This window comes from Capricornis sumatraensis, chromosome 1, assembly GCF_032405125.1.
Source record: "Capricornis sumatraensis isolate serow.1 chromosome 1, serow.2, whole genome shotgun sequence".
NCBI lineage: Eukaryota > Metazoa > Chordata > Mammalia > Artiodactyla > Bovidae > Capricornis > Capricornis sumatraensis.
This window is the reverse complement of record NC_091069.1, coordinates 250734707-250869935: the sequence shown is the minus strand read 5'-3', so window position 1 is coordinate 250869935 and position 135229 is coordinate 250734707. Positions and strand designations below refer to the sequence as shown.

Genomic DNA, 135229 nt, shown 5'->3' with positions numbered 1-135229 from the left:
GTCATTCTATGAGACTATGTTGAAACTCAGCATTCAAAAACCTAAGATCATGGCATCTGGTCCCGTTGCTTCATGGAAAATAGAAGGGGAGAAAGTGGAAGCAGTGACAGGTTTTCTTTTCTTGGGCGCCAAATTCACTTTAGAGGGTGACTGCAGCCGTGAAATTAAAAGCTGCTTGCTCCTTGGAAGAAAAGCTATGACAAATCTAGATGGCATATTAAAAAGCAGAGACATCACTGCTGATAAAGGCCATATAGTCAACACAGTGGTTTTTCCAGTAATCATGTTTGGATGTGAGAGTTGGACCACAAAGAAGGTTAAGTGCCAAAGGATTGATGCCTTCGATCTGTGGTGCTGGAGAAGACTCTTGAGAGTCCCTTGGATAGCAAGATCAAACCAGTCCATCCTAAAGGAAATCAACCCTGAATATTCATTGAAAGGACTGATGCTGAAGCTGAAGCTTCAATACTTCGGCCACCTGATGCAAAGAGCCAACTCATTGGAAAAGACCCTGATGCTGAGAAAGATTGAAGACAAAAGGAGAAGACGGTGGCAGAGGACATGATGCTTAGATGGCATCACTGACTCAGTGGACATGAATCTGAGCAAACTGGGGAAGACAGTGAAGAACAGGACAGCCTGGTGTGCTGCAGTCCATAGGGGTGCACAGGGTCAGACACGACTGAGCAACTGAACAACAGCTACAAATTCTGTGAGACCAGCATTATCCTGAAAGAAAAAAATCAGACAAGAAGTTACCAAGAAAAGATGCAGAAAGTATCCCTCATGAACATAGATGAAAAATCCCAAACAAGTTCACTCAATCAAATCCAACAATATACAACAAATGTAATACATCACAGTTTAGCCCAAGAATTCAGGGTTGACTTAGCATTCAAATTTAATCCGTGTAATTCAGCATACTAAAACTAAAAGAAAAATAATATGATTATCTCATAGACACAGAAAAAACACTCGACAAAGTTCAACATACATTCTGATAAAAACTCTCAGCAAGCTAGAAATAGCCGGGAACTTCCTCCATTGATAAAGAGTAGTTAGAAAAATCTACAGCTGACGTCATACTTACGGGTGAGCCTGCGTGCTTTGCCCCTCAGATCAGGACAGGAGAGGAGGTCTGCACTCACAGTCCGTCCCGCTGGGGCAGGAAAAAAAGGAACGGAAGGCTGAGGTCATGGCTGGAGAGGAAGAAATGAAGCTGTCTTTGTCTGCAGATGACTGGCTCATCTATGCAGAAAACCTAATGGAATCCACAAAAAAAGTGACTGGAGCAGAGGGGGTCTACCAGGTCATGAGAGCAAGGTCAGTGTGAGTTTCTACAGTGAGCAATGAGCAACCAGAAAGTGAAATGAAAAGGAAGACCCCATTTATAGCCACATGAGTTTAAAATATTCAAGGATAAAACTGACAGAATGCGTGTAAGAAGTGTACACAGAAAACAATAAGACGTCGCTGAGGAAAATCGCAGAGGACTTAGAGAAATGGGAGGTTACTCTGCATCATGGTTGGAAGCGGTGATATTCTTGCAATATCAACCAGCTGATCTATAAACACCCAACCAACGTCCCAGAAGGCCCTCTTTCTTCAGTAGAGTCTGACAGATGTCCCCTAAAATCCATAAGGAAATGCAAAGGATCTGTAGTGGCCAGAGTAATTTTGAAAGAGAAGAATGAAGTTTGAGGACTTATGCTGAACCTGATTTAAAACTTAATAAAGATAGTAGCCAAGATAGAGTATTTATATAAAATCCAGGTTAGATCCTCATGCAAATGATTTTTGACAAAAATTCCAAGGCAGTTCAGTCTAAAGGAATCTCTTTTTTAACAAAGAGTGTCTGGACAATTGACTAGCCATATGGGTGGAAAATGAACGTTTATCTATACCCTGCACCATATACAGATATTAACTGAGAATGGATCATAGGTCTAAATGTAAAACCTAAAACTATAAAACTTGTAGAAGAACACAAGAGAAAATTCTTGTGACTTTGGTTTAGGCAAAAATTTCTTAGGTTCAATACCAATAGGATGATCTATAAAAGAACAAATTGATAAACTAGATTTCATCAAAATTTTTAAATTTCTGGTCTACAAAAGACATTATTAAGAGAATAAAAAGATCAGCCATAAAATGAGACAAAATATTTGCAAACTATATTTCTAATTTAATCCTGAATATGTGAAGAACTCTCAACACTCAATAATAAGAAAACTAATAACCCTTTTTTAGATTTCAACAGACGATTCACCACAGAAGATACACAGTTTGCAAATTAACACTGATATAATTTGTAAAATTTCCCTGATTCTGGGGAAGATTGAAGGGAAAAAGAGAAGGGGCTGGCAGAGGATGAGAAGATTAGAAAACATCACCAACTGAATGGAGATGAATTTGAGCAAACTCTGGGAGACAGTGAAGGACAGAGAGCCTGGCATGCTGCAAAGAGTCAGACACATGTGGAAACTCAACAACACAACATATTAACACCAGAAATGCTCAATGTCATTAGCCATCAGGGAAAATAAAACGGCAACAGGATGCCGCTATCAATCTATTAGAATGGCTACAAATAAAAAGCTCGACCAAATCAAGCACAGATGAGGATGTGGGTCAATTCACACTCTGCTGGTGGGAATGTGAAATAGGACTGCTTTTGGAAAAAACTGAATAGTTTCTTAAAAAGTTAAACACATTCCTCGCATATGATCTAGCCATTTCACTCCCCAAGAGAAATGAAAACATGTCCACACAAGGACCTGTATGTAAATGTCCACAGCGGTTTTATTTGTAAGAGCCCAAAACAAGAAGCAACCCACACATGTCCATCAACAGGGGATGAGACATACAAACTATCGTTTCCAAACAATGGGGTTCTGTTCAGCTTTAAGGAGGAATGAAACTGGTTCACACAGCAACATGGATGAATCTCAAAATATTGATGCCGAGTGACAGAATGATTCCACTTACATAAGGCTGTAGAAAATGCAAACTAATCTACAGTGACAGAAAGCAGATCAGTGGTTTCCTGGAGACGAAGGGCAGTGCAGAGGGTAGGAAGGGGGGACCCCAGAGGCGCATGGGGAGTCTGGGAGGCTGGACGGTTCATCAGCTCCACTGTGGCGACGGCTTCACAGGCACGCATGTATGTTCAACACTCGTCAAATTGGGCTTTACGTCCGTATAGTTTAATATGTCAGCTTTACCTCAGTTAGGCTGTTTTTAACATTCTGAGTAATGACATCAGTAAAATGGCAGAATGGGGACATCCAAAAAGCCTCTTATCCATAAAAGCAACGAGAACTTTGGCAAAAATGATCGGAATCAACTGTTTCAGACCTCTGGAAATCAACCAAAGACTTGCAATGAGGAATGTTTATTCAAGAAAAACAGCTGAAGCTCAGTAAGAACAGTGAGCTCTGTGGCATTTTAACTTGCCCTCCTCCCATCTGCCTCCCCCACCTCCACAGTAGCCTTGAAAACCAATAGGCTGGCAGCTGGTGGAGGGGACAGAAAGGAGGTGCTGCCCCCAACCATCAATTCCCAGAAGATCATCACAGTCTGACCTGTCTGGTGGTCCCCAAAGACCACACTTGCAAGGCCGTCTTCATCTGACTTGAGCTGGAGTTCACCCAGTGGGAACAGCCATTTCCCCAAGGGCATTTGTTTCTTAATCAAAAGCAAGTGGTTAGGATTCTGGGCTTTTACTGCTATGACCTGGGTTCAATCCCTGGTTGGGGAATTGAGATCCCACAAGACGTGCAGCACTGCCAAAAAAGAAAAAAAGAAAAAGAAAACAAACCAGAGGCAGTCATTTAATGTGGTAGCTGCCTAAGGCAGCCCATAATAGCTGGGGCAAGAAAAAGACAAACAAACAAGCTTAATAGGAGACACTGGGGAGTCAGATGTCCACAGGGAGATTTGGAGAGCCCCCATGTGTTCCTGGGAGCCTGGAAGGCCACGAACATGCCCGGGGCTGTGCATTGCTTGGTGAGGAGCTGACGAAGCCCGGCATTCTCCCTTCTGGCCAACCTTCAGGCAGGAAGTGAAGGCTAAGGCAGAGTTGGCAACTGCTGGCTGAGTGTTGACAGTGCCCCGGCACACGCACACAGAGCCCCTCAGCAATGACTGAGACACATTGGTCAGCAGTTTGAGGAGCTCTCTGTCCAGCCATCAGCTGACCTCTAAGGTAGCTGAGGAGACATTTCAGTAGCTACACAGGACAAAGAACACAGACTTTACAGATTAACTCAGAAAATCAGAAACAACAAACACCAAACTACAAATCTGACAACTACAAACCTTGGGGAGGGAAGAGAAACTGACTTCCAGGGTTGCCCCACTGAATTATTTTAAACGTCCAGTTCAAAAAAAACAGAGACATGTAAAGAAACAAGAAAGCACGTCCTATACACAGGGAACAAAGTGACCAATGGACACTGTCCCTGGCGCTGTCCAGACACTAAACTTATCAAAGATTTCAAGTTAGCTGTTTTAAATACATTCAAAGAACTGAAGGCAGCCAAGTAAAAACACTAGAAGAGGGACTTCCCTGGTGGTCCAGTGGCTAAGACTCTGAGCTCCCAATGCAAGGGGAACTGGGTTCAACCCCTGCTCAGGGAACTGGATACCACACGCCACGGCTGAAGACCCCACACGCCAGAGCTGAAGACCCCACATGCTGCACTGAAGACTGAAGAGCCCAAGTGCCTCAACTAGGACCTGGTGCAGCCAAATAAACAAATAAACATCTGCGGGGGCTGGGGGGGAGCTATACGTACGAGGACAACGTATCATCAAATAAGGACTGTCAACAAAGAGACGTGAAAAGAGCCAGACGGGATTTCCAGAGTCGAAAAGTACAATGACTGAAATAGAAAATTCACCGGGGGTCTCACTGGCAGATTTGAGCAGCAGAAGAAAGAATCAGCCAACTTGAAGATAGGTGAGGAACAGAACAATAGGGGAAGGAAAGAAAGCAAAAGGAAGAGAGCCTCAGAGACCCATGGAACACCACTAGCACCCCAAATACACATCAAAGGGTCAAGAAAAAGAGAGAAGGAAGGACCAGAGAATATTTGAAAAACGAATGACCTACAGCTTCTCAGATTTGATGAAAAACATCAACTTACACACTGTAGAAGGTCAACAAACTCTAAGTAGGATAAACTCAAAGGGATCCCCATCTCTGGATACACCATACTTAACTGCAGAAACATTCAAGTCAGGGAACGATCTTAAAAGGAGCAGCAGAGAGGTAGGGAGCGTGAGAAAGGCTGAGAGTTAATTTCTCATCAGAAACCACGGAGACCACATTCACAGAGCTGAAAGACAGACTGTCAACCAAGAATTTTATGCACAGTAAAACCACCCTGCAAAGTGAAAGGGAAATTAAGACACACAAGTGGGGACGTCCCTGGTGGCCCAGTGCTGAGGACTCTTCACTCCCAATGCAGAAGGCACGAGTTCAATCCCTGATCAGCTGGCATGAAGCCTGGCACAGCCAAAAAGAAAGAAAAAAATTAAAGAACATTGGGAAAGGTAAAGATAAAAGATGGAACAAATGTATTTTGCCGTTTACAATCTTAAGTAGTTAGAAACACAGTTTCCATACAACCCAGAAATTCCACTTCTAGGTGGAGAAACACATAAAACCTTGTACAAGAATGTTCATTTCACTATCATTCATAATAGTTAGAAGGTGAAAACAACCCCAATGTCCATCAGCGATAAAGGGGTGAACACAGTGTGGTCCATCCGTGAAATATTACTTGGCCGTGAAAAGGAACGCCCCTGACGTGCTACAGTTTGCAGGAGCCTTCAAAGTCTATGTTTAGCAAAGGAAGTCAGACTCAGAAAATCCCATGCTGTCTGAGTCCATTCATAGGAAACATCCAAATAGGGAAACCCATAGGCGCAAATAGCAGAGCAGCGGTGGCGAGGCTGGGTGTGGGGGGAGAACGGATGGGCTGGCTGGTGAGCACAGTTTGTGTTTGCGTGCGTGCATGCTCAGTCATTTCCGTCATGTCTGACTCTTGGCAATCCCATGGACTGTAGCCCACCGGGCTCCTCTGTCCATGAGATTCTTCAGGCAAGAATGCTAGAGTGGGTTGCCATTACCTTCTCCAGGGAATCGTTCCTGACCCAGGGATCAAACCCAGGCCTCCTGTGGCTCCTGCGTTGCAGAAGAACCCTTTACTGCCGAGCTACCAGGGAAGCCCAGGGTTGTGTTTGTGGTCACGGAAAAGTTCTGGAACTAGAGACGGGACGGTGTCCTTCATACAACAGTGTGCACGTGCGAAATGATGCTGAACGACGCTTTTAAAGGATGAATTGCAAGGTATGTGAATTAAACCTCAGTTTTTTTTAAATTCTGAAAGAGAAGATTGCTTTAAAAGATGACAACTATGGCTAAAAGGAGGCCAATGCATGTCCGCTGTGCTCCAGAGCCCAGGGACAGGCCTGTGCCCACCTTTGGGGAGTATGCACCCAGGGCCGCCAGAACTAAGGAGCTGCTCTCCTCTGCAGCTCTCAAGGAGCAGTCTGGGCTGTCCGGACCCAGACGCCTTCATGCCATAGGTCCCCTGGCATCTTGCTGCAGCAGCTGCAGCTTCTTCTGGCCTTGGCTGGCCGCCAGCCCTCCCCCTTCCCTGTCCCTCAGAGGCCTAATCTGCTCACATCTGCCATTGATTTCTAACTTGAAGGATGTTGTGTTTACAGTGTGGTAAGCTGAGCAGACCGCAGGAGTCAACCTTGGGGTGGAGGAGGCGGTGTGCCGGGTGTGCCTGGCCTTCGGCTACTGTGCCTGTGTCTGCAGAGTCTGACCTGGGTCCCAGGGCCTGGTGTCAGGGTACGAGGAGGCATAGAGATGGGAGGAGGGAGCCTGGCAAGGCCACCGCCGGGCAGAGGCAGCCTTCAGTCTCCTTGAATCTCTCCAGCAGCTGCTTGCTATAGACTCCTACATTTAACGCATCCTCTGACTCTGAAATATTAGGGCCACCTGGCTCCCCTGTGCACCGATCACCACGCAGAAGGTATGCAGCTGGAGAGACCTAGAGGATTTTGGTTCTGTGATCCCTGCCCTCCTCTTCAAGGAGGTGCTAAGACAGGCAGGAGTCTGTGCGTCTGTCCACAGCCCTGCCTGGCACGCAGACATCAGGACAGATGGACATGATTCCTGCATTCATTCCTGTGGAGGTGGGAGGGTCATCTCCCACATACCCGAGCATGCCAGCTCCCCTGCTGGGCTCGCTGAGACCCCACTGGGACACGCCAGTCAGCCTGTCAGGCTGAGGGCCAGAGACTGAGGCCTGAGTGCAGAGCAGCGGACCAAGGTCCTAACCGCCCAGCTCAGCACCTGCCAGGATCACCTGCCCCTGCACGGGCCCGCTGCTGGTCTCTGAGATGCCTGCAGGAAGCCATCCCTGGACCTCCACCTTTAGGAGCCTCCCCTCATGCCCTCGGGTGGATCTGGGGCTCTTCCTTCTGCAGACACTGTGGGGCAAGGGGGGATCTCAGGAGCTGGGGTTTCTGGGCCTGGCTGAGCCATGAGCCACCTGCGTCCCCACAAGTCTTATCCCCTCCAGCCAGGCCACTTGGACAGGATGACCTTAGAGGCAGGTCTGGCTCCTGAGTGCCCCCCACCCCAACCCACTCTCTCTGGGCTTCCTGCCACCGTATCACCATGCCTGTGCCTGGCAGAGTCATTGGACCAGACGTCACAGGTTCCCCAAGCCCCAGAGCCAGTGCCAGCTTCCCCTCCTTAAGAGGCCAACTCAGAAACGTGGCCTCTTCTAGGAAGACAAGCCGGGAGCTGGGATGGCGACTCTAGACTTAGAACCCACGGAGATGGCTGCTTATGCACAAGCCAAGGAGAGTGGACGGCGTGCCCAGAGGTTGTGTCCCGGCTCCAAGCTATGGCCACTGGGCCTCTGGTCACATGAATGTCCACGGCTCCAGGTTCCGGCTCCCGGGGGTCAGACTGTCACAGTGCCAACCGGCAGAGGGGAGTCGCACCTGTTCTCCAAGGAGGCAGTCTTACCTTCCCCAGGATGTCACAGAAATGGGCTCCAACAGGAAGTGGGCTCTGGGCTCCAGCTTCTCTCACTTGGAGAAATGCACTGAAGGTTGGTCCATGTTTTGTGAAGGCCAGCGTGGTCCTTCCTGTCCTATGAATGACCCCACCATAGGGATATGGTGCCTGCTGAAGGCACCTGACTTCTTCCCGCGTTCTCATTCACCTGGGCAAGTGCATTAGCTTGACTGTGGACATGTACACCAGCAGGGACTAAGTATCATCTTAAATCTGGAGTGCAGCATCATCTTTCAGGATTTGAAACAGCTCAACTGGAATTCCATCACCTCCACTAGCTTTGTTCATAGTGATGCTTTCTAAGGCCCACTTGACTTCGCATTCCAGGATGTCTGGCTCTAGATGAGTGATCACACCATTGCGATTATCTGGGTCATGTAGATCTTTTCTGTACAGTTCTTCTGTGTATTCTTGCCACCTCTTCTTAATATCTTCTGCTTCTGTTAGGTCCATACCATTTCTGTACTTTTTCGAGCCCATCTTTGCATGAAATGTTCCCTTGGTATCTCTAATTTTCTTGACAAAATCTCTAGTTTTTCCCATTCTGTTCTTTTCCTCTATTTCTTTGCATTGATCACTGAAGAAAGCTTTCTTATCTCTTCTTGCAGTGGCCACAGGACTGGAAAAGGTCAGTTTTCATTCCAATCCCAAAGAAAGGCAATGTCAAAGAACGCTCAAACTACCGCACAACTGTACTCATCTCACATGCTAGTAAAGTAATGTTCAAAATTCTCCAAGCCAGGCTTCAGCAATATGTGAACCATGAACTTCCTGATGTTCAAGCTGGTTTTAGAAAAGGCAGAGGAACCAGAGATCAAATTGCCAACATCCTCTGGATCATCGAAAAAGGAAGAGAGTTCCAGAAAAGCATCTATTTCTGCTTTATTGACTATGCTAAAGCCTTTGACTGTGTGGATCACAATAAACTGTGGAGAATTCTGAAACAGATGGGAATGCCAGACCACCTGACCTGCCTCTTGAGAAATCTGTATGCAGGTCAGGAAGCAACAGTTAGAACTGGACATGGAACAACAGACTGGTTCCAAATAGGAAAAGGAGTAAATGAAGGCTGTATATTGTCACCCTGCTTATTTAACTTATATGCAGAGTACATCATGAGAAACGCTGGGCTGGAAGAAACACAAGCTGGAATCAAGATTGCCAGGAGAAATATCAATCACCTCAGATATGCAGATGACACCACCCTTATGGCAGAAAGTGAAGAGGAACTAAAAAGCCTCTTGATGAAAGTGAAAGAGGAGAGTGAAAAATTTGGCTTAAAGCTCAACATTCAGAAAACTAAGATCATGGCATCTGGTCCCATCACTTCATGGGAAATAGATGGGGAAACAGTGGAAACAGTGTCAGACTTTTTTTGGGGGGGGCTCCCAAATCCCTGCAGATGGTGACTGCAGCCATGAAATTAAAAGACGCTTACTCCTTGGAAGAAAAGTTATGACCAACCTAGAGAGCATATTCAAAAGCAGAGACATTACTTTGCCGACTAAGGTCCGTCTAGTCAAGGTTTTTCCAATGGTCATGTATGGATGTGAGAGTTGGACTGTGAAGAAGGCTGAGCGCCGAAGAATTGATGCTTCTGAACTGTGGTGTTGGAGAAGACTCTTGAGAGTCCCTTGGACTGCAAGGAGATCCAACCAGTCCATTGTGAAGGAGATCAACCCTGGGATTTCTTTGGAAGGAATGATGCTAAGGCTGAAACTCCAGTACTTTGGACACCTCATGCGAAGAGTTGACTCATTGGAAAAGACTCTGATGCTGGGAGGGATTGAGGGCAGGAGGAGAAGGGGACGACAGAGGATGAGATGGCTGGATGGCATCACTGACTCGATGGACGTGAGTCTGAGTGAACTCCGGGAGTTGGTGATGGACAGGGAGGCCTGGCGTGCTGCGATTCATGGGGTTGCAGATTCGGACACGACTGAGCGACTGGACTGAACTGAACTAAATCTGGAGAGCCAGTCATCTCAGGGGAGTGCCTGCTGAGGCAGATGGCAGGGGCTGGGGCGGGGGTCCTGGGGCAGTGGTGGGCTGGGTCCTGGGGCGGGGGCATCAGCCCAGAAGAGGAGCATGCACCACAGAGCCCACCTGGGGACACCTGGAGGGGACAGGTGGCCAGGACCAGGCCACAGGCCACCTTGGCCTGAGTGTACAGGTGGGCTGTGCTGAGGCTGTATCTGAGCTTTCGGCTCTGCCTTTCCACAAAGAACTCAGAGAAGGAATGCACAGGTTCCCAGACCAGGGCCTGAGACGCCTGCTGAGACCCTGCTCACACCACTGCCTGCAGGACTGGTGCCGAGTGAGCGGGCAGACGGCCCCGTTCTCTCTGCAACATTGGAGGAAGCAGTTAGGGCCACTTGGAGAGACTTTATTTCTTGGAAAACATCACAGCACAGATCTGCTTGCTCTTGCAGTGTTTGCAAATATCATAGAATAATTGGAAATTACCCTTGCCTGGAAAAAATTTCACACAATCAGCTCTCTCGCCAAGAACTTCTGGAGAAAGAAAGAAACAGGGAAAGTCCAGGCCATGCTCATCTGAAGATCCAGGCCCATGGCGGAGCTCCGGTTTCATTTTGGTGCAGTTTTAAAAACCCCGGTGCCTCTGGGCCATGGTCCCCTGAGATTGGAGCTGTGTCTTGCCACCTTCCTGATTTCCGTGTGTGTCCTGGGGGTCAGAGTAGGCTGGATCACCCTGCGTCCCCAGCAGGCCCCAGATCTCACGACAGCCCCCCACCCCACCACGCTCCCTGCCTGGGAGGGTCGCCCAGGGAGTTACTCTAGGGCCAGAGCAGGAGAGAGCGGGACCCTGCTGACCACACAAGGGCCCTGAACACCTCTGCTTGGAAGTGAGACACTCCCTTCTGGGCCAAAGCAGGCTGATATCCATGGCAGAGCAGACAAGAAATGCAGCCTGCAAGGAGGGGCTTGGGTACCTGTGACAGCCCTAATCGCTCTAAGCTGGGGCCTCTGGGACCCCCTGCTGCCCAAGAGAGGTCAGCACAGCTGGGGGTCTGGACTCTGCTCCCCAGGACCAGACAGAGAGAATGGCGGAGGTGGGGGTGGTGCAGTGCGGCGCGGGAGAGACAGGGTGGGTGGGGCATGGGTTCAGAGCAGCTCAACTTGAAAAGGCCAGATTGCCACCTGGAGAACAGTCCACAGGGTCAGTGAGCCACAGTGGACCCAGGAGAGAGGTGGGGTTTGAAGCTGATTGGTACCTGGAGGGCAGGGGTGGGGTCTCAGAGAGCCTGTGGTCACTCCCCAAAGCCTGTGGTCACTTCCCACGTGAAGGACGCTTCTGACCCTGAGCCTTAATGCAGCCGGGACATGGTTGACGCAGGAGGAGCCCACAGGGCCACAGCCAACCCCGACCTGGACCCAAGCCCCCAGGGTCACCCACAGCGCATCCTCGCTCCTTCAGGAAAGTCCTCTTACGATGACCTCGCTGGGTGTCACACGTGGCGAGGACACCCAGCCAGCATGCAGCTGTGCGTGCACCTGCCACTCAGGGGCCCACCACGAGCTGGGAAACGCAACCGTGATGAGAAAAAGAGAAAGTACTGCCAAAATTCTACCAAGTCGATGGGAAATTAACTTACCAAAACGCCATTTAGGCACAGCTTTGCAGAAACACAGCTCAGAACTTGCTAGATGGCTGCTTCCCCTTGGTTGCCTTTGTTCAAACTCCTTGTGGTCCTTCCCACTGGCACAGCGCCAAGCCCAGACCCACCACCCCAGGCCCCCGACGGGCGTGAAGGCTGCAGGCAGGAGGCAGGGTAGCACCATGCATCCGGGGGTCCACCGGCCACTGTCATGGGTCTCACCCCGCTGCCCACATTGTGGGGGCGTCTGGAAAGGGAGGTCAACGTGGAAGGGAGCGACAGGGCTGCTCTTTCTGCCTGTCCTTGACCTCTCACTGTCTCCAGCTTCAGTGCCAAAAGGAGACTGGCCCGGTGCCCTCCACCTCCCTGGTCAAGGACAGTGGTGCCTGTGGGAGGGCTTCTAATCAACTGTGTTGGCGAGGCCAAGCCCTGAAGCTGGCACTGGCCGGAGTCCCAGAGACCCTCCTGTTTCACCGGCCTGCCAGGCTCCCGTGGTGATTCCATCAGTCCTTAGGGGAAACCCCAGGATGCAAAGACGGGAATGAGAAAGCCGCACACAATTAGGGCTGGAGAGACAGAGTGGAGGGTGGCCTCTGCCGGGCAGCTGGGGGGCACAAGGTGGCAGGTTGTCTTTTTGGTGTTGTTCAGTTGCTAAGTCGTGTCCATCTCTTTGCAACCCTGTGGCAGGCCATCTATACCCACACAAACTCCCATCCCTGGCCGTGATCATGCTGGAGAAAGCGGCCAGATGCTGTGGCATCCTGACACCCATGTCCAGCACCTGTGGACACTGGTTCAAATCCAACAATCCTGTATTTGCGACGTTTTTAAAGAAAAGAGCATTTGGGGTCACTGAAGTCAAGGGAGCGTAGAGGGCATCCTCAGGACCTAAGAAACCGAACGAGAATCCAGTTAGAGAGAAGAGGTGCCAGAATGCCTGGCAGCTGGTCTCTTCCTGGTCAGGAGGGGACCTTGCCCAGTCCCACCCCCCCACCGCCACATCTGCAGGAGATGGGCAGGAGAGGCGGGAGGCTGGACTGAGAAGTCCCTTCTCAGATTTTAAACAATAAGAAAAAAGTAAGGAAGAGTTAAGGTGTAGTTTTTTAAAGATCTCTCTATATTTTCCGCTGTTGGCTATTCTAAAGCAGCATTATCAAAATATGTTCATAAGACACTGGCCTTGTGAAATTCTCCCCCAAAATTAAAACACCAGTTAGTTTGAGAATCCTGCTGCCACCCTCCTGAGGTTCAGAGTTCACATTAGCCCATTAAAGGCACTGCTAAGTCTGCTGCAGGGCCTGTTTTCAACCTTGCCTAACTCTGCATCCCCCAAACTAATTTGACCAAAGAATCCACTTTTCACCTAACAGCTGATACTGACCCAGAGCTCCTGACACTGACCTTGGAAGAAGTTGCATCAGAATAACAGCGCAGAGGGTGAGTCAGACAGGTCCTGGCCTCCTGATGGTGGCTTCCTTCAGAACAGGACTTTGAAACCTCCCTCATACGTGGGCCACATGATGGCCCTGTTTCTCCACTTCTCCCTGTTTCTCTAGGCTCTGGGCTGGATTGTGCCCCTTCTCCCAGCAGAGAAAAGTGAACACCAAGCCTGAAACACAGAAGAGAGACAGTCAGAGGAGGAAAGTGAAAGTGCTAATCGCTCAGTGGTGTCCAACTCCATGCAACCCCATGGACTGTAGCCCACCAGCCTCCTCTGTCCACGGAATTCTCCAGCAAGAATACTGGAGTGGGTAGCCATGCCCTTCTCCAGAGGATTTTCTCAATCCAGGAATCGAACCCTTGTCTCCTGCATTACAGGTGGATTCTTCACAACCTGAGTCATCAGATTGTAGCCCCCCAAACAGTGTGAAGGAAGGCAGGGCCAGCAGTGGGCAGACGGACCCAGGTGACAGGACACAGGGCCCTGCCCCATGCTGAGGGGGGCCTGTGATACCCGTTCGGTCCCCATCCTGAGTGGGTGGGCTCAGCCCTTGTGTGTGTGGTGGGCAGGGCTCGCAGAGCTGCTCAAGAGTGGATGTGGCTCTTCTTACAGATGGGAGGGCTGGGGGGACCAACAAGGGTGGGGGTGTGAATCCAGCTCAGGACAGGCCCACAGGCAACATGTCCCCCACCCGGCCCCTCTTCACATCAGAAACTCAGCCTCTGTGACCCTAAACATTCCTGCAGCCCAGACATGCCAGTGGCCAGATGGGTGGGTGGGCAGCCAGTATACCCCAAACCTGAGGTTGCTAATACCCCTATCATGGGCTGAGCTGTGCCCCCAAAACCTGATGGTGAACCCTTCAACCCTAGGGACTCAGAACAGTGCTATATTAGGAAATAGGGCCTTTAAAGGGTTAAAGGTTAAAATGATATCATATCACTAGGGGGGCACTCAGGCCAATAGGGATGGTGTCCTCATAAGAAGAGGTGAGGATACAGACACGCACAGAGGGGTGGCCTGAGTTGCTTGTCTTGCATCATTAAGCCATCTGGGGTTTCTGCAGGCAGGGGTGGGGCCCAGACCCTGGGCTGTGGTTATTTGGCCCCAGCTCTGGGCCGTGTGGCCCCCACACCCTCAGCTGCTCCTCCAGCCTCATTCTAGTTGCTCCCTCATTCTCCCTCAGGCAATAAAGCAAACGCCTTCTCTGAGATGCACCTGACTGGGTACAAAATAGCTCAAGAGTCACTCGCCTGGTTCCAGCGGCACCCCCCACTCCCAGCCCTGAAACCAGCAGGAAGAGAGGAGGCGGCTCTCACCTCGCTGAGGTCCTTGCTGTGGTGTCAGTGAATATGGAGACCACAGGTCCTCAGGAACGTGGCAGCCCATGGGCGGCGGGCACTGCGGAGGCTCCAAGGCCGTGTGATCCAGCCCCTTCAGATCAGGGAAACTGGGGCTGAGGGGGGACATCCCCAAATACTCTTTGGGGGTGAGATACCCACTCTGGAACCCTCATCTGCCCCGACAGCTTCCCCCAAAGAAGACAAGCAGCACTTGGTGGGGGGCCCCCTCCGGCCGGGACAGCTGGGGGCCTGCTGGCCCCCACATCCAGGACCCTCAGGAAGCAGGGCCAGGTCAGTGAGTCCCACGCCATCACCAGCCAGCTGGCCTGCACATGGCATCTCCATGGAGAGGGGGCAAGGGAAGTTAGGTGGGGGGAGGCCGACTCCCCACTGTTGCCACCACCACCCTCAGGGACACCACTCACGGCACTGGTCACACCCATGGGAGGCTGGGGCTAGGAGAGCCTGGTGCCGGCCCAGCCAGGTTTCTGGGGCTCATGGCCTTGGCATCGGATCACCTCTCCCGTCTGCAGGGGCTGCAGGGGAGCAGGGCCCGACCAGCACCCAGAGCTGGCAGCACCCAGAGCCCCTGGGTGCTAGGGCCTTTCTAGCAGCCAGGAGAGGCCAGGCCTGATGCCCACCTGGAGCCGGGGTGTCTGAGCCTTGGGCACCCCCAGCCCTCTGCAGCGGCCCCTCCCCTGCTGGCCTTGGGGTGGCCGTGGGTCCAGGGCACCAGGAGAGAGGCACCTGAGGCTGGCAGAGGCCAGCAGACTCAGGGCGGCAGTTCCCTGTGTCCCAGTCCCCAAGCCCCAGGCGGGGATTCGGGGCGCCTTCGAGTCCTGGGGAACCTCCCACCGCCTCCCACAGTTGCTGAGCCAGAGGCTGCAGCCTGCAGGGGCTTTGACTGTTTGCGGCCAAACTGCCCCCAGTGGCCGCTCACCCAGGGCTGGCTCCTGACCCCGCTGCCCTCTTCTTCCCCCACACCAGTGTGTCCTCGGGGACCGATGATTCTAGGCGGGAGGCAAGCGTGCAGGGCTGACACCCTAGCTCCTAGCTCAGAGGCGAGATCCAGGTTACAGCATCACCAAGTCCTCAGCTGCCTGCAAAGCTGAAAACCCAGACTAAAAATAAAAGGTGTTTCTCCCAGAGGCGCCCAGCGCCGGGCCTGTGATGATGCCCCCACCACAGAGAGATCCCGAGCTCCTCCAGGTCACACAGGGACGGCGAGGAGAACTCACCCCCAACCCATCCGAGTTAGAGGCTGGGAGGCTTGGCCTCCAGCCGCCCAGCGGCTCCTGGCCTCCCCGCAACCCTGGGGCTCACAGCCCGGCCTCCCCAGGAGCACCACCAGAGGGTGCTCTCCCTGGCTTGCATGCTGGCCAAGGGGTCCCGCACCCACCGCGCATGAGAACCACCCAGAAGAGGGCTCAGATCTGGATTTCTGTTTCCACCTAGCCCCAGGGAACCCATACCTCAGGCCCAAGGCGGCCTGCACACAGCTGGGAGCCACGGCCTTGGACAGACTCCAGGGCCCCAAATCTCCTCCTTCACCATGAGTATTGGCCACCAGGCACCACACCATAAGAAGGCCGCTGGACACGGCAGTCCCTGCCCCACCCTCCCCAACCAGGAGCCACTACCCACCCCCTGCCCCCCACTGAGCCACCTGGCCCTTGGAGCACAGTGTGTGCAGAGCACTTCACTGTTTGCAGACCCTTGCTCACCCCTCCCATTTCTGTCTGGTGGGCAGAGTGGACGGTGCCCCCTGAGCCCACCCATGGGAGTCCTCCACCCCCTGGCTGCTTCAACCTGCTGAAGGCTGTGGCCTCAGCAGATGGCTTGGAGCTGAGTGAGGTGGCTCGGGTGCACAATGGAACAGGTCAAATTCCAAGAAGCAGAGAGGGCTGCGTGGGCACAGCCTCCTCTTGACTCTCAGCAGGACTGAGATTTAGAAGGAAATCTGTGGCTTTCTAAAGAATGTTCTACATGAATCTTGCAGGACTTGGGTCAGGAGCCCCTGCTGCCTGAGGACATTGTCCTCCTCCCTGTGAGCGGGTCAGGGGTGGGGTGGGGAGAAGCCACAGACCTACCTCTGAGGGCAAGGTCCCCTCCCCCACACCATGGCTGGGCTTGGAGGGATGTTGGAAGCAAGGCACCTCCAAGGAGCTTGCCTGGGGAGCGGGTACCTGAAGCCAGCCCTGCAGGGGCAGCTCTGCCCCCGACCAGAGCCCGCAGAGCCCCCACGACGCACATGCGCCAGCCCCACCCAGAGGCCCCAGGTCACAGAAGCAGCACATGAAGTCTTGGGCCCCTGCTCTTCCTTCCTCCAGCCCAGGGCTGGCCCCAGCCGCACTCCACCCCACCCATTCACCCTGCCTGCTCTGGCTGGGGTTGGGCCCCCAGACTCAGGCTGCAGGCTGCTGTGCTCAGGGCCTTTGCACATGCAGAGGAGCCTCCCACAAGCCGGCTGGAGCTCAGGCCCCGGCGGCTCCAGCTGTCCCGGCTGTGGCCCCCAGCAGCTTCTTGTTTTCCTTCCTCTCCAGGGAGACAGGCTATTCCTGCTGCTTCCAGAAAGTGTGTTTGTTATTTGTTCCTGGAAACACCATCTGATTAAACAGGCTCTGTCTGGACCTGCCAGTCAAAGGCAGCGGCTCACGTGGGTCCCTCGAGGCAGATGGCGGGAGCGGCTCTAAACGGGGAAATGGCAGAGCCAGGGGGACCCTCCCTCAGAGCATGGCTCCCCAGGCATCAATTGGCTACAGAATCTCCCTCTACAGGACATCACCCTTCAAGCAAACAGACACCAGGACCCAGGAGTTCAAGAGCAAGCACACACAAACATGCGTAACCACACATGTGCAAGGGGCACATGTGTGAGCCCGCACGCACGTGAATGCACTGTGCACACATGTTTGGACACACACATACAAGTATACATACGCACTCGTGCACACGCTCAGAGGCCCCAGTCTCAGCAGCAGGGCGCAGTTGTAGGAATATCAACTTAACACCTAATAAACAATTGAGCAGAAATGTAAATCATTAATAAAGTCTCATAAACAAAAGTCAAGTGGGAATTCTGTTTATAGCATGCAGGAATGCAGAATCACTGACTAAACACCCAGCCTCTTATGCTTGACAGCCACCCCCCAGTCACCCCTCTTCCCCTCCCCAGATGTTCTGAGCCATCCCACCTATAGCCCACAGCCCTGGGGACACAGGCAGAGACCTGGTCCCTGTGCTTGAACAGATGGGGACCCTCAAGGAGGGCCCAGGTTTCCCCTGGGTCAGTCACTGGTGGCCAAGACTCCCTCCAGAGTCTTGGAATCTCCAGGACTCGTCTAAGGGTGGAAAAAACTCGTCCCAGCCCCAGGGTCCTCTGGAGGCATCACCATGGGCAGAGTCCAGTGCTCATGACCACATGGCACCTCACACCTCTTCACAGTACACGGCCAGCAGGGGCTGCCTGGTTCACTCCACTGCACCTGGGGTTCCGTCATCCCCACGGTGTCCCATGGTGCCTAACCTGAATGGTAGCTTGACATGCCCACTGGGGAGAGGACAGGTGTGGAGAGGGGGCAGGTGTGGGGAGGGGACAGGTGCAGGGATGGGGCATGGTATGGGGATGGGACAGGTGTGGGGAGGGGGAAAGTGTGGGGAGGGGACAGGCATGGGAAGGGGACAGGTGTGGGGAGGAGGCAGGTGTGGGGATGGAGCAGGTGTGGGGATGGGACAGGTGTGGGGAGGGGGCAAGTGTGGGGAGGGGACAGGTGTGGGGAGGGAGCAGGTGCAGGGGAGGGGGCAGGTGCTGGGGAGGCGGCAGGTGCAGGGCCAGGTCTGGGGAGGGGGCAGGTGGGGGGAGGAGATATGTGTAGGGAGTGGGCAGGTGCGGGGAGGGGGCAGGTACAGGGGCAGGTGTGGGGAGGGGGCAGCTGTGGATGCTAGGACAGGCGTGGGGCCTGGGCAGGTGTGGGAGTCAGGAGAGGAGGAGGGGAGGGATGCACAGAGCCTGCCTGGGTTCTGGTGCCTCTGAGCAGGGCTGGGATCCAGGGAAACCCCTTGGTCCCAGGAGAGGCACCGGGAAGGGCAGTTGGGGGTGGGGGAGGGTGACGAGTGAGGCCAGGATGAAGTCCCAGGAGACATTGGCAAGCAAGGGGCCTAGGGCCATGAGTGAGGACACCCTGAACGGCCAGGCCCTGGGGTGGGCTTGGGGAGAGGAAGGAGGAGACGGGGGTGGGGCTGGCCAGGGGTCGAGGGGCTTGTGCTGGACAAGAGCCAGGTCCTGCATGGACACACTGGCTGGGGCCTGGCCGGGCTGGGGAGCTCGGGGCTGCAGGGCAGCCAGCTCCAGGGAAGGTCAAGGTCGGCCTCCGCCTTGGGGGGCTGAGGGTTGGCTGTGGTGGGACAGGGCTGGGGCAGCCTGCTGGGCTCTGGCTGCCCAAGCCGCCCCTCACTCAGGTGTCCAGGACTCTGGGGTATGAGCTATCTGTCCCCTCCTCACAAATTGCCCCAAAAGCAGCAGCTTCACACGGCCGCTCGCCTGCTCTCCCTGGTTTCTGGCTACTCCGCCTGAGGGTTGGAGGCCCGAGGGTCCATTTCCAGGACATGAATTGGCCGAAGCCTCGCGGTGCCCCTGCCCACAGCTGCCTGTCTCCTCCCATTGTGCGGGAACTGCACAGCCTCCCAGAGCCCAAGTGTCGACAGGGCTGCGTGACTGTCTGCCCCGAGGCCGCAGCGCCGTGGGGGCCGTGCCAGCAGGCTCTCGTGAGCTGGGGACCCGGGACTCAGGCTCCCCTCGGTGGAAGAGGGGCCCGGCCTCCCTGAGCCTCGGCGTCCTCGTGTGTGACCCAGGACAACAGTGGCATTTACATCTTGGGTCCAGAAGGAATCCAGGAAGACGGCACATGACGACCCTTGGTCCAGAGCTGGGGACGGGGAACACCCTGATGCCACCTGTGTTAACTCCCATGGGCCGCGGTTCCAGAGGGGAGCCGTGGAGGATGCCTGGCCGTATTTCACCCCTTTGAGGCCACTATCCATGAGGGCCCTGTGGCGGCCCCTGGAACTGGGGGCCCCGGAGTCTTGACCGGCAGCAGAAGCACTCCAGGGCTCGGAGTGTGACCACCCCTGGGCTGAGGTCACACTCACATTTTTCAGGATGCGCATAGTGCAAATAAAACCAAAATATTATTACAAGGCTAAGTCCTGTTTTACAGCTGCCTTTAATATATGACAGTCTTGTTCAGCTTCGTACAAACAACTTTCCCTTTGCTCCAAGCAGCTGTGTGTCTCTGCTCGCGGCCCCGGAGCCAGGCCGACGCCAAGGGGCAGAGGGAGAGGAGCCACAGCAGGGACGAGGGTCCCTGGCCAAGGCCCCACCCCCGATGCTCCCCCCACGGGCTCCAGAGAGACCCCTGCTTCCTCCGGGGGGCTCAGCCAGCCGAGCTTGGTTCTGGGGCGCAGGTGGGAGGACAGTGCCTGGTTTCCTTCAGGGCGGGGGCCCTGTATTGAGGGCCTGCTATGTGGCCGTGGACTCCCAAGGTCCCTGGACACCTAATATCTGTAGACAGCTGTCCCGGCCAGGATGGGCAGGGCGGCCGGGACTCATCCTGGTGTGGAGCCTTTGGGCACTAGCCGTGGGCTCAGGCCCCCAGTTCGGCTGGCCCTGGACGAGGTGCCGTGGTTCTTCCCGGCCCCCGTGGCTCTTCCTGGCCCCTGTGGCTGCTCAGGCCTCCAGACGCCTGGCCATCGGAGCCCTGGCTCTCTTCCCAAACCACTGGGCTATCACTCGGCCATGGGAAACAACCAATCCCTGGGCGGCCAATGACCCCTGCTCCGTCCTGGGGGCCCAGCTCCCAGCGCCATGGGCCAATCTTTCTCCTTGGTGGAAACGGCAGGATGAGCCAAGAACCAAAGCCCCCACCAGCGCTTGGAGGGCACAGCATGGAGCTCCTGGCAGCGTGGAGGTCCCGGGGGAGCGAGCGGGGGGTGCCCCTCCCCTGACAGTCGCCCAGGGGAGACACCCGGCTCACCAGAGGCCTCCACAGCAGCTCCCCGGGGACGTTCAAGGTCTCAGGCATATCAATTCTATGGTTTTTCTCCTTGCCAAACCAGCCACTTTCCCCTTTTTTCACATATTTCTGCTGCTTCCTTGGGCTTCGGGCTGTCTTATTTTTCTTCCCTCCAGTCTGGAATTGAAAGCTTAGTTCATGTATTTTTTATTCTCTCTTGTGTATAATGAAAACACTTACAGTGATAAGTTCTCCTCTGAGTGCATTTCTGGCTGCCTTCTAGAAGCTTCCCTGGGGAGTGTCCTCTGCACTCGTCTTTTCCAGGCCTCCGTCATGCCCCATGGCTCTCCCTGGGGCTCAAGGCTCTCCGAACATCTGTTCTTTTTGCATGCTGTCTGAGTGTGGCTCTAGGGCTTCCCAGGTGTCTCAGCGGTAAAGAATCTGCCTGCAATGCAGGAGATACGTGTTCGATCTCTGGGTCCAGAAGAGCCCCTTGAGAAGGAAATGGTTACCCACTCTTTTCGCCTGGAGAATTCCATGGGCAGAGGAGCCTGGTAGGCTACAGTCCAGGGAGTCACAAAGAGTCGGACACGACTTAGCACACACACACGAACTGAGTGCGACTCAGGTTAATTTTGGTTCCACCGTGTGTGTCGGAGAACTCAGAGCTTACCGAGTCTCTTCTACTGGCCTGGTGTACGTTTCCCACGCCCCAGGTGCTGCCTCCAGCAGGGACAGACAGGAGCAGCCAGACCACGTCAGCATGAAAGCCCCCAAGGGAGCCTCTGTTTCCTGGAAGCACATCTGATCTGCTGTCTCTTTCTTGCAGAAAATTCTTATTTCCCAATATTCCTGGCCACCCTGCTGGTGGTGCCCTGCCCTGCCCTCAGCAATGACCTGTGTCTTCTCCTAGGTCTCCCCGGTGGGAACCAGGAGGAGGCGTATCTGTCACACAATGCTAGGTTCTGCTGCGGTGACAAACACTCCCAAGGTCAGCAGCCTCATAGTCAGGCTGGACCCTGGCTGGCACAGCAAGGCCACTGTGAGCCAGCCACCCTCACACAGGACTAGGCTAGGGGACAGGCCACCATCTGCAGCACTGGGGATGACCATACAGCTCAGCGCATGGCATGCAGGGTCACCCCAACTCTGGAAGCTGCCCCCACAGTGCTGTGTGTTACGTGCACTCACTGTCATGTCCAGATCAAGTCTGGGGCTGTCCCAACCCCAGGGAGCGGAGGACACAGGCCCACCTTGAGTCAGGGGAGGAGGGGGCTCAGTGCACAGCCTCGGGACGGAATACAGGGGGTCTCCACCACAGAGACAAGGACAAAGGGGTGGGCGCCCTACTTGCAGCCCAGTCACGCGGAGCTGCGTCTAGACCACCCACAGAGGCGAGTTTTGAGGTTCCATCGTGCTGGGAGTGTTGGTGATCGACTAGTCATGTCTGTCCTGATGTGGCCAGGGCACTGGTGCCCACTGTTAACTGGACTTGGAAATGTTCCTTGCGAAACAGGTTTTGTCACTGGAAATGTTCCTTGCGAAACAGGTTTTTGTCACTGGATGACAAGGGACACAAGCAGGCTCCAGAGGCCAAGCAGGAGGGAAGGGCCCTGGTTAGGGACCCTGTGGGACCCCAGAGCAGGTGGTGGTCCCAGCAAAGCCATCTGCTCCTTCTGAGATGATGGGACCAGGACATCAGCCAGACAGCAGGACATCCGAGGGGTGGGCCAAGGTGGCTGCGCAGGATCCCACCCCAGGGGGAATTCAGGGTGGGGGCCAGACCAGGACAAAGCCCCGCCTGGGACTCCAGGGGTGCCTGCAGCAGAAGGGGCTGAAGCCCAGCCCCTCCCTCTGTAGGGAGCAGGGTGTCAGCCTTGGGGTCAGGATGGGACAAGGACTAGAGGAAACACTCCCTCCCCAGTCCAGCAAGAGGAAGCTTGTGGACACTGTGGAAAGCTTCCTGAAAGTCTCTTGGTTCAAAAGCAGTGCCCCACCTCTTGGCTTCGGGAAGGAGCCAGGAAAGGGTGCAGGTCACATGTGAACAGAGTGAACACAAGCTGTGATCCCAGGAATGCAAAGCCGTGTGGCACGTGGAAAACTAATCGCACCATCCACCCCCCAGCAGGAAAAGTAATAACAAAAACACATGACTTTGAGCAGGAGCCAAGAAGGAATTCAATAAAACTCAGCATCTCCAGAAGCACTTGAGAGTTAGGAACAGGGGGCTTCCTTCCTGTTTGCGCGCAGCGAGGGCAAGAGCAAACACCTGCCTTGTGCCTATAGCGTCTGCTTCTAAACTCAAGCGTCAGCCGTAGTTACAACACAGGTGCGGCTTTTAAACACGTCCTCCACCAGAACAGGAGCAAGCCCACCCACCCTGACTGCAGTCCAGATCCTTACAATGTAACTGAATGTTAACATATCATTACATTAAATATTTAACAACATTAAATATTTAAGAAGCAACTCCTAAGCCTCGGTGGAGGCAGGGGAAGCTGGCTGTGTCCAGTCAACGCAGTCAGAGGGAGGAGGTGTCCTGGTGACTTCAGAACTCAGTGAAGTGACTCCAACAGGACACACACGAGACCCTGGGGTGGGACCCCAGGGATGCTTGATGACACTCAGACGTGTGGCCTCAGGCAAGAAGAGCTAAGGGTGGACAGGAATCCACTGGATCAAGTTTGTAAGCTTCTCCTGGAAGAGCCTGGGACCCAGGGCAGGGGGCCCCCAAAGAGGACAGTAGGTCAGCCTGACCTGACTCTGGGAAAGGAGCCCTGGGGTCCACCCAGGGGACAGGAAGAGGGCAGCTGTGGAGGGAAAGAGGATGGGTCCACCCAAGGGGCTACAGGCGGGCTCCACGAAGAAGGTGGCCTGGCAGGGGCTCAGGAGACCAGCCCAGCAGGCAGACTCTCCTGTGGCCAGGCAGGAAACCCAGGGGCACTGTTACAGTGACCAGGCCCCAGAGGGCCTGCGGGTGAGCAGAGCCCTGGGCCACAGGTCGAGGGTGGATGGGCCTTCGGGAAGACAGCTGGGCCACCTGAGTGGGGCCGGTGCAAGGACAGGGCCATGCCCAGCTCCTCCCCAGGATATGGCCCAGCCATAGCTGAGGTCTCTGCAGGCCCAGAGCAGAGTGTCCCAGACCTGCCTGGTGTCCAAATCTGAACTCACCTCCCCCACATAGCTGCAAGAGCCTTGCTCTACACAGCAGAGGCTGTCCCTGCCTGTCCAGCCCCCCTGGAGTCTGGGGGAGGGCACATAACCCAGTCCTGGCCAGCGAGCTGAGAGGGGACATCCCTGGTGGGCCTCTGAGGAGACCTTAAAATGGGAGTAGAGCAGGTTTCCCCATTCCTCTTGCTGTTTGCCCTCTGCCTCTCCCCCTTTCCCGCCTGGAGTGTGACGTGATGGCTGGGGCACTGGCAGCTTCATTAGCACCAGGGTGAGTAGAGGATGGTGTCACTTGGGCTGCTGATGACACCCTGAAGACTTGGACTGCCTGCTTCCAGACCCTCATCGTACGAGGGGCAACCCTTCCCATTTTAAACATCATCAGCCACAGTGACTTGTGTTCTCTGTTACTAGCAGCCTGTGGTAGGGACTAGAAGATGAGCAAAGCATCCCTCATCCTGGGCCTCAGCAGGACAGTGTCCCCAGCCTGCTCTGAGGTAATCCCAGGTCCAGGGCAAACCACCCTTGCATACCGCCACCCAGCCCAGTGCATCCAGAACCCCATCCGTGCAGACGCAGAGTCAGGAAGGCCCCATCCATGCAGACACACAGCCAGGATGGGCCTGCTCGGGGCCTCTGCCGCTGTCTGCTCTGGGGTGTGAGTTCCGCAAGCACAGAGCTGGTGCCCCCCTCGCTCACACTCGCTGCTGCCACTCTGCCTTCTCCTCCAGCCCCAGACTAGGCTGACAGGACAGCTGGGCCTGCCCCACCGGACAGAGGTCCCCGTGAGGAGGGGTCTCTTCACCTGGTGGGGTGGCTTGGGTGGCCACAGATTAGGCCTGCAAGGGTTGGCCAAATGAGATGGAGCTGGAGGTGGGCCCTGCTGATGATGCGAGGAGCATGAGGGCGCATCAGCTCTGGGAGGTGGGGGTACTGGGTCATCCAGGCCAGGTCCTCAGGCCCAGGCACCCGCAGGAGGCCGGCCCGCTCGTTCCCTGTAGGAGCCCTGCAGCCGGAGGGCTGACTTGGGCCTGGCACTCTAATTAAACATCATTATGTAATTACTCTGCTCCCAGCCCAGGAGACGCTGAGGTGGGAGTAATTACCGCTGAGCTAGAAACCAGACCCAAGGCAGAAGGGCACTGGGGGCAGGGGGGCTGCTCCCAAGGGGTACTCCAAGCCTTGTGTTGTGACACACCTAGTGTTGGCCTGAACTGAAGGCGAGGTCAAGGGCTAAGTTGGGTCATGGGGTGGGCAGCGCCAGCTGGAAGGAGGCCAACTCCAGGCTCAGTTTCCCTCTGGAGGGAAGGGCCCAGCTGGGCCCCAGGGACCAGGGGAACAGGAGGGATGAGGCTCAGGCCTGGCAGGAGGCCCACGGTCCGGAAGCCTCTGTGGCACCAGAAGGAACACTTGGATTCAGAGATAGAAATAATCAGACTTTCTCCCCAGAATCTAAAAATAAAGATTTCTTAACTTTAAGGAAGACTTAAGAAACATGATCCAACATCAGGAATATGCCTGTAACCGACCTTCTAACCTGTCACTTGAGCATCTTGAGAAGAGACATGACAGGACAGGGCAGCAGCCGCTGCTGTGAAAGCCCTTCAACCCCTCACCACCCGCCACCACCCCTGCCCCCAGAGCTCCAGACCCTGGGAACCCTGAAAGCCTCTCAACACCAGGACCTCAGCCAGGCTGCATCACCGGCGTTATCAGTGAGCAAGGAACGCTCAAGCAGCAGCACACCTGGAGTCGTGCACACCTGGCTGCAGGCGGCTTGTCTGTGCACCGTTCCCTCCCTGACAGGCCCCGCCTGGTGGATGTCCACCCAAGACCCCAAATCAGATACACCCAATGCCAGGCACAAACATGGCTGGCTTGCTGTAGGCTGGGTGACACCGGAACCGATGCGGGAGCATCTGGACAAAGCCAGAAGCTTCCCTGGTGGCTCAGCTGGTAAAGAATGCCTGCAATGTGGGAGACCTGGGCTCGATCCCTGGTTGGGGAAGATCCCCTAAAGGAGGGCATAGCTACCCACTCCATACTCTTGCCTGGAGAATCCCATGACAGAGGAGACTGGTGGTCTACAGTCCATGGGGTCACATCAGAGGGTGAGGCCCCAGCACGAGCCAGCCCTCCACCCCTCCGCCCCCCGTCCCCAGGCCAACTCCTCCCTCACCTGTCCTGAGCCCTGCCCCACACGGCAGCAGAGGCATTCACTGAGGGGCCCGGGCGACGCTGACCCAGGACACCAGCATCCCCCAGGGCTCTGCTGCCCCCACTCTCAAGTCCCCTCTCCTTGCTGCTCACATCCTGCCCTCTAAGCCTCAGGGAAGCAGCAGGCGCCCACGGCTTGTCATGTCGACCGAGGTCCGTCTTCCTTGGGGACCCACCACCCCACGGCCACGGACTCTGCCCTGGCGTCTCATCTGTCTTGCTCGGAGCCCTCGCTCCCTTGGCCTAGCAGCCACTGCTCCTTCCGCTGGGTGACACCACTGCCCAGGCCACTCTGCCACAACCCTCAGGGGGCTCCTCCACTGCGCCACTCTCCCCTCCCCCAGCCCCCACTCCCTCTCCGATGCCTAGGGGCTTGTGGGACTCTGCCCCTGCCTCCGCTCACTGCTGGGGGCTGCATAACGCCTGGCTGGAGAGCCCCATCCGTGACCAGAGCCCCTCAAAGGGCCCGTAGGGCGGACACCCCAGCTCAGGCCCACCAGCCCTTCAGAGCCCGAAAGCAAACTGAGTTTAAAATGCACATGAAAACCACCCAATTGTTTGTCACTTAACTTTATTACCAAATATTCCAAGTGCATTCTATGAAGATTTAAAAACACAGGTAAGCAGCAGGGAAGTCCCTCCAGGTCAGAGACGGCAGCCAGCAGGCTCCCAAGAAGTGGGAGGGAGAGGGGGTCTCTCCCACCTGCCCTCCTTCCCCGCCCCACCTCCAACCGTCTGGGTGGCAGGGCACTCTGCTTGGGGCGGGGGGCATCGCCAGACGGTTGCGGCTTCTCAGCCACATTGCCAGCGAGTCTGCCGCAGTGGAGGGCAGTGGGTGGCCACCACAGAGGACGGCAGTGTCGGGCTCGACCCGCACCTCCCCATCCTCCCCCCAGCCCCACAGGTGAGGTCAAGGAGAAGGTCCTGGCGTCGGGCAAAGGCCAGAGGCCCTGACAGAGGGCATCGTGAGAAGGTGGCCGAGCCGCATCCAGCCGCAGTCAGCCTGGAGCCCCTAGAGGACCAAGCCAGAGGGCTTGTCTCTTAATATGATACATGAGTGCAAGTCACTTCCCACAAACCCAGACGAAAGAGAAAGGCGAGGAGAAGGCTGGCTGCGTGGCTGCACCACCTCCTGTGGGGTGGGCACTGAGTTCCATGGACATCTGGGGTTTTCCAGCAGTGTTTTTATTGCAAAAATAAATGTGTCGTCACAATACTCCCGTGTCAACTGCCTGTCTCCCGCCTGTGCCAAGCACAGCAGCTGTGTCGTGGAGGAAGTGGCTGGCAGCCCAGGGGACAGTGGCCAAGCTGGCCCTGGGCGCCTCCTTGTGGGTGGCCTCAGCGCTCTCACACGCCCCGCTGGGTCAGGGCTGCCCACTGCCCTCCAGCTGCATCTGCTCGGCCAACTGCCGCCCGATGGCCAGCAGAGGGCTGGCTCTATAGGCCGGACTGGCCAGCAGCTCCTGGAACCGCGTCCGTTCCTCCTCGCTGCAAGAATGGAGAGCAGAGGTCAGTGGGGAGGGTGGGTGCGGAGCAGCCAGCAACCGCAGGGCCAGCCTCGGCACAGCTACCCTTCAGGGAGGGACACCAGCACAGGGCCAGCCTCGGCACAGCTACCCTTCAGGGAGGGACACCAGCACAGGGCCAGCCTCGGCACAGCTACCCTTCAGGGAGGGACACCAGCACAGGGCCAGCCTCGGCACAGCTACCCTTCAGGGAGGAACACCAGCACAGGGCCAGCCTCGGCACAGCTACCCTTCAGGGAGGGACACCAGCACAGGGCCAGCCTCGGCACAGCTACCCTTCAGGGAGGGACACCAGCACAGGGCCAGCCTCGGCACAGCTACCCTTCAGGGAGGGACACCAGCACAGGGCTGGACAGGGCTGGACAGGGTGGGGTGTGAGGCAGGCTGTGGGGCTATGAGATTCTGCCTGCTGGGTCTGGGTGTGGGGGCGGATGGGGGTCTGAGGCCCGCGGGAGGGGGCACTTCAGGTAGGAGGGGAGGGGCTGCCTTGGGGCCTGTTCGTGGGCGCACAGGCCCCTCATCCGCCACGACTGTGATAAGGAGCTGCTAAGCCGGGGAATGCGCACTGCATACACAAGACCTCACACGGCAGCTCCTCGCCAGCTTGGTCCCGCAGGAGCAGGGGCGCCGGGCCAGGTGGTAATGGGGGCCTGCAGTGGGCCCACCCTCCCCGCAGAAGGCCCTGGGCCCCGAGTCCACAGGGGGGCTGTCTCTCTGTGGCCATCCCTAAGCCCAGCCGGCCACGTCACCTCCCCAAGGCGCCAGGGCCAGCTCACACTTTGGCCCTGCAGCCCAGCACAGACAGGGGCGACCTGCTCAAGTGCCTCTGGGGACAACATCTCTGCCACTGAAACTGAGGTGACCTGGTCCGGACGCTCAGGGCAGCAGACCTGTCACAGCACTGTGGTGGGGGTGATCCTGGCCTTGGGATGGCGAGGCAGGGAGGAGAGCCCAGCCTGTACCCTCCACAGGTGCATGACCAAAGACAAGGTCAGACCACACCACACCCCAGCTTCCTGTGCTGCTGACGGGGAGACTGTAGACCCCAGTGGATGGCTGGCTGACTGGCCAGGTGTCCACACTCCCAAGACGCCTGGGACCCGGGTCCCAAGGGCAGCCCCCCCAAGACCCAGCAGCTGTCCTTAGCACTCCAGGGGAAGGGGCTTCCTGGTCCCTGGAGACAGTCATCCACGCCCCCCAGGCTGAGCCCCAGCACACCAAGGACTCGGGTTGGGGAAGCCCTGGATGGGCCATGTAGAGGCAGGCAGGACGCCGGGCGTCCTTTGCATGTGTGTGTGTGGCGGGGGCGCCGGGGGGTGGGGGGGCGGGGGTGGGGGTGGGGGCCAGTACTTACAGGAGCTGGAGCCTCTGCTGAGCGCTCATCCGCCTCAGCTCGGCGGGCCGGGGCCTGCTGGCTGCCCTGCTGGGGACACGAAGAAAGGGGTCAGCATGGCCCACATTCGAGTCTTGACCAGAGGCCACAGTCCACACAGGGCTCTCTGCTGGCCTGGAAGGCTACAGGTGCCACACGGCAGGAGGGACCTGGCAGAGCAGGGACTCAGAAAACCTGTGAGTCCTGAACCACCACCTAACTGACCTCCTGACCAGGAGCCCTCATTTCTTATTCACGTTCCCTCTTTTCCCTGGTCTCAGCTGCTCTGTGGCTACTTCATCCCGACTCCTTCCCGCTCCAGACCCCCAGGACAGCCCCCTTCTGGCCCAGTGTCAGCCCCCGGACACTGTAGCCCTGTTCCTTTCACCACTGACCCCTCTCTGTGTCCACCACCGAGCCCCCTGGAGGCCCCACCCTTGCCGATCCAGATGGCCTGGGTCTCCCTTCCCCCAGCCACAGCCCCCACCCAGGAGGTGGCACCTCTGTGCTGGGAAGTCAGGAGGCCTGGGGACCTCATGCCCTGAATCTTCATCCCTGTCCAGTTCAGGTAAGAAGGGCTCCCACAGCCTCTTCCTGCTCTGATAGTCAAGGGCCCCAAGGTACAAGCACACCCCTGGGAGACCCCTCAGGGTCCAGGGGCAGCCTAGCGTGACAGTGGGTGGCAAGGAGAGGCAGGACCCTCACCCGAGCCTTAAGACACATCCAGGGCCTGGCAGGCTGCTCACGGGAATGGCACACCCCTCCCTGCTGGGGTTTTCCACTGTGGACAAAGGTAGGCAGGGTGGATTCCCGGAGGCCGCGGGGGCACAGGGAACTGACCCCCCCTTGCTCACCCCAGCAGCCCAGGGCAGGGACATTCACACCAGACACCAGCCCAGGTCCTGCTCACCCACTCCAAAGGCCAGGGCCCCAGCTCACCCAGCACCCGGATCTAGCTCTGGCTGCAGGGCCGAGTGCACTGAGAAGGGACATTGAGTGGACAGAGACCTTCCTGCCAGAACTGAAGCAGCTGCCCATTCCCGGGACCCACGGAGCTGGAAGAGGACCCTGGCCCTGCAGCACTGGGGGCTGCGGCTCTGGGGGCTGAATGCCCTCGGGAAGTTGCTCCAGCAGAAGTCTGCTTCCCCGACGGCAAGACAGGCCAGCGCTGTCCTGACAGGCTCCCTTCAGCTGGCACTCAGTGCCTGGGGATGCGAGTGGGCCCAGGGGGCTCCCAGCTTCGGGGCTCTTGTGCTACCCCGTCCTTTCCCCTCTGATGTGAACAAGCCCTTGTGGCACCCACCCCAAGGGGACTGGGGCCCAAAACCAAATGGGACTCTCATCTCAATCCACAGCACCGGTGGGTGATCCCCTGAAGCCCCAGGGTCCAGGAAGCCCAGCTGGTGACAGGCGCCGGCTCCCAGGGTGAGGCCCCCCTGCGTCAGGCCCCCTGCTCTCATCCTCTACAACCTTTGGACCATGGGGAACCACTTTCTCCAGACGCAACCCTTTTCCCTGGTGAGCACAGCCTACTGGCAGAGCACCACCGGCTCTGGTCTTGGGCCCCTCAGGCTCTCCAGGGGCCTGGGGGCCAGGTCAGTGCTGGGCAGTGCCACCTGTCAGGGGGAACACCCAACAGCCCACTGGGCCCGCTCAGAGCCTCGGGCTCTCCCCACACCACTCAGATTTGGGATGAACCTGGGGCAGCCCAGGGCCTCTGCTGGGGTATCCCAGCAGGTGACTGGACCCAGGCAAGGCACTTGGGGTCTGGGTTCCCAGGCACAAAGCTGCCCCACAACACATCCTGCCCAACTCTGATGCCAGGGGGAGGGGGAAGGGGGGAAGGGGGCAGGGGGAGGGTGGGCATACCCAAAGGCACTGCCAGCTGCACCATTCCTGCACCAGGGCCTGGAAGCCCTGCCCTCGTGAAGCAGTAAGAGGCCAAACACCCGGCCCAGCAGACCTCCAGGGCTGACAACACCTCCACCCAACCCTGCCAATGGAAGGAGGGCACAGGATGGAGTGGCGGGGCCAAAGCCTGCCGCCTCGTGGCCCACCCCAGAGCCAAGTGTGGCAGGGACCCTGCTACCCTGAGCAAGAGTGCAGGACTGCCCCCCGGGGCCCATGGCAGCAACTCTCCTGGACCCTCCACACATCCCTCCTCCCTCGGCTCACTCTAATCTGTATCCTTCCGCCATAATGAACCGTGACTGTGACAGTCCCCTGTGGGAATCGCAAAGCCCAAGAGTGGTCTTGGGGACCCCAGCCTGCAGAGAGGGGCCAGGACTCCCCAGCTGTGGTCAGACATCGGCGCCCAGATCGTGGTGTCTTACTCCATTTCCAGCGGAAGGGACTGGACTCCCTGGAGGAACACTGACTCTCAGACAGGAGCAGGAAATGCCTACATGAGCCTGGAGCATCCTGTGCCTGAGGAAGGGAAGTACTCAGAAGCAAAACACAACAGCCCCCGCAGATGGGAGTGTCGGGGGGGACAGAGGAGCCAACCGAGGAACTCCTGAGGGCCAGCGCCAGAGCCGGTTCAGCAACAGAACAGTCGTACTGGATCACGACCCGAAGCATAAAATCAAAAAATACCCCCGGGGCCAGCCTGACATAAACAACTGACAGAGAAGGAAACCGGGAGGATCCACGTGGCTCTGCAGCTGCCCCGTCCTCAGGGGAGGGCAGCGCCCCTCCTCGGGTGGGGGGTGGGCACAGCGACCCGCTTCCAGAGGACGGTGGGAGGAGGTGGCAGCATAGTGGAGACACCCGGCAGACTCGCCTGAGCCGGGCGACCACGGTCAGCGTCCACCATGGAGGTCACGTGACGGCACACACCCTGGACGGCACGTGGTGAGAAGGGCCCCTCCCCTCTGTGGTCTTCACTGAGGGGCGTCCTGCAAAACGCCTGGCTCCTCCAAACCATCAAGGTCGTGAAAGACAGGAAGGTCTGAGAGACTGTCACAGCCCAGAGGAGCTCTGAGGGGACGCGATGGCTGCATGTCACGTGGGGGCCTGGCTGGAGCCCTGGGGCAGCAGAAGGTCAGTCGGGGAAAATGAGGAGTCTGAACAGACTGAGCTTTTAGCCGCCTATTATTTATGAATGAAGCTGGTTCCTGACTGTGACAAACACACAGACTGACATCAGACACGAGGAGAGCCACATGACTCTCTGCATCACCACCGTAACTTTTCCATCATCAAACTCTGCTCTAGAACAACACTTACCTCGGCAGACAGCTCCTGGTCCCAAGAGGCAGTTGGGGACGGGGGTGACAGTGGCCAGGAGAGCCCCCGCCCCCCCCGCCGCCACCGGCCTCCTCGCACGGTCCTCCTCCGGCTGCAGGCCGGTGTTTGCGCAGCTCTCTCCCCTCTGGGAGCACCAAGCACATTTTTTGGATGAGAAAACTGCAAGCAGGGTGAGGAAGCTTGACCGGGTCACATTTTTGTTCGAGAACCAGGAATGGAATGTGCATTTTGGGCTCCAGCTCCATCGCCAAACTTCGGCTCTGATGGCCACTCCTCGTCTGGACCCCACACTCTGGGTACTCCCATCCCGGACTGGCTAGAACTGACCACCTAACTCTGCAGCCAAGGGGCCCTGAGCCTCTCACCCGCCACCCCAATCCTTCCTCCTCAGAGGGGTATTTGGCAGGAAAAAGAATTATTTCAAAAAGACAAAATCAAAGACAAAGGAAGTGATGAAGGTCCAGGAAACACGACAGGACAGGAAGGACTCCAATTCCCCATTCATCCTGAGGCCGAGCCACCGTCACACCTGGCTGGCGCACAGCAGGACGCTCTTCCACAGCACGGGGTCCCAGGGAGCACAAGCCCCAGGAGGACGGCCCAGCCTGGGGCAGGGGGCCGGGGTGACAAGGGCAGTGGCTGGGCAACGGGTGGGAAAATGGAGCTGGAGGGACCCCCAGGCACAGCGCCCAGCTGAGTGGCTGTGAGAGGCCGTCCACGTGCCACCGGGCACCCACTCCTGAGAAGGCCCAGGGCCCCTGCCGCATGGCTGGGCCTGAGACAAGGGTGTCCCAAGTCAAGACGGGCCTCTGCAGCGTCAGTGCCCAGCCCGGCCACCCCACTGCTCAGCCTCTCCTGCGGACACGACACTCACCGTTGGGTGGGGGGCCGCCGGCCGCCGGCCTCCAGCTCCAGCAGCTCGGGTAGGGCGTCCCTCAGGGGCTGCAGGTCGCCCACCACCACCGTGGCCCTCCGCCTCCGCTCCGCCTTGCGCTTCTGCTCCGCCAGCCTTATGGCTTCAATCTCTGAGGAAGGGGGACACAGGGTCAGTGAGAGAGGACCCGGGAGGACAAGTGTTCGGCCATGGACTCCAGCAGCAGCGGGTCCCGGCTCCCAGCCTGCAGAGCCAGAGCTTGGCCGGGAACCCAGGGTGGGAGGGGGCAGAGGGGTGCAGCCCGAGCGACTTGCTCCCCTTAATCCTGGAGACGGCTGTGGAATCACAAGCCTGGGGAGATGGGCTGCAGGCAGAGGAGATGCCCTTGAGGAGGCCAGGGCCCTGAGGCCTGGAGGAGGGGGTGGGCGGAGGGGTGGGCAGACAGAGGGGCCTGCAGAGTCAGAGCAGAGTCAGAGTTGGCTTCCTGGGGATGCACCCAGAAAAGAGAAGTGGTCCCCATGGTGGCAGGGTGAAGGCTCCCCAACACTGGCCAGGTGCAAAGCAAGGGGAGGTCTCAAGGGTGCTCCTGCACAATGTGGGGGCTGTGGGGAAGGGCAGGGGCACTGGCCAGAGAGACAGCGTGACAGGGCCGAGGTCCGGGGTGCCAGGTGGAGGGCAGGGTGTGGGTGAGCTGCTGGGTGAGGCCGCTGTTGGCCGGCAGGGCTGTGGCCACCACACACAGAAGGGCCTTGAGAGCTGAATTCCATTTTATAAGTGGTGTGTATTCTGAAACTGTTAATAAAACACGCTCTCAAGCACATTGTCTCCACAGTGTGGTGTGTGGACCCGCCAGCTCACCAGTCTGTGTGCAGGCCTTGCTCCAGGAGACTGCCTGAATCTGTGATAAGCGATTTGTTAATTGTTCTGTATTAGATTCCTTTAAAAAAAAAAAGCTCTGCTTCTAAAAAGCTGGGAAATGAGGCTGTGATAGATCTGGGGCGGCTGGACCAGAACAGAGACACTCCCCGCCTCCCTACTGTGCGAGTTTTACTAGGCTATAAATAACCAGCTGCAGACTCTGAATCTCCTCTAAAAAGAGAACTGGAAGCACCTTCCTGACAAGCAGTTGGTGAACTCAGTGCGGCCGAGGGGCCAGGAGAAGGAAGAAGAGAGGCAACAGCCAGCAGCCCAGGCGGGCCTGACAAGGGACCTCTCCCTCCCAAGCGGATGTGGGTCTGTGGCTGCCCGGCTGCTCCTCAGGGCAGGTGTGAGAGGTGATGGAGGTGGGCATGGTGTCCAGGGGAGCGGTGATGACACCAGACACAGGGCAGGCCAGGAGAATGGGGGCTGAACAACTCAGGACAGCCCACCCCGAGTGCAAGAGGTGTGTGTGAAACGTGAGGGGTGCGTGCTGACCCCACAGGCATCTCCAAAAGAGACTAATTTCCAGAAACTGACTACTTGGGAAGCCTGGCGGGAGCAGCTCCTCCCAGCTCGCAGTTACCCCCAAAGGCCCAGAGAAGCCCAGCAAGGGCGAGCCAGACAACCCCAGCAGGACACACCTACCCCAGACGTAAGGAGGCTGCCGGAGTCCAGGGGCCTGCACCTCACTCCAGGGAGCTGGGCTCTGGAACAAAGACCACCCTCCTCCAGGTCCTTGAGCCCTGGCCCAGGCCAGTGTCGGGACACCAGGATTTAAAGGCAACGATCCAGGGCTCTCCATGCTGCCAGGGCAATTGACTCAGCTCATCAAGCTGGTGCCTCTTCCCTGGCAGGCCCAGCACCCAGGAGGAGTGGGGGGTCGGGGGTCAGGCAGGGGAAGGGACAGGTAGCTCCCTTCCTGGCTGGCAGGCCCAGCACCAAAGCTGCAGGGAACCAGAGAGAGCAGGGCAGGCCTGGCTCCTCACAGGACACAGGACACCTGTTTGCCTACAGAGGAGCCAGCAAATCAGCGTCTCAGGTCAGTAACAGGTGGGGTCCCCCCAGGACACATCTGAGGTGTGCAAGGACGGCACGACACGGGCACACGTGCTGGCAGGTCGCTGCAGCGGCTGATTCAAAGGGAAAGGCCACGGTCACCACAAGAAGTGCCCACAGAATCCGACAGAATTCACTGCCCACTCAGGATAAAGATCTAAAGGAAACCAAGGACAGGAAGAACTTCCCCAATCTGGGAGACTCTCTACCAGAAACCGCATCTCACACACGAGCCACTCTGGTGAAGCAGGCCACAGAGGGACGGTGCAGACCCACACTGACCCAGCCGAGCCCGGGTGAGGGCGACTCCAAGCCCGGGGAGGGCAACAGGAGCAAGCAGCTCCTCCCCCCACCTCAGGCCTGCGCAGTGCCAACCGGGCCTGTAGTCCACGTGGTGCCCAGAAGGTCTGGCACAGCTCCCCGGAGGGTCCGTCCACCCTGGTCACCCTCCCCTGCTTCCCTGCCCGCGTCTGCTCACCCATAACAGAGCTCGAGTGAGCACCACCGGCTTTATGCCCCAACGTGGCCTGAGGTTACTGACCCTGAGCAAAGCAGGCAGTGCCCGTGGGCCCTTGGCCCCCAGAGACTAGAAACAGTCCTCACCGCCTCCAGCCGCTGCAGTAGGAAGAGAAGACATAAAACAGAGACTGGAAAGAGAGGTAAAACTGTCTCTATCTTAAGTATTGAAGCATGATCGTTTATGCAAAACATTCTACCAAATCTACAGGATAATTACCAGAACACACAATTTTAGCAACATCAGAGGATACAGAGTTAATAATAATAAATGATAGTATAATAATACATAGTAAAAACTGGAAAATGAAACTTTTGTGAATTTCATTTATAATAGTTTCAAAAACTATTAGCAATAAACTAATCCAAACAAAAAAATCTAAGACCTCTACTCTGAAAATCACACAACAGGGATGACAGAAATTGAGAAAAATTTAAATGAAAGGAGATGTACAAACTAGGTTTCAAAGAGGCAGAGGAACCAGAGATCAAATTGCCAACATTCGTTGGATTATGGAGAAACCAAGGGAGCTTCAAAAAAATTCTGCTTCACTGACTAAGCTAAAGCCTTTGACTGTGTGAATCACAGCAAACTATGGAAAATTCTTAGAGACTGGAATATCAGACCACCTTACCTGTCTCCTGGGAAACCTGTATACAGCTCAAGAATCAACAGTAGAACCAGACATGGAACAACTGACCGGTTCAAAGGTGGGAAAGGAGTATGACAATGCTGTATATTGTCACCTTGCCTATTTAACTTATATGCAGGGTACGCCACACGAAATGCTGGAAGAATCATAAGCTGGAATCAAGATTTCCAGAAGAAATAGCAACAACCTCAGATATGCATATGATACTACCCTAAGGGCAAAAGTGAAGAGGAACTAAAAAGGCTCAAGAGGCCTTGATGAAGGTGAAAGAGGAGGGTGAAAAAGCTGGCTTAAAAGTCAACATTCAAAATACTAAGATCATCGCATCCAGTCCCATCACTTCATGACAAACAGATGGGGGAAAAAAAAGAAAACTGGCAGATTTTATTTTATTGGGCTCCAAAATCACTGCAGATTGTGACTGCAGCCATGAAATTAAAAGACATTTGCTCCCTGGAAAAAAAGCTATGACAAACCTAGACTGCGTATTAAAAACCAAAGGCATTACTTTGCCAGCAAAGGTCCATACAGTCAAAGCTATGGTTTTTCCAGTAGTCGTGTACGGATGCGAGAGTTGGTTGACAAAGAAAGCTAAATGTCAAAGAATTGATGCTTTTGAACTGTGGTGTTGGAGAAGACTCTTGAGAGTCCCTTGGACAGCAAGATCCAATCAGTCCATTCTAAAGGAAATCAGTCCTGAATATTCACTAGAAGGACTGATGCTGAAGCTGAAGCTCCAATACTTTGGAAACCTGATGCAAAGAGCTGACTCACTGAAAAAGACCCTGATGCTGGAAAAGACTGAAGGCAAGAGAAGAAGGGAATGACAAAGAGTGAGATGTTTGAATGTCATCACCAACTTAATGGACATGAGTCAGAGCAAACTTTGGGAGACAGTGAAGGGCAGTGCTTTATTGACTATGCCAAAGCCTGTGACTGTGTGGATCACAGTAACTATGGAAAATTCTGGAAGAGATGGGAATACCAGACCACCTGACCTACCTCTTGAGAAACCTGTATGCAGGTCAGGAAGCAACAGTTAGAACTGAACATGGAACAACAGACTGGTTCCACGTAGGAAAAGGAGTACGTCAAGGCTGTATATTGTCACCCTGCTTATTTAACTTATATGCAGAGTACATCATGAGAAACGATGGGCTAGAAGAAGCACAAGCTGTATTCAAGACTGCTGGGAGAAATATCAATAACCCCAGGTTTGCAAATGACAAGACCCTTATGGCAGAAAGTGAAGAAGAACTAAAGAGCCTCTTGATGAAAGTGAAAGAGGAGAGTGAAAAAGTTGGCTTAAAGCTCAACATTCAGAAAACAAAGATCATGGCACCTGGCCCCATCACTTCATGGGAAACAGATGGGGAAACAGTGGAAATAGTGGCTGACTTTATTTTTCTGCGCTCCAAAATCACTTCAGATGGTGATTGCAGCCATGAAATTAAAAGACACTTACTCCTTGGAAGAAAAGTTATGACCAACCTATAGCATATTAAAAAGCAGAGACATTACTTTGCCAACAAAGGTCTGTCTAGTCAAGGCTATGGTTTTTCCAGTAGTCATGTATGGATGTGAGAGTTGGACTATAAAGAAACTTGAGCGCCGAAAAACTGATGCTTTTGAACTGTGGTGTTGGAGAAGACTCTTGAGAGTCCCTTGGGGTGCAAGGAGATCCAACCAGTCCATTTTAAAGGAGATCAGTCCTGGGCATTCATTGGAAGGACTGATGTTGAAACTGAAACTCCAATACTTTGGCCACCTGATGTGAAGAGCTGACTCATTTGAGAAGACCCTGATGCTGGGAAAGACTGAGGGCAGGAGGAGAAGAGGACGACAGAGGATGAGATGGTTGGATCACATCACCGACTCAATGGACATGGGTTTGGGTGGACTCTGGGAGTTGGTGATGGACAGGGAGGCCTGGCGTGCTGCAGTTCATGGGGTCTCAGAGAGTCGGACACGACTGAGTGACTCAACTGAACTGAAGGGCAGAGGAGCCTCGTATGCTGCAGTCCATGGGGTCAAAAACAGTCGGACACAACTTAGTGACTGAACAACAGCAAAAGATTAAAGGAGAAATTACCACGTTTGTGGATGAAGACCCAGCATTGTTAAAGTGGCACTTCTGAACTGATGTACGGATTCAAAGCGATGATCTATAGGTCACGACTACACCAGGTGGTGGTGGTGGTGGTAGTGGCTTTAAGAAGCTGACCAGCCTGTGATCAGAGTCACATGGAAATGCAAAGAACCTGGACCACCCAAAGCGGTCTTGAAACAGAGGGACAGACGTAGGACTTCCCATGTCCAACCCCAGGACCTCTTCACAGCTGCGGCTTCAACAGCCTGGAATGGAGGAGGGTCAGCGAGCAGAACCACGGTGAGAGGTGTCAGCTTTCCACAGACATCAGGATGACTGCACAAGGAGACAGTCTTTACGACAAACACTGATGAGACTGAAGCAAAGAAAACCCTGAACCAGTGAGTGCTTCGCATCACAGACAAACACTAAACCAAGATGGATCAGAAATCTAAATATCAAAGCCAAAACCATAAAGTTTTCAGAAGGGTAGGATTTATCCTCCTGTCTTGGGACTGGGCAGTTTCCTTAAACAAGGCACATGCAGGCGTGCACACACATATGCACGTGCACACACACTAAACATGCAAAGAAAAAAGACAAAATCAGTGTCCTCAAAGTTAAACTTCTGTTCAGTAAAAATAAAAAAATAAAAAACTGTTGAGAAAATAAATAGGCAAGTTATAGTCTGGGAGAATATTATTTGCAAAACACATCTGAGGAGACTGACCTCCAGGACAGAGGATTCCTGGAGCTCAATAATAAAGAGCCCTCAGGAACCTCAGGAAACAAGCCCTGGGCGTCAGGACGCCCCAGTGGGCAGCAGCAGACGAAACGTCCCTTCACCACAGTGACAGGCACCTCACACTCAGCAGAACGGCCAGGGCTGCAGGACGGGCGAGCCGGCACAGCTGCGAGCAACCCCAACTCCCCCGCGCTGTCGGGGGCGTAAGCGCACAACCACAAGAGAGGAACGTCTGGGAGCTGCTTATAAAACTAAACATACACCTGCCCTATGACCCAGCATTCCATTCCAAGTGTTTACCCAAGAGAAATGAAAACATATGTCCACAAAAAGACTTGTGAAGAATGTTCATCACAGCCTATTCACAGCAGCTAAAAAGAGAAAAGACACCAGGTGTCCATCCACAGGAAAGTGGATACCAAACAGCGTGTCCACATAAGGAAACACTTCTCAGCAACATATAGGCCCAGACTACAGCTCCACCCAGCACAGATGAGCCCAATGTCCAGCTGAGCAGGAGAACCCAGACACACAAAGACTGCCCTTACCCGATGTCCAGAGCAGCGAAGCCTGAACTCGACCTGAAAAGAGCAGACAGGGGCTGCCTCTGGGGGGTGGGGCCCGGGAAGGGTGACGGGGCCGGCCCACGACCCGAGAGGACTCTGCTGTGCGCGCGCACACTGGCCCCGAGCCACCACACAGCACACTGAAGGCCCAGGCCACCACACGCAAACGTCACCTCAAAATCAAAACTAAAAAGAACCGTAAACAAATACTGAACTCTAGCAGAGTTACCAGGGAGAAAGTGCGCTCAATCTGTAATCCACTTTGGAACATGCAGCTAAAACAAGAGTTGGTGGCTGGACCAGACAGATGGAATGGACAGACAGACAGCTGTGATAAAAGAAGTGAGGAGCTCATGGTAAAGTCTGGACAGTGGGCATATGGGCGTCCACTGTAAAATCTTCCTAGTTTTCTGTACAAAACTTTTCATAATAAAGTACTCAGGGAAAGAAACTCGGGAGCCATAGCTAAAGCTACAGTCAGAGGCTAACATTTAGCCTTTCATTCAAAAATAAATGACTAAGTCACTAAAACCCACCTGGAGAAACTAAGAACAGGATATTTAAACAACAGAAACTGACAAATCAGAAAACAAAACCACAGATGGCAACTGAAGACAGGCATTCCTGGAGCAGATGAAACCAATCAGAAGAGAGAGAGGGGATACAAACAAAAAGTGACAAAGAGGTGAAATAATGACAAGCTAGCAACTCCGCCAATCAAGGCTGAGATCTATTAGATGGTTCTCTGGGAAAATGAGTGGGTGACCCAGATTAGCTCAAGTAGTTAAAAAAAAGACCAACCGTCACAGAAGAAAACTTAAACGTCATCAGAGAACTATGGCCCAGAACATTCAGGGGCCCAGTGGTCCCGGCCTATCAACTTTCCAAATCCATTTTACAAAGAATATTCTGCACAACCCCATGCTACAGACCATGGAAAAGAAAATGCATGAAGGGACATTTCCTTAAGACACATCCAAAAACTGAAAGAAAACTTAACATTAACAATTATGGAGGAAACGGATACATTTCTCTAAGAAATTTTAATTTATGAAACATATAATTTCTTTAAAACCTTCAAGGGAAAAAATAATTCTGGTCATATTTTAACTGTGTGAGAACATAAAAAAACATTTCAAAGTAGTTTTAGAAGTCAGCAAAATCAGACTAAAAAGATAACTGTAAAAAAAAAAACTATAAAACAATGTTCACAACAAAACCTTCAGAAAAACACCAGCAAATATTCAGCAACATGAAAATTAAGTATATTTTCCAAAATTATTAAGAAGAAACTCACCCTGATAGGCAGGCAAAGGCACCCCAATAAGAGGGCGATGGCCGGGGTCCCTGACCCCACCAGTGGGTGAATGGCAGATTCTACCAGGGACCCCGAGGGTCGCACACCCAGGCAAGGGCCTGCAGGGCCACACGCAGGCCGGGAAAGCAATCTGAGAAATGTCGTGTCATAAATCACCTGACCCTCAGGCACTCCCTCTGTGCGTTTTACCCACGAGCGGTGGTGACACTCCTGGTGGGGAGTGAGGTAAGGCCGTGCAGACCCTCGCACGGGTGACAGGGCCACCCCGCCATCATGGGGCCATCTGCCTGTCGTAGCACAGGCCGCCTCCTCCAGGGCCCAGACCACCCAGAGGCCGGGTTCTCAGCCAGCCCAGGACAAGGGTCCACCAGGGACAGGACAGGACAGGACAGGACAGGACAGGAGAGGACGGGGAAGCTTACTCTGCAGCCACCGCTCACGCCTCAGCTTCAGCTTCTCCTTCTTGGGCAGAATAGTCTTGGCCTCAGCACCTGCCAAGAGAACACACGTGAGCAGGACAAGACCAGGAGCCCAGGCTGCACCTATGTTCAGGGCGCCCGCCACTGCCCCTGGCTGTGGCTGCGGGACACCCAGGACCCAGGGGCTGCAGGCTGCCCCGCGCACTGGGCCTTCACTGGTCTCCCCAGAGACAATGCACACACCCGGCGGGGTGCACTCGCCAAGAGCCAATGGCCTCAGACTTCCGGCATCTAAGTAGAAGCTAAGAGGACACGCACTTGTCAGGGTGGCCTACTGCTCAGTCAGTTCAGGGAAGCCAGGACTCCCACGGGCTCCCACCCCTTCTCCAAGTCAGAGCTCACACCCACAGCCTCACGCCTAACCTCTGCCCGTGCCCCAAGCTGACCCACTTTCCTCCCCACTCACCCTGGCCCCTCATCCCCAGCAGGAAGGGCCGCCGGTCACCCGGGGCCAGTCAGCGGGCTGCAGGTGCACAGGTGGGGCGACGGGACAGAGGGGCTGCGCGGCAGGGCCCATGCGGCTGCCAGACTGCGGGGCTGAGGTGAGGACGGCCTGTCTGGGACGAGAGCTGAGTAAGGGGGGCGGTGGCAGGAGGCAGAGGGCGGCCCCACATGAGGACCTCGGACAATAAGACTCATGCCGGACACCCGTCCCCAAAGGTCCAGGAAGCCACCTTTTCTGCCCCAATCCCATAACTTCTCTAAGATTTTGAAATCATTTCAAAGAAAAAGAGTCTACAACAAGTGGGGACTGACGGAATTCTACGTCTGCAGCCTGTGATCAAGGGGCAAGTTGGCAGGTGGGTCAAGACCACCCTGTACCACCCAGGACCGGTACCCAGGACCCCTTCTCGGCAGCCAGGACCCCCACTCACACTTAGGAAACAGGTCCCAGCATGCCGACCCTGTGAGGCCCAGGCGCTGGGGAAGCCTGGGTGACCAGCGCATACCTCCACGCCAGCTGCTGTGAAACACATGCTGCAGAACCGTGAGCATCTTCGTGATGCTTCAGGTGAGAGGGTCACTTCAGGTGAAAACTCACTGGGACAGAAGGCATGGCTGATAAAGCCCAGCCTCCTCCCTGGGGAAGCACTGCTCCTTACAGAGACCTGAGCCCAGTGACTTGAGCCCAACCTCAGGGCTGATCCAGAGGCACTGCCTGAGGACGGCAGGGACTTGCTGCCAGGCCGGACGCTTCTTGCCAGCGTCTCCCCCTCTGACCACCTGTGTCCTGTGCTGTATGCAACAGGCCAGCGACCATCCACTTTGCTGCCCTGTGATTCTGACCCACCCTGCCTGCAGGGCACTGGAGGTCCCTGTGCACACGGCTCCTTGGCACCCCGGGCCTGTCCAGATGCATCTTCGTGCAGCCACGCCACAGCCAAATCCTCCTGCCTTTGGCACCAGCCAAGAGCCCACCAGAGCCAGGAAGAGGCCCTGGGAAACATCTGTCCTCTTCCTCCTCCTCCTCCTCCCACTGGCCCAAGGGCCCAGCCCTTCCCTTGAGGCCATGCAGGCAAGGTCTTCCGGGCTGGACCCTGACTGCCCTTCCCAGCTTCCCTCTGTCAGGCAGAATGGGCTTGATCAGACGACAGCAAGGAGAGCCCAGCAGTGGCCTTCCCTGCCTCCAGCTGCCAGCAGGCCCAATGCAGTGGCCTGTGCCCTCCAACTTGCTGGTCGAGTACCCAGAACTGGCCCTGCCAGTCAGGGTCAGGGTGCCCCCGGAGGTGGTGGGCTCCTCCCCTCAGAGCCTCCCCATGGCAAGGAGGCAAGAGCCTGGGCCAGATGGAGAGGCGTGCAGAGCTTACGGCCACAGAGGCCACAGCACCTCCAACAGCAGGTGACCAGCGCCACAGCCAAGACCAGGACAGTGTGGTATCCTTCAGCTCCCAGACCCACACACACTGCTGCCCACCGAAGACCTCCAGGCCTCCTCTCTGCGTCCTCCGGAGGCCAGGGGGACCAAGGGGAGAGCCAACCACCAGCCTCCCACCCAAAGTGCATCCTGCCCAGGGCCGGATGCAATGGATGGCAGCTTCCTCTCAGCCTGGACACCTCCTGTTCCTGTTGTACTTTGGGGAGAGGAGTGAGGAGAACTGGATTCCGTCACAGCCCTGACCTCACAGCTGCAGGAAAGGCGGGGAGGTCTGATGGGGAGCTTCATCACAAGCCCCTCTGAGAGGTGCTCGGATCCTCCAGTGCCTGAGGTCAGCCTGCTCAAGCCTCTTCTCCTCCCCTAGGCAGGACAGGCCTGAGAAGCAGACGCAGCGCTGCTGCCCTCTGCTGAGCACCTGCCTGGGAGTTCCAAAGGGGACCGTGGTGGCCGGTCAGCAGGGGGAGCTCTGCTACAGAGAGAGGGAAGGTCAAGTGCGGAGCTCTCTGCCTGGGACTCTCGGGAGACAAGACCGGCGCCCCCCAAAACCCGGTCCCTCCACCGCGACCTCCAGACCAGCAGGTCCACTCACCACCGTCACATCCCCAGCTTCTCCGCCCAGAGCCCTGCAGACATGCTGCACGGCCACCTCCTCTCTCTGGTCCTTCTGCTCCTGCGTCCCTGACCAGGCCTGTCCTCCACCTGCTCACACCTCTGCTTGCGTCTAGGGGTTGGGACTGTCCAGCCCAGGCTACAGAGGACTGGGGACACCCAGGCACTTATCTGAGCACAGAGCTTGTTTCCTGCATGGTCGCAGTGCAAGGGAATATAGAACGAGAAACAGAACTGGCCGGTGGCACCCCATGGGAAGAGGATGTGGAGCCCAGAAGGGCCCCAGATCTCTACTGGCCCTCCAGTCCCCGGTCCCCACCCAGAGCTGAGTCCCGCTGGTAGTGGGTGGGGGTGGTCTGCGGGGTGGGGAGGCCCATCACCTCAGAGCCCAGTGTTTCCCCCTAGGAGGCTGAGCCCCTGCCTGAATCAGAAGGAAAAGTGGGGGCAGTCCTAGGCCGGCAGGGCTCCCAAAGGCTCCCCATGGAAGCTAATGGAGATGCCACCAGCAAGGCCCACCAGCCCCCCTACCCTGGGGTCCACCAGCCCCACTGCGTCCAGGCTTCAGGGGAGGGGGGCACCACCAGGCTCTGGGATCACATGACCACAGGGCAGCGTAGCACGTGACCACAGGAGCCAGGGAGGCGGGCAGTAGAGCTGCCTGTGCCCCAGCCCACGGCGAGGACACTCTTGTCCAGGTGGACACGTACCCTGCCTGCACGGCCCAGCAGGTCGCGAGCAGAGCTGAGTCACCAGACACCACGTTCCCCATGACCTGTGTCTACCCTGGCCACCAGTCCAGCTCAAACCCGGGGGGCTGCCAGGCCCAGCGCCCAAGGGAGCCAGGGCACGGGCCAATGAGCAGGCAAGTGGGCATGGTGACAGACACGTGCCACTGGGAACCGGGCGCCTCGGACAGCGGAGAGGGGGTCCACTCAATGGGACATGTGGGCAGTCAGGCCCACAGCTTCACCATCCTAAGGCCAGGCCCAGGCACCATTCCCAATATTCCATTCTTACAAACTTGTCTGAACCCCAACACAGCAAATAAGGCCTGTCATTACCCCGACCCCCAGCGGGAGGCTCCGCAGCACGCGGAGCCCACCTTCTCCACCCTCGGCTCTCAGGGCTCTGCCAGCCGCAAGGCCACAGGCACAGAGCCCGCTGCTCTGAGCTCCAAGCTCCGGGCCGTCTCCTCCTGTCACCCTCCTTTAGCTTTCTGTACTTTATGACATTTTTTTTTGGAGAGACTGCTTTCCAAGAGCCGGCCAGTCCCCATCTTCTGCCTCCTGGCCCTGCATGCCAGCCCCTCGGACTATAAGAGACATTCTCCTCAGTGCTGCTCCTCCTCCCGACCAGCCCATAGAAGAAAACACCTTCCCTTCTTCTCTCCCTGCCCCTCACGCACCCCTGTGCTTTTCAGGCCACGCCACTCAGATTTTAGTGTCCCCTCCACCTCGAAGTGACACCTCACTCTTTCTGATCAGCCACGCTCCCCGGGCAGCCCACGCTGTCTGTGACGGCCTTTCCGACAACCCCTCAGACTCAGCGTGAAGGCTCAGGGTAACTGAGTGTCTCCCGCACACAGAGACAGTCCTGTGAGCACAGGCTCTCATGCCCACAGGCACGCGTCAAGGCGCTGCTACCTCAGAGACGGCAACCAGGACCACGAGGACTGCTCAGGAGACCTGATAACAGCCCATCACAGCTCAGGACCAAGAGGACCTTGGGGCCGGGAGGAGATGGGCACTTCTGTGCTCCCACAGATGAGAGGCGGGACCCGCCAGGCTGTGGGCCAGTATCCTAAACCTGGCAGCAGCAGAGACTCCTGGAGGGGTGTGTGAAAACAAGGTTCAGCAGGTCTGGGATGGGCCCCAGTGGTCCTGGTGCCGGCCCAGGCCTCCCTGAACTGGGTGCAAAGCCTCAGACCCACCCCACCCACACGGGGTGGCTGCACGGGGGAAAGACAGCAAGAGCTGAGACAGCACCGCAGTTGTGCCAGGGGCAGGCCCACAGTCACTCCCAGGGCGGGCTGCGTGGCTCTGAGCTCGGCCACGTCGCCCCCCCACCCCCGGGTACCGCAGCCTCGTCTGCACAGGAGACAGCGCGTGTGCATCAGTCCCTCACCAGCGTGAGGCTGAAGGGGCCCGGACGAGTCCCGAGCAGGCCAATAGCACACCTCCCCAGCAGATGCCACGCTCGCCTGACGGATGCAGTCAACAAACGCTCAAGCTCCAGCAGCCAGCGGAGCACGGCCCTGTGTCCCCTCCACTCTCTGCACACCTCAGGGACACCAGTGGCAGCACGGCTTCTCTGCTGGGTCCCCTGAGCCCCACATGGAGGTCCCGCTACAGGGAGGTCAGAGGCAGGCCCTGGGTTGCGGGCTGTTCCCTGCGGGACCTGCCCTCTCGGGTAAGCGGGGAACCATGAGCGCTGTGCCTCTGTGGACATGGCTCACAGCGAGGGGACGTCTGTCAGCTGCCGCAGGAATGCAAGCCTCCTGCTCAGCAGCCCCTCCCCCGAGCCCCGGACGGAAGTGAGATGTCCGAGTGCCATCCTGAGCACCGAGTGCCCAGCACTTGCCAACGGACAGAGAGTGAGAGAGACAGAGGCATGCAGGAGGGCAGGGACGGCAGCACCCATCAGCTCCCTGGAGAACTAGCTCCCTCAGCAACTCAAAACCCTGCAAGTTTTTGCCCAAAATGATAAAGAGCTGCCCTCCACAACACATAAAAATTCTTCAGGATTAAGAAAAGCGACCAACACTGCCCAGTACACAAACCACAGGAGAACCATTTAACACGCAAAACTGCTGGATCGTGTGGGTCACCAAAGGGGCGTGAGTGGCTGCGACTCCAGACCCTTCCTGCCCTCCCGACGGCAAGTCCCCATGGTGCCCCCCGATCCCCACCCCTGAGCACGGGAAAGTACTCGGGCAGGACGCAGCCAGAGCTCTGCAGGATCCAGGCCAAGAAGCAGAAGGAGGGTCTGAGGGCGAGAAGATGGTGCTGAAAACACACCGCTCTGGGCGTCTGGATTACTCTGGGCTGGAGCCAATGGAGCCGGCAGGTTGCGACTCCCCTCATCCGACCCAAGCCAGGAGCTTCTGAGATGAGGACTGCCTGGGTCCTCCTCCGGGGAAGTTTACCGCCATGAGGACGCCAGAATCCGGAGCACAGAGAGCTGCACACACGAACCTTCCCCCCCGCCCCCCAGCTGTGTTCACTGCTCACGGCACCGCTGAGCCCCAGAGACACTCCAGAGGCCCAGGTTCTCACCACGCCTCTGAGCTGTCACTGAGGCTTGGGAGAAGCCTGCACGCGGTCACGGGATGTGACCTGCACACAGCAGTTTTTCTGTTTTTCTCCTGTTAATCTGTCTTCTCTTAGTCTAACCTGCAGGGTCCTAGCCAAGAATCTAGGAGGACATAGACGAGAAGGCTTCCCTCCCTACAGTCTCAATGTACAAAGAATAGCAAGGAGATTCGGATAAACTCTCCAGTGAAATTTAAAAAAAAAATCCAAACAAAGCTGCGAACAACATGATCTCATGGGAAACACTCGACACAGGCATACCTGTGAAATAACTACAAATTACAACACCAGCAGCAGTTCACAGATTGCACATGGAAATTCAGAAAAATTATGCGGAACACCAGAAGCCCTGCCCTGAAGGCCAGAGTGCTTCAACAGGACTGAGGACGCTTCTGCTCTCAATCACTCAGCTAGCATAGGCGGCATGAAGGCTTCATCCGCCGAGAGTGGATGAGGTGTGGCTGCCCAGGGCAGGAGAGCCGCCCCCTGCTCCAGGACCAGCCCAGACAGGACACCAGGCCAACAGTGTCACAAAGCCCGAAATGGGGGGTGTGCTGTAGGACAGAAGACCTCTCCCCATGATACAAAAGTGAAGGAAGAGGGGTTTGGGGGCCACAGTGCACCCTTGATCCTGACTGAGGCAGCAGGAAGACGGGGGCTCCTTCTACATTGTTCACCTGAAATAAGGTTATTACAACCGATGCGTTCAGGTGTGCTAACAGCCCTGTATGCGTTTATGTCTTTTTTTTCTAAGAGCCCTAAGAAATACAGACTAAAAGATTCCTGATGAAAATGCTGTTTGCCTCAAAATAGCCCAGCACTGTGTGTGCTAAGGCAGGAGATGGGCACACGGAATGTTTTATACCATCGGAAGGCAGAAGATGGGCACACGGAATGCTTTATACCATCGGAAGGCAGGATATGGGCGTACGGAATGCGTTATACCATCTTTCTGTTCAGCACATCTTTAAAACTTTCCACTATTAAAAAAACACCTCTTGGGCTTCCCTGGTTGTCCAGTGGCTAAGACTCCGCGTCCCCAACGCAGGAGGCCTGGGTTCCATCCCTGGTCAGGGAACCAGATCCCACGTGCCACAACTAACAATGAAGCAGCCAAATAAATAAATAAAAATACCTATAAGGTGCACAGGCCGACCTGAGCTGTGCTCTGGCCTGTGCCTATGAGCATGTGGAAGCTGGCTTGCACTGAAAGCTCCCCACCCCAAGGTCCACCCTGTCCGCTCTCAGCTCTCACCTCTCCTGACAGAAGTGACGCTCCTCGTCTCCACATCCAGCTTCTGCACCAAGGCACTGGGTTCTATCGTGGTCCCAGCAAACACATTAGCGTTCACGCAAGCCAACTCCTGAAGAGGCAAGAGGGGAGACTTAAAACTCGCTCTGCAGCTTCAGAGACCTCTCAGCGAGTGCCAGACCCTGGCATCTCCAGAGCAGGAGTTGGAGAGGAACCCGAGCCCCCACCCCCAACCCCAGGACTCTCCGGTCACATACTCCTTGCAGCCTCAGCTCATCCCCTACCCCACAACCCCCAGCCCGGGCCTGGCTCCAGCCTCAGGATCATGAGACCAGACCCAGGATCAGTAACAATTACAAACCACAATCTCAACATTCAGGAGGCCCCGTGAGGGGACCCAGGTTTCCTCCCAAACCTCCCACCGTCTTACTCTTCCTGTCATTCATGGCTGCTCCTCCACCTCCACACTCTCCCAGCAATCTCTGGGTCTCTGACCACATTCATCCCACACCAAGGTCTTACAACCCTCCAGGTCACTCTGCCCAGCACACCATGCTACCCCAGACCCAGCCTCCAAGGCCCGGCCGCCTCATTCAGGTCCAAGCTCCAGGACGGGGGCCTTGGAAGGGATGTCAGTAACCCAGCAGCTCAGGCACAACCTCTGAGCAGACACTGGCCAGGCACCACACTGCCCTGGCCTGGGGGCAGCTTCCAGGAAGCGGCATGATGGCAGGTTGGAGGCAGCGTGAGCGCCAGGCTGCACTGGCTCAGGAGTGACCAGCTGGACTTGCAAAGCCTCCAGTCCCTGCTGAAGGTGGGACTGAACTGTGAAGGCAGCCTCCCAGCACACAGGCGCATCCAGCGGTCAAGGGCAAAGGCTTCTATGGCCACGGGGGCTGAAGCACAATCTGACAGTAAGAGGCCTGCGCCGACCCAGGCTGCCAGGCTACAACACAAAAACAAGAAAACATAATAAGCAGACAGGAGGGTGCACACTGGTGCGGAATGGACTCAGTTACAAGGGGGCTGAGCCAGGCCAGGGAACAACCGAAATGACCTGCAGACGTCAGCCCAGTCAGTGCTCATATGCACTACCGTAGACAGCCAGCTCTCAAGAACAACCCAGCATGACGCATGCAGAGGGACTGGGAACAAGATCTAGGCAACAGAAGCTGTGTCCGAGGGGTCCACGGGTTGGACTTGGCAATGGCCTCATCTCAGCCACAGGACTGAAAGAGAGCATGTCTAAAGAACCAGGAAGTATGATGACAATGTCTCATCAGAGAATACCAACAAAGAGACAGAGCCTTAACCAAACTGCTCAGACTCCCCTGAGCTTTTCAACTAAACCCTGACATCTCACAACACCCAAAGGACAAGCAACAAGGGAAAACAAGAGAAACTGATGTTACAAAAATTAAAAACTCTGTGCTTCCAAGGGCAATTGCAAGGAAATAAAAAGACAACCCACTGAAGCGGAAAAAATATCTGCAAACCATATTTATCTGATAAAGTTTAGTGTCCGGAATATATAACTCTTGACAACTCAACAGAAAGAGAAAACAATGACTTTTAAGTGAGCAAAGGACTTGAAAAGACATTTCTCCAAAGATAAACAGCTAACAAGCCCAGAAAAAAAAAAAAAATTCAACATTATTCATTATCCCTTAGGGAAATGCAATTCGAAAGAGTGAAATACCACCTGACATCCAGCAGGATGGGTATAATCAAAAAGACAGACAACAACAATTGCTGGTGAGGATGTGGAGAAATTAGAGCCCTCGTGTATTGCTGGTGGGAATGTAAAATGGTGCCACCGTTGTGGAAAGTAAACTGGCAATTCCTCAAAAAGCTCAACTTAGAATTCTGTACATCCTAGCAATTCCGTTCCATGAATCCACAGGAAAATTAGTACAGAGCAGTAGCACGACAGCCAAAAATTAGAAACAATCTATCCACCAACTTATGAATGGATAAACAAAATGCAGTGTGGTCTGGTTTATTCACACAATGGCATATTTTTCAGCCATAAAAAGAATGAGGACAACAGAGAAATATGTGCTACAAAAATAATGCTATAAGAACAAACCTCAAAAACATGCTCAGTGAAAAAACCCTGACACAAAAGGCCACATATTGTATTAATTCCATTTATATGAAATGCCCAGGAGAGGCAAATATATAGAGACAGAAAGCAGATTTGTGGTTGCCAGAATGACTGATAGTAAGTACGGGATTTCCTTTTGCAGTGACAAAAACGTTCAGAAATTGGTAGTGATGATTGCACAAATCTGTGAATATTCTTTTTAAAATGCTCAATGAATTGTACACTTTAAATGGATGAATTTTATGACATGAATTCTATCCCAATAAAGTTTTATGAAAGCCAGGGCACTGATGCCAGATCCTGGGATCACACATCAGCTCCTCCATCAGCAGCTGAATGCCCCTGGGAGTTCATTTAAACTCTCAGTTTTTTCCCTGCAAAATGAGGGCTGGGACTGTTACAAAGACGTAAGGTGACTGCTGCTGCTGCTGCTAAGTCGCTTTAGCCGTGTCTGACTCTGTGCGACCCCATCGACGGCAGCCCACCAGGCTCCCCCATCCCTGGGATTCTCTAGGCAAGAATACTGGAGTGGGCTGCCATTTCCTTTTCCAATGCATTTAAGTGAAAAGTCAAAGTGAAGTCGCTCAGTCGTGTCCGACTCTTAGCGACCCCATGGATTGCAGCCTACCAGGCTCCTTCGTCCATGGGATTTTCCAGGCAAGAGTACTGGAGTGGGGTGCCATTGCCTTCTCCTGTAAGGTGACTGGCACATAGCAAATGCTTAACAAACATGGCTGTTCTCTTCAGCATTACTGACCCAAAGCCACTGTTCCCACAAACCAAGAGGATTTTGTCCACTGTCCAGGGTTGGCCCCTTTGACTAAAAACACCAGTAAATGCTTCCAGGCAGCTCCAGGATCAGCACCTGGATAAACAAAACACGGTCTAACCACACAGTGGAAGGTGATTCCACCATAAAAAAGAATGAAGCATTGTTAAACATCATACAACCTGCGTGAGCACTGAAAACGCTGTGCTAAGTCCAAAAAATCAAACGCAAAGGCGGAAACCTACACGACCCCATCCATGTGAAATGTACAGACACAGGCAAAGACGAGCGGCTGCTCAGGGCCGGGAGGGCTGAGGGGACCGCCGAGGCAGGGGATGGGGGAGGAGGAGGGAACAGCTCCAGGGTACAGCGTGATCTCTTCAGTTTGCTCTTCCCTTTTTTCCTTAATCCTGGGAATCCCCTTTCCTTTCCTTGGAGCGCAGCTACGACGTAAAGGAATATTTACCTTTTTCGCGCAGATTTCTACAATTCGAGGTGGAAGGTTTCTGGTTCTCCCTCGCAGAACTCCAGACGCGGAGCAAGTCAACCTCTTGCTCCGAGCCTGACGGTCCACGGAGGCCACGACACTTCGTGCTCCGGGAAGGCTCACAGACCGTGCGGCAAAGCCCGCCGAGGGCGGTCCCGGGGCCGCAGAGTGTGGCGCCCGACTCCGGCCCGCGGCCCCCTTCTTCCACCCGCTCCCCCTTCCCACCCCTACCGCCCGCAGTATCCTCAGCTTACCTTCCCCGAGACTCCACCAGTCAAGGCCTGCAGAGGGGCTACCTCCCGGGCGGGGGACGCGAGGCCAGGCGCTGCCTCCCCCGTGGGCCTCACGGCAACCTGGTGCACCCGGGCCCTCAGGCTCCTCACTTTCCCCATCTTCCCGGCGAAGACTCACAGCCGGCTGGAAGCCGCGGGGCTCAAGCAGCACACGCTGCCGGAAGCTGGTCCGGCACTCTGACTGCCGGGCGGAAACAGGAGTCGCGATCCCGCCCGCGCCGGCTGTTAGACTTGAGAGGAGTAGGGCGGGGCCACAGAGGGGCGAGGCTGCGGTGCTGACGGCGGAGTCGTGGGGCGCCTGGTCCCGCCTTCGGCCCCGCCCCGCCGCCCAGGGCAGGTGTGGTTGGTTAATCGCAGCCTCAGTGTGATCTGGGGAATGATGGGTTAGAACGCTGAAGGGGATCAAGTGTGATGAAGTACACGAGTGTGTTTCCTTGTGCCTGTCAAAAATGCCCTCGGGGAAGGAAGAGAGAAGAGGACTGAGGACTGCAGGCACCTCGGAGACATCGTGCCAGGACTTACGGATCTGGACTGGGGCTGGAGAGAAATGTCCCTGGAAGAAGCCCCAGAAACCAGCTCTCAGGTCCGGCGCTCCCACCCTGTCTGTAGTCCTGCCATCACCGCCTCTGCAGGGCCAGGGTGGGTGTCTGACCAGTGCCTGCTAGATCAGCTTCCTTTGGCTAGAACCTGTTGCCAGGCTGTGACCAAGACTAATGGAACTGCTGGGGAGGCTTCCTGGAGCGTGGAAAAGGTCGAACCCACCACCCAGTCATATCCCCACCCATCTGGTGGCACCTGCAACTTCTTTAAGATGTGTCAGGAGACATTCTCTGGTTCTGCAGCTGTGCCAGGCCTAAGCAGTGAAAGTGAAAAAGTGTTAGTCGCTCAGTCATGTCCAGCTCTTCACGATTCCATGGACTGCAGCCCACCAGGCTCCTCTGTCCATGGAATTCTCCAGGCAAGAATACTGGACTGAATAGCCATTCCCTCCTCCAGGGGATCTTTCTGACACAGAGATCTGAGCCAGGGATCGAACCCAAGTCTCCCACATTGCAAGCAGATTCTTTACCATCTGAGCCACCAGGGAAGCCCTGATCTAAGGAAGACACAGAGTAATGACTGTTGGGTACACTTAGGGCCGGGGTGCATGCAGACACCATGCTAATCCAGCTGGCATCCAGGAACGACCTCCTGGCAGCCAGTGCCAAGACACTAGGAGACGCATTCTAGGAACAGCTCTGTTCTATGGGTCCCAGCATCACTGGACCTGATCATCAACACTTGGATCCTCTGCATCCAGTCAGGCTTGTTTCCTGAGCCATCTAGGCAGGGAGGCCCTGGGCTTGGCCCCTGGCCTGGAGGCCTGCTCCCTTGCCTGACCCCCAGTGGCTGGGCCCCTGGCCAGCTCCAGAGGCCTGCAAGGCAGCGTGCATTTCAGGTTTGCTTTTTGCCCTTTCTGTGCAGTCCATGCTTTCTCAATTAAAGGAAAAGATTGTCCAGCTGCTGCAAAATGGATAGGTTAGTTTTTAATCCTGGGGTCCCTTCCCTCTCTGCCTTCATCTTCCTGGGTGATGAGGTCACATCCCAATACCCTGACACTTTCATTGCAGCCTCCACCTCTCTCTGGGTCTCCACCTGAAACTAAGGGAATCTTACAGTGGATTTCTTGGTTCCCTTCCCAACCTGCCCCACCACCCTCACAGCATATCCCCCTTCAGAAGAAATGGCACTAGCACTCACATAGCCACCCAAACCCCAAACCAGGGTGCCACCTTGGCTTACATGTCACCTTGCTTGCATGCAGTCCCCTGTCACATCAAACCGAGCAGCCCCCATGTCAACCCCCCCAGGCTCCACCCCCACTGGGCTTCTGCCCTGGCCACCTCACTGGAACCTCTTGCCCTCTCCCTCCACCCCTGGCCAGGATGGGGCCCCTTCAGCTTTACAGCAGCCCCTGCCTCCCCAGGGGTCGTGGCCATGGTCACCCTGTTAAGCCTACCCCCGGCTTTGCGCTTCCCGGGACGCCTCCTCCCTCAGCAGCTCTGCCCTTCCCAGCGCTGAGCGGCAGCTCTTCTGTTTCCTCTGAGGGCCTCCCAGCGGGACCTCGCGGTCTTGATGGTCCCTGGACAGACCCTGCGCCTCGTGCTGGTGGTGCTAGTTAATTCTGTCGCGCGAGGGCGCCCACGGCCCTCGTGGGTTTCTGCAGAGGCGTTGGGGCGCGGAGGCCGCAGACGCGCGGAGATGCTGGGGTTGGGGGGATGGATGGATCCCAGTCCGGGCCCTTCCTCGGCCCCCGAGCGCCTTCAGCCTCCGCAGGACGCGGTCCTCCGAGCGGGTCCAGGGGTCCCACGCAGTCGTGGAAGGATGCGAGGCAAACACCCCGCAGTCCGTCCTTGTCCACTGGGTCCTTCGGGGCCCGCCGCAAGGACTTCCTGATGACCTCCAGCCCCGAGCTCTGCCCTCGGGATTCCCAAACCCCACCGGGCTGCACGTGAGAGCGGACGGCGACCTGCGAACAGCCGGGCTGCAGATGCTAGGCTCTGACCCGCTGCCCCTCCCAGCGCCCAGCTCCCTGCTGCGTGGGCGCCGCCCGGGCCAGCGATCTTGCTGGGAGGTGAAGCCCGAGGGCCCAATACATCCGGACGCTGGCCGGTGCCTTGTCCCTACGCGTCTCCACGTGCCCCGTGTCAGGACGTCCGTCCTGGGTGGGCCTGCTGCACCAGCTCCCCACGTGAATACAGATAAGCCTGTCTTAGCCCTGCTGAGCCCCGGGATGCGTCCTCTCTGCCCCCTCCCCGGCCACACTCCTCTCCGCTCAGCCCCCGCCTGGCCTCCCCTCCGAGAGGAGGCCCGGTTCACGCTCCCCCAGGGAGGTGGCCAGTTTCGGAGGTGACCTGAGCAAGGTAGGAGTCTGTCTCCCCATCACTACACTGAGTTGCTGTAGGGGTTCTTTGAGGCCGACAGGTAAAGCACCAGGAAGCACCTGCGGGCGGCCGGTGCTCAGATTGCCGGCCGAGAGCCGGTGCGTAGCGCACGCGGCGGAGCGTGAGGCTCAGGGTCTGATTGTCTGCACCCGGCAGGTCGCCCCGCGGCAGGCGGAGGCTCCGCGCGCGGGCCTGGGGACGCCTGAGCCAGGCGGGGTCAAAGAAGAGTCGCGAGTGAACTCCAGACCTTCCTGCCCCGCCCCGAGGGCCCCTAAAGAAGGGGTTCCGGAAGGAGGCTCCAGCGTCCCGGGGCTTGAGACCCGCCCAGGCTGCGGAGGAGTGACTCCCCCCACTGGCTAGACTGCTAGACTGAGGCCGGCATTGGAGTTGAAAACGTTCGGTTTGGGCCTTTGTGGGGCTATTTGTCGTCTGAGCGTCTCTGAAAGAGGACGAATCCCTCTTGGCCCGGGCCCCACCGGTGTGCCTCCGCGGGCGGCCACCGCGGGGCTAGAGGGTTGTGCCCGTCCACCCCCAGCAACACGACAGGAAGGTCTGATGCAAACTATGGGGGTGGTGGAGTTGCTGCACTGGGAAACTCTTGGGGTGAAATAGTGCGCCCTAAATGTGGTTGCCGGGGTGATCGGAAGGAAGTGGAGAGGGAGGGACGGGAGGATGAGGCGAGCAGTAGGTTTCCCACCTGACTCCGCGGGGGCCCTGGCCCATCGCCCTCAGGCCCTGCTTCCAGCCCTCCTGCAGCTAGGAAGAGAGCCCGCTGATGGGGAAGAGGGTGGGTCCCTTGGTTTCTGTTTTTCCATTTCATAAACTTGATTTATAGTCGCATGCTTTTCTGATTATAAAATTACTACGTGGCTCTCATAGACAGTTTGGAGAATACAGAAATCCGTTTCTAAAGTGAAAACCCCTCTAATCCCATTTCCCAGAGGTGCCCCATAGTGTCCAGGCGCCTGCAGCCTCTTCCTCTCCTGCCCCCACCCGCGCGGATAGTGCAGCCTTAGTCAATAGGAATTTTGATAATGGCTGGATGGCATCACCGACTTGATGGAAGTGAGTTTGAGTGAACTCTGGGAGTTGGTGATGGACAGGGAGGCCTGGCGTGCTGCGACTGATGGGGTCGCAAAGAGTTGGACATGACTGAGCAACTGAACTGAACTAAATTGAACTGAAGGGATTATATCTCCCTGGTACCCACCCAGCACGTAGCCCAGGGTCGGATGGCTGGCCTGTTAGCCAGGCGGGCCTCCCACCCACGTGATTCCTAGGGTCACTCCCTGCAGGGCGGTGCCACACCCAGATCTAGGCAAATGTTCCTTTCCTGCTTGCCCTCTGCCTCACCCCAGCGGTGGCCGCCTTCTGGGTGTCACACTCTCCCCTCCTCCCTTCCGCCCTGCCTCCCTCAAAAGCCTGGCTGGGCTGGGACCTGGCCTTGGCCCTGACCTCGCCCAGCCTCCATGTGCCTAGGTTCTGCTGAGAGCTTCCTGCACTTCATCCCAGCTTCCTGAGAGGGGGACCCCACCCTCATTTTACAGATAAAAAAGGGCACCTTCGAGGAACTGGTCTAAGACCCTGCAGCTACTTGTCCTGGGGGGGGAGGGGTGTACCTGGTCCTCCACCCCAGCCCCCCCCCCCGACCCCGAGCCCCCCACTGCTCACTCACCCTGCACCTCTGGGTGCCAACAGCAAGGCTGACCCATGGAGCCCATGCAGCTAGTTCCTTGAGCAAGAGGACATAAGCGGGAGAAGTCAGAAAGCAGACTCCCCCCTCCCCCCACCGCCACCCTGAGCTGCAAGGGCTTCCCAGTGAGGGAGGGTGTGAGATCTTTCTGGAGAAGTCCTTCTGAGTCAAGAGGCTGCCACTGGGCTGGCACCCAGAACCAGAGGGGAGGGAGGAGGAAGGGGAGGAAAGGAGGAGGGAGCAGGTGTGCAGAGGGGCACATGGCCACTTCCTGGAAGATGCCTGCAAGGATGCCAGGGGAGCCCAGTGGGCCAGGCACAGCAACACCCACCTTCAGGTTTCAGTGGGAACTGGGGAGCCAGAGAGATGCTGCAGTGGAGGAAGAGCTGTGTGTGTGCTCAGTCGTGTCCGACTCCTTGTGACCCCGTGGACAGTAGCCTGCCAGGCTCCTCTGTCTGTGGAATTCTACAGGCAAGAAGAATACTGGAGAGGGTTGCTGTTTCCTCCTCCAGGGTGTCTTCCCGACCCCGGGATCAAACCCTTGTTTCCTGTGTCTCCTGCATTGGCGGGTGAATTCTTTACCACTAGTGCACCCTGGGAGGTTCTGGGTGGAAGAGGAGGAGTCTTGAAATGACACGGAAAGCCAAGAGAGGTTTCCAAGACAGAAATGGCCCTTGGGGTCCGCTTCAGCATCACGTGGTCTCAGGCTCTGTTCCCACCTCTCCTTCCTCCCCAGTGCCTAGCACCTTCCCATGCAGGCCAGCATGGCATGGGGCTCAGGGTCCCATTCAGGCTTGTCCCCCCTGCTGATGACCTGCCACTAGGTTCTGTTACACGGATACCCGGCCCCACACTGAGTCTGATCCAGTGGGTTGGACAAGCATCCACTGCATTCCCAACAGGCACCCAGGTGCTCCTTCCCCCGTCCCTCCCCCAGTGTCCCCACTCCCAGAGAACTGCTGATCTCTAGTGAGTTCTGGGAACCCCAACCCACAGACTGGCCCTCTGCCCATTTTTAAACCCAGTTGCTTCTTCACAGCATGATGGGCTGCGGCTGTCACACCACAGGTCACATGGCCAGCCAGGCCAAAAATAGGTGCTATATGCTCTTCCCCAGGAAAGTTTGCCCCTTGCCACCCTCCAGACCCACTGCACTTCCTCTGTGACCATGTGGCTTGCAACCCCATGCTGGGTGACAGCGCTGTGATCAGTGTTCTCATTGGTGGGCAAAGGTCTGGCTTCACGTCCGAGTCCCAGGCCACACACCCAAGCCATTGCCCTTCACCTCTGTACAACCAATGTGACACCTGCCTCTAAAGTGCCACTTGGGGCCAGAGGAAGGGACAGCTCCTGACCAGTTAGGAACACAGCAGGGACAAGGGGTCCACAGGCCAGCAGGGTTTAGGTGGGACCCTTCAGGATGGAATGTGTGGGTGGTGGGGGGTGGTCTCATAGCCCACCATGCAGGTGAGAATATGGATGACTACAAGGATGTGGCAGGTGATCAGACGTGGCTGAAGCCTGGGATCCCCGTGGCGGAGAATGGGTTGAAAGCGGGCTTTCGTGGACCTTCCCAGGGATCCTGGCAAGGAGCGGGGAGAGAATTCTTCAGATGTTCCCCCGAAATCTCACAAGTGGGCAGGAGCCAGTGGTGCCACATTTCCGCCCCCCAGGAAGGCCCCAGCTGCCACGCTTTCCTCTGCCTCCTCCTTAATGCCTTCTCTCAGCTCATGGAGCCAGTTTCACCTTTGCACCGCATTTCTGGGAGGGAAGGAGTAGAGAATCTGATTCCTGTTATCACATGAAAAGAAACCAAAGCAAAGAAGTTAAATTGTTCCCCCAAGCTCAACGTTAGGAAGTAGAAGCAGGACATTTAATGAGAAATTGCTCTGTAAATCCAGATATAGACCCTCCCCTCAAAAAAAAAAAAAAAAATCTATGTTTTCAAAAGCTCCATGAGTGGGACTTGCCTGGTGGTCCAGTGGTTAAGACTCTGCCTGCCATATCATAAAGCGATTATCCTTCAATTAAAAATAAATTAGGACTTCCCTGGTGGTCCACTGGTTAAGAATCTGCCTGCCATATCATAAAGCGATTATCCTTCAATTAAAAATAAATAAATTGGGACTTCCCTGGTGGTCCACTGGTTAAGAATCCACTTGCCATTGCAGCGGACACAAGTTCAAGCCTTGGTCCTCGAAGATTCCACATGCTGTGGGGCAACTAAGTCTGCATGCCACAACCCCTGAGCCTGTGTACTGCAACTCTTGAAGCCCCTGCAACCGAGAGCCTGTGCTCTGAAACAAGAGAAGCCACCTCAGTGAGAAGCCCAGGTACCGCAGCAACAAAGAGGATCCCCCACCTGTGGCAACTAGAGAAAGCCCACGCATAGCAACAAAGACCCAGCACAGCCAAAAATAAATTAACTTAAAAAAAAAATTAATTAATTGAAAAAAAAGAAGAATCTGCCTGCAAGTGCAGGGGACATGGGTTCGATCCCTGGTCCGGGAAGATCCCCCATACCAAGGGGCAGCTAAGCCTGTGCACCACAGCTACTGAAGCCCGTGTGCCTAGAGCTCGGGAGCCGCAGTTCAAGAAGCTCACATTCCCTAGAGCCTGTGCTCTACAACAAGAGAAGGCATTGCACCGAGAAGCCCAAGCACAGCAACTAGAGAGGAGCCCCTGCTTATGGCGACTAGAGGAAAGCCCGCACAGCAACAAAGACCCAGCACAGCCAAAAGTTATTTAATTAATTAAGTTTCAAAAAAGAAAAAAGCTACATGAGCGCTGGGACCGCCTCTCATTCTTCTCTTTATGATTTAATCTTTACATTTACTGGGCACCTGCTGTGTGCCAGGCCCACTGCAGGACCCTGTCCCATGTCCTCACTTAACGCTCACAACCAGGGGGACGGGGAGATTGTAGGAAACCAAGGCCCAGAGAGAAACATGGCAAGGGGCCTGAGCTTCCGCCACTAGTAGCCCAGCTGTTAGACCCCAAGCACAAGGGCTGCCCTAGCCTCGGCCTCCAGGCCCACAGCTGGGCCCCCAGGACAGGAGGAGCCCAAACAATGAATGTGGGAACTGAGCTGCTCCATCCAGGATGGAAGATGCAAAACCTGCTTAGATGGAGGCAACCCAGACTTTCCGTGGGCATGCATCCACAAAGATGTTCTCAAATGAAAACACAAACTGAACAGGAAATGGCGATGTGACAAGTCCCAGGAAGGAGAGGAACGACCCAGGGCACTGGGTTAGGATTTGATGCCTTCCCCCGACCCGTGGGTGCCCCACAGATCAGCCCGGCCTTTGTGCTGAGGGGAGCAGTATGGGAAAGCACTGTGCCCTTCCTGTTCTGGTAGAGGAGGTGATAGCGCCTCACACTCCCACCCACCCCTCGCCTCTGGCTGGAGCTGTTATCACAGTTTTATTTTTAACCTGGCTCAGTGCTTCCCTTCTTCTGACTGTGTAAATGTGCACTACTGAGCCAAGTGCACTCACGATAATTACATTTTCCTCTTGGCACAGCTTTCTGGTTTTCCCTCAAGTTGATAGTTGCTTAACGTTTCTGCTGGCTCAGCCTCCTTTGAACTTGGAGCCAAGTCTTCCTCTGTCCACCAGGGACTCTTCTCAGTGTGACCTTCCACACCGTCGAACCTGTCAGTTCATCTCTGTGCTTTGAGGAGGGTCCAGCAACCCCTGCCCAGGCCAGCCCCCACCCCAGCTTCCCACCTTTCAGGCATGCCAGGGAAAGAGAGAGTCACCTCTTCAACTTCCTCCCACAAACAGAAAAAGCTACAAGGAGGAAGGCAAGGAGAAAGGGCCCTCTGTTTAGATGTGGGAAGTGGGGCTGGCGGTGCTGTGGCCAGTGTTCAGGACAGGAGAGTTAGGAACAGCCCCAGCCTCTCAGACCTCTTCTCCTTTCTAGGTTCACTTGGCTACTCCACTACACACACGTGGCCTAGATTAGACTGGGCATCTCCATCACCCTGGCTGGGTGACTTCTGCCCGTTGGTGTGGATGTGTGGGGATTCAAAGGAGCAGGAATTGTTTAGAGCACCTGCATGGCCAGTTCTATTTCCTGTTCTGCTCTCCGCACCCCCAGTGGCATGTGCCTGCCTCCCCCACAGCTGCCTCTACCAGCGCCTCCCACCCCCGCCTCCCCACAAAAAAGCAGCAGCTGAATCAACACTCAGAAGGAAGTTACCGGTGGGAAGAAATTAAAAAAGAGAAAAAGCAAAGATGGGGGAAGGGTTGGAGAAGACGATTTGGAGTGGAGGAGGAACTGGGGGAAATTGCAGGCCAGTTGGGAAGGGGTTGGCAGAGGGAGGCAAGATGGTGGCACTGCCTGCCAGGAGCTGGGGGCTAGGGAGGGGCTGGGAAAGAGCTGCCAGCAGCCTCACTGTTCACTTAAATGCCTGCTCGTCACATGGGGCAAGTTCTCAAGGGACTGCATTCTGCCTTCTGGGCGCTGGGTGCAGGCTCTTTCTTTCTCCAGGTCTCATGCCTCCTCGTCTGCCCCATGGGCACAGCCTCATGGGCTGCAGTGTCTGATGCCAGCTGCCCCGCCACGGGAACCTCTGCACAGTGAGCCTGGAACCCTTCTCATGGTGCCCCATCATTGAATATTTCTTAACCTACACACTGTCGCAAAGGAGCCTGCTTCTTGTGCTCTCGGGGTGTGTGTTGTGGGGACGTGACTGGGTGGGAAGGGGGCTGGGGCACCCAGGCTGATGTTCAGGACCTCAAGGGGAAGGCACCTCTCCCTTCTTTCTATACTCACCTGGCTGCCTCCTGCTTGCCCACCTCCAGGCCTGGAACACTAGGGGCCCCCTCATCCTGCTTTGTGTCACCATGACATGCTTGCCTTCTCACAGGCCCTGATGTTCTGAGCGCACAGCCATGGACCGTCTGTGCTTAGAGTCGGGCCCCAGCCCTGGAGTCCTCAATGAGCACTTGATGAAATAAAGTCAACTATCTGGAAGGTGAAGGCGAAAGTGCCTGCAGATGGACTTTCTTAGCTGACCTGGGGAGAAGATCATTCCCAGAATCCTGCTGCAGAAGCTCACTTGTCCCTGGCTTCGGTTTTCCTTACAGTGCAAAGCCCTGTCCCTCTTGGTCGCTCCCCACCAAAGCCAGGGATGTCCTCTGCTCCACGTTGTCAGAGCTCCCTGTCTGCCTTCTTGCTGCTAGCCGTTCAAGCACTTCAATCCTCTAGCACGGATGTGCCCAGGGTTTGCCGAGGCCCCATCCCTGGTACCAGATGGGATTTTATGACACTTCGTGTGAATGCTGCCCCATGAAGACACAGACCCCACAGTCACCCTGTGGGCATCAGGCTGGGGTCCTGCACACCAAACAGGGTGCACGTTGTACACCTAAATACAGAATGCTGCACCCCATTTCCTCATAGTCTTTGTCTTTCAGATCCATCCCTGTGATGGTTGGAAAGGGATTCTCACTGCAGTTTTGATGTTAACCTCCCCTGTGCACACTGAGTCTCTTTCTAGCCTTACGTGTTTCCTCCTGGCTTTCTTCACTTAGCACAATGCTTGTGAATCATTCATGTTGTTGGGTCTCTAATGGATACATTTACTGCTATGAATTTCCCTCTACACATTGCTTTTGCTGCATCCTACAAACACAATATGTTGTGTTTTGTTTCATTCCATCTGAAATGTTTTCTAATTTCCCTTGAGGCTTCTGTTGATCCGTGGATTATTTAAAAGTACATCATTTCTTCTGAGAGTGCCCTGTGTCTTTCTGATGCTTGCTTTCTGGTTCAATTCCAATTAGCAATGCCATACAGCTGGAGAACATACCCCACACGATTCCAGTTCTCTTAAATGTCTTCTGCTCTGCTCCATGGCCCTGGACACAGCCTTCCTTGGTGACCGTGTTGTGGACATCTCTACTGCTCTGGATGAAATGTCCTTTGGGTCCTGATGGTCAGTGGTGTTTTTTAGGTCTTCTGTGTACTTGCTGATCTTATGTCTAATTTTTTAAAAGATTGATTACTGGGAGAGGAGTAATGAAGCCTCCTCTTATAATCATCTATTTTTCCTTTTAGTTCTTTCAGATTTTGCTTCATGTATTAATATTTTGACATTCTGTCATTAGATGTATGCACATTTTACAACTGTTGTATTGTCTTCTTAAATAGACCCTTTCGTCAAGTCAGGACCCACCATGCACCTGGTAATGTGCACTGATGTGAAGTGTACTTTGCTTGGTATTCACACAGTCATTCTAATTTTCTTTTTACTAGTTTTCCCATCCATCTTCTATTAACCTACCTATACTATCATATTTAAAGTGTGTTTCTCTATTAAATTTAGAATGGATAAAAAATACAGTCCTAATGTATAGCACAGGGAACTATACTCAATATCCTATGATAAATCATAATGGTAAAGAATATATTAAAATGAATATATGTGTGTATAACTGAGTCACTTTGCTGTACAGCAGAGATTGGCACAACACTGTAAATCAACTATATACTTCAATAAAAAAATTAATAAAGTAAACTGTGTGTCTTATAGGCAGCATATAGTTGGGCCACATTTTTAGAAACTTCATGTGCCAGAATCTGTCTTGCAACTGGTGTATTTAGACCATTTACACGATGTAATTATTGACATCATTGGATTTCGGTGTTGTTCAGATCTTGATTTTCTTCAACTGTCCTGCTTTCCTTTATTGTATCAGGCTTTTGAGTATTACATTCTAATTTATTAGCTGGGTTTTAACTACATCTTTTTATATAGGTTTTTTAGCAGTGGATCCCGGGATTACAATATGTATACTAAACACCTCATTGTCTGCTTGAAGTAGACACTCTACCATTTCAAGTGAAATGAAATGGAATGTTAAAACTGTGTGTTCCTCACTGGTCTCCTTTTATGATGTAGTTGCATCTGTTTTTCATCTGTGTGCACGCTCAGTCACTAAATCGAGTGCAAGTCTTTGTGACTCCATGGACTGTAGCCCACCAGGCTCCTGTCCGTGGAATTCTCTAAGCAAGAATACTGGAGTAAGTTGCCATTTCCTTCTCCAGGGGGGATCTTCCCAACCCAGGGATTGAACCTGCATCTCCTGCATTGCAGACAGATTCTTCACCTCCGCACCTCCAGGGAAGTCCATTTCAGCATCCAAGTACATTGAAAACCCCACCAGACAATGTCATCATTATTACCATCAACATACTGTAAAGACATTAAGAGGGGAAATAGATACAAGGAATTATATCTGATAGAGTGACTGAAGAACTGTGGATGGAAGTTCATAACATTGTACAGGAGGCAATGATCAAAACCATTCCCAAGACGAAGAAATGCAAAAAGGCAAAATGGTTGTCTGAGGAGGCCTTACAAATAGCTGAGAAAAGAAGAGAAGTGAAAAGCAAAGGAGAAAAGGAAAGATACCCATCTGAATGCAGAGTTCCAAAGGCTAGCAAGGAGAGATAAGAAAGCCATTCTCAGTTATCAATGCAAAGAAACAGGTAAACAATAGAATGGGAAAGACTAGAGATCTATTCAAGAAAATTCGAAATACCAAGGGAACATTTCATGCAAAGATGGTCACAGTCAAGGACAGAAACAGTATGGACCTAACCGAAGCAGAAGATATTAAGAAGAGGTGGCAAGAATACACAGAAGAACTATACAAAAAAGATCTTTGTGACACAGATAACCACGATGGTGTGATCACTCATCTGGAGCCAGACATCCTGGAGTGTGAAGTCAAGCGGGCCTTAGGAAGCATCACTACAAACAAAGCTAGTGGAGGTGATGGAATGCCAGCTGAGGTATTTCAAATCCTGAAAGATGATGCTGTGAAAGTGTTGCACTCAATATGCCAGCAAATTTGGAAAACTCAGCAGTGGCCACAGGACTAGAAAAGGTCAGTTTCATTCCAATCCAAAGAAAGTCAATGCCAAAGAATGTTCAAACTACCGCACAACTGCATTCATCTCACACACTAGCAAAGTGATGCTCAAAATTCTCCAAGCTAGGCTTCAACAGTATGTGAACCGAAAACGTCCAGATGTTCAAGCTGGATTTTAAAAAGGCAGAGGAACCAGAGATCAAATTGCCAACATCCGTTGGATCATAGAAAACAAATCCATTCTAAAGGAGAGTCCTGGGTGTTCACTGGAAGGACTGATGCTGAAGCTGAAGTTCCGATACGTTGGCCATCTGATGTGAAGAAATGACTCATTGGAAAAGACCCTGATGCTGGGAAAGATTGAGGGCAGGAGGGGAAGGGGGTGACAGAGGATGAGATGGTTGGATGGCAGCACCGACTCAATGGACATGAGTCTGAGCGAGCTCTGGGGGTTGGTGATGGACAGGGAAGCCTGGCATGCTGCTTCCCATGGATTCGCAGAATCGGACGTGACTGAGTGACTGAACTGAACTGAAAAGGGAAAATACTGTACGTGTTTACCAGCTATTTACTGGGGCTGTTGTTTTTTCTTCATTTCTAGGTTTCCCAGTTTTCCTCTGATATAATTTCCTCCTGAAATCTCAAGGTTTCTCTTAGAGCTTGTCTGCTGAGCACTCGTTTTCCTACTTCTATCAGAGCATGTGTTTGTTTCCCCTTCCCTGGTGGGAACAGAATTCATAGCTGAGGGGAAAGACTTCTTTCCTTTCGAAGCTTTTGTACGGGTTGTTCCATTGTCTTCTGGCACCCGTGGACTCTGGCGGGAAATCTGCTGTCATTCCAGCAGATTTCCTCTGCATGTGACGCGTCGTCTACTCTGGCTGTTTTCGGGACATTTTTCTTTGTCTTTGGTTTCAGCACTCTGAGTAGGGTGTGTATAGGCTTGATTTTCTTCAGCTTTATCCTGTTAGGGGTTTGCTAAGTTTCTTTAATCTGTAAATGTATACTTTTTCATCAAATTTGGGGCATTTTTCAGCCATTATTTTTTCAAATACTTTTTCTGGGCCAGCCCTTTACCCCTCTCACCCTGGGGCTTCAGTGACGCAAGTGTTAGGTCTCTTGATATTATTCCACAGGTCCCCAGTCTCTCTTCATTTGTTGTCAATCTTTTCTTCTCTCTATCATTAATATTGGATAATTTCTACTGGTCCCCAAATTCACTCACTCTGCTATCTTCACTACCCTCCTAGTAAGCCCACTCAGTGAATTTTTTAATATCTATAATCATATTTTTAATACCATTTTTTCTTTTTATAGCTTTTATATTGCTGCTGAAGTTTTTATATTTCTGCATTTGTTTCAAGATGTGTTTTTTACATAATAGAGTATATTTTAAGTTACTGATTTTAATGCTTTACGTGATAATTTCAGCATTTGGATCATCTCAGAGTTGGCACCTAGTATTTTTGTTTTCTCTTACAATTTGGTCAGATTTTCTTTGTTGTTATTGTTGTTTGGGAACTTTTGGACTATGTTTTAAACATTTTGGACATTGTTTAATGATCCTCTCAAAATCTTCTCCAGTGTTCTCCAATATTGCTCTTCCCCCCAGCCCTGCCCTCACCCCACCCATCAGCCTGGTTGGGTTAGACAAGTTCAGATCTGCCTCCTGCGGGATGTGGCTCCAATGTGAGTTTACTTTTCAGACTCTCTGCAGTGCTATTTGAATCCACTTCGCATCTGCACCCCCTGGTCCAGTTTTCAACCTTGACAGTGGTCTATCTACACCATGATTCAACTCTCAAAGGCTTTGACTTGCTCTATTGGGTCATTTCCATACATTTCCAGCCCAGAGTTGAGTCTGGAACTTCATGTGAAGCTTTATGTGTTCTCCTTCTTGATCTTCTTCTTAATTTCTCCCAAGTTCTCCAGCTTCCTGAGGCTTCCTTTCCTGTCCTCTGGCTATAAAGCAGAGCTTCAGCCTCCTGCATTGGTGTGCCTCCTGCTTTCTGTGACTGGGTTGCCTTTGGGTCAAAGTGACCAGAGCTTCTGCTGCTGTAGCTGCTGCTACCACTACCGCCATCCTGGGAGTGTGGCGTTGGGACAGGAATTTGCCCCCAGGGCAAGACTAGGGAAATGAAACAGGGCATCTCTTTCACTCTGTCTGTCTTTCAGAGCATTCCTCCTCCCAGTCCACGGACCAGAAAGGAAAGGTTCTCTTGGCCATGCCTCCTGTCTCTCCTGGGGTTCAAGCTACCTTGAATCTAACCTGTGGGTATAGGAGACATCTGCAATGAAATCAGCCTTTCATCAGGTTTTGATTTCTCTCCCTACTCTGTCTGGAAAGTTGCTCCATTTTATCCTGTGTGATATTTTCAGCTGTGGTCACTGTAGAGATGGAGTAGGGTAGGCTTACTCTGTCTCAGCTGGGACTGGAAGCTACTGGCCCTTTTTTTCTTATTCTTAATCTAAATTCATTTTTTACAGCTGCATTAAGACAGAGCTTGCAAGCCAATACTGCTCATATTAAGTGTACGATTTAATGATGATGAATTTTAGCTGGATTTGCAAATTTATTTGGTCACCACCACAGTCCATTTTTAAAGTATTTCCCTTACCCCCAAAAGATCTCCATGCTCATTTTCAGTCACTCCCTGTTAGTTCCTTTAAAAAAGAAAGAAAGAAAGAAAAATTATTTGGAGACTTCCCTGGTGGTCCAGTGGTGAAGATCCCACTTTTCAGTGCAGGGGGTGAGGATTCAATCCTGGTTCAGTAACAAAGGTCCCAGTATGGCCAAAACTGTAAAAATAATGAATAAAGTTTTTGTTTTAAAAATGCTCATTAAAAAAGAAAATAAATTGTTTCGAGACTATAGAAAAGCATGGAGATCAGCATAATGAACACCCATATACCCACCATCCAACTTCATCAAATCTTAATATTTTGCTTTATTTTGCCCAGAAGTTTTCTTGTTTCTTCTACATAAAACTTTAAAACACAAAACTGAAGCCCTCTGTATCCATCTCCCAGGACCACTGCCTTCTCACCTGCAGAGGCAGCCTCTGCCTTGGATGTGGGTTCCTGAGTGTGTGGGTATTTTTCCTGGGATCGTGTCGAATGTGCGTGGTGTAGTAGGAAGCCTTCTTCTGCGGTTTGTTTTTGAATATAACCTCAGTGTTATGGTTTTGGGCGTCTCATGAGGATACAGACAGCTCCAGATCCATACTTTAATTGCTTCTTCTCGTGCATGAAAGGCCACAAGATATCTTTTTATTCCATGTTGGGTTTGGCTCCAGTTTGGGAGTGCTGGGTTTTTCTTTACTGCTATTTTTTGCTTCAGGCTTCCCTAGTGGCTCAGACAGTAGAGAATGTGCCTGCAGTGCAAGAGATCAGGTCTCCATCTCTGGGTCAGGAAGATCTCCTGGAAAATGGAATGGCTACCTACTCCAGTATTCTTGCCTGGAGAATCCCACGGATGGAGTAGCTTAGGGTCACAAAGTGTCAAACACAACTGAGTGACTAATATACACACACCCTTCTTTGCTTATCATCTACTTTTATTACACTGAATTTGGCCTCCTTATGATCTCTGTGCTTTAGGACAAATAGAAATTTCCTTTGTGGCTTAATAAATGATCTGCTTGTTACTTCCCTCCCTTTTTAACTTTACTGCATACAAGTTAAAGAGTTGTGCACGTGTGCTAAGTTGCTTCAGTCATGTCCAACTCTGCAACAGTAGCCCACCGCACTCCTCTGTCCATGGGATTCTCCAGGCAGGAATACTGGAGTGAGTTGCAATGCCTGCCTCCGGGGATTATATTCCTCAAGTTCTCCATAGACCTAATTTTCTTTGGGATCTATTCATTTCTGAGAGAGGCATATTAAGATGTTTACTATGTTTGTGGTTATATCTGTTTACTTATGTATTTTTCAGTTTTTGTTTTTTATGTATTGTGATTTTGTTTAGTATATAAAGATTTAGGATGGCTGAACTTTCTATGTGGATTGGAACTTTCATTCTGTACATCTTTATTTATTCATTTAATGTGGTTTTTTGCATTTAATTCTATCTTTTAATATTATCTCTATATTGCATCTTTAGTGTTTTTTATGTGATATGTATGTTTTCCAATCCTTTATTTTCAGCCTTCGGTGTCACTTTTAACAATTTAGCTAATAGGTAACATTTTTTCTTTCTAATTATGGTAAAATACATAACATCAATTTAGCCATCTTTACCATTTTTAAGTGTAAAGTTCACTGTTATTAAGTATATTTGCATTGTCATGCAATTAAACTCTGGAACTTTTTCATTTTGCAAAACTGAACCTCTACCCCCATTAGGCAACTTTATGCTTCTTTTTAAAATTAAAAATTTTTACTGCAGAAAATTTCACACATATACAAATAGACCAGACAGTTTAATGAACCCATGTGTCCTCAGCATCTGCTTCAACAACGATCGCTTCTAGGCTAATCTTGTCTTATTTACATCCTTGCCCACTCTCTCCCTGGTGGGATTTCTGGTGGCTCAGAGGTTAAAGCATCTGCCTCCAATGCAGGAGAAGGGGGTTCGATCCCTGGGTCGGGAAGATCCCCTGGAGGAGGAAATGGTAACCCACTCCAGTATTCTTGCCTGGAGAATCCCATGGACGGAGAAGCCTGGTGGGTTACAACCCACCAGGTTACAAAGAGTCGGACACGACTGAGCGGCTTCACTTTCACTCTCCATTCTCTCCCACCTACCCCACCCCTGATTGTTTGGAAGCAAACCCGGAACATCCTGTGCAAATATCCTAACCTGGGACTCTAAAAGGTGATGATTCTTTGAGATAATCACGAAATCTTTAACACGCCTAAAGCTGTTGACAGTAGTTTGTGAATGTCCTGCCATCCAGGCGTGGTAAGCGGCTCCTGTCTCTCCAGTCTCTTGTCTTGGGGTTCCCACACCTACTCTTCTCTCATGCAACCTGCTCTTGGTCCTGGGGGCTTCTCTCCAGCCTCGATGGTGCTCACTCATCCCTGCCACGCCCACTAGCCCAGCCCTCTGTCCTCCTTGTTCCCAGGCAAAGAGATAAAGTGTTGATGTGATTGGGGTCCAAGAGTAAACATTGATATTTTTGTTTTATTTCAGTTCAGTTCAGTTCAGTTCTGTTGCTCAGTTGTGTCTGACTCTTTGTGACCCCATGAACTGTAGCACGCCAGGCCTCCCTGTGCATCAACAACTCCCAGAGTTTACCCAAACTCATGTTCATTGAGTCGGTGATGCCATCCAACCATCTCATCCTCTGTCGTCTCCTTCTCCCGCCTTCAATCTTTCCCAGCATCAGGGTCTTTTCCAGTGAATCAGTTCTTCACATCAGGTGGCCAAAGTATTGGAGTTTCAGCTTCAATATCAATTATTTTATTTACTTGATGATTACCTTAAAGTCTGTTGCTACGTTTTCCAAGGCCTAGGGCAGCAGGCGACACGTCTGTGAGTGGCAGGGGTGTCTCTGTGACTGGCATGTCTCTGTGGGGTCACCGCCAGAGACAGTCATTGCTGCATCTGGTGAGAGACCGGTGGGCATGATGCAGGGAAATTCTCAATCTCTCCTTCCTTTTTTGTTGTATTTTCTGGAACAGTTCCATAAAGAGGAAGTTCCATTTATAGAAGACATCTAATTGGAACTTGTTCTTTTTTTTCAAAAAAAGTCACCAAGGCTTTATTTGAAGAGGGGGAGAGTGGCCTGTTCACGAGTGCTGCAACCCTGGAACTCTGGTTTCTCTGGAATTTTTGAAACCATTCCTGAAGTCTTACTGTGTGCTCTTAGTTCACAATCCTTTCTTGTTGTTCTATTGCTTCTGCCTTTAATTTTTTTTTCCTCATATTTCCTCCTTCTTCAGCTATGCACTTCCTATTTCTGTTCTTTTTAAAAAATATTTACTTTCTTATTTTGTTGACTTTTGGCCACCCTGGGTTTTTGTTGCTGCTCATGGGCTTTCTGTAGTGGTGGCGTGCAGGGGCTTCTCTTGTTGTGGAGCACAGGCTCCAGGGTGCACAGGCTCCGTAGTTGCAGCGCTCAGGTTTAATTGCTCCACAGCGTATGGGATCCTAGTTCACTGGCAGGAATCAAACCCATGTCCCCTGCATTGGCAGGCAGGTTATTAAGCATTGGACCACCAGGGAAGACATGCCTATTTCTCTTCTTTAAAAGTGTTTTAATAGTTACCACATGTAAAATTAAATGTTTCCCATTTGAGCACCAAAAAATTGATGCTTTAGAATTATGATGCTGGAGAAGAGTCTTGAAAATCCCTTGGACAGCAAGGATATCAAACCAGTCAATCCCAAAGGAAATCAACTCTGGATATTCATTGGAAGGACTGATGTTGAAGCTGAAGCTCTAGTACTTTGGCCACCTAATGTGAAGAGCCAATGCAATGGAAAAGACCCAGATGCTGGGAAAGGTTGAGGGCAGGAGAAGTGGGTGACAGAGGATGAGATGGTTGGATGGTATCACTGACTCAATGGATGTGAGTTTGAGAAAACTCCGGGAGATGGTGAAGGACAGGGAAGCCTGTTGTGCTACAGTCCATGAGGTCGCAAAGAGTCGGACATGACTTAGCAACTGAACAACAAGTCACAATATATTATTAAGATTAAATATTAAATTAAAATATTAAACTTTAATTTGAATATTAAATGTTTCCTATCATTAGTTTAAAGTCAACAGTTACTTAGGCTTAACGATTTTTACTTATTTCTTTGGTTACTGTTGCCCCACACCCACCCTTGGATTCCTCTTGGATTTCTTCATCTGTCTGTCTTTGAGATTGCATCTTCCAAACAGAGTTAACGGTAGTTTATGTATGTGAGACTGGGTTCATCTGAAGACTGCATTCTGTTTCTTTGTGGATGTAATCAGTCTGTGTCTCCTCTCCTCTCTTGCTCCTCATCCTAATCCTCCGCTTCCTCCTGTGTGCTCTCTGTCTCTCTCTGTCTCTCTCCATCTCTGTCTCTCTGAATCTGTACTGTTTTCTGTCATTAATGTTCTGTGATAACATCATATGTTACCCAGTTTGGGGACCTTTTTCCTTCCTCCCAAGACAAGCAGCAGCCCCTTCATCTGGATTCTCTCTCTTTCTCTTGGATCTGGAGCTTTTCCCCTGCTGATTGAGCCTCTCCCCTCTCGTTCTCTCCCGGAGCTCCTCTGCCCTCTGCCCTGTTCCTTTGTCCCCCCAGCTGGCCCCACAGCCTGCTCACTGACTCGCTCTCCACCTTCTCGTCTGCCCTCCGGGCCCTGTGATGCTTCTCCATTGCTGTGATACAAGTCTGCACCCTCTGTGCCTGTCTGCTTCTTCTCTGATGGGGGTGCTCCGTGTGCAGGCTATCCCTTCCAAGGGTGCAAATTCCTGGGCACAGCCCTCCAGGGTTCCCCATACCCTGAGGGCGCAGGCGGCGCTGCCAGGGGCCCTGCTCCCACTCCATCCAGTCCCACCCTGTTCCGCTTCCCGCCCTGAGCATGTATAATGGATGGTGTGTCCCCAGTCCCTTCCCGCCCTGAGCATGTATAATGGATGGTGTGTCTGTGTGCATGTTGGTTCCTCTGACAGCCCTTGGGCTTGAGCTGTGTAGGCAGAGGGGCCGGGGCTGGATGACGGGCCCCATGTGGTGCAATCAACCACATGTAACTACTTCCTCCAAGTTGCTGACTTAGAACAGGAAGCTTCGCGCCTTCACCAGTGGGGTCTCCAGTGCCCAGTGTCTTCCCAGACCCGTGAAGCATCAGCCTGGTGAAGAGCAGAGCCGAAGCCCCTGCCAGTCTAGCTGGGACACCCCTACTGTGGTCTCCAGGGCATCCAGGGGTGAGTGGACAGAGGCTCCTCTGTGTCCGGGCTAGCTTCTCTGAAGGGGAACTGCTCAGCCTTGAGGCCCTGGCTGCTGTCTTTCCCGAGGGAAGCAGCTCCGAGGAGCCCAGGCTGCAGGGGCCCTGGTGGCCCTGGTCGTCCGCTCCAGGCCCCTTGAGCTGAGACCCCGCAAGGGGAAGTGCTGAGCCCACTGCTGCAGAGCTGCTGGCTGCTGGGAGGCACGTAACCAAGGGGATGGGACCAGCATGGCGGAAGGATGCGCTCAGACCTCAGCCTCGGCCCCACTGCGGGAGTCTCTCAGCAAGGCCCAGGCACTTACTGAGCCCCCAATGTGGGGGCCACGAGGCCCCGCAGAGGCAGAAGGAGGCTGGAGGCAGGCCAGGCCCCTCTGGGGGGTACGGGGTCCGTGTGGCCGGGCTCTGCAGGAGGGTTCCCGGGCCTCCCCCTCCTCCCCCTGCCTTGTGCCTTCCTCTTCCTGCCCTCGCCTGTCCCCATCCTCTCTTCATGCTTCCACGACTGGCCGGGCAGGTCTGTCCTCCAGCAGAGCCCCTGTGTGTGTGGTACCTCTGAGTAGGTACGTGTCTGTGTGTCCATGGTGCATTTTGTGTCTGTGTGTGTGTCTGTGTGCGTGTGGTACCTCTGAGTGTATGTGTGTCTCTGTGCATATGTGTATGTCCACAGTGCTTTGTGTGTGTCTGGCTGTGTGTGTATCCAGGTGCATTGTGTGTGTGTCTGTGTGTGTTTGTGTCTCTGTATGTGTGTCTGTGTGTGTGTGTCCACAGTGCATTGTGCATGTGTGTGTCTGTGTGTGTCTCTGTATGTTTGTATCTGTGTGTGTTTGTGTCTGTGTGTGTATGTGTGTCTGTGTGTGTCTCTCTGTATGTATCTGTGTGTGTTCGGGTCTACGTCTGTGTGTCTGTGTGTGTGTGTCCACGGTGCATTGTGTGTGTGTGTGTGTGTGTGTGTGTCTCTGTATATTTGTATCTGTGTGTCTGTGTATCTGTGTGTCTATGTGTGTGTATATGTCCACCATGCATTGTGTGTTTGTGTCTGTGTCTTTGTGTGTCTATGTCTGTGTGACTTTGTGTCTCTGGGTGTCCATGGTACATTGTGTATGTGTGTCTGTCTGTGTGTGTGTGTGACTGTGTGTCTGGGTGTCCACAGTGCATTGTGTGTCTGTGTGTCTGTGTGTGTGTGTCCATGGTACATTGTGTGTATGTGTGTCTGTGTGTGTGTCCATGGTACACTGTGTGTCTGTGTGTGTGTCCATGGTACATTGTGTGTGTCTGTGTGTGTGTGTCCATGGTACATTGTGTGTCTGTGTGTCTGTGTGTGTGTCCATGGTACATTGTGTGTGTCTGTGTGTCTGTGTGTGTGTGTCCATGGTGCATTTTGTTGAAGGCAGGCCTGCTTCTTCTCTCAGGGTCCAGAAGGCTCCTGGGTTCTGGCCTAAAGATGTGAAAATGCAGGGAGACAGTTAAGATTTACGGTGTCATTGGGTGTGTGACCTAAATCTCCCACAACCAGGACCTTGGAGGCCTATCCCCCTGGGAGTGGAGGGACAAGGGTCCAAGGACCCAGATGAGTTCAGGGAGAGGGGCCTCTTGGCTGCCATGCGATTTGTCCCGACGGAAGTAAATCGAGATATTTCCTGGGGGCTCGGCCGGCCAGGCAGCCAGACTCAGCCCCGGCAGCCTCGGGTTTCCAAGCTGAAACCAGCATGGGCGTGCCTGCCCACAGCTGTCAGCTTGGACCAAGCCAGTGCAGCCCTGGGGCAGGTCACAGTCAGCTCCTGGAAGTTTCTGAGGGGAGATACCCCAGGTAGTGGGGGGCCTCTCCAAAGCTCAGCAGAGGGGGCGCCGCTGTCCAGGGGATGGGAGAGGCCCACCCACACACTGGCCGGATGGGTGGGGGTCAGGCTGGCTGCTCAGCCTCCATCTGTGAAATGGGCTGGTAGTTTGCACTCCAGCTGACGATCTAATCAGCTTGTGATTCAAAAACCACTTCCCTGGGAGGTGGCGACGTGGGCCTGTGGGGAAGGCTGGCCTGTGTCCATAGGGCCCCACAAGTTCAGCTCAGGCCATGCCTGGCTGGTTACTGGACTGTGAAGAGGTCTTCACCCCATGGGTGGGGCAGCATGGAGCCCGAGGCGGCCCTGTGTGAGTCTAGCCCTGCTGGTCTGGAAGGCTTGCGGGGGCGGGGCCCGGTAGCCGGCACACCTGTCACTGCGCGTGTCCCTCAGTCCCTCTGGAGCCGACGTCACAGGGGCAGCTACCAGGAGCTAGTGACTGAGCCCCCGTGAACAGCGGGGCCAGCTGAGAATGCAGGCTCTGGGAATAGTGAAGTCCCAGTGACACCGCAGGTGGGCGGGGCTACGATGCTGATGTGGCCCCTGTCTATTTCACTTTTCCCCAAACAAGACCTAAAATGGGCTGTCGGTTCTGTTGTCATCTCACCCAATCCCACCTGAGCCAGGAGCCGAGGTCTGAAGAAGGTGCTACCCAAACCCGCCGCCCCTACTGAGAGAGTGGCCAACGGGGTGGGGGGCCAAGCCCCAGGGGCCCCAGGATGCCAAGACCCACCTGTCCCAGCCGTGCTGCCACCTGTCACCTGCCTGGCCTCTGGGGCCCTGTCCCTGGACATGGGGTCATGGTCAGGCTAATGGAGTCCATGTCCAGCTACCACAGTGGGCAGGGAACCTGGACTGTTCAGAAAGAGCCATGTCCCCTGCTTTCCCCTCCCCCACCTCCCCTATCATCCCCCAATCACCCCTCAACCCTGGGCAGGGCAGGCCATGCAGACGGCAGCCCTAGGGCGGGCCTGGGGTTTCCAGTCGCTCCCAACACTGGTGAGTGGGCATCTTGGTGAAGCAGGAGGTGCAATTAAGTCCCCAAGCTGCCAATCTGTGACCCGGGCAGGTCTTCCTGCTTGTTCCAGGGTCCCCCCCAGTAGCCAGAGGTGTCTAGGCTGCTCACCGTCCCAGCAGTCGAGCAGCAGGGCTGGGGTGCCAGGGAGCCAGCAGGCCCAAGTTTCCACGTGAGCCCTGGCATGATCCCTGTTCAGCATGGCACCCCATGAGGTCAGGTCTGCAACCATGCACATGGACTCAGGGCTGGGGTGCCACCACTGCAGGGCTCTGCTGGGGGCAGAGAGATGTGGGAGCCAGGCACCCTTGCCGCTTCTGAAACACACAGAGCAGGAAGGCACAGCTGTGCCCACCTACCTGGAGGTGCTGTCAAAAAATGCCTCCAGCAGCTTTCCCTGAACCTGGGGTGCTTCTCCTGGGAGCTATGAAGTGTGGGCTCCCCAGAGAGACAGAGCCAACAGGACATGTGCACGTGTGTGTGTGTGTGTGTGTGTAAACATGTGCACGTGTTTGCGTGTGTTTGTACAGACAGAGAGGTTGGTTTGGTGGAGCTGACCTGTGAAACTATGGAGGGTGGCAGACTGCAAGTCTGCAGGACAGGCTGGAGAATCTGCAGAGAGCTGATGCTGCAGCTGGAGTTCCAGGCCTTCCAGAGGCAGAGGTCTCTCCTTCTGGGGGACACCATCTTTCCTTTAAGGCCTTCACCTGGTTGGATGAGGCCCAACCACAGCATTGAGGGCGATCTGCTTTACCCAGAGTCCACTGATTGAATGTTGACTCCATCTAAGAGACATCTTTGCAGCCGCATTCAGAGCAGAGTTTGAGCAAACATCTAGGTCCCTTGGGCCTGTGGACTTGGCACATGAGACTCACGCTCACAGCACCCCTGGCTCTCTGTGACCAGGAGGAAACCAAGGTTCAGAAGGTGAAGTCACTGTGACCTGTCCACAGTCACTTGGCACTGGCCATAGACTTGGGCATATCAACCCTGGGGTCAGGCTGATGGGGGCCCCAGTCCTGGCATCTGTCCTGGCTTTGGGGTTTAGGGACCCTCAGAGCTACCATCCCCACCCCTGGGAGTGGGGAGCAGGTCTGGCCCCCCACCCCTGGGAATGACAGCTGGTCTGGTTCCCCCACCTCTGGGAATGGTCTGGCCTCCCCACGCCAGGGAGCTGCTGACAAATTGAGGCTGTGGGTGCCAGTGGCAGCCAGGCCCGCAGGGAGGCTGCTGCGAGCATCACCCAGCCCTGGTCCTCTGGGACCTGGGGTCCTGAGTGGCTGTCCAGGCAGGGACCACGCCCGCTGCCTGAGGCTCCCCCTGAAGACTGGCTGTGTCTACCGTGGTCCGATCGCTCTGGCCCAGGCCTTCACAGCCTCCGCCCCCTGCCCAGGGGTCACCACAGGGCCCACAGTGTGGGGTCAGATTCCTGGGTGCTCAGATCTGGCCAGTCTGCAATGCAGAGACCTTCACACCCATGTGGCCTGATTCCACCACTCTGGAAGCTTCCAGGGGAGGGTCTTCCGGGGGAGTTGTGCCCTGGGCTATAGCTAGGAGTGGCTGGAAGTGTTCCCTGGCTGGATGAGGAGTAAGTCAGGGACTGAGGCCAGCCTCCTCGATGGGCGAGACCTCAGCGGGGCCAGGGCTCCTGCCTGAGCGGCCTCCCCTAGCGTGGGACACGCGCCCTCTTCCAGTGCTCCGAGGGCGGGGACACACAGAATGGCAGCCCAGCGGGACCAGTGCTTCCACCAATCTATGTTTTTACTTTGTAAACATGTTTATTTGTATATGGTTACAAAAGACGAAAAGTAAACACTTTATAATTAGTTGCGGGTTGGAACCATTCAACAGTGTTCTGGAGGCCCTTGTTGAATATCTAGTGATGAAAATCCACCAATTCATTTTTTTTTAATATTTATTTTTATTTTGCCGTGCCAGTTCTTAGTTGCAGCAAGCAAACTCTTAGTTGTGGCATGCGGGATCTAGTTTCCTGACCAGGAATTGAACCCGTGCATTGGGAGCACGGAGTCTTAGCCACTGGACCACCAGGGAGGTCCCCAATTTGTTTTATAAACAGCATGGATGTGGCTGTGCGTTGGCTTTGCAGTGGTGAGGGTTTCAGGGTAAAGGGAGTTTGGGGGAGGGACAAGGGTCTGGCGTACCACAAGGGCTTGGCAGAAGTCAAAATCCTAGAATCGAGAACAGTGCCAGAGACCAGACAGGTAGCACTTGTTCCGAGAATGAGTGAATGAGTGACCGAGTTGGGAGCCAGAGTCCCAGCAGAGAGTCACTTGCCCTCAGTCTGTGGAGTGAGGACTGCCCTCTGTCCTCACTGGGGACAGAAAAACTGACCACTTTGGGACTCCAGAGACATTTTAAAGCAATGCATCGACCACTACAGAATTGAAATTTTCTTAAATGTATGAATTTTTTAAAAACTAGTTTATATGTTTATTGTAGAAGTTTGAAAAATACAAACTGGGATAATGAAGAAAATTGAAAACACTTACAATGCTGCCATCCAGCAGAAACGGCCTAGTTTGGTTATTTTTCACTTACTTTTTTTTCACACAGCAACATTTTATTGGAAAAATCGAGCTGGACTCACCATTCACACATTTTCATGCTGTGTAGGTTCCACTTGTGAGCATCACAGTTGTTAAAAACAGCGTCCAGTTTGATAACTAGACCAGAAATCTAGGTATTTTGATTAGAATACCTGATTATCATCCAGAGCAGCCTTTTCAAATGTTTGATAACAAGTTTCATTTCTTCTCTTCTGAATTTTGTGTTTACAAGAGACTTTTCTATGGGGTATTTGCCTTTTTGCTTTTATCCCTGAGATTTCCTTGGACACAAAAATTGCCATTCACCTTCTGCATGAGACAAATACTGAATGTTTTCATCTACTCAAGTTTTTATCTACAAACTTTTTTTAGAGTCAGTCTTCTTTTTTATTTAATGTGTTGAAGTGCAGTTGATTTGCACTGTTTCAGGTGCACAGCAAATCGATTCGTTTATATATATATGTATCTATATTAATCCACGTATACTGTCCTTTTCAGTTTCCTTTCTATTGTGTGTGCGTGCGGGTGTGCTAAGTTGTTTCAGTCGTGTCCAACCCTGTGCAACCCTATGGACCTTAGCTTGCCAGGCTTCTCTGTCCTTGGGATTCTCCAGGCAACAATACTGGAGAGGGTTGCCATTTCCTTCTCCTTCCCATTATAGTTATAGGTTATTACAGACATTGCATATGGTTCCCTTCCCTATGCTCTACAGGAGGTCCTTGTTATTTATGTTTTATATATAGCAGTGTGTAAATGTTAATCCCCAACTCCTAATTTATCCTTTCCCACTCTCTCCCCTTTGGTAACCAGAAGTTTGCCTTCTATGTCTGTGAATATGTTTCTGTTTTGTAAATTAATTCATTTGTACCAATTTTCAGATTCTACATGTAAGCGATATGGTATGGTTTCATATCATTTGTCTTTCTCTTTTTGACTTACTTCACTCAAACGACAATCTCTAGGTCTATCCATATTGCTGCAAATGGCATTATATCATTCTTTTTATAGCTGAGTAATGTTGTTGTTCAGTCACTCAGTCGGGTCTGATTCTTTCTGACCCCATGGACTGCAGCACAACAGGCTTCCCTGTCCTTCACCATCCCCCAGAGCTTGCTCAAAGTCATGTTCACTGAGTCAGTGATGCCATCCAACCATCTCATCCTCTGTCATCCCCTTCCCCTCCTGCCTATCTTTCTCAGCTTCAGGGTCTTTCCTAAAGAGTCAGTTCTTCATGTTAAATGGCCAAAGTATTGTAGCTTCAGCATCAGTCCTTCGAAAGAATATTCAGGCTTGATTTCCTTTGGGACTGACTGGTTTGATCTCCCACAGTCCAAGGGACTCTGAAGAGTCTTCTCCAACACCACAGTTCAAACGCATAAATTCTTCAGCTCTTAGCCTTTTTGATGGTCCAACTCTCACATGCATACATGAATACTGGAAAAACCATAGTTTTGACCATATGGACCTTTGTTGGCAAAGTAATGTCTCTTCTTTTTAATATGCTGTCTAGGTTGCTCATAGCTTTTCTTCCAAGGAGCAAGTGTCTTTTAATTTCATGGCTGCAGTCACCATCTGCAGTGATTTTGGAGCCCAAGAAAATAAAGTCTGTCACTGTTTCTATTGTTTCCCCATCTATATGCCATGAAGTGATGGGACTGGATACCATGATCTTAGTTTTTGAATGTTTTTTTAAGCCAGCTTTTTCACTCTCCTCTTCCACCTTCATCAAGAGGCTCTTTAGTTCCTTTTCGCTTTCTCCCATAGGGGTGGTATCATCTGCATATCTGAGGTTATCGACATTTCTCCAGGCAAACTTTTCTCCTGGCTGAGTAATATTCCATTGTATGCTGCTGCTGCTGCTGCTGCTGCTAAGTCGCTTCAGTCGTGTCCGACTCTGTGCGACCCCATCGACGGCAGCCCACCAGGCTCCCCCATCCCTGGGATTCTCTAGGCAAGAATACTAGAGTGGGTTGCCATTTCCTTCTCCAATGCATGAAAATGAAAAGTCAAAGTGAAGTTGCTCAGTCGTGTCCGACTCTTAGTGACCCCATGGACTGCAGCCTACCAGGCTCCTCCATCCATGGGATTTTCCAGGCAAGAGTACTGGAGTGGGGTGCCATTGCCTTCTCCATTCCTTGTTTATCTTCCAACAATTTATGGAATCTATCCTCTGTCTCTGAGATATGTTCCAAATCTTCTTAATCCATTCCTCTATTGATGGACATCTAGGTTGCTTCCATGTCCTGGCTACTATAAACAGCACTGCAATAAACAACTGGGATGTGTCTTTTCAAATTAGGGTTTTCACCTTAGAGTCTATCTTCTTCACAGTTTCTCCCTTCGTTTTTATGCTCAGCATCCTTACTCTGAAACACACAGTCTCTCACTCCTTTAATCATTTCATTTCCTGCACCTGGGTTGACCTGGCCCGTGATGTGAAAGGGGCGCATCTCTCCAGGAATGTGCTCTGCCCTGCACCTTCCAAGGCCAGAGTCCTGCCGCTCACTTCTCTCTCCTGGCCACTGGTCTGAGGGCCAGGGCGGCACCAACTCTGTCCCAAAGCTTCTAGATGAGTTTCAGAGGCCACTGCCCAGCTGGCAGCCGCCTTGCCCGTTCCCTTTCTAAGCTCCCGGGCAACTGCCACATACACTCTCTTCCAGATGACCTACTGGATTGCTTTTTCCAAAGAAATGGGCTTCGGTGTATTTATCAATTTTAGCTTTTGTGTTTGTTTTCAGACTCTCCAGCTTCTTCTATTGTCTCTTTCCCACCTCCCTCACTCTACTTCCTGAGCCCTTGGCTCTTTGTCTCACCTCAGCTCTCTGTCCTGCAGGTGAGCGTATCATCACTCCTTTTCATCTGGCACAAAGCCACCTAGGCCCTTGGGCTTCTGTCTCCGCAGGGACAGAGGTTTTCACCGTGTTGATCAGTGAGCACTGTGTGCTCTCCTTTCTGACATGTCTGTAAACATTAAACTTGATTTCCTCTTGGACTTAAGCAATATTGAGCCAAGTGCCTTAAAGGTTCCAATTAGCAAGTGTATGGGGGGCATCAATTTTTTTTTCCCATTTGGCCAGAAACTATGGCCCTGAAAATTTCTGCCACGGACAGTGAACTGAGAAGTGATGAACGTTATGTGGTGGGTTTTCATGGACCTGAGAATGTGTGGGTTCGGAGAATCGGTGGGTGGTTTCCTCCTCTTCCCTGGTCTGTCTGAAACTCTAAATCCTGGAGTGGGGGTGGGGGTTCCAGCCTCTGTTGCAATCAGCTTCTGTCCAATTCTTTCTTGTCTTTACATAAAGCAGACACAACTACATCTTAACTTTGTCTTTTTGGTTTAAAAGGTTGATACCTGTCTACAGGTTGATACCTGTCTACAGGTTGATACCTGTCTACAGGTTGATGTAAACACTTTTTCTACATGAAAGAGGCTTGGATCCTCACCTCCCAGGGTGAATTCTGGACCCTGCCTTCTCCTCTTGTAACCTGCTCCCCAGGGTGCTGTTGTTCCTCATCACTTACTGGCCTTGCCTCTGGGTTTATGGCCTGACCTTTGTCAAGGGCAGGCTCTGATGGCAATCGAGGGGCCTCCTCTAGGAGTCTGCACTTTGGCAGAGCCTTTGTCTTTGACAGGAAGCTGATCTGACATCAGCTCTCCCTGCCTCGGATGTGGGCCTCCCACTGCTTCTTGCTCAAATTTTTCTTGCTTTGTTGATGTTTCCTCTTTTTCTTGTCTTTTACCAAATGTGAACTATGGGTGTTGTGGTGTATGGGGGCTTTGAGAGGAATAGATTCAGTTTTTCTTCTGAGTCTCAGTCCCTGAAGCTCAGAGCTCTGTCCACTGTGAAGGGTGAGCCTCAGGGCCCCCGGGGTCTCCGGATGAACCACCTCCTGTGGTTGCACTCAGTTGCACCAGTGCCCCCCCGCTGGGCAAGGTCAAGCTCAAGGGTGACTCTGATGCAAAATCCTTGCCAGTGGCAGTGGGTTGGGGGGTGGCGGTGGGGTGGGGGTGGCCTTGGGTTTCTGAACCTGCCTGGACTTGGGGTTTTGCACCTTGAGTCCTGGTGCTGGGCTGCCCTTTGATCTGAAGAGAGTGCATCAGGGAGGCACCACACACCTGAGCTCGAGTGGCCGGCGGGAGCGCCCTTCTCCTTGCTCTTGGACCAGCTGTCCCAGCTGAGTCAGCGCCCCAAGTACATGAGGGCTCTTCAAGCTGGTCCAGGCCCGCGAGCGCCCCCAGGCACACAGAGAGCTGAGGCAGAGTGTGTCACTGGGGGACCTGGACTGACACTGACCTGAGCCGTCAGCACCTAGAGGGGCCTTGGTCTGCAAAGCCCCATGATGCTGGTTTCAGACATGAAGGCTCTGATAGCCAGTCCTGGCTGCGGGGCGCGGGTGCTGTGACCTCTCCCTGCCGCTGCGAGCAGGGCTGGCTGCAGGCCCTGCCTCTGCCTGCTCCCGGCTGGCCTCCCTTAGCTCCCAGAGCTGCCGTGTGCCCAGGTGTCCTGTCCCTGAGGGGCTGTGGACACCGGGGCCAGGGTGGAGCCGTTGGCATGGCTGTGCCAATGCTTTAGTGAGGAAGCGAGTGGGGACGACACTTGTGGGGACAGACCTCACCCCCCCACTAGCTTCCTGTGGTCAAGGTCAGGACCTGCGGCCTGTGGGTGATCAGCTGTGATCAGCTCCCCTCCCCTCTCCCCGCCCCCCGCCATCCCCCCTGTGTGTAAGGGGCTCCAGCTGTGAGCAGCACAGGGTCCACAGCCTGGTGCTGAGGGGCCTTAGCCTCCCCAGGCCAGGATGGGGTTACCTGCCAGCTGTTGACCCTTTGGCGTTCCGTCTGTGGCCACAGGAGCAAGCGTGGAGAGCTGAGATTATAGCCCCTCTACCAGGCCGCATGCATGGTTGGGGCACTTGTGGGGGGGTTCCCCTCCTCTACTTGGAGCCACTTCTGGCTCAGATGTGGAGTGCTCTCCAGAGGCCACCCAGATCTGGCAGTGCCCTGGTCAGCCGAGGTCATGGGCACACAGGGCCCCACAGGCCACCTGGCTTCGGAACCTGAAGAGAACGAGAGAACTCTGGGGCAACTCCGGACTTTCACAAATGGGTGGGCGTGCAGTGAACCGAAACCTTCTTCCCAGATCCACTCTGTGACCCTGGAAGCCAGAGCAGGGCATGAGTTCTGCTTTTGACCTGAACAGGAAGGATCCACGGTTCCATTTTGACACTTCTGGCTCCTGATTGTAAACTTGACAGGGACCAAGGAGCAAGGTCACCTCCAAAAAGATAGCAGGGTGAGCCTGGGTGGAACTCAAAAGGACTGGGACTTCCCAGGGGCGCCCTGGGGTCCTCCTCCACCCAGAGCCCCTGGGACACACGCAGAGGTTATGCGAGAGCAGAAGCTAGGGCATGACCCAGCCCCACGGGCACCCAGAGCCCACAGGCCACAGCAGGGGCCACAGCAGGGACCATGTGGCCCACCACACAGGCACACCTGGGGCCGCAGCCTCTGCGGGCCCAGATCTGGGACCCCGAGGCCACCACACTGGCCAACACCATCAGCAATGCACTGGGCAAGGTATTCAGGGCGAGCCTGTTCATCTTGGTTTGATCGTGGTTTCTGATAAAACACTCCCACTTCCTGTCCGCTGCCTCTGGTTTGCTGGCTTCTCAGCACCCTCTCCACTCTCTTGGTATCAGATTAAAAGGCCGCAGCCCTACAGGTTTCTCAGACCTGGGAGCTCTTGTGCCCAGGAAGCCCTGCCATCCCTCCTGGAAGCTGAGCTGGAGGAGGTCTGTCACTTTGGGCCAGACCTGGGTCCTGGGGCACTTCCAGGGAGGGGTTGGGCAGCATCTCCCTGAGGGCGGAGTCGGCCGGCTGGGTCCCGCGCAGCAGGCAGTGGGTTTGAAGGTGCTGCCTCCACCTCCAAGTCCCAGGGCCAGGACCAGCATACCAGCCTCCTGCCCCGCCCCGACCATCATGCCTCGGGAGCATCAGGACCAGTCAGCGATGACCCAGCTCCCGGTCCATGCCTCACTCCAGGTGCTGGGTTTTTAAGCACAGCAGGTGCAGAAAAAGAAAAACACGGAAGTGGTGGCCTACAGCTGGTTGCTGCAGGTAGGGCCGGCGGTGGCGCTGCAGGCCTGTGTGCTGGCCACCAGCCCAAACTCACGGCCCGATGCACAGCGAGGCCAGACAAACCGAAACACCCAGGAGCAGCGAAAAGTCTACTGCAGGGCAGAGCAAAGAGGCTGTGGCTCAGGCCCCACCCCCAAATCCCCGAGCATTTCTAAAGGCAAAAAGAGGGAGGGGGCTTAGCAGGGTATGCGATCAGTTTGTGTGCAGTTCTCTGATTGGTTGATGATGAGGTAATAGGGCAGGATCACAGGGGTTAACATTATCAGTCCTCAGGATCCAGTCGGCCGGGGCCGTGTGTTCATGGTCATCATTCAATCAGCTTCTTCTGTTTGATGTGGATTTTAGCATCTGTAAAACAACCCAGGAAGTGTCTCAGAGACTGTTATCTAGGTACTTCAGGGAGAAACTAAACCTTCTGTGACTGCCACATGGCTGAATTACTGTTTAAATTCTTACCAGTTCTCCCGGCCCAACTGCTGCTGTCATTACATATTCACATCCTTCGGATCATTAACTCTCCGGCCAGGCTTCTGTGACTCAGGGGAGGCCTGGGAGACCACAGCTTTTCTGTAAACAAGAGGCAGGCAGAGGATGGGGTGGGCAGGGCCTGCCCAGTCACACCTCCTCGCCCTGGGGGCAGGCGTCCAGCAGGAAGTCAGCCAGCCCAGTCCTGGTGCTGCAGAAGCTGAGTTCACTTCTCTCCAAATCCTGGTTCTGCCTCCTGCCAGGAGGCCTGGGCCCACCGAGTCTCTGCTCTAAGCTCAGCTCAATTCACTGAGGACTCAGGGCCACAAAGGTCACACAGGGCCCTGACCCAGAGCATGCCACCCCTCAGGCACACCTGTGTGGTGTGTGTGTGTGTGTGCGTGTGTGTCGCTGGCAGGAGGCCCACTCCCTGCTCATCCTTGGAGGTCCGGATGGCTCAGCGGAGTGGAGCACACGCGACCAGCTCAGGCCTCCTCCCCTGCTGGTCATACAGCCTGGGCGAGGGGGTCGGGGAGACTGACCTGTGTGGGCCCCACCCCACCGCTGAGCAGCCTTCAGCAGCTGGGACCGGGCCTCCCAGCTCTGTGTCTCCAGGCCCAGAGTCTGGGGTCTGAGGCTGTGTCACTGCCCCTTCCCTCCACAGGACATGCTGCCCCAGCGCCCCCAGCCGCTGTTCCTAGCGGGCCTGCTCGCCCTCCAGTCCGGTGAGTCCCAAAGGGGCAGCTCCTCCCGGGAAGAGTGGGACCCACCCTCGCACCCTCCTGGACGGGGCCTTAGGAAGGGCCCGGCTCTGCGCCTCCCTTGCCCTTCTACCTGGGGCTGACCTGGGGCCCACCCTCCTGAAGACAGCATCCCGTGGGCCCTGGTTTCCTCCCTGCTTCCTGGTCCTCCCATTGGCTCTCCTTCTCCACTCTCCCTGCCTACGGGCTTGGTCATCCATTCACAGCCCTCAGCCCTTCATTGCTGCCCTTGGAGGGCCCGCCATCTCTGGGACAGGGGGGTCACCAGTGCCAGCTCACCAGCCCGTGTCTCTCTCCCCAGTCCTGTCCCAGGAGTGCACCAAGTACAAGGTCAGCACCTGCCGGGACTGCATCGAGTCGGGCCCCGGCTGTGCCTGGTGCCAGAAACTGGTAAGAGCCTCGCTGAATGGTGTCAGCCACCCTGAGGGTCCTCGCACCCAGCCTGCCCTTCCCCTCTTCCCTCCTCCTGGGCTGGAGCCAGCCCCTTCTCTGCCTCTGACACTGCCGGCCCCCAGGAGCACCGTCACTCTGCTTCCTAGTGGGGCAGGGGCAGGCCAGGGACGCAGCGTTGTCAGAGAGGCAGACAGACAAGCAGACACAGTGGTGTCCCCAGGCAGCCCGGCCGAGGCAGATCTAAGTGAAGCTGCTGGGTCGGGCCAGGTGCAGCTCGTTGGGCCCTGGAGGCAGGAACCCTGGGCCAGACAAGGGAGAGATACATGAGGACGGAGCTGCTGCAGCCCCGGTTCCTGCTAGCCATCCGCTCCCAGAACCTGCTAGCCATCCGCTCCCAGAACCTGCTAGCCATCCGCTCCCAGAACCTGCTAGCCATCCGCTCCCAGAACCTGCTAGCCATCCGCTCCCAGAACCTGCTAGCCATCCGCTCCCAGAACCTGCTAGCCATCCGCTCCCAGAACCGGGAGGAGTGGGGAAGCTCCCTACTGGGTCCTGAACTCTCTGCTTGCCTTACTTCATGTTTCACTTGCAAGACCCTCTGAGGAAAAAGGCAAAGGCCCAGGACAGGATGTAGGGGAGCTCCACCTCCTCCTGGAGAGGACCCCTTCCCTGGGGACCCCCAAGATTCTGACCATTCCCTCCTCCTGGAGATCCCTGAGGTTCAGACACTGCAGATCTGTTTGGAAACACATGCATGCACACACATTATTATTATTTCTCAACTGTTTGAGAGTAGGTTGCAGACACAAGCCCCTTTGTCCCTTACGGTTTCCAGCGATTTTCTCAAAAACAAGGTATTCACTTACAAAACCACAATGCATTTATCAAAGCCTGGAAACTTAACACAGTACTTTACTCTGATCAAATTTACACACCTCGGGGATTCCCTGGTGGCCCAGTGGTTAAGAGTCCACCTGCCAATGCAGAGGACACACATTCAATCCCTGGTCTGGGAAAATCCCACAGGCGGTGGAGCAGCTAAGCCCGTTCACCACAGTTCCTGAAGCCCACGCCCAGCAAGGGCCCAGTGCAGCCAAAATAATAAATAAGTAAAATAAATAAAAAGACAAACTTATACACCTTGGACAAATTTCGCCAATTGTTCCAATAATGTCTTTGCTCTCATCCTTGCCTCACTGGTCAATATTATAATCCAGGATCGCAGATTGCATTCGAATGTCTCTTTATCTCCTCAAACCTGGAACTCTCCTCAGATTTCTTTGTCTTTCACATCCTTGACATTTCTCAGGAGTGCAGAACAGCACTTCTGCAGAAGGTCCCGCGTGTGGGTTTGTCTGGTGTTCCCTCTGACACGGCCTGGGGTGGGCCTTTCAGCAGGAACCCCACGCAGAGCTCCTGCTGTCATTCTGTGCAGGCAATGACAGCCTAGACCACTCAGTAGAGGGAAACGTCTGCAAGACGCTCCACCGTGATGTCAGTATTTCCCCTTTGCAATTAGTTAGTGATTTGTGGGGAGATACTCTGAAGCCAGGAAGCACTCTACTTCCCTTGAAGCCTACACCCACTCACTCTACCGTCCATCAGTTGATGGGAGCCCGAATCAGTTGTCACTGGGATGATTGCAGAACGGTGGCACTCCTGTTCATGACTCCCTCCAATGGCTCCTAACGTAAGAGGAATATTTCCTTCCTGCAATCTCCTTCTCTCTTTCTCATCGGTGTGGACCCATAGATGTTTCTGTTACTCCGTAGTTTATAAGGTATCACTTTCACTTTGTCATTTTGAAGCTCAAATTGTTCCCCATTTGGCCATGGGAGCCCCGGGGCTAGCCCTGTGCCCGACTAGCATACCCCAGTATCACTTCCTGAGCTCTCTCTCTGGGATCAGCAGGCGCTCCTGGCCCCTTGGCACTTGCCTGGCCCCCACCAGAGGGTTCCTGGTTCCCTTCATGAGAAGCCAGGCTCCCAACATTCACAATACATTTCCCCATTTCCTCCTCCTTTGACTCTGGGGAAGTGGTTACAGAGTTGCTACCCGGAGCACTGCAGGGAGGAGATGGGTGTGGTCTGCGTGCTCTTCTGTTACCAGCAGGCAGTCACAGTCCAGCTTGCAAAGTCCCTCCTCAGGGTGGATTTCTCCCTTCCCTCCTGCGAGCTTCTTGTTTGCATCTGAAATACAGTTAGGTTAAACTGCTTCTGAGCACATTCCATTTTAGGGATTTCTTCCCTCCCCATTCCTGTTAATTTTATTTCCCTAATACTTAAAGTGGGCTTCCCAGGTGACTCAGTAGTAAAGAATCTGCCTGCCAACACAGGAGATGCAAGAGATGCCGGTTCTATCCCTGGACCAAGAAGATCCCCTGAAGGAGGAAATGGCATCCCACTCCAGTGTTCTTGCCTGGAGAACCCCATGGACAGAGAAGCCTGGTGGGCTACAGTCCATAGGGTCACAAAGAGTCAGACTCGGCTGAGCCACTAAGCACGCTCGCAGGCACGCAGCAATTAAAGCATTACTAGGGCCTCAAAAGATCATGGCATCTGGTCCCATCACTTCACGGGAAATAGATGGGGGAACAGTGGAAACAGTGTCAGACTTTATTTTTTTGGGCTCCAAAATCACTGCAAATGGTGACTGCAGCCATGAAATTAAAAGACGCTTACTCCTTGGAAGAAAAGTTATGACCAACCTAGATAGAATATTGAAAAGCAGAGACATTACTTGGCCAACAAAGGTCTGTCTAGTCAAGGATATGGTTTTTCCAGTGGTCATGTATGGATGTGAGAGTTGGACTGTGAAGAAAGCTGAGCGCTGAAGAATTGATGCTTTTGAACTGTGGTGTTGGAGAAGACTCTTGAGAGTTCCTTGGACTGCAAGGAGATCCAACCAGTCCATTCTAAAGGAGATTAGCCCTGGGATTTCTTTGGAAGGAATGATGCTAAAGCTGAATCTCCAGTACTTTGGCCACCTCATGTGAAGAGTTGACTCACTGGAAAAGACTTTGATGCTGGGAGGGATTGGGGGCAGGAGGAGAAGGGGACAACAGAGGATGAGATGGCTGGATGGCATCACCGACTCCATGGACATGAGTCTGAGTGAACTCTGGGAGTTGGTGATGGACAGGGAGGCCTGGTGTGCTGCGATTCATGGGGTCGCAAAGAGTCGGACATGACTGAGCGACTGAACTGATCTAACTGAGGGTCTCAAAAGCGAAGACAGTACCGAGGCAGCTCGGGAAGCCCCGCCCCTCTAATGGCCACGCCCCTTTAGTCTGGCCCTGCCCCCTGAGCTCTCTGGCCTCCTTGTTGGTTGTTCAGGGGCTCCGTCATGTCTGACTCTGTGACCCCATGAACTGCAGCACAACAGGCTTCCCTGTCCTTCACCATCTCCCAGAGCTTGCTCAAACACATGTCCATTGAGTCTGTGATGCCATCTCGTCCTTTGTCGTCCCCTTCTCCTCCTGTCTTCAATCTTCCCTTGCACCAGGGTCTTTTCTAATGAGTCAGCTCTTCGCATCAGGTGGCCAAAGTATTGGACCTTCAGCTTCAGCATCAGTCCTTCCAATGAATATTCAGGCTTGATTTCCTTTAGGATTGACTGGTTTGATCTCCTTGCAGTCCAAGGAACTCTCAAGAGTCTTCTCCAACACCACAGTTCAAAAGCATCAATTCTTCAGCTCTCAGCCTTCTTGATGGTCCAACTCTCACATCCATACATGACTACTAGGAAAACCATAGCTTTGACTATACACAACTTTGTCAGCAAAGTAATGTCTCTACTTTTTACTATGCTGTCTAGGCTGGGCATAGCTTTTCTTCCAAGGAGCAAGTGTCTTTTAATTTCATGGCTACAGTCACCATCTGCAGAGATTTTGGAGCCCAAGAAAATAAAGTCTGTCACTGTTTCCCCATCTATTTGCCATGAAATGATGGGACTGGATGCTAGTTTTTTGAATGTTGAGTTTTAAGCCAGCTTTTTCACGCTCCTCTTTCACCTTCATCAAGAGGCTCTTTAGTTCTTCTTCACTTTCTGCCATAAGGGTGGTGTCATCTGCATATCTGAGGTTACCGATATTTCTCCTGGCAATCTTGATTCCAGCTTGTGCTTCATCCAGCCTGGCATTTCGCATGATGTATTCTGCATATAAGTTAAATAAGCAGGGTGACAATATATAGCCTTGATGTACTCCTTTCCCAATTTGCAACTAGTCCGTTGTTCCATGACTGGTCCTAACTGTTGCTTCTTGACCTGCATACAGACTTCTCAGGTGGCAGGTAAGGTGGCCTGGTATTCTCATCTCTTTAAGAATTTTCCAGTTTTTAGTGATCCCTATACAGTCAAAGGCTTTAGCATAGTCAGTGAAGCAAAAGTAGATATTTTTCTGGAATTCTCTTGCTTTTTCTATGATCCTAGGTATGTTGACAGTTTGATATCTGGTTCCTCTGCCTTTTCTAAATCCAGCTTGAATATCTGGAAGTTCTCAGTTCATGTACTGTTGAAGCGTAGCTTGGAGGATTTGTAGCATTACTTTGCTAGCATGTGCTGCTGCTGCTGTTGCTAAGTTGCTTCAGTCGTGTCCGACTCTGTGCGACCCCATAGATGGCAGCCCACCAGGCTCCCCCGTCCCTGGGATTCTCCAGGCAGGAACACTGGAGTGGGTTGCCATTTCCCTTCTCCAATGCATGAAAGTGAAAAGTGAAAGTGAAGTCGCTCAGTCGTGTCTGACCCTTAGCAACCCCATAGACTGCAGCCTACCAGGCTCCTCCATCCATGGGAGTTTCCAGGCAAGAGTATTGGAGTGGGTTGTCATTTCCTTCTCCCTGCTAGCGTGTGAGATGAGTGCAATTGTGCAGTAGTTTGAACAGTCATTGGCATTGCCTTTTGGGATTGGAATAAAAACTGACCTTCTCCAGTTCTGTGGCCACTGCTGGGTTTTCCAAATTTGCCAGTGTGTTGAGTGCCTCCTATGAGGCCTCCTGTCTGGTTGTTATCCCCTAGTCTCCCCCTGTGGGAGGAAGCCGGACCCACTGATGCGGCCCCTTGGCTCTCCCTGCCACAGCGACATCCAGGGAGCCTTCATGGGGGCAGAGTGGTCATGAGGAAAATGCCCTGTACCCAGGACCCCCACGCTCCCCCCTGTCTTTTCCTTCTGATCTGCTTGGCCCAGAGCCCTGTCCTCTATTCCAGGTTCCCAGGGTGCCTAGGCACTAACTGGTGGGCCAAGAGGGGCACCCACGTTCCATCAAGAGAGAGCTGCTCCCTGCCAGCAAGGCACTGCTGAGGAAGGGGTTGAAAACCTGGGCCAGATGCTCGATTGGCCATGGAGGGTACCCATGGGTCTGCCTGGAGCTGAGATGCTGCCTTTGAGCCGCTTCCACTGCTAGAGACTGTGGGGAGACACCCACTGGCGCCAGGCTCTCCTGCGACCCCAAGCCTTGTGAAGAGGCTGCCCAGCAACCCCCATCCCCGCCTCCCCACCCAGAGACCTCTTCCTGAACAGCGGGGCAGATGAGGGGGTCAGCCTGGCACGGGACCCACAGCGTAGGCTCCCATCTTTCCTCTGTGCTACCCCTGACCCCTGCCTCCCCCAGAACTTCACAGGGCAAGGGGAGCCCGACTCCACTCGCTGTGATACACGGGCACAGCTGCTGTCAAAGGGCTGCCCAGCTGATGACATCATGGAACCTAAGAGCCTCGCTGAGACCCGGCAGAGCCAGGCGGGCAAACAGAAGCAGCTGTCCCCACAGGAAGTGACGCTCTACCTGAGACCAGGTAGGCTTGGCTGGCTAGGGGTGGGCCGGCCCTGATGGCGCGTGTATCCATGCGTCCCTGCCCCAGGAAGATGTCCCCAACGCCCCGTCTGCAGCTGGTGACTAGTCTCGCTTTTAGTGCTGAGTTCTGCATCCTAATAAAAGGGAGAATAAACCATCTGGAAAACACTCCCGTATCCCTCCCTCAGAAGATGAGGTATTTTTGGCCGAGTGAAGGCTCTGATAAGGCCTGTAAACTAGGAACCCAAGTAAACCTTTGAATCAGTGTAGCCCACCTGACTTGACCACAGACCCAGGTTTAGGACACTGCTCCCTGTTAGCACTCCAAGAAACACCCTTCAGGAAGGTGGCTTGGTGGAGCAGCAGGGGGTTATGGTGAATGGGCCTGGGCAGGGCTGGGGCAGCCACATCGGGGAACTGATGCTGGAAGGCGGGCTGGCAGAGGGGACTTGATTGTCACGGCTTTGTCGAGCACCAGCTGTGTACCAGGCAGCTACCTGAGAGCTGGGGACACAGGCTATTTGTACTGACAAGGAAAGAAGTCATTACAAGTGCAGGCGGTGATTAAGACGACGAGGAGCAGAAACCAGGGCGGCTGTGATTGAGGAAGGCAGGGGGGCTGTCCCCAGATGGCCAGGGAGCCCTTTTGGGCACCAGCAGGTTTGCTTAGCGGCTGGTGGTAGAGAAGGTCTTGCCGGGGAGACCCAGAGAGATCCAGGTGGAACTGAATCTCAACAGTGCTGAATAAACAATGAGCACTTCTTCTATCTTCTTGTATCCAGCACACCTTGTATCCAGATGGTCTTCTATGTCAGAACGTGCGCTTTACCTGAAATCGGGATCTGAATAGGCGTCCTGCATTCTATCCACCAGCCTCAGAGAATGGGGGAGTCCTGAGGGTTCTGAGGCCTGCAGAGGCATCAGTGCCCCCCAAACTCCCGACCCACAGACCAGGTGGTACACCCTGACTCTCTCCCGAATCCTGGCAGGTCAGGCAGCTGCGTTCAACGTGACCTTCCAGAGGGCCAAGGGCTACCCCATCGACCTGTACTATCTGATGGATCTCTCCTACTCCATGGTGGATGACCTCGCCAACGTCAAGAAGCTGGGAGGTGACCTGCTCCGGGCCCTCAATGACATCACCGAGTCGGGCCGCATCGGTGAGGCAGCCCCTCCATCTTCCCCTGAACCCCCAAGCCCCGGTCCCAGGCACCTCTGCACCTCTGCACCCCGAGGGCAGGGTGCCAGGCCCCTCCCCACGTGCTGGGCCTTCCTACCCCGCTCTGGTAAGAGGCTCACGGCCCCCCACTGTCCCCCAGGTTTCGGGTCCTTCGTGGACAAGACTGTGCTCCCCTTCGTCAACACGCACCCCGAGAAGCTGAGGAACCCCTGCCCCAACAAGGAGAAGGGGTGCCAGCCCCCGTTCGCCTTCAGGCACGTGCTGAAGCTCACCGACAACTCCAAACAGTTCGAAACAGAAGTCGGAAAGCAGCTGATCTCAGGGAACTTGGACGCCCCTGAGGGTGGGCTGGACGCCATGATGCAAGTGGCCGCCTGCCCGGTGAGGCTCCGTCCTGAGCAAACCTTCTGAAGCCCAAATACGAGGAAATGACCCTGGAAAGCAAGACCCCTTTGCCACCCGATCCTGGTAGTCCCCCTACTTCCAGAGTCCCTCAGAGAATAAGGGTGTCCTGGCCAGGCTCGCCCACGGTTACACGGTTTCGGTGTCAGTGCCGGCCACTCCCCGGCCACTGCTGACCCCTCGCCACGTGGTCCTGTCCCGCGCTGTATCTGTGACGTCAGTGTTACAGTGCGTCGATCCGATTAAGCCACGCAGCCCTGTCGCCTTCACAGATGGGATCCCAACCCTCCAGGTGCTCTGGTCCCTGGGCACACCGCCCTGCCTTACAGACCCGCACGTTCACGTCTGTGTGATTATCACGGTTCGTGACGCGTGTTGCTGACGTGTGCGCCTCCATCACCCCCTCACCCCAGTGTCCACCGCTTCCCTCTGTGTTGGCAGTGCTTTTCTGCTGAGATAATCATTTCTAAGTATTTTTTCTTCTTTGGGAGCAGAGGTGCTCCCAGATCTGAGCTGACTGGGCATGGAAGATGCAGTGTTCGGATGTGAACGTGCTTTCCTATCCCCTCGGCGTCCCCACCCGCCCAGGCATCAGGGAGGCTGTCACCCTGCAGACACTTCTCGGGTTCCCCTGGGCGCTGGAATCTGCAGCAGACACGGGGCCCTGAGTCGAGCAGCTGGGACCTTCTGTGGTCCCCGTGCTCCCTAGAAAACCCAGGTGTTGGGGGCACACGAGGCACCCCTAGCAAGCTCAGCCTTGGCTCTTGAAGTCTGTGGGGGCCCCGCTGGGGAAACCAAGGCAAGTCACCCCCACCATCTCCTTGTCAGGAGGAAATCGGCTGGCGCAATGTCACCAGGCTGCTGGTGTTCGCCACAGACGATGGGTTCCACTTTGCGGGCGATGGAAAGCTGGGTGCCATCCTCACCCCCAATGATGGCCGCTGCCACCTGGAAGACAACCTGTACAAAAGCAGCAATGAATTTGTGAGTGCAGTGTCTTGGGGTGGGAGGTGGGAGGGTGTGGGTCTGCCCCAGGGGAGCAGGGATGCAGGCTCACTCCCAGCCTGGGGTCCAGAGGGGCGGGAAGGGGCCCTTGCTCCCAGGGAGGTGCTTTAATGGCACAGAGAGGGCAGAATTCCCTGGTCTGCTGGCATCATAATCCCTGGAGCTGCAGAGGATTTCAGAGATGGGACCCTTGGGGCCCTCCACCTGCAGCCTGCAGACTTGAGGTGGGAGGTGGTGCTGGCACCTCTCAGGGGCCCCCCGACTGGGACAGGATGAACGTGACATCTGAGGTTCCTGTGAGCTTCTGTCTGAAATTGTACATGAGATGGCTATGAAAATAGGTGCCACTGTGCTGTTCCCCACTGGCTCAGCGGGTGAAGACTCCACCTGCAAGGCAGGAGACATAGGAGACATGGGTTCGATCCTTGGGTTGGGAAGATCCCCTGGAGGAGGAAATTGCAACCCACTCTGCTGTCTATGGGGTCGCACAGAGTCGGACATGACTAAAGCGACTTGGCAGCTGGTATCCTTGCCTGGAGAATCCCATGGACAGAGAAGCCTGGTGGCCTACAGTCTATGGGGTCACACAGAGTTGGACATGACTGAGTGGCTAAGCGCATGCTGGGGTGCAGCATCTGTGATCTCGGCCCTACAGCTCAGACACAGCAAAGTGTTGCTCACTCGTCTCCACGCTGAGGGTCTGTGAGCCGTTACTTGCCACTGGACTTCTTTTTTGGTGCATTGATCAAGAAGCATACCACAACTTTTAATATTGTCCGTTTCCCTACTAATCCCATTCTCTTACGTGTTTGCAAACGTCACTGGGAACAGCCCCATCACGGCGCATGCAGGCAGAGCCTCTGCACTCTGGGCAGTCACTTCTGCCTGGAGGAGCTGTCGGGCAGCCTGGATGGCTTGTACCCAGCCTCAGGGCCATCTAACCGGGGGTCTCCTCTCTAGGACTACCCATCGGTGGGCCAGCTGGCACACAAACTGGCAGAAAGCAACATCCAGCCCATCTTCGCGGTAACCAAGAAGATGGTGAAAACGTACGAGGTAAGTGGGCTTGAGCAACCTGGCAGGACAAGGTGTTGCAGCTGAAGAGTGACTAAATCTGGGGTGATCACTCTGAGGGCTGCTTCTGCACTGGGTGTGCTGGCCGAGGCCATGTGGGCGCCCCAGGCAGTGAGCACTGTGGAGGAGGAGCTGACAGGTCCCTGTGGCTCAGTGATCGTGTTTTTGCTACAACATAGCAAACCCTTTGAGTCTGCAGGTCCCATTCTTCACATCAGGAAAAGTTTTGTGTCCACGTACATTTGTACATCAGCACTTCTCCCCTCTGCCCGTCACTGGAGGGCTGTTTTACTTGGTGTCTTGTGTTTTCGTCTGCTGGGCTCAGCGTGGCAGGCTCTCTGGCTGCAATGGGCTGGGGGCACCTCCTGGCCCCTCTCCTCCCCTAAGTCCCAGGCTCCTTCCTCTTGCCTGTGACCTGCTGTGCCTGTGTGGGACATTTGCAGGCCTGATGGTGGGACCAGCCACACTCGCTGTCAGCATTCGGGGCCCCACCTCGGGCACAGGATGCAGGGGACGCCAAGGGAGGAGGGACAAGTGGCCAGGGGCGGGTGGTGGGAGCTGGCCAAGCCACAGGGATAGTGCAGGGCTGATGGCTGGGTGCAGCTGAGAGACCACCGCCCGCACAAGTTGCCTGAGCGCCGGCAGGTCAGTCACCGTGTCCCCAACTGTATTACCGGGCGTGGCAGTCTCTCTTCACCGAGCGGCAGCATGGGTCCCAGCACTTTGCTTTGAGGAGCAGGACTCATGTCCCAGAAGGCAGTGTGGTGAGAGGCCAGGAGCCGGAGATGGAATACATGGACCCCGGACCCTGCTCCCCGACAGCAAGGGCGAGGCCCCGGGCAGTCGCAGGCCTCGCTGAGCTTCAGCTTCCTGCCCCCATTCCTGGGGCTCCCGGGGGTTCTAGGAGGTCCAGGGTCTGTGTGGACAGTTTACGTGGAACCCTCAGTACATGTTTCTGCTCTGAGTGGAGAGCAGGTGGCTGGGAGGACTTCCCAAGCCCCAGCGGGGTCCTGAGCTAGGAGCTAGCAGCATCACCCGCTCGGTGATGGAGGCCCAAGGTGGGTGGCCAGGTTGTGATGGTCCTCATGAGCCACAAATGGAGGGGACTGGACTCCATTCCAGGGCATCACAGCAGGGTTGGGGGCAGGGACATGGCCCAGCCCTCTGCTCTGCAAGATAAAGTGACGGTGCAATTTCTTGTGAAAGATACGCTAAGCGGTGGGGAGGCGGCGGCGGCAGAGGGCACAGATGGTGCTGGAGGCTGGCCCCAGGCTTGCCTGCATGACCCGGTGCTCCGGCCTGCCTACACAGAGCAGTACCTGGACTGCGTGTGGCCCTGCCTGCCAGAGTCAACCGGCACGCTGTTGTCTAACGCAACCATTGTTGAAATTAGCTCGTTCACACACTCGGTACACGTCACTTCCTGACTTTATGCCACATTTTACGATGACCTGTGCCCTTGGTTTGTTTGTGCCTGTCACATCTGCGAGGTGGGACGGGCCCCTAGCTGCAGCACGTCTTCCCGGCCTGCTTTCAGTGACCAGCTTGAAATAGGGGAAGTAGTTTTACCGAGTCAGTGTCTGCCCGCACAGCGCTGACCATGCGCACAGTGAGAAGTCAGCGGGGGGGGTGGGGGGGGGTGGGAGGGAGTTGGGGGGGGCGGGGGGGTTGTCTGGGCCATCTCACCAGCAGGAAGGAGACCCTCAGGGCTGTGAGAGAACCGGGTGGGCCCTGCGGCGCCTTCAGCCCATGGTTCTGGCCACGACCACCTGTGTTCTGCCCCGGCAGAAGCTGACAGAGATCATCCCCAAGTCTGCAGTCGGGGAGCTGTCTGAAGATTCCAAGAACGTGGTGGAGCTTATCAAGAGTGCCTACAATGTGAGTCCCCAGGCAGTCAGCGAAGACGGGGTCCCCACCGCAGGTCAAGAGGAGGGTGGTCTGGTGCGGAGAGCCCCGGCCTTGTCTGGGCCACACTCGGGCACCTCCTCTGGGCAGCAATGTCCTCCCTGGTTAATGGCACGGTAGGTGCCACCCCAGGCCCTCCTGCACTTGGCTGGAACGTGAGCGCCAAGCCCTCTTACAGCCGCAGGGCCTGAGGGCCTCACGGGCACAGCTCGCTGGGCACACCAGGAAGCGCTGGCACCACTGGGTGAAGTCGGAGCCCCGGGGAGGAGCTCCGTCTGCTGCTCCTGCCCTGTTGGAGCCCTAAGCCCCAGCAGGCCCTCCCAAACTCCAGATGCTGCCCGGGAGGGGCTGTCTCACCTCTCTGTGTCTCTCTGTTTTTCTCTCTCTGTGTCTGTCTCTCTCTCATTCACGTAAACAGTTTTTCCAGCTGCTGCCCCGTGCCAGGCACTGGGGTTTCAGTGATGAGTGGGCAGTTGAGCTTCTGTTCTCATGGGGCTGGGACCCGTCTCCACATCTGTAGCCACCACTGGCCTGTCTTGAGGGGCATGACATGGGTAACCTGGCACCCGCAGAGCTCTCCGTGGATGCGTGGTGGCTGGTGGGGGAGGTTAGAGGCATGCCAGCCGTGGCCTGGGAGATGGGTCTGATGGTGCTATTGTCTCCCCACAGAAACTGTCCTCCAGAGTATTCCTGGATCACAACACCCTGCCTGACACCCTGAAAGTCGCCTACGACTCCTTCTGCAGTAACGGGGTGTCACAGGTGGACCAGCCCAGAGGGGATTGTGACGGCGTCCAGATCAACGTCCCGGTGAGGCTCCCTCCCAGCCTCTGGAAGGGGCTCCCCTGGGACACCAAGAGGGTGTGCCCTGGCCAACGGCCTACCGGGGATCAGCTAGAGGTTGGGCCTGTCCACCTCCGGTCCAGTTCCTTCCCTTTAAAATCCACACACGCTGTGGCCTGATGGGGACAGACCCCTGACTGTAAGGACTGCAGCGCCCCCTGGTGGCAGATGCTGGGCATAGCCCCACACACCTAAAAAGGGCATTCCTTCCCCTCCGGGCATCTGCTTTGGTTTGATTTTCCTGATTTTGTGGTTTTGTTTATTGTTATTATTGTTATGAATTTATTTGGCTGCATCAGGTCTTCATTGTGTCACGTGGGCTCTCCAGTTATGGTGAGAGGGCTTAGTTGCCCCTTGGCATGTGGGATCTTAGTTCCCTAGCCTGGGGTGGAACCCCAAGTCCCCTGCATTGGAAGGCAGGTTCTCAACCCCTGGACCACCAGGGAAGTCCCTGTATTCTTGTTTTTTGACAAAGACATTAAAGCAGGGGCCACACAGATGATTACAAGCAGGCAGTGAGTTATTTTTCTAATAGTTTAAATTTGCCATGACCAGGAATGATTAATCATTTCCTTTCACCAGCTGTGAATTAATATTCAGCAAAATACTTGCTTTTATTTCTGAATGACATTGAAATTCTTTCAAATATGTGCCTTACTAAATGCATGTGAATTTTGACTGAAATCTCTGCCCCTCTTACTGGGGGATCCATACCCGAATGCGCTCAGTGTTGACTGCCTGATTCCTCCCTGATGCTTCCACTCTGTCTTCATGTACTGGGTGGAGACTCACTTACTGTTGTTGACCAGCAGTGAGGCTGAGCGGGTGCTCCCTGAAGCTCCCTGCGGGCTGAGCAGCAGAGCAGTGTAGGTGGGGGGACTCTGTGCTGCCGGCTCAGTTCTTCTGGGGCATTCAGGCTCAAGATACACCCTCACAGGCAGAATCTGGGACTTCCTATGGTATTCTGACATCTTAGCCTCCGGGCTTCAGGACAAAATACCTGGAGAAAATAGACATCATTTATTAATACAAAGTCACTTTAAAATCCCTTTAAGAGATGCGTGATTAAAAGAATTCTAAAGACACCTCCGCGAAACTCCAGGCCACCTGAGGATGGTGGGTGGGGGGAGCTGCGTGGGGGCGCATGTTTCAGCATCATCTTCTCCCTCACCTCCCTTCCTGAGCCCTGGAGGCACCTGGAATGTCCCTGTCCTTCCCCTCTCCCACCTCGATCCACTCCACCAGCCTGGCAGCAGAGGGCGGTGGCCCTTCCTCTTCTAGGCTGTGCCCTTGTCCATGCTGCCCAGAGGAGATCAGAGTAGGGTCATGACCCTGGGGTCCCGTGCTCACCGGAGCTCTACGTTCCCATGACAGATCACCTTCCAGGTGAAGGTCACAGCCACCGAGTGCATCCAGGAGCAGTCCTTCACCATCCGGGCGCTGGGCTTCACGGACACAGTGACCGTGCGGGTCCTTCCCCTGTGCGAATGCCAATGCCGGGACGCCAGCAGGGACCGCAGCGTCTGCGGTGGCAGAGGCTCGATGGAGTGCGGCGTCTGCAGGTGAGGCCCCGCCCCGCCCCGCCCCCGGCGCCGGCGCGCGGAAGCAGGGTGCGCCCCGGGGGGCTCTGACCCCGCATTCCCGCAGGTGCGACGCCGGCTACATCGGGAAGAACTGCGAGTGCCAGACGCACGGCCGGAGCAGCCAGGAGCTGGAGGGCAGCTGCCGCAAGGACAACAGCTCCATCATCTGCTCGGGGCTGGGGGACTGCATCTGCGGGCAGTGCGTGTGCCACACGAGCGACGTGCCCAACAAGAAGATCTACGGCCAGTTCTGCGAGTGCGACAACGTCAACTGCGAGCGCTACGACGGCCAAGTCTGCGGGGGCGACAGTGAGCGCTGGGGGGCCGCGGGAAGAGCCTCGGCCGCATGGGGCGGGGGCTTTGGCCAGGGCGGGGGTCGGGCGGGACTGAGTCCGCGGCCGCGCTGTCTTCCAGGGCGGGGAGGGGGGAGTTCGGGCGGGGATGGGGTTCGGGCGCGGGCGGGGGCTGGGGCGGGACTGAGTCCGCGGCCGCGCTGTCTTCCAGAGAGGGGGCTCTGCTTCTGCGGCACCTGCAGGTGCAACGACCAGTATGAGGGCTCGGCGTGCCAGTGCCTCAAGTCCACTCAGGGCTGCCTCAACCTGGACGGCGTCGAGTGCAGCGGCCGCGGCCGATGCCGCTGCAACGTGTGCCAGTGCGACCCCGGCTACCAGCCGCCCCTGTGCAGCGAGTGCCCGGGCTGCCCCGTGCCCTGCGCGAGCTTCGCGTGAGTGTCCGCCGCCCCGCCAGTCTCGCACCTCCTTGTGGGTGGGGAGAACCACTGCCCGGCCCTGGGCGCGGGGCGGGGGCGCGGGCGCGGGCGGCCCGCCCGCCACAGAAGGCCCTGCACAAACCCACCGCTCACGGCGGCCACTCCTCCCAACCCCGCCCGCGCTGACGCCCCGGCTCCCCCCAGCCCCTGCACCGAGTGCCTGAAGTTCGACAAGGGCCCCTTCGCCAAGAACTGCAGCGCAGCGTGCGGGCAGACGAAGCTGCTGTCCAGCCCGGTGCCCGGCCGCAAGTGCAAGGAGCGCGACTCCGAGGGCTGCTGGATGACGTACACCCTGGTGCAGCGCGACGGGCGGAACAGATACGACGTGCACGTGGACGACATGCTCGGTGAGCCCGGGGCGGGGGGTGTCGGGAAGAGTCCCCCCCTGCGCCCCCACTCCCCACCCCCGGGCCCCGCATCTCTCAGCCCGCCCCCGCCGCACCCCCACCATACCCCGCCCCAACGCATCTCTGAGCCCGCCCCAGTCGTTGTATACCTGGTCGGCGGGCTGTTCCACAGTAGCGCTTCCCCAAGCTGAGCGCTTCTGGAGAGCTGGTCCTGAGAGCCGGGCGGAGGGGACAGTGGGGACCTGCAGACTCAAGTCCAGCCCTTGCCCTGGAGGGGCCCGCAGAGCTGCTGCTCTCTACCCCAGATGCCCACTACCCGCCAGTCACCCGGCTCTGCCCAGGACCCAGAGACCAGCGCAGTCTTCATATGTCCCCCCATGACACAGGCTGGGGACATATGAGCAGGTTCTGAGGGGCAAAGACTCCAGCGGAACCTGTCTCTGCGGTCAGAGGTCAGAAGGTATCTCTAAGGAGGACAGTTGCAGATAGTTGGAGAAGGTCGGAGGTGCTGGGCTGGGCACTTAGCTCTGAGAGTCCAGGGGAGCCTTAGGTCTCTTCCCAGACATAAAAGGAGGCTGCCAACAGCTTTCAGAGGAGCACATGGCTTTCAGAAACTGAACACATACCTGAGAAAGGCCACCGCCCAGTCCAGACACTGAGCAGAGCTGGGTTGGGGTCCTGGGGCAGTGGGGACAGAGCCTGCTCTGGAGTGTAGCTCTGGGCAGGATCAGAAGGGACAGGTGACAAGTGGGGGCAGAGGGTGGGTCAGTTTCAAGGAGGCACATTGAGTGATGATGACATTTTGAGTTGGAGGGACTTGGAACAACAGATCCCTGAGGGGATGGGTGTAAGGGTTGGAGCAGCAGGACCCAGAGCCATCTGGACCCCAGATCTGAGTACCCCGCCCTTCCCACTCAGAGAGGCTGAGGGTGCGGGCACAGGCTTCCAGGCCAGCCTCCAGGGTGACCACAGCAGACATGTGACAGCTGTCCACACAGGTTCTTGCAAGACTGGGACCTGCTCCCGCTCCCCCTCCCCAGGAAAAGAGCCCCAGGAAGGCATGTGGGGCCCAGTCCCGTGTGTATCCCCAGGGCTGCAGAGCCCAGCCTGCTGGGGTGGAGGGCTCTCCCAGGGTTTCAGAGCAGATGTGCCGTCAGGTCTGGTTTGGGGCAGCCGTGGCTAAGGTGTTCAGTCTCTAAGGACATGAGGCTCCCTGGAAAGGCCAGGGTGATAAGCGAGGGGGCACCACAGACTCCAGTGCCCTCCACCAGTCAGACAGGAAGGGGGTCACACCAAGCGCTGCACCTTTGTCGACAGCCAAAGTGGGCACGCGGCTGAAACCCCCACCTGAGCTCAGCAGGAGGCTGGGTGCAGCCCCCTTGGGCACTGGGACCCCCCTCCCATTCCCAAGGCTGCTGCTGTGAGTCTCCCCGGGAATGCTTGCATGAGGAGAGTCCCCCCTAAACTCTGATACAGCGTGGTCTGGGTGGGAGGCCAGATTCTGGCCCTGTTTACTGGCAACCCGGGCCCCCCTTTCCTTCTCTGTAAACAAGGACCCTCTCAACTTCATTGGGAGCCACGGGGCCTGGCCTTGTGCTCAGCTCTGAGCTCTCCTGGGCTGGGGGCCGGGGCCAGGGCTGGTTTGCTCACTACCTGCCACAGAGATCTGGCAGTGGGACCTTGACGCAGTGCGGGGACGGGGCCGAAACCTGGGGCCTGGGAGCTGGGGCAGGCTTGATGCCCCATTTGTGCCTTAGAGTGTGTGAAGGGCCCCAACATCGCTGCCATCGTGGGGGGCACCGTGGGGGGAGTTGTGCTCGTCGGCATCCTCCTGCTGGCCATCTGGAAGGCCCTGACACACCTGAGCGACCTCAGGGAGTACCATCGCTTCGAGAAGGAGAAGCTCAAGTCCCAGTGGAACAACGTGAGTGGCCTCGGGGTCCCTGCGAAGGCCCACCTCCTACCCTCCAAGCCAAGGCGTCCCCACGGGAGTGTGCGCCTGCCCCACTCCCACCCCGAACCTCATCCACCCTCAGTGGACACTGTTGTGGCCCAGAGCCCAGCGCCTTCCTCCCTGTGCTGACAAGCCACATTTGCTTTTCTCACCAGGATAACCCTCTTTTCAAGAGTGCCACCACGACAGTCATGAACCCTAAGTTTGCCGAGAGTTAGGGGTGCCTGGTGAAGACAAGGCCTTCTGCACCACCCAGACGGGAACATGCCCTCTCCTCGTCCCCTCCAGCAGGCTGACCGTGACCCTGCTGCTTAGTGGACGCAGCTGATGATGCTTGACAAGTTCACTGTTAACCAAAAATGCACTGCTTTTCCTGCCCAGCATGATGGGCGTGGCCAGATTATCCTATGGGCTCAGGGTAAGGGTCAGCTTCCCCCTTCTGATGTGAATGACTTTTGATAACAAGTCAGAGAAGGAATTGCCTGCATTTTGTATGGTTACACACAGGTCCTTTGTAAAAATTAGCACAGCAGTCTGATGAAGAATTATTTATGTGTGAACTTCTCAGGGTATGAAGTTACATCCCCTTGGTTATGCTGCCCCCAATCAATAACAAAAAAAAAAATCAATAAAATCTTCCTATGCGGAATCTTTCATGGGAGCCAGGCTCTGATCCTCTGCCACTGCACTCTGAGGGTCCGTGTGGCCTCTGGGCCAGGGCATGGGGTTTCTTTTTCTCCTTCCTCACCTGTTGCTCATGTAAGCCTCTCTCTGTCCCTACCTGGGTCCCCCTCATAAGCAGCTTTGAGAAGGAGCAGCACCCCCCCACAATGGGGTCCCATTGTGGAGCCTGAGTGGGGCCAAGGCAAGATGGGATAGTGGGCACCTGTCCCCCTCTCTGCTGTCTGCACCTGCTCTAGGCTAATGATGGGACAGAGTTTGAGTGTGTTTCTCATGGGCTGTTTTTCTAGAGTGACCTGGAGGTCACGTTGACCCGACGTGTGATGACAGCAGGGGGAAGGTCCCGCCGGGATCACCAAGACCTGTGTGTATCTGCCAGTCTCAGTATGCTTGGTATGGGTCAGGGTCCAGGTGTGGCCAGTGAGAGCCGTGAGGATGGGACAGTCCTTGGATCCCCAAGGAAAGGGCCGTACTCCCGTAAGCTAATATTTTCTGGGACTTCCCTCGTCATGGAGTTGGGAGTCCGCCTGCCAGTGCAGGGGACATGGATTCCTTCCCTGCTCCAGGAGGATCCCACATGCCAAAGGGCAGCTGAGCCCATGCACCGAAACTACCGAAGCCTAGACACCCTAGAGCCTTTGCTCTGCAACAAGAGAAACAGGCTCACTGCAGACAGAGAGCAGCCCCTGCTCAGTGCAACCAGAGAAAGCCCTTGGGCTGCAACAACAACCCAGCACAGCCAAAAATGAAAAAGAAAAACAACAAAAAAATGCATCCTCTGAAACCCAGCCGATGCTGGCTCTCTTCATGTTACACAGGTCTGAGAGGCAGACAGATGTTGAGTATGGAGTGCGTGTTTGGGAATATATATTCAAATGCATAGACATAGTTTCAGATATTTGCCCTTATTTTCCCCTAAAATATATAATTCTTTATTAAAACCCCAGCATAATGCTTTGTTAAAAAGAACATCAGTTCATTCAAACAGCACTTATGAAGTTCTGTCTTTGCCAGTCACTGCAGAGAAGATTGGGCAAAGGAGAGACGCTCACTGCCTTCACGGAGGTACACGTAGGGTGGCCTCCCTGCCGGTATGAAATGATAAAGGATGCACGCTGAGACGGAAGGGCACACGGTCCAGAACTGAGTTCAGTCACTCACTCGGTCAACTCTTCGCAACCCCATGGTCTACAGCACGCCAGTCTTTCCTGTCCTTCACCATCTCTCAGAGCTTGCTTAAACTCACTGTCCGTTGAGTCGGTGATGCCATCCAACCGTCAATCTTTCCCAGCGTCAGGATCTTTTCTAATGAGCAAGATTTAAAGAACCCACGTCGCCCACCAGGTGGCACTAGAGGGAGGTTGCCTGTGCAGGCGCCTCAGTAGACGCGGATTCGATACCTGCGTCCGGAAGATCCCCTGCAGGAGGAAAAGGCAACCCACTCCAGTATTCTCGCCTGGAGAATCCCTTGGATGGAGGAAACTGGCGGGCTACAGTCCATGAGGTTGCACAGAGGTGCACGCGACTGAGCACACACGCACACCTCGCCCACTAGGCTTCTGCCGCTAGTAACCTGCACTGCCGCCTGTTCTCCTGCAGGGGGAGCTCCCCCCAACCTAGGGCCTCTGCTGCCTCGCCATCCGGCCGCCAATCACAGAACGTGGCCGACGGCCCAGGAGCGCTCCCGCCTCAGAAGCCTTCTCTCCAGCGCCCTTCTCTCCCTCCTGCCCTGTTCATAAGCACGCGGGCTTGATACAGAGCAGCCCAAGGTCAACCATCTACCACCTTCGTGGTGCAGCATCCTTCCGCGCCCAGGAGAACCGGGCTGTGGTTTTCCAAAATGTTAAAACCCAATTGAACAACATGTGCCGGGGTCCAGCCCCCCCCAGGATCCAGGGGAACCTGAAGGAAAAACGGCGTCGGCAGATGATTTAGAGAGAGATAGGGAAAGCATATTGTAGATAAGAAAATAGAGGAGAGAAAGAGGCTGATATTCCTTGGTTTACATAGAAAGCCAATAAAACTTCGAGACAAGAAGTTTGCCGTGTTCACGGAGGCCACAGGTGCCTTCCCGGTCTCCCGAGGGAGTGAAGACGCAGAACGTCTTCCCGTTCAGGTCTTAGAAACCCAGGCAGATAAGTGAACGCAGGGAGCCTCTATGCTCCAAGGGATCAGCCTGAAAAAGAAAGTAAGAGAGAAAAAAAGAGAAAAAAGAAAAACACGGGGTGACCAAGCTTCTTCAAGCGAGGCCCATTGTTTTTATTTTCAAAAAGGTCTTTTACACCTTTACTTGTAGATAGAGGGAAATGAAAGATGCAAAGTCATACAGAGTCAGCCCAAACATTACATCTGTTTTGTCTTTATCAAGACCAGGATTTTTTCTGCAAACCGTTCCCATAAACAATGTTGTGTACATTATCTTCTGGCCTTGGAGGCCTGTGAACATTTTATGACCCTCTTTTGATAAAGGCTGTTTAACCAGAAAACTTATTTTCCCTTGAAATGTTTTTTCTTATATTTCTAATCTCTGTCAGCCTCAAAAAGTATTAAACAGAGTTACATTCTCACGAAGCAAAGGTGCAGTGAGTTACAAGAAAGAACCAATTAGCTCAAAAGTCTGATGTGGTTAATTTCAAGGCTACACTTGTTTTTCTTACTTTCCAACTATGTTAACTAATGCACTCCCAGGTGCACAGTGGATAAGAGATATGGGAACTTAGCAACAAGCATTGGCCCAATAATGAAATCCTACATTAGCACTACTCTAATAACTTTTAACTCTTTGAAAGGCTCTATGTTTTAGGCTTTCCGTGCCTCTCACAGTTGGGAGGCTGTGAATAATCACATGTGTAGCTGCAAGAGTCTGAATATATCTGCCAAGCAAGCTAAAATGCTAACAGAGGGGTTTTGATTGGAAATATTCTTCTCATGTCCAGGAGACTTATTAGCTATAGTTAATTTTTTCCAGAGAAAGGTGGTCAGAGTTAGCCCCCTGTTAATGTCAGAGGAGTTGGTGAAAGTCATGAAATAGTAAAACAGACAGATTTTGGTTTTGGGGTAGATGCTCGAGAAAGCCTAGGGAGCCCGTTGAGTTCTGAAGCCTTGCTTAACAGTTCTCTTCCACATGACCTTGTCATGGGTGGGATCTCCCGTGGTGGCTCCCGGCAAACATGGACTCTCTTCCAGACAACGCTGGGCTGCAGGTCATCCAGGCTCCCCACCTGGTTTATGTGGGTGGCTCTGCCTGTGCCTGGTCTTGACCTTACCCTCCCTGCCACCCTGGCAGGCGAGGCCCTCCTCACTCCTGGTCTGCATACTGAGGGGGCCCGAGGCCCTGCAGACACCCCCACCCCCACCCCCCAGTGTCAGACAGGCAAGTCCAAGGACGTCTGGCATCTCCCCCAAGTGGCTCCTTCCTCTGGGGCCCCCTCGGTGTGGCCCCTGGGTGGGGTCCACCTGACCTTGCTGCGCATTGGCATCTACACAGACAGGCAGTCGTGATCTTATTCCCTGTCTCCCAACAAGGCGCAGTCCTCTCTGCACGCCCTGACCCCTTGGTCCCCAAACCTCCAGCTAAACCTCCTCCTTCTGGTAGCACAAGCGTGTGCACCAGAAAAAAACAGCTGGAGCCTCACCCTCCCGATCCTGTAGTGTTCTCCTTCACCCTCTGCTTTAAACATAGGGTTAGAGACTCAGATAGGGTCACGATCCTTCCTCGCTTATACAGGCAACTCCCTGAATGTGAGAGGGTAACAGGCAGGAAGGCCAGGGGTCTCCAATGGGAGGAAATAGCTTGCAAGTGTCAGACATTTTTATCTCTCTTAAGCGGCAGGAGGAAACAAACCAGCAATATTTTTTTTCTTCTCTATACAAATTTAAAGGGAGGTTTCTCTTAAAATACTGTGTTGCCATAATGACACCTGGTTTCACTTGGAGTTCAGTTCAGTCGCTCAGTTGTATCCGACTCTTTGTGACCCCATGAATCGCAGCACACCAGGCCTCCCTGTCCATCACCAACTCCCAGAGTTCAGTCAGACTCACATCCATCGAGTCAGTGGTGCCATCCAGCCATCTCATCCTTGGTTGTCCCCTTCTCCTCCTGCCCCCAATCCCTCCCAGCATCAGAGTCTTTCCCAATGAGTCAACTCTTCGCATGAGGTGGCCAAAGTACTGGAGTTTCAGCTTTAGCATCATTCCCTCCAAAGAAATCCCAGGGCTGATCTCCTTCAGAATGGACTGGTTGGATCTCCTTTCAGTCCAAGGGACTGTCAAGAGTCTTCTCCAACACCACAGTTCAAAAGCATCAATTCTTCGGCGCTCAGCTTTCTTCATAGTCCAACTCTCACATCCACACATGACTACTGGAAAAACCATAGCCTTGACTAGACGGACCTTTGTTGGCCAAGTAATGTCTCTGTTTCTCAATATGCTATCTAGGTTGGTCATAACTTTTCTTCCAAGGAGTAAGCGTCTTTTAATTTCATGGCTGCAGTCACCATCTGCAGTGATTTTGGAGTTAACTGATCACTTGAAGTTAACTATTCTCAAACCTTGAGATAACCAATGCATTTTTCTTATGGACATGTTTATATTAAGCTATGTTAATGTTCTATGCATTTACTCCAAACTCTGTCTTCAAGTCGTTTCCGCCTAATGGCTCAGAACCTACTTGACAAACCAGTATGTTATACTGATATTGTTCCCCTAATCTATGTAAATGAAACTATTTGTATGGTAATCTGTCCTTCTACAAGATTCAAGTTAATCGTTTTATGGCCCAAGATAAACCATTTGGTGCCAAGATTTTCCCAAAATGCATCTTATGGGTGAGGGGCCTGGTGCCATTCTGAGTTTTAAGACATTCCTATCTTCCCTGGTGGCTCAGATGATAAAGTGTCTGCCTACGATGCTGGAGACCTGGGTTCAGTCCCTGAGTCAGGAAGATCTCCTGGAGAAGGAAATGGCAACCCACTCCAGTATTCTTGCCCGGAAAATCCTATGGACAGAGGAGCCTGGTGGACTACAGTCCATGGGATCACAAAGAGTCGAATACGACTGAGCAACTTCACTTTCACTTTTTCTTTCATTAACAGACTGCTGAAGACTAGCAGGGGGTTACTCTTTTTGCCCCCTTCTGATGCCTATGTCAGAAGCTTTCTCTATCTCCTTTATACTTTAATAAAACTTTATTACACAAAGCTCTGAGCGATCAAGCCTCATCTCTGGCCCTGGATTGAATTCTTCTCCTCTGGAGGCCAAGAATCCTGGCCGTCATTTCATTCAGCAACAACCTTTCAGATGTTTGTTTCTAGACTGCGGGTGCATTTCAACAAGCTAATTTTGTGGGTTTGTTTTATCCTTTAACAATGACACCTCCATCATGCACCATCCTGTCTCCTTAGCCCGGTCCATCTCAGCACCGATACCGCCTGGGAAGGAGCTAGATGCTGCTAGGGCCACAGGTCAGGGGGGCCCTCCCTCAACCTCTGCCCCCCAGCCCCCACCAGGGGGTTGTGCTATGAAAAGCTCTGAACCATGGCAGAGCAAGCACACAGCCCACATGGAGAATTCAGGACTGGGTTCCCATACAGGCAGGTCGTGACCCTCGGCAGGTGGCACACACAGGGTGGGGGGGGAGGAGGAAAGGGGGGAGGGAGGGTATCAGAATGATGTGGGAGCATGGTTCATAGCCAGGCCCAGTGACCAACTATTCACTGTGGCCTGGAATGCCCCGGGTTTTTTTCTTTTTTTGGCTGAGCCACATGGCATGTGGGATCTTAGTTCCCCAACCAGGGATGAACCTGAGTGCCCTGGAGTGGAAGTACGGGGTCCCAACCACTGAACCGCCAGGGAAGTCCCAAGGGATGTCCCGGTTTAACCTTCAGTTTTCCTTATCCTGGGAAATCCTGCAGTCTGGGCAAGTTTGGACAATGGGCCACTTCTGCTATCTGCACTTTCCCACACAACCAAGCAATTAACTCAGTTCCCTGAGGACACTGACCAGCGTCCCACAAATTTTACTCAATTCTGATTCCATCTGCCTGGAGATCTCACAGATATAAGAGATCGGTGCCACCAGACCGCCCCCATCATTGCCCGTCCCAGGTCACCTGTGCTTCGGATGGGCCAGCTATCGCTCAGAGATCTGGTTACCTTGCCAGAGGGTCTCACAGAACTGGAAAACAATTTACTCACTAGATTATCAGTTTATTTTTGTAATGAATGAACAGCCAAAAGGGCCGCAGGGTTTCTGCGCTCTCTGAGCCCACTCTCCTCGCCCTGCAAGCCCCCCGAACCCTATCCTTTTGGGTTTCTATGGAGGTTCTGTTGCAGGAAGAGGGGCCTGCTTGTGTAACCCTCAGAAATGAATTGTCTGAGGAGACGCACGTGCTGACAAAGCAAGAGCCTTTATTGAGAAAGGACACCCAGCCGGAGAGCAGCAGGTGAAGGGAAACCAGGAGGACTGCTCTGCCAAGTGGCTTGAAGTCTCAGGTTTTATGGTGATGGGACTAGTTTCCGGGTTGTCTCTGACCAGTCATTCTGACTCAGGGTCCTTCTTGGTGGCCCACGCATGGCTCAGCCAAGATGGTACCAGCAAGGAAAATTCTGGGAATTGGTAGGGCATGTGGGCTAGTGACTCCTCTCTCCTTTTGATCTTCCTAAATTCTTCTGATTGGTGGTCGCATGTTAGTTCTGCATTCCTTACTAGGACCTGCCGTTGTAAGATAATGTAAGATAACTCACACTCTCAGGTCTGGCCAGGGCAGGCAGTTTTGATTGGTGATTCCCATAATATTTCCATTACATAGGCCTAGGCATGGTTGGTCATATCACTCTGGCCCTTCTCCCCTCCCTGGAGGTCGGACTGCCAAGGGGACTGGAAATTCTCCTGGCAACCGGCCCCCATCCACAGCTACTTTCCAAAGGTCACAGCATGAACAAACTCTGATGTGGTTGAAAGGGGATTGTTGTGAGTAACCAAGACACACGTTTTATCACTCATCACTTAGGAAATTCCAAGAGTTCTAGGAGCTCTGTGCCTTGAACAAACATATATTTCTTATTATATCACAGTATCACAGAATCCTCGGGGTCCCAAGCAGACCTGCAAAGGGACACCTGTAGAGGGCAATTGGCTTTCGGTCTCTTTTGCTCAGTTGCAAAGTCGTGTTCAAGTCTTTGCAAACCCAAGAAGCACGCCAGGCTTCCCTGTCCTCCACCATCTCCCTGAGTTTGCTCAAACTCAGGTCCATTGACTCACCTACTTTTATTTTATAAACTCTAACTGCAGAGGGCCTCTTACTTTTGAGACCTGGGACCTGGGCAGGTGAGGAACTAGAATTGTGGATGCCTTTGAGGCAGGAGGTAGATGGTGCCACCCCCTACCAGGTGAAGCCATTGAACATTCTTTTCCTGTAGACTGAAACTTCAGGATGAGAATAGCAGGACAATTAAAAGAGGAGGCCGGGCCCTGCCCAGACCACAAATCTCTTACTTCTGAAGTCAGGAGACCTCCCTGACCACACGCACTCAGAAAGGCTCCTTGGAGGTCAAAGGGGAGTGATGTCATGGGATGTTCTACCCATATGCTTTTGTGATAGAATCCATCTTGGCTGAGAGATGTGTGCACACATGGGAGGGCCCTGAGATATACCAGAAAAGAACTGAACTAAGGAAACCAGAATGACTGGTCAGAGGAAACCCAGAAGAAATGCCTCATAAAAGCAATCCAATCTGCCACGAGGGTGCGAGCCTGCATCTCAAGGGCTCTCCCTCTGAGTCGGCCTGTGTGTCTGTCCACCTGAACTGTATCTTGTGTGTCTGTCCACACGTATCACACTCCTGTGTGTCCACCCACACGTACAGAACTCCTATGTGTCTACCCCCGTACTGCACTCTTTCTCCTCTTAGTAAATACTTACTTCGCCTCTTTCCATCTCTATGGGAATTCTTCTCAGCAAAGCTAAAGGGCCAGGGCCCTGGTCACTGACCACTGGTCTACTGGCTGGGATCAGGAGCCTGAAGGAATATGAACAGTAGACTCAGCTGCACTCAGTCCATTTCCTCTTTTTGTGACTTATTCTGGTTAGTTTCCAAATAATCCTTTAGAAATGTTTCCACGTTCTCCTGGTAGGAATGGAGACCCCAGGAAGGAGAGTGGACCCCCGGGGTGAACCCTGAGGTTCAGGCCCAACCTGCCTCCCATGGCATGACCTGGATAAAAGTTGTTTTCAGCCTTGTCAAAGTGCAGGTGGAGGACTGGCGGTCCAGGGGTTAAGACTCCACACTTCCAGTGCAGGGGCTTGGGTTCCATCCCTGGCCAGAGAAGTTCCGTGTGCAGGCCGCATGGCATGGCCCTCTATTTTTTTTCAATTAAAAACGAAAGAGGTACTGGTGGAGGGGTCCATAGCGCCCCCTCCCTGTCCCTGAGAGGAAGTGCTTTAAGGATCACGACTGTCCACGTGGGAAGAGATGGGTGGCAGAGTATCCCTGCTTTGGTCCAGGACAAATGCTGGGGCGCTGAGAGGCCCGACCTGCCAGGGCCTGAGGAGCCTTCCTGCTTGCAGCCCTCCTTGGAGCCATCCTCATACCTGGGGGTGCATGCATGGCCCATACCGTCTCTCAATCCAACCGTGGAAAATGGGCTCCGGACACTCAGCACAGTCTTCTGCCTCTGTCCATCCCTCCCAATGACCCCTGCCTATCTAAGAGCCCCACACACCTTCCCAGATCCCTCCCAGTGCCCAAGGGTTCCCTTGTCCTCAGCTGAACTGAAAATAATCCCAGGGGTTAAAATGTGACCTGTCTGGGTAGAAGCTTCTATCTTTTCACACAGCCTTTCTGGAAGTCATTCTTTAACTTTCTATAGAATATACTAACAATGATGAGAAAGTCAAATGGCACGCTCGACCACCTAATAAAAACAACATGTTACAGGAACCGCTGATGGAAGTCACCTGTCCTGACCAGGCCTGATAGTAACCACTTGCGTGACTTATATTACAACAGGAGCTCCTGATAAGGAACTCGGAACCAACAAGCTACCACCAACTGGAAGGATTCAGGAAAGGTCAAAAGGAGAGAGGACACACAAGCCCACATGTCCTACCTATCTCCCAGAATTCTCCTCGCTGGTACTGTCTTGGCTGAGTGAATGTGCACTAGCAGGAAGGACCCTGAATCAAAATGATTGGCCAGAGACAAGCTGGAAACTAATCCCAACACCATTAAACCTGAGACTTTGAGCCACATGGCAGAGCGGTCCTCCTGGGTTCCCTTACCCTGCTGCTCTCTGCCCGAGTGCCCCTTCTCAACGCAGTCTCTTGCTTTGTCAGTAGCAATTGTTTACTTGGACAATTCATTTCCGAGTGTTGCCCACTCTCAGGCCCTGAAGGGTCCCCTTTCCTGCAACAAATTCAGGTGAAAATGCCTAACTTGTGTGACTCCCACATGCACCTCCTGGGGAGGGGGCCTTGGAGCTCCAGAGCCATCAGGGCCTAGGCCGCAGCCCACTGGGACTGGTCTGCTCTGTCTGTGGACAGCCTGCTCCATCTTGCCGGGGTGCTGCAATTATTTCTCCCAAGATGACTCCACTGTGATTGTGTCAGTATAATTCCTTAACCATTGTTCTTGCAAAAACAAATTCCACATTGCAAACAACAATCAGTTTCTCCAGAAAGTGCTGTATTTCACATTTTTCATTAGCTTGAAGCTCTCTGACAATTGAATGGGTCAAGTTTAATAATGCTGTCCCCACCTCCGCCTTTTCCAACGGGGACGTGGGCTCTAGTTACTCATTTTCAAACTTCCTCTTTATCTAATCATCCCAGAACCTCAGTTGGATTTTAAATGCCTTTGCTGAGGGCAGCGTTTGAGATGCAGCCATGAACACTTTGTCTTGGTTAACGTGACAAATACCCAGTGTCCTTCAAGAGCCAGCACATGGTTGTCCTGTAGTTGTTAGGATGAAAAAAATGTTGCCTTCTGGACTTCCCTGGTGGTCCAGTGGCTAAGAATCCACCTGCCAGTGTAGAGGACACCAGTTTGATCCTTGGTCCAGGAAGACCCCACATGCCAAGGAGCAACTAAGCCCGTGTGCCACAATTACTGAACCCAGGAGTCTAGAGCCCAGGCTCCACAACAAGAGAAATTAGCACAAGAAGAAGCCTGAGCACCACAACTAGAGAGAGGCCCTGCTCAACGCAACTAGAGAAAACCCACGTGCAGCAACTGTCGACTTAAAAAGATGAGGACTGCAGCCCAGGAGACAGCACCTCAGATGGTTATGAGAGACTGCTCCAAAGAGGTAGGAGGGGGGAGGGCAATATGTGTGATTTTGGTGAAGAGGGAGTACACGCAATCAAGCACTTATCTTACAAAAGGTTCTCTGCTAGTCATGAGGAGCTGACGTCATCACGAAGGGATTTAGTGCTTTTCTGGATATGAAGAGGTGCAAGGATTGGGATCATGAAATCAGTTCCTGAAAATATCTAACTATCTAAAGACGCATTCCACCAGTTTCCGGAGCACAGAGTGCCTCACTCCACCCCAAACTCCCTTCAGAGGGTGTCAGCAGCTTCAGTAGCACGGGGTTCAGTAAACCACAGAGGCAGATGCCAAGTGCCCTTGGCAAGCGCTGGCAATCTATTGCTGACACAATGAACACCCAGTGCAGCCAAAAGTATAAAATAAATTTTTTTAAAAATGTTGCTATCTGGGGACATAGTTCTAAGCCAAGGATGGTATTTACTCTACTACGAATGCAAATGTGGCTTTTTAAATTTTTTTATTGGAAGTTAGTTCAGTTCAGTTGCTCAGTCATGTCAAACTCTTTGCAATCCCATGGATTGGAGCACACCAGGCTTCCCTGTCCACCACCAACTCACTGAGCCTGTTCAAACTCAGGTTCATTGAGTTGGTGATGCCATTCAACCATCTCATCCTCTGTTGTTCCCTTCTCCTCCTGCCTTCAATTTTTCCCAGCATCAGGGTCTTTTCCAGTGAGTCAGTTCTTCGCATCAGGTGGCCAAAATATTGGAGCTTCAGCTTCAGCATCAGTCCTTCCAATGAATATTCAGCATTGATTTCCTTTAGGATTGGCTGGTTGGATCTCTTTGCAGTCCAAGGGACTCTCAAGGGTCTTCTCCAACACCACATTTCAAAAGCATCAGTTCTTCGGTGCTCAGCCTTCTTGATGGTTCAGCTCTCACATCCATACATGACTACTAGAAAAACCATACTTTTAACTAGACGGTAAAGCAACTTTGTCAGTAAACTAATGTCCTGCTTTTTAATATGCTGTCTTGGTTTGTCATAGTTTTTCTTCCAAGGAGCAAGCATCTTTTCATTTCATGGCCACAGTCACCATCTGCAGTGATTTGGAAGCCCAAGAAAATAAAGTCTGTGACTTTTTCCACTGTTTCCCCATCTATTTGTCATGAAGTAATAGGACCAGATGCCATGATCTTAGTTTTCTGAATGTTGAGTTTTAAGCCAGCTTTTTCACTCTTCTCTTTCACCTTCAGCAACAGATTCTTTGATTCCTCTTCACTTTCTGCCATAAAGGTCTTGTCATCTGCAAACCTGAGGTTATTGATATTTCTCCTGAGAATCTTGATTCTGGCTTGTGCCTCATTTAGCCTGGCATTTCGCATGATGTACTCTGCATATAAGTTAGATAAGTAGGATGACAGTATACAGCCTTGATATACTTCTTTCCCACTTTGGAACCAGTCCCTTGTTCCAGGTTCTAACTGTTGCTTCTTGAGCAACAGTTAGAGCAATACAGATTGAGCAATACAGATTTCTCAGGAGGCAGGTAAGGTGGTGGTCTGGTATTCCAATCTTTTGAAGAATTTTCCACAGTTTGTTGTGATCCACATGGTCAAAATCTTTGGCATAGTCAATAAAGCAGAAATAGATGTCTTTCTGGAACTCTCTGGCTTTTTCAATGATCCAGGGGATGTTGGCAATTTGATCTCTGGTTCCTCTGCCTTTTCTGAATCCAGCTTGAACATCTCCAAGTTCACAGTTCACATACTTTTGAAGCCTGGCTTGGAGAATTTTGAGCATTACTTTACCAGTGTGTGAGATGACTGCAATTGTGCAGTAGTTTGAGCATTCTTTGGCATTGCCTTTTGTTGGGAGTGAAATGAAAATTTATCTTTTCCAGTCCTGTGGCCACTGCTGAGTTTTCCAAATTTGCTGGCGTATTGATGCAGCATTTTCACAGCATCATCTTTTAGGATTTTTTTTTATTTAATTTTACTTTATTTTACTTTACAATGCTGTATTGGTTTTGCCGTACATCAACATGAATCCACCACGGGTGTACACGTGTTCCCAATCCTGAACCCCTCTTCAACTTCCCTCCCCATACCATATCTCTGGGTCATCCCAGTGCACCAGCCCCAAGCATCCTGTATCCTGCATCGAACCTAGACTGGTGATTCATTTCTTATATGATATTATACATGTTTCAATGCCATTCTCACAAATCATCCCACCCTTGCCCTCTCCCACAGAGTCCAAAAGACTGTTCTATACATCTGTGTCTCTTTTGCTGTCTCACATACAGGGTTATCATTACCATCTTTCTAAATTCCATATATATGTGTTAGTATACTGTATTGGTGTTTTTCTTTCTGGCTTATTTCACTCTGTATAATAAGCTCCAGTTTCATCCACCTCATTAGAACTGATTCAAATGTGTTCTTTTTAATGGCTGAGTAATACTCCATTGTGTATATGTACACAGTCCATTCATCTGCTGATGGACATCTAGGTTGCCTCCATGTCCTGGCTATTATAAACAGTGCTGTGATGAACATTGGGGTACATGTGTCTCTTTCAATTCTGGTTTCCTCGGTGTGTATGCCCAGCAGTGGGATTGCTGGGTCATAAGGCAGTTCTATTTCCAGTTTTTTAAGGAATATCCACACTGTTCTCCATAGTGGCTGTACTAGTTTGCATTCCTACCAACAGTGTAAGAGGGTTCCCTTTTCTCCACACCCTCTCCAGCATTTATTGCTTGTAGACTTTTGGATCACAGCCATTCTGACTGGTGTGAAATGGTACCTCATAGTGGTTTTGATTTGCATTTCTCTGATAATGAATGATGTTGAGCATCTTTTCATGTGTTGTTAGCCATCTCTATGTCTTCTTTGGAGAAATGTCTATTTAGTTCTTAGGCCCATTTTTTGATTGGGTCATTTATTTTTCTGGAATTGAGCTGCAGGAGTTGCTTGTATATTTTTGAGATTAGTTGTTTGTCAGTTGCTTTGTTTGCTATTATTTTCTCCCATTCCAAAGGCTGTCTTTTCACCTTGCTTATAGTTTCCTTTGTTGTGCAGAAGCTTTTAATTTTAATTAGATCCCATTTGCTTATTTTTGCTTTTATTTCCAGTATTCTGGGAGGTGAGTCATAGAGGATCCTGTTGTGATTTATGTTGGAGAGTGTTTTGCCTATGTTCTCCTCTAGAAGTTTTATAGTTTCTGGTCTTACGTTTAGATCTTTAATCCATTTTGAGTTTATTTTTGTGTATGGCGTTAGAAAGTGTTCTGCTGCTAAGTCACTTCAGTCATGTCCAACTCTGTGCGACCCCATAGACGGCAGCCCACCAGGCGCCCCTGTCCCTGGGATTCTCCAGGCCAGAATACAGGAGTGGGTTGCCATTTCCTTCTCCAATGCATGAAAGTGAAAAGGGAAAGTGACGTTGCTCAGTCCTGTCCGACTCTTAGTGACCCCCATGGACTGCAGCCCACCAGGCTTCTCCGTCCATGGGATTTTCCAGGCAAGAGTACTGGAGTGGGGTGCCATTGCCTTCTCTGAGAAAGTGTTCTAGTTTTATTCTTTTACAAGTGGTTGACAAGTTTTCTCAGCACCACTTGTTAAAGTTCAGTTCAGTCGCTCAGTCGTGTCCGACTCTTTGCAACCCCATGAATCACAGCACGCCAGGCCTCCCTGTCCATCACCGTCTCCCGGAGTTCACTCAGACTCATGTCCATCAAGTCCGTGATGCTATCCAGCCATCTCATCCTGGGTCATCCCCTTCTCCTCCTGCCCCTAATCCCTCCCAGCATCAGAGTCTTTCCCAATGAGTCATCTCTTTGCATGAGGTGGCCAAAGTACTGGAGCTTCAGCTTTAGCATCATTCCTTCCAGAGAAATCCCAGGGTTGATCTCCTTCAGAATGGACAGGTTGGATCTCCTTGCAGTCCAAGGGACTCTCAAGAGTCTTCTCCAACACCACAGCTCAAAAACATCAATTCTTTGGCACTCAGCTTTCTTCACAGTCCAACTCTCACATCCATACACGACCACAGGAAAAACCATAGCCTTGACTAGAAGGACCTCAGTCGGCAAAGTAATGTCTCTGTTTTTCAATATACTATCTAGGTTTCTCATAACTTTTCTTCCAAGGAGTAAGTGTCTTTTCATTTCATGGCTGCAGTCACCATCTGCAGTGATTTTGGAGCCCAAAAAAATAAAGTCTGACACTGTTTCCACTGTTTCCCCATCTATTTCCCATGAAGTGATGGGACCGGATGCCATGATCTTCATTTTCTGAGTGTCGAGCTTTAAGCCAACTTTTTCGCTCTCCTCTTTCACTTTCATCAAGAGACTTTTTAGCTCCTCTTCACTTTCTGCTATAAGGGTGGTGTCATCTGCATATCTGAGGTTACTGATATTTCTCCTGGCAGTCTTGACTCCAGCTTGTGTTTCTTCCGGTCCAGTGTTTCTTATGATGTACTCTGCATATAAGTTAAATAAGCAGGGTGACAATATACAGCCTTCACATACTCCTTCTCCTATTTGGAACCAGTCTGTTGTTCCATGTCCAGTTCTAACTGTTGCTTCCTGACTGCATACAGATTTCTCAAGAGGCAGGTTAGGTTGTCTGGTATTCCCATGTCTTTCAGAATTTTCCACAGTTTATTGTGATCCACACAGTCAAAGGCTTTGGCATAGTCAATAAAGCAGAAATAGATGTTTTTCTGGAACTCTCTTGCTTTTTCCATGATCTAGTGGATGTTGGCAATTTGATCTCTGGTTCCTCTGCCTTTTCTAAAACCAGCTTGAACATCAGGGAGTTCAGAGGTTGTCTTTAATCCACTGTATATTCTTGCCTCCTTTATCGAAGATAAGGTGTCCATAGGTGTGTGGATTTATCTCTGGGCTTTCTATTTTGTTCCATTGATCTATATTTCTGTCTTTGTGCCAGTACCATACTGTCTTGATGACTGTGGCTTTGTAGTAGAGCCTGAAGTCAGGCAGGTTGATTCCTCCAGTTCCATTCTTCTTTCTCAAGATTGCTTTGGCTATTCAAGGTTTTTTGTATTTTCATATAAATTGTGAAATTATTTGTTCTAGCTCTGTGAAAAATAGCGCTGGTAGCTTGGTAGGGATTGCACTGAATCTGTAGATTGCTTTGGGTAGTATACTCAGTTTCACTATATTGATTCTTCTGATCCATGAACATGGTATATTTCTCCATCTGTTAGTGTCCTCTTTGATTTCTTTCACCAGTGTTTTATAGTTTTCTATATATAGATCTTTAGTTTCTTTAGGTAGATGTATGCCTAAGTATCTTATTCTTTTCATTGCAATGGTGAATGGAATTGTTTCCTTAATTTCTTTTTCTACTTTCTCATTATTAGTGTATAGGAATGCGAGGGATTTCTGTGTGTTGATTTTATATCCTGCAACTTTACTATATTCATTGATTAGCTCTAGTACTTTTCTGGTAGCGTCTTTAGGGTTTTCTATGTAGAGGATCATGTCATCTGCAAACAGTGAGAGTTTTACTTCTTATTTTCTAATTTGGATTCCCTTTATTTCTTTTCTGCTCTGATTGCTGTAGCCAAAACTTCCAGAACTATGTTGAATAGTAGTGGTGAAAGCGGGCACCCTTGTCTTGTTCCTGACTTGAGGGGAAATGCTTTCAATTTTTCACCATTGAGGGTAATGTTTGCTGTGTGTTTGTCATACGTAGCTTTTATTATATTGAGGTATGTTCCTTCTATTCCTGCTTTCTGGAGAGTTTTTATCATAAATGGATGTTGAATTTTGTCAAAGGCTTTCTCTGCATCTATTGAGATAATCATATGGCTTTTATTTTTCAATTTGTTACTGTGGTGAATTACATTGATTGATTTGTGGATATTGAAGAATCCTTGCATCCCTGGGATAAAGCCCACTTGGTCATGGTGTATGATCTTTTTAGTGTGTTGTTGGATTCTGATTGCTAGAATTTTGTTAAGGATTTTTGCATCTATGTTCATCAGTGATATTGGCCTGTAGTTTTCTTTTTTTGTGTGGCATCTTTGTCAGGTTTTGGTATTAGGGTGATGGTGGCCTCATAGAATGAGTTTGGAAGTTTACCTTCCTCTGCAATTTTCTGGGAGTGTTTGAGTAGGATAGGTGTTAGCTCTTCTCTAAATTTTTGGTAGAATTCAGCTGTGAAGCCATCTGGACCTGAGCTTTTGTTTGCTGGAAGATTTCTGATTACAGTTTCAATTTCCGTGCTTGTGATGGGTCTGTTGAGATTTTCTATTTCTTCCTGGTTCAGTTTTGGAAGGTTGAACTTTTCTAAGAATTTGTCCATTTCTCCCACGTTGTCCATTTTGTTGGCATATAATTGCTGATAGCAGTCTCTTATGATCCTTTGTATTTCTGTGCTGCCTGTTGTGATCTCTCCATTTTCATTTCTAATTTTATTGATTTGATTTTTCTCCCTTTGTTTCTTGATGAGTCTGGCTAATGGTTTGTCAATTTTATTTATCCTTTCAAAGAACCAGCTTTTGGCTTTGTTGATTTTTGCTATGGTCTCTTTTGTTTCTTTTGCATTTATTTCTGCCCTAATTTTTAAGATTTCTTTCCTTCTACTAACCCTGAGGTTCTCCATCTCTTCCTTTTCTAGTTGCTTTAGGTATGCTGCTGCTGCTGCTGCTAAGTCGCTTCAGTCGTGTCTGACTCTGTGCGACCCCATAGACGACAGCCCACCAGGCTCCCCCGTCCCTGGGACTCTACAGGCAAGAACACTGGAGTAGGCTGCCATTTCCTTCTCCAGCTTTAGGTGTCGAGTTAGGCTATTTATTTGACTTTTTCTTGTTTCTTGAGGTATGCCTGTATTGCTATGAACTTTCCCCTTTGCACTGCTTTTATAGTGTCCCACAGGTTTTGGGTTGTTGTGTTTTCATTTTCATTCATTTCTATGCATATTTTGATTTCTTTTTTGATTTCTTCTGTGATTTGTTGGTTATTCAGAAGTGCGTTGTTCAGCTTCCACATGTTGGAATTTTTAATAGTTTTTCTGCTGTAATTGAGATCTAATCTTACTGCATTGTGGTCAGAAAAGATGCTTGGAATGAATCAAGTTTTTTGAATTTACCAAGGCGAGGTTTATGGCCCAGGATGTGATCTATCCTGGAGAAGGTTCCATGAGCACTTGAGAAAAAGGTGAAATTCATTGTTTTGGGGTAAAATGTCCTATAGATATCAATTAGGTCTAACTGGTCTATTGTATCATTAAAAGTTTGTTTCTTTGTTAATTTTCTGTTTAGTTGATCTATCCATAGGTGTAAGTTGGGTATTAAAGTCTCCCACTATTATTGTGTTATTGTTAATTTCTCCTTTCCTACTTGTTAGCATTTGTCTTACATATTGCGGTGCTCATATGTTGGGTGTATATATATTTATACTTGTTATAGCTTCTTCTTGGATTGATCCATTGATCATTATGTAGTGTCCTTCTTTGTCTCTTTTCACAGCCTTTGTTTTAAAGTCTATTTTATCGGATATGAGCATTGTTACTCCTGCTTTCTTTTGGTCTCTATTTGCGTGGAATATCATTTTCCAGCCCTTCACTTTCAGTCTGTATGTGTCCCTTGTTTTGAGGTGGGTCTCTTGTAGACAACATATATAGGGGTCTTGTTTTTGTATCCATTCAGCCAGTCTTTGTCTTTTGGTTGGGGCACTCAACCCATTTACGTTTAAGGTAATTATTGATAAGTATGATCCCGTTACCATTTACTTTATTGTTTTGTGTTCTGGTTTATACACCCTTTTTGTGTTTTCTGTCTAGAGAATATCCTTTAGCATTTGTTGGAGAGCTAGTCTGGTGGTGCTGAATTCTCTCAGCTTTTGCTTGTCTGTAAAGCTTTTGATTTCTCCTTCATATTTGAATGAGATCCTTGCTGGGTACAGTAATCTGGGCTATAGGTTATTTTCTTTCATCACTTTAAGTACGTCTTGCCAGTCCCTCCTTTCCTGAAGAGTTTCTATTGAAAGAGCAGCTGTTATCCTTATGGGAGTCCTCTTGTGTGTTATTTGTTGTTTTCCCCTTGCTGATTTTAATATTTGTTCTTTGTGTTTGATCTTTGTTAATTTGATTAATATGTGTCTTGGGGTGTTTCGCCTTGGGTTTATCCTGTTTGGGACTCTCTGGGTTTCTTGGACTTGGGTGATTATCTCCTCCCCCATTTTAGGGAAGTTTTTAACTATTATCTCCTCAAGAATTTTTTCATGGTCTTTCTTTTTGTCTTCTTCTTCTGGGACTCCTATAATTCGAATGTTGGAGCATTTCATATTGTCCTGGAGGTCTCTGAGATTGTCCTCATTTCTTTTAATTCATTTTTCTTTTTTCCTCTCTGATTCATTTATTTCTACCATTCCATCTTCTACTTCACTAATCCTATGCTGCCTCTGTTATTCTACTATTTGTTGCCTCCAGAGTGTTTTTGATCTCATTTATTGCATTATTCATTATATATTGACTCTTTTTTATTTATTCTAGGTCCTTGTTAAACCTTTCTTGCATCTTCTCAATCCTTGTCTCCATGGTATTTATCTGTGATTCCATTTTGATTTCAAGATTTTTGATCATTTTCACTATCATTATTTGGAATTCTTTATCAGGTAGATTCCCTATCTCTTCCTCTTTTCTTTGATTTGGTGGGCATTTATCCTGTACCTTTACCTGCTGGGTATTCCTCTGTCTCTTCATCTTGTTTATATTGCTGTGTTTGGGGTGGCCTTTCTGTATTCTGGCAGTTTGTGGAGTTCTCTTTACTGTGGAGTTTCCTCGCTGTGGGTGGGGTTGTACGGGTGGCTTGTCAAGGTTTCTTGGTTAGGGAAGCTTGTGTCGGTGTTCTGGTGGGTGGAGCTGGATTTCTTCTGTCTGGAGTGCAATGAAGTGGCCAGTAATGAGTTATGAGATGCCAATGGTTTTGGAGTAACTTTGGGCAGCCTGTATATTGAAGCTCAGGGCTGTGTTCTGTGTTGCTGGAGAATTTGCGTAGTATGTCTTGCTCTGGAAGTTGTTGGCCCTTGGGTGGTGCTTGGTTTCAGGGTAGATATGGAGGTGTTTGATGAGCTCCTATTGATTAATGTTGCCTGGAGTCAAGAGTTCTCTGATGTTCTCAGGATTTGGACTTAAGCCTCCTGCTTCTGGTTTTCAGTCTTATTTTTACAGTAGTCTCAAGACTTCTCCTTTTGTACCACACCGTTGATAAAACATCTAGGTTAAAGATGAAAAGTTTCTCCACGTTGAGGGACACCCAGATAGGTTCACAGTGTTACATGGAGAAGAGAAGAGGGAGGAGAGAGTTAGAGGTGACCCGAATGATATGAGGTGGAATCAAAAGAGGAGAGAGCAAGCTAGCCAGTAATGACTTCCTTATGTGTGCTCCACAGTCTGGACCGCTCAGAGATGTTCACGGAGTTATACAGAGAAGAGAAGAGGGAGGAAGGAGACAGAGGTGGCCAGGAGGGTAAAAGGGGGTAATAAAAAGGAAAGAGACAGATCCAGCCAGTAATCAGTTCCCTAAGTGTTCTCCACCGTCTGGAACACACAGAGATTCACAGAGTTGGGTAGAGAAGAGAAGGGGGAGGAAGGAGACAGAGGCGATCTGGTGGAGAAAAAGAAGAGTCCAAAGGAGGAGAGAGCAGTCAAGCCAGTAATCTCGTTCTCAAGTAAAAATGGGTACTGAAGATTGGGTTTTTGAAGGTACAAAATTGATAACAAATACCAAAAAGCAAAGATTAAAAATCTAGAGTAGAGGTTGGATTTTCAAAGATACAATATTAAAGAAAAGAAGATAAAACAAAGTCACAAGAATTATTTAAAAATATATATATATGAAGTTTGTTTTAAAAATAGGGTCTTTTTTTTGAAAAGTAATAGTAGGTTATAAAAATGAAAATTAAAGGAGTAATAGAGGACTTAAAAATTTTTAAAGGTTAAAAAAAAGAAGAAAAAGAAAAGGAAAAAAAAGAATGATCATAAAAATAGTAAGGATATATCTAGGACTTTCTCTGGTGTTGTTGTGGGCAGTGTGGGGTCAGCTCATTTTCAGATAGTTCCTTGGCCCGGCTTATATTTCTCAAAATCTATAAGCCCCTTCCTACATAGTTGGTACTAACGACAGGGTTTTAATCTATTGCACCTGTCACTTCCAAGGCGGTTCCCTTTGTTTTAGCTTCTTCTGTTTGCTGGTCTCTTCAGTGTCTGATTTCCGCCCTGACACAAGAGGGGCGGTGGTGGATACTTTTTTTAGGCTCACTTATTCAGTCACACTGTGGGGAGGGAGGGACGATGCAAACAAATAACACTGGCATGTGCTCGCAGTGTCTCAGCCACACTGGGCCTGCCTCTGCTCACGGCGCATGTGCCCTCCCTGCCCCTGCTCATGCTCAGGCTCTAGGTTGCTCCACCGGGAACCATCTGAGGCCGGCTCTGGGCTGCATGCGCCTCCCAGGTCTAAGCCACTCAGGCTCAGGCACTCAGGTAGTCCTCAGAGGCACAGACTCGGTTGAGCTTGTGTTTTGTGCCCTCCCCAGGTCCGAGTAGCTCAGGTGTTTGTCGAGCGTGGTCGCTGCAACTTATCGCCTCTCCCATCTCTGCTGCTCAGTTTTCTGGGTGTACGACTGGCGCACCTTCTCAGGTGAATGATGACTGTCCAGGACCCCAAGAAGTCTTAGTTAGCAAAGAAGCCTGTTTGCAGTTTGGTAGTTAATGTCTCTCTGGGGCTGCGATTGCCCCCTTCCGGCCCTTCCAGCTCTGGCTGCCTGTCACCAGAGAGGGATGGTCTGCAGCTGGCTAATTCTGTTCCATCCTCTGTTCTGTGTACGGTCCTGGCGGTGTCTTATGTTAGAGCTTTTTGTGTGGTAGCTATCCCACAGTCTGGTTTGCTAGCCCAAGTTAGTTCGCTCTGGTTACCCTTGGGGCATTCGGGCCCGATCCTTAAAGAGCAATGCAGCCCGTGCCTCCCTGCCTATACCCTGCTTGCTAGTGGTGGGTGCAGGTGTCTGCACTGCTTCTCCACTGTGGGAGTTACCGTTGGGCTTGTAATCTGTGGGTTTTAATTATTTATTTATTTTTCCTCCCTCTTTGTTGCCCTCTGTGCTTCCAAGGCTCGCCACAGACTCGGCAGTGAGAGTGTTTCCTGGTGTTTGGAAACTTCTCTCTTTTTAAGACTCCCTTCCTGGGACGGAGCTCCAGCCCTACCTCTTTTGTCTCTTTTTTTGTCTTTTATATTTTTTCCTACCTCCTTTCGAAGACAATGGGCTGCTTTTCTGGGTGCCTGATGTCCTCTGCCGGCATTCAGAAGTGGTTTTGTGGAATTTTCTCAGGTTTGAAATGCTCTTTTGGTGAATTTGTGGGGGAGAAAGTGGTCTCCCTGTCCTATTCCTCCGCCATCTTCGGACCGTCCCCCCATCTTTTAGGATTTGAAATAGCTCAACTGGAGTTCCATCACCTCCACTAGCTTTGTTTGTAGTGATGCTTCCTGAGGCCCACTTGACTTTGCATTCCAGGATGTCTGCATCTAGATGAGTGATCACACCATCGTGATTATCTGGGTCATGAAGATCTTTTTTGTATAGTTCTGTGTATTCTTGCCACCTCTTCTTAATATCTTCTACTCCTGCTCTATGAAGACCTATAATACCTTCTAGAACTAACAGGAAAAAAAAAAAAAGATGTCCTTTTCATCATAGGGGACTGGAATGCAAAAGTAAGAAGTCAAGAGTAACTTGACTGGGAGTAACAGGCAAGTTTGGGCTTGGAGTACAAAATAACGTAGGGCAAAGGCTAACAGAGTTCTGCCAAGAGAATACACTGGTCATAGCAAACACCCTCTTCCAATAACACAAGAGACAACTCTACATATGGACATCACCAGATACTCAATACTGAAATCAGATTGATTATATTCTTTGTAGCCAAAGATGGAGAAGCGCTATACGGCCAGCAGTAGGAAGACCTGGAGCTGACTGTTATTGCAAAATTCAGACTTAAATTGAAGAAAGTAGGGAAAACAACTAGGCCATTCAGGTATGACCTAAATCAAATGCCTTATGATTATACAGTGGAAGTGACAAATAGATTCAAAGGATTAGATCTGGTAGAGTGCCTGAAGGACTATGGACGGAGGTTTGTAACATTCTACAGGAAGCAGTGACCAAAACCATCCCCAAGCAAAAGAAATGCAATAAGGCAAAATGGCTGTCTGAGAAGGTCTTACAAAGTGCTGCAAAAAGAAGAGAAGTGAAAGACGAAGGAGAAAAGGAAAGATATACCCATCTGAACGCAGAGGTGCTCATATTTTGTTCAGTTGCTCAGTTGTGTCCAATTCTTTGCAACCCCATGGTCTGCAGCACACCAGGCTTCACCATCTCCTGGAGCTTGCTCAAATTCATGTCCATTGAGTTGGTGATGCCATCCAGACATCTCATCCTCTGTTGTCCTCTTCTCCTCCTGCCTTCAATCTTTCCCAGAATCAGGGTCTTTTCCAGTGAGTCGGCTCTTTGCATCAGGTGGGCAAAGTGCTGGAGCTTCAAAGTGATGTCTCTGCTTCTTAATACACTATCTAGGTTTATCATGTTTTTCTTCCAAGGAGCAAGCGTCTTAATTTCATGGCTCCAGTCACTGTCCACAATGATTTTGGAGCACAAGAAAACAAAGTCTGTCACTGTTTCCATTCCTGCCCCCCATCTATTTGCCATGAAGTGATGGGACCAGATGCCATGATCTTAGTTTTTTTAATGTTGACAGGATGCCATTACTTTAGTTTTTTGACTGTTGCGTTATAAGCCAGCTTTTTCACTCTTCTCTTTCATGTTCATCAATAGGCTCTTTAGTTCCTCTTCACTCTCTGCCATAAAGGTGGTGTCATCTGCATATCTGAGGTTATTGGTATTTCTCTTGGCAATCTTGATTCCAGCTTCAGCTTCATCCAGTCCTGCATTTTACAAGATATACTCTGCATCAGTTCAGCTGAGTTCATTTCCTCAGTAATGTTTGACTCTTTCGACCCCATGGATTGCAGAACGCCAGGATTCCCTGTCTATCACCAACTCCCAGAGCCTGCTCAAACTCTTGTCCACTGAGTCGTGATGCCATCCAACCATCTCATCCTCTGTTGTCCTCTTCTCCTCCTGCTTTCAATATTTCCCAGCATTAGGGTCTTTTCCAGTGAGCCCATTCTTTGCATGATGTGGCCAAATTATTGGAGTTTTGGCTTCAGCTTCAGTCCTTCCAATGAATATTCAGGATTGATTTCCTTTAGGATTGACTGGTTGGATCTTCTTGCAGTCCAAGGGACTCTCAAGAGTCTTCTCTAACACCACAGTTTAAAGGCATCAATTCTTCAGTGCTCAGTTTTCTTTATGGTCCAACTCATATCCATACATGACTACTGGAAAAACCATTGCTTTGACTAGATGGACTTTTGTCAGCAAAGTGATGTCTCTGCTTTTTAATATGTTGTCTTAGTTTGTCATAGCTTTTCTTCCAAGGAGCAAGTGCCTTTCCATTACGTGGCTGTAATCACTACCTGCAGTGATTTTGGAGCCCAAGAATATATTTTGTCACTGTTTCCATTGTTTCCGCCATCTATTTGCCATGAAGTGATGAAACTGAATGCCAGATCTTAGTTTTCTGAATGTTGAGTTTTAAGCCAGCTTTTTCCCTTTCCTCTTTCACTTTCATCAAGAGCTCCTTTAGTACCTCTTCACTTTCTGCCATAAGGGTGGTGTCATCTGCATATCTGAGGTCATTGATATTTCTCCCACCAATCTTGATTCCGGCTTGTGCTTCTTCCAGCCCAGCGTTTCTCATGGTGTACTCTGCATATAAGTTAAATAAGCAGGGTGACAATATACAGCCTTGACACATTCCTTCCCAATTTGAAACCAGTTCCATGTCTGGTTCTAAGTGTTGCTTCTTGACCTGCATACAGGTTTCTCAGAAGGCAGGCCAGGTGGTCTGGTATTCCCATCTCTTTAAGGATTTTCCACAGTTTGTTTTGGTTCATACAGTCAAAGGCTTTAACGTAGTCAATGAAGCAGAAGTAAATGTTTTTCTGGAATTCTGTTGCTCGTATTTAGAAAAGTGCTAAATCCCTTCATGGTGACATCACCTCCTTGTGATTAACAGAAAACCTTTTGTAAAGTAAGAGCTTGATTGCGCCAAACTACTCCTTTACCAAAATCACATATATTGACCTTCCCACCTACCTCTTTGGAGCAGTTTCTCTTAGTTATTGATGCGAAGTAGTGCCTTGTGGGACTCCTGGACACAGAGGCCTTTTTGTCCTGCATTTCCTATAGGTAAGACTTGAGCCTCCATGGCCTCTCAGTTCCAAGAGGCAGAGCAGTTCTTAATCAAAGGAGGATCAGCAATGAACCACCTGAGGCCAGACTGAAGGGCCAGAGAGATTCATCAAGATCAGGAGACAGACCACCTGAGACCCTGCACACCCCTCATCTTGTCAGCAACATTGCCCTTTCTAAACTCTGCTGTGCTGTGCTCAGTTGCATCCAACTCTGTGTGACCCCCATGGACTGTAGCCCACCCGGCTCCTCTGTCCACGGAATTCTCCAAGCAAGAATACTGGAGTGGGTAGCCATTCCCTCCTCTATGGGATCTTCCCAACCCAGGGACTGAACCCAGGTCTCCTACATTGCAAGTGTATTCTTGACCATCTGAGCCACCAGGGAAGACCCTGAAATCTTGCAGAATGAATAGCATGTTACTGTCTTGATTCTTATCACATACTCCTGCCTGACTATATAACCTCTCCCTGCTCACCAGGAAGGAGGGCATAGTTCTTGAGGCACTAGCCTACTCTGTTCCCCCTTTGCCTGGCAGATTTATAAAGCTAGTCTCTCCTTCTCCTCCATAACTCTGTCTCCATATTTCTGTTTGGCACTGATGCACAGAGAGCCAAGATTTTGGCAACACTATCTCCGGCAGCCTCCTGGGCTGCAGTCCTCATTTTGCCCCAAATAAAACTTAACTCATAACTCTCACATTGTGCATCTTCTTTAAGTCGACAACTGGAAAAGGTGGGGCAGACACAGCTTACTGCAGTCAAGGGCCTTTTGCTGCCTGACATGGGCAGAAAGGAACCTTGTCCCTCTACAAAGAGTCAGAGCAAAGTTGAAGACAGTCTTGTTAAAACATTCAACAGTCACACTGATGTGACCTCAGAGACCTGTGGTCTCTGTGCGCAGGAGGGCCAGCTCCGTCCTGGCACCACAGAGCAACAGCAGCAGGACCCAGGCTCGCTCGGGGCTGCCCTGAAAGGGAAGGGCAGGGACATGAACTCTGGGCTCTGACCTGTGGCCCTCAGGTCCTTTCAGTATGTGACCCTGTGACCTTGTGATGTCAGCAGTGCGCTGAGCTGTGGCACTAAAGCTCATGGCCGCTGAGGTCATGGAGGCAGGAACTGGTGGGTTTGGGATGTCAGCTCACAGCCCTGATGCGCTGTTCTCCTGGCTTGGGGAGAGCATGTGGAAGATTTTAAAGGCCAGGCTGCTGAGTCCTAGCATGCTGGGGTGCTTGGGAGATGCCTCTGAGGCAAGAGATAGATGGGCCCCTGGCTGAACAATTTCTGAACAATTAAAAACACCCTAATAGCAGAAACTCCATAAAATCAGGTATTAGAGGAATTTAATGGAAGTAGTCTTATTCAGGCTTCAGAAGCAAGGAGGCAGAGCAGGCTTCCAACCTTGCTGCCGGCCTGCCTGGACACTACCCTGACTATCTGTCTGCTCCTGAGGGCACCAGTTGTTACCTGTAAGCCAGGGGCACTGTAGATAAGATTGGGAGTGAGTCCTGGAATTCTCTTGAGCCCCTGAATCTGGCCAATCCCCCATGGTCTAGCAATCTTATCACTTACAAGATAAAAGAAAAATAGCATTGTAAAAAGATTAACATGAAACCAGAGCTACATTTCTGCCTGCAAACTGTTGATCAGTTTGTGGCCTGGGATTATAAGCAGAAGCCCCTAAATTACAACTTTCAAGTCTCACCCGTGGGTGGAAGAACTTTCCCAATTGGGACTCCAGATTGCTACTACATGGGACTTCTACACTGTTTGAGTCTGGATGCTGGTTGGCACAGTTTGGTGATATATGTGCTGTTACTCTCCTCTACAGTGTCTCTCTGTTTTTAAATGTTTGTAACAGTTCAGCTGCTCAGTCATGTCTGATTCTTTGTGACCCCATGGACCGCAGCACGCCAGGCTTCCCTGTCCATCACCAACTCCTGGAACTTGCTCAGACTCATATCCATCAAGTTGATGATGCCATCCAACCATCTTATTCTTTGTTGCCCCCTTCTCCTCCTGTCTTCAATCTTTCCCAGCATCAGGGTCTTTTCCAATGATGGTATTGTCAACCACAAATTGGCATTTGCCAAGAGCTTTTGCCAGCAACTGAAGAGCAACAACAAGGGCATTTCCCGTCTACCTCTGTGGAGACTGAAGCCTATGCTGCTTTGGCCGCCAACCTTCAACACCCCTTGAGGGAGATCAGGGTGGAGAGTGAGGCACTCTGTGCTCCAGAGAATCTGCGCCTGTAATAGGTCTTTGGATAGTTAGATTATTTTCAGGAACTGACTTCATGATCCCAATCCTTGTATCTCTTCATGTCTAGAGAATCCTTAAATCCCTTCGTAGTAACATCAGCTCCTCATGACTAGCAGAGAACCTTTTGTAAAGTAAGCACTTAATTACAATGAATCCCTCCTTCACCAAAATCTTAAATATCTACATCCCCTACTACCCCTTTGGAGCAGTCTCTCAGAGCTATCTGGGCTGCAGCCCTCATTTTATCCCCAGTAAAACTCACCTTGCAAAGCTCACATTGTACATCTTTTTAGTCAACAGTTATGGTGGCCAATGAAGTGACCTAAGTCGACTTCCCTCCTTCGCCTGAACTTCATGAGGAATTGGAGCTTTGGTCCCAGCAGCAGCTGGGACCCTTGTGCCCATCCGCCTTCTTGGAGAGTGCAGATGGGAACTCTCCTGGTTCTCAGATATCCTGTATGGGTTGAGACCATGAGTTTTATTTGGTGGTGGAGCAGGTTACCTGCTCCCCCTCCCAGCTGAAAGATACTGAGGGAGGGGAGCTGAAATATGCTGAGGCACATCCACTAATACCCCAAATCACTGTGGACAATGACCACCACCACAAAATTAAAAGACCCTCACTCCTTGGAAGGAAAGCTATGATAAACCCAGATGTGTATTAAAAATCAGAGACATTCACTTTGCCACCAAAGGTCTATATAGTCAAAGCTATGGTTTTTCCAATATTCATGTATGGTTGTGAGAACTGGACCATTAAGAAGGCTGAACACCCAAAAACTGATGGTTTTGAATTGGGTTGCTGGAGAAGACTCTCGAGAGTCCCTTGGACTGCAAGGAGATGAAACCAGTCAATCCTAAAGAGAATCAACCCTGAATACTCATTGGAAAGACTGATGCTGAAGCTGAAACTCCAGTGCTTTGGGCATCTGATGCAAAGAGCCAACTCATTGGAAAAGACCCTGATGCTGGGAAAGATTGAAGGCAGGAGGAGAAGGGGATGACAGAGGATGAGATGGTTGGATGGAATTGCCAACTCAATGAACATGAATTTGAGCAAACTCTGGGAGATGGTGAAGGACAGGGAATACTGGTGTGCTGTGGTTCATGGAATTGCAAAGAGTCAGATATGACTTAGCAACTGAAGAAGAACAATACCCACTCATAGTCCAGACACTGTGTGGGGCCTGGTTGAAAGATACCATCGGAATACCCACCCAGTGGAAAGGTACTGGGTTGGGGGGCTCAACTGAAAAATATTCAGGAATATTGGGGGCTTGGCTGAAAGTTACCAATGTCGCTCTGCTGCAGAGGACTGAGTGGTTAGGTAAGAGGCTGACCTGTCACTTTTCCTCAGTTCTGCTGCCTTTATAGAATTTGTCGGGATAAAAGTGAACAGAATGAAGAAAAGGGGCCAGTCTCCTCCCAGCTGGTTCCAGTTTTCTCAGGTGACTGAGAAATTTACAGAAGTGGTGGAGGCCTAGTCCTCACACCATGCAGTGGTCCCTTAGGGAAACCCATTCATTGGTTAAAACACTTGCTCGTCCATGGGTCACAATAACAATTGGCCATTTAGCGACCTGAGCAGCCACAGTCATCTTGGATTGCCAGAGGCAGAATCTGAGACAAGTAAGATGGGCTGAAACAACTTTGGGATAACTCCTGGAGGAGTTAAGCTAACAAGCAGCACGCAGGCCCACCACACAATTTCCCTAGTGATTTTTGTCCCTGACAAATTCAACTTAAAATGGGAAACGGTATCTCAAAAACAGAAATGAAGAGCATCAGAAAGTCAACTTCTGATTAACATTCCAACTAGATTTATGTACAATATATACAGACTTATATACTTGCAAGTATCTAGTTAACTGAACCTATATACTTATGTACTTGCAAATACCTAGTTAACTGAACTTCCCTGGTGACTTAGATGGTAAAGAATCTGCCTGCAGTGCAGGAGACCCAGGTTTGATCCATGGGTCAGGAAGACTCCCTGGAGAAGAGAATGGCAACCCATTCCAGCATTCTTGCCTGGAGAACTCCATGGACAGAGGAGCCTGGAGAGTTACAGTCTACGGGGTCACAAAGAGTTGGACATGACTGGGTAACTAACAGATGTAGTTAATCGGAGAAATTATACTAAAGAACCTCTCAACAAAAATGTCCAAATTGGAGTTCTTTCGATATTCCAAAATTGATATTTTTGCACACACTTAGAAAATGCTGGCCATAAGATCAAACAGACTAAGTGGAATGCTTTCTTTAGTATTTAGAAGGTTCTAAAAGAGGAAACGACAGAGTAACTTCTTTGCAGAAAATCAAATGAAATTGCTTGAAATTATATCGAAACTAAAAAATGCCACCTAGCACTGACTCTGCCAGGTCACAGGTCTAATGGGACTGGGAAGTCACATTTGACATTTATGCCATTTGGCTATTGACTTCTTGGGTATCTCTTTGCCTTTTGTTTTATTTGAAGTGTGACTTCTGGTTGGTAAGCTTCTGGTTTGGTTTGGTCTGAGCACACAGACATCTGGTACAAACGGCTCAAGCTAAAACTGGAAGCCTACCTCTCACCTAGGAGCCTTTTGGGAAAGATTTTAAATGACTGATCACCCCATACATTATGATCCAATGACAAGGAAGAATGGCCTAACAATATTAGATCTTTATTGCCATAGGATGGGAAAATAGACTGAAGTTCCCTTATGTGTAAGACTTTTCTCCTGTATTCAACAGCCTGGAGCTGATCTAACTAAGACCCCCACCTCTCAGAGGGATAATCCCTTCTGGGACAGATATTTTATCAGCCAGTTAGGGCCAACTTGAGCACTATCTGGCCTAAAATTTGGCTCGGAAACTATGACCACAAAAAAATAAATATGCTTTTTGACAGCACAATATTCTTTAGCCTCCAGAGAAAGCTTGAAGGGAAAATTATCTCTTTAGAATCCTTGCCCTGAGGAAATAACTCTAATTATGCCTTGAGACCAGAGTTCTCTGGATCGCTTATCTAGACTATCTCTAATTCCTGAAATTGAACGGAAAAAAAGGAAATGAAGCCTTTTTAAAATTTTCTTATTCCAACTGCTATTTACAAGTAGTGAGTTTCATATTGTGATATCTGATTCATAGCTAAGTTTGGAAAACAAAGCTATGAGATCTCTTGTGTCTGTTTGGATGCACATGTGTCTCCGTACGTGTCTTCGTCTTTGGATAATATTGGTGATTGCTGAGGTTAGTTTGTAAATGAGCTATAATCTAATCGGCAGAAAGAAAAGTGAGCACTTACAAATCAAACAATTCTAAATACAAGAGAAATCAACCTAAATGAATTTTAGGTCCGTGTGAACTGGGAAATATTCAGTATTAAGTTAATACCCGTTGTCAACGTTTGTTGGTCTAACTAATACAGACATGTCTAAAAGTCATTAGCTTTAAGCACAATATTTTCATTGTGCCTAGGTTTAATATAAGTTAAATATTATTATATCTGTTACAAGTTTATCAAGAAGGAAAGTAACTCAAGTAAAGACACCTCTCAGGAAAGAATGTAAACGAGATAGGAACTTTTAGATAAACTCTATTAAGAATAATTATACTTTAGGAATATCTGTCTAAAATGGTCTCTGCAGATTTTGGGAACCTGAATTTCTAAGGTTATGCTAAACTGAATGATAAAAGCTTATTGAATACCTAGGTCATTTCCAAATAAAATAAGATTCTGAAACACTGATTCTTGAAAACTAATTTCCTCTTACAAAGCAACTTTGGGCTATTGATGAAAAATGCTTGGTGCCATCCTGAGATGCCTTCTATAAGAAAGCAAAGGTTTTTTAGAAATTATCACTAGCATTTATACAGCCAGTAAAAACAAGACTGGGAGCTGACTGTGGCTCAGATCATGAACTCCTTATTGCAAAATTCAGACTTAAATTGAAGAAAGTGGGGAGAACCACTAGACCATTCAGGTATGACCTAAATCAAATCCCTTAGAATTATACAGTGGAAGTGACAAATAGATTCAGGGGATTAGATTTGACAGAGAGAGTCCCGAAAGAACTATGGACAGAGGTTTGTAACATTGTACAGGAGTGGTGATCAAAACCAACCCCAAGAAAAAGAAATGCAAAGGGTAAAATGGTTGTCTGAGGAGGCCTTACAAATAGCTGAGAAAAGAAGAGAAGCAAAAGGCAAAAAGAGAAAAGGAAATATTTACGCATCTGAATGCAGAGCTTCAAAGAATAGCAAGGAGAGATAAGAAAGCCTTCCTCAGTGATCAATGCAAACAAATAAAGGAAAACAGTAGAATGGGAAAGACTAGAGATCTCTTCAAGAAAATAGAGATCCTAAGGGAACATTTCATACAAAGATGGGCACAATAAAGGACAGAAAATGTATGGACCTAACGGAAGCAGAAGATATTAAGAAGAGGTGGCAGGAATACACAAAATAACTGTACAAAAAAGATCTTAATGAACGAGATAATGATGATGCTGTGGTCACTCACCTAGAGCCAGACATCCTGGAGTGTGAAGTCAAGTGGGCCTTAGGAAGCATCACTACAAACAAAGTTAGTGGAGGTGACGGAATTCCAGCTTATCTGTTTCAAATCCTAAAAGATGATGCTGTGAAAGTGCTGCACTCAATATGTCAGCAAATTTGGAAAACTCAGCAGTGGCCACAGGACTGGAAAAGTTCCATTTTCATTCCAATACCAAAGAAGGACAATGCTAAAGAATGTTCAAACTACCGCACAACTGCACTCTTTTCACATGCTAGCAAGGTCATGCTCAAACTTCTCCAAGGCAGTCTTCAACAGTAAGTGAACTGAGAACTTCAAGATGTACAAGCTGGATTTAGAAAAGGCAGAGGAACCAGAGATCTAATTGCCAACATGCATTGGATCATAGAAAAAGCAAGGGAATAAAAAAAAGTCTACTGTTTCATTGACTACGCTAAAATCTTTGACTGTGTGGATTACAACAAATTAAAGAGACAGGAATACAAGACCACCTTACCTGCCTCCTAAGAAGTCTGTATTAAGGACAAAAAGCCACAGTTAGAACTGGACATGGAAAAAAGGACTGGTTCCAAATTGGGAAAGGAGTACACCAAGGCTGTATATTGTCACCCTGCTTATTTAATTTATATGCAGAGTACATCATGCAAAATGCCAGGCTGTATGAAACACAAGCTGTAATCAAGATTGCAGGGAGAAATATCAACAACCTCAGATATACAGATGATACCACCCTAATGGGAGAAAGTGAAGAGGAACTAAAGAACCTCTTGATGAGGGT

At 52.2% G+C, this 135229-nt stretch overlaps 2 protein-coding genes across 5 annotated transcripts; one reads left to right on the top strand and one right to left on the bottom strand.

Moving 5' to 3' along the window:
• Window positions 1-26563: 26563 nt before the first annotated feature.
• SLX9 (SLX9 ribosome biogenesis factor) lies at window positions 26564-52133 on the bottom strand. 4 transcript variants are annotated; one of them, XM_068963848.1, is made up of 6 exons: window positions 51940-52133; window positions 48326-48434; window positions 41218-41286; window positions 32932-33082; window positions 28791-28859; window positions 26564-27398 (listed from the first exon to the last, which is right to left on the bottom strand). In XM_068963848.1, the coding sequence occupies exons 1-6, from the start codon at window positions 52075-52077 to the stop codon at window positions 27275-27277; spliced, it is 660 nt and encodes a 219-aa protein (XP_068819949.1). In that variant the 5' UTR covers window positions 52078-52133; the 3' UTR covers window positions 26564-27274. The 4 variants fall into 4 exon arrangements, with proteins under 4 accessions (XP_068819949.1, XP_068819960.1, XP_068819970.1 ...); XM_068963859.1 differs by having other exon boundaries at window positions 28791-28856; XM_068963869.1 differs by lacking the exon at window positions 28791-28859.
• A 20066-nt stretch (window positions 52134-72199) lies between these two features.
• ITGB2 (integrin subunit beta 2) lies at window positions 72200-102956 on the top strand. Its single transcript, XM_068971619.1, has 16 exons — window positions 72200-72329; window positions 85029-85089; window positions 85427-85515; window positions 91128-91308; window positions 92297-92467; window positions 92627-92868; window positions 93718-93873; window positions 94855-94950; window positions 96757-96846; window positions 97543-97683; window positions 99091-99278; window positions 99364-99608; window positions 99804-100023; window positions 100213-100415; window positions 102173-102339; window positions 102525-102956. Exons 2-16 carry the CDS (start codon window positions 85032-85034, stop codon window positions 102585-102587), a joined length of 2310 nt encoding a protein of 769 aa, XP_068827720.1. The 5' UTR covers window positions 72200-72329; window positions 85029-85031; the 3' UTR covers window positions 102588-102956.
• The last annotated feature ends 32273 nt before the right edge of the window (window positions 102957-135229 follow it).

Excerpts from the sequence above, each read along its gene's own strand:
- SLX9 (XM_068963848.1), bottom strand. The coding sequence starts at position 52,077 with ATGGGGAAAGTGAGGAGCCTGAGGGCCCGGGTGCACCAGGTTGCCGTG. Across the intron at positions 41,287-48,325 it reads CGTCACTTCTGTCAGGAGAG|GTGCTGAGGCCAAGACTATT; the intron begins GTGAGAGCTGAG and ends TTCTCTTGGCAG. Across the intron at positions 33,083-41,217 it reads GCGTGAGCGGTGGCTGCAGA|AGATTGAAGCCATAAGGCTG; the intron begins GTAAGCTTCCCC and ends CCCCTTCCTCAG.
- ITGB2 (XM_068971619.1), top strand. The coding sequence starts at position 85,032 with ATGCTGCCCCAGCGCCCCCAGCCGCTGTTCCTAGCGGGCCTGCTCGCC. Across the intron at positions 97,684-99,090 it reads GCGTCCAGATCAACGTCCCG|ATCACCTTCCAGGTGAAGGT; the intron begins GTGAGGCTCCCT and ends TTCCCATGACAG. Across the intron at positions 99,279-99,363 it reads ATGGAGTGCGGCGTCTGCAG|GTGCGACGCCGGCTACATCG; the intron begins GTGAGGCCCCGC and ends GCATTCCCGCAG.